The sequence below is a fragment of the Amblyraja radiata genome, chromosome 32 (assembly GCF_010909765.2).
Source record: "Amblyraja radiata isolate CabotCenter1 chromosome 32, sAmbRad1.1.pri, whole genome shotgun sequence".
Taxonomy (NCBI): Eukaryota; Metazoa; Chordata; class Chondrichthyes; order Rajiformes; family Rajidae; genus Amblyraja; species Amblyraja radiata.
Genome location: NC_045987.1, coordinates 28,066,627 through 28,210,805, shown reverse-complemented (window position 1 = coordinate 28,210,805; position 144,179 = coordinate 28,066,627). Strand labels below are relative to the sequence as shown.

General features: G+C 47.1%; 1 protein-coding gene across 3 annotated transcripts; it reads right to left on the bottom strand.

Annotated features, from left to right (window-relative positions):
* Positions 1-24,199: 24,199 nt before the first annotated feature.
* On the bottom strand, positions 24,200-128,739 carry gsn (gelsolin). Of its 3 annotated transcripts, none has more exons than XM_033049148.1 (18): positions 128,596-128,739; positions 98,085-98,287; positions 90,375-90,529; positions 89,031-89,192; positions 85,890-86,039; positions 84,531-84,620; positions 82,434-82,566; positions 78,433-78,521; positions 75,853-76,068; positions 74,081-74,214; positions 71,686-71,776; positions 67,774-67,803; positions 62,107-62,277; positions 58,211-58,385; positions 56,528-56,649; positions 34,766-34,843; positions 32,123-32,183; positions 24,200-24,576 (listed from the first exon to the last, which is right to left on the bottom strand). In XM_033049148.1, exons 2-18 carry the CDS (start codon positions 98,275-98,277, stop codon positions 24,404-24,406), a joined length of 2,223 nt encoding a protein of 740 aa, XP_032905039.1. In that variant the 5' UTR covers positions 98,278-98,287; positions 128,596-128,739; the 3' UTR covers positions 24,200-24,403. The 3 variants fall into 3 exon arrangements, with proteins under 3 accessions (XP_032905039.1, XP_032905040.1, XP_032905042.1); XM_033049149.1 differs by having other exon boundaries at positions 24,200-24,579; positions 32,126-32,183; XM_033049151.1 differs by lacking the exon at positions 67,774-67,803.
* Positions 128,740-144,179: the final 15,440 nt, after the last annotated feature.

Here is a 144,179-nt window from a genome sequence, read left to right as displayed (position 1 = left end):
AAGATTAGTCAAACATGACCTTCCAGGCACAAATCCATGTTGACTGTTCCTAATCAGACCCTGATTATCCAGATGCTTATATATATTATCTTTAAGTATCTTTTCCATTAATTTGCCCACCACTGAAGTCAAACTAACAGGTCTATAATTGCTAGGTTTACTCTTAGAACCCTTTTTAAAACAATGGAACAACATACGCAGTACGCCAATCCTCGGGGACTATTCCCGTTTCTAATGACATTTAAGGGGGGGGGGGGGGGGGGGGGGAGGTGAGCACCCCCCATGTGGGGACGATTGATTGGCTCTGGGAAGCACCAACGCAGCCCCATAATGTGAGGTTTAATTTACAAAAAAACATTCCTCCCCCCACACCCCCTGCCCCAAGGAGCATCAACGTGCCCGCGAGGAGGGACAGTGCAGGGAGGGAGAGGAGCGGCACCCATGCCAAGGCAGCTTCTGCCTCTCCCTCACCCTCCCCCGGCTGCGCACCATTCAGACCGCCCCCCCCCCCCCCGTCCCAACAGTCCCCACCTCGAGGAGCAGCACGGGCACCACGGGGAGGGAGAGTGCACGCCGCTCCGACCATTGCCATCCACAGTGCTTGGCCTTTCCCTCCCCCTCCCCCGGCTCCACGCCGCTCAGATCGTCCGCCCCGACAGCCCCCGCCATGAGGAGCAGCACCGGGCCCGTGGGGAGGGTGGGCGCAGGGAGGGAGAGGAGCATCACCCGAGCAAGGACATTTTCATTGTTGGGGGGTGGGGATAGAGGGTAGGTGAGGAGTGGGAGGAGCAGGGAGGAAGCGGGGTTATGGAGGGGGGGGGGAGGGAGTGACAGGGTAAGGGAAAGTAGAGGGAGGGAGTGGGGGAGAGGAGGAGGAGTGGGGAAGAAGAGGGAGGGTGAAGAGGAGGGGAAGGAAGTGCTGGGGCTTGAGGGGAAATGAGCCGCACCTGCACAGTTGGGGGCAATGGGTGAGTGGTGGAATATTGCATTGAGGGAACGGGGTCCAAGGGGTCTCACTTGGTCTAGTCTATCTATAGAGACGGAGACTAAGACTTTGCCTCCATCACAGTGAGGATGTGCTTGGTGAACTCACTGTGGTGGATGTTTAATTTGTGTTTATTGTATGTTTTGTTTTATTGGTTCTGTGTATGACTGCAGGCAACATAATTTCGTTCAGACCGAAAGGTCTAAATGACAATAAAGGAATCTAATCTAATATATTACTAAAACTCTTGTCTTGTTTCTATCTATATGTATGTGGTAACGGACTTACGCCAAAATGGTGCATGGTAGCGCCATTTTTGCACCACCTTACTTACCTTTGTCCCATGGTCGTTCGAATGATGTTTTGTTCAGTTTGATCGCCACAGGGAAGAAGGATTTCCTGTGAGTTCTGTCCTGCATCTTGATGTCAAGACTAACTTATCCGCCTGCACATAATGCTCATCCCTCCATATCCGTGTGCCTATTTTAAAGCCTCTTTAATGCTGCTCAACCACTAGCCACAGCCCTGGATTCTAGGCACCCACCACCCTACTTTCACCACACTACTTTACAATTTGTCCCTTTCACTTTAAATCTATGGCCTCTAGTATTTGATATTTCCATCCTGGGAAAAGGTTCTGTGCACGTCTGTCATAATTTTATATACATCTATCAGGTCGCCCCACAACCTCTGGCGTTCCAGAGAAAACAATTCCAAGTCTGTCCAACCTCTCCCTGTAGCTAATATCCCCAAATCCAGGCATCATCCCGGTAAACCACCTCTGCACCCATTCCAAAGCCTACACATCCTTCCTGTAATGGGGCATAACCACAGGTAGACGCATCCCATTTTAGTTCAAGTGTGAACAAGGACAGAGATTTAAAAAAAAGAGCAAGACAGCTCATAAACTCAGCGAGGCCGTGAGTTTAGTATTCCACAAGCAAAGGAAGGCAATTTGCAGGTGTCAAGTAGAATTAAAGGCTTTAAGTCTAAATGCACAAAAATATTGTCATGGAAGAAACAGACAAGTGGTTTTCACCCGATATCTAGTACAGACACATGGTCGGAAACTAAATGGTTATGTCAAAAGTGATAGGAGCAGAAATCGGCCATTCGGCCCATGTAGTCTACTCTGCCATTCAATCATGGCTGATCTATCTCTCTCTCCTAACCCCATTCTCCTGACCTCCCCATGACCCCTGACACCCGTACTAATCAAGAATCTATCTATCTCTGCCTTAAAAATAACCATTGATAGCCTCTACAGCCTTCAGTGGCAAAGAATTTCACAGATTCACTGAGTAAAGAAATTCCTCCTCATCTCCTTCCTAAAGGAACGCTGTTTAATTCCGAGGCTGTGACCTTGGTCCTAGATTATCGCACTAGAGGAAACATTATCTCCACATCCACTCCATCCAAGCCTTTCACTACTCGGTAAATTTCAATTAGGACTCCCTCAACCTTCTAAACTCCAGCGAGTACAGGCCCAGTGTTGTCAAACGCACATCATATGTTAACCTACTCATTCCTGGGATTATCCTCTCCCGAGCCAGCACATCTTTCCTCAAGTGGACCAGGGTGGAGAACATAGGGAAAGAATAGGGAAATGTTGAGGTTTGGGGTGGTGTTAAATTCAACGTGGGATAAAGACAGTACTGAGGACTAACCTCGTCACAAAGAAACAGGCATTTGAATTAGTATGGATGGAGATGGGAGAGAACAAAAGGCATGAAATAAATCCTGGGTACACAAAATTGCTGGAGAAACTCAGCGGCAAGGATTACACACCCTGCAACAGCAGTGACATAGCGGGGGAGAGAATTAATCAAGAACAAGAAAAGCTTGAGCAACAGATGCCTCATCTACACTGGTGCCTCCTGCCCGTGTTTGGCTTGTATCCCTCATATCCCACATGACGGGATCATACCCCTCCATGACAAATTCCACGCAATCTAAGCCCTTGGCACCAAGGCAGTCCCGGTCTATATTGGGAACGTTTAACTGCCCTGCTATGACAGCCCTTGTGGCTAACTGCAACTGCTCAGTATATTTATTCCTCTAATTGCTGTTGTCCATCTGGGAGTTTATAGTTCACTCCCAACAAAGTGATCATCCCGTTTTATTTCACAGCTCCACCCGCAGAGGCTCAACACACAAACCAGCCCCAACTTCAGAGCCAAGGCCAATGCCACAGACCTAACTGCCCCCGCTCTCCGCTCTCCCCTCTCCCACCCAACAGTACGCGACAGTGAAGAGGAATGGCAGCACTCTGTGTTTTTGTTCGGTTTTTGAGATACAGCACGGAAACAGGCCCTTCAGCCCACCAAGTCCACACCGACCAGCGAACTCTGCACACTAACACGATCCTACACACGAGGGACAATTTACATCTACACAAGCCAATTAACCAACAATCCTGTATGTATTTGGAATGTGGAAGGAAACCGAAGATCTCGGAAAAAACCCGTAGGTTAATTGTCTTGATATAATTGTAAATTGTCCCCAGTGCATGTAGGTTTGTTTTAGTGTGTGGGGATCGCTAGTCGGTGCGGACTCGACTCGGTGCAGCTGTTGTCACAGCCGTTGTTATGAAAGTAAAGGGCCTGTCCCACGAGCATGCGGCTCCATGTGGCAAGCGCGACCTAAAGGGCCAGTCCCACCTGCATGTGCCTGCATGCGGCAAGCGCGATCTAACGTGGTCGCTTGAGCCGTACGGCCTCGCGGGGCCGGTCCCACTTTGATCGCCGGAGCCGTATGGAGTGGTGCGGAGCTGGTCCCGACATCGCGCGGGGCTCCGAAAAACTGATCGGGTTCAAAAATTCCACGCCTGCCGGCCCGCAGCCACATTGAGGCCGTACGCACCGCCTCGACGCTGTACGCCCGCCGGACTTCGCTCGAACTTCACGTCACTCACTCGACCTCCGTGCGTACGGCGTCGAGGCGGCTGCGGGCTTTAGGTCGTGCTTGCCGCATGGAGTCGCATGCTCGTGGGACAGGCCCTTAAGCATGCAGGTACAGCAGGCAGTGAAGAAAGCGAATGGCATGTTGGCCTTTATAACAAGAGGAATTGTATCTAGCAGCAAAGAGGTCCTTCTGCAGTTGTACAGAGCCCTAGTGAGACCACACCTGGAGTATTGTGTGTAGTTTTGGTCCCCTAATTTGAGGAAGGACATTCTTGCTATTGAAGGAGTGCAGCGCAGGTTTACAAGGTTAATTCCCGGAATGGCGGGACTGTCATATGCTGAGAGAATGGAGCAGCTGGGCTTGTACACTCTGGAGTTTAGAAGGATGAGAGGGCACCTCATTGAAACATATAAGATTGTTAAGGGCTTGGACACGCTAGAGGCAGGAAACATGTTCCCGATGTTGGGGGAGTCCAGAACCAGGAGCCACAGTTTAAGAATAAGGAGTAAGCCATTTAGAACGGAGACAAAGAAACACTTTTTCTCATAGAGAGTGTTGAGTCTGTGGAATTCTCTGGCTCAGAGGGCGGTGGAGGCCGGTTCTCTGGATACTTTCATGAGAGGGCTAGATAGGGTTCTTAAAAATAGCGGAGTCAGGGGATATGGGGAGAAGGCAGGAACGGGGTACTGATTGGGGCTGATCAGCCATGATCACATTGAATGGCGGTGCTGGCTCGAATGGCCAAATGGCCTCCTCCTGCACCTGTTGTCTATTGTCACACTCGGGTGATCATCATATCAGTGCCCCGAGAAAAAGAAACATTCCACTTGCTGCATCTGTAAACGAATGCTCACCAGCAGAGCACAGACAGTCTTTGGTACAATATAAAGGTGTGATATGAAGGGAAAGCCAGTTGAGATGCCAGCCCACAACACCCCTCCCCTCCCATTCATTCACAAGTACTGACCCACCAGTCTCTGGAGTCCAACTAGAGCTCTGGCCAAGTGTCAGACATGAACTGTACAGGGTTTCTTCACACGGGTGCTGACTGACCTGCTGGGTACTCCACTTTTCCATTTGACAGTTGCACCATCTGCAGTGTTGACCTCCAGCAGCATCTTTGCCCCCACAACTACCCGAGTATCCCAGCCCTCGATGTGTGAACGCAAAGACCAAACCTAGACCATGTGGGCCAGTGTTGTGCCAATTTGGCGTGGTGATTGGGACTCATCTTGGCATGGCTCAACGGGCAAGTGCACCAGGGGGAGGGAGATAGATCAACAATAGGTAATTGGAGCCTCCCAAGTCTCAACTCTGAAGGTTTCAGGTGACACAGGAGAGGTGCGGATTATTTTGCAAACACCTCCCTCGCGAGTTGTTGCCCTCGGGAGCCCACAGCTGAACCCGGTCTTGGTAAATTGGACATGTTGATGCTCACCCAGCCAGGATCGGCTCCCGAGACGCTGGCACCGCCTGGACAGCAGCACCGAGGGAGAGCCGCGAGGCTGTTGTCACACGCGGGTGATCATCATATCAATGCCCCACGGAGAAAAAAACATTCCACTGCAATCCCCCCCCCCCCCACCCACCCCCACCCACACACAATGAACATTCAAAACAACAACAATCAGTTCAGTTGATCCCCCTTGCTTGTGGATGATAATTGGTAGCCCACACAGTGACTACACTTCAATGGCCAGAGTCATCTGGAGCATCCCGTGCTATTATTCTTATAGTTTAGGGCAGCATAGTGGCACAGCAGTAGAGTTGCTGCCTCACAGCGCCAGAGACCCAGGTTCAACCCTGACTACGGGTCTGTCTGTAAGGAGTTTGTCCCCGTGACCTGCGTGGGTTTTCCCCAGTAGCTCCGGTCTCCTCCTGCACTCCAAAGTGACCTCCTCTCCCCCTACCAACCCTCACGGTCCCTCAGATCTTTGGGTGGACAAGAGGATGGGGACTGGACTTTGTGCCTTCCCCCACAGTGGGAATCACTGTGGGGGGATGTTTTTGTGTTGAACTTCTTTTTGAATGCTATGTTGTATTTTTATTAGTGTGCTGCAAGGACATCAGAATTTCCCCTGAATAACCATATAACCATATAACCATATAACAATTACAGCACGGAAACAGGCCATCTCGGCCCTACAAGTCCGCGCCGAACAATTTTTTTTTTCCCTTAGTCCCACCTGCCTGCACTCATACCATAACCCTCCATTCCCTTCTCATCCATATGCCTATCCAATTTATTCTTAAATGATACCAACGAACCTGCCGCCACCACTTCCACTGGAAGCTCATTCCACACCGCTACCACTCTCTGAGTAAAGAAGTTCCCCCTCATGTTACCCCTAAACTTCTGTCCCTTAATTCTGAAGTCATGTCCTCTGGTTTGAATCTTCCCTATTCTCAAAGGGAAAAGCTTGATCACATCAACTCTGTCTATCCCTCTCATCATTTTAAAGACCTCTATCAAGTCCCCCCTTAACCTTCTGCGCTCCAGAGAATAAAGACCTAACTTATTCAACCTATCTCTTTAACTTAGTTGTTGAAAACCCAGGCAACATTCTAGTAAATCTCCTCTGTACTCTCTCTATTTTGTTGACATCCTTCCTATAATTGGGCGACCAAAATTGTACACCATGCTCCAGATTTGGTCTCACCAATGCCTTGTACAATTTTAACATTACATCCCAGCTTCTATACTCAATGCTCTGATTTATAAAGGCTAGCATACCAAAAGCTTTCTTTACCACCCTATCTATATGAGATTCCACCTTCAAGGAACTATGCACGGTTATTCCCAGATCCCTCTGTTCAACTGTATTCTTCAATTCCCTACCATTTATCATGTACGTCCTATTTTGATTGTCCTGCCAAGGTGTAACACCTCACATTTATCAGCATTAAACTCCATCTGCCATCTTTCAGCCCATTTTTCCAAATGGCCTAAATCACTCTGTAGACTTTGGAAATCCTCTTCATTATCCACAACACCCCCTATCTTGGTATCATCTGCATACTTACTAATCCAATTTACCACCCCTTCATCCAGATCATTGATGTACATGACAAACAACAAAGGACCCAACACAGATCCCTGAGGCACCCCACTAGTCACCTGCCTCCAACCCGACAAACAGCCATCCACCATTACCCTCTGGCTTCTCCCATTCAGCCACTGCTGAATCCATCTTGCTATTCCTGCATTTATACCCAACAGTTTAACCTTCTTAACCAACCTTCCATGAGGAACCTTGTCAAAGGCCTTACTAAAGTCCATATAGACAACATCCACTGCTTTACCCTCGTCAATTTCCCTAGTAACCTCTTCAAAAAATTCAAGAAGATTAGTCAAACATGACCTTCCAGGCACAAATCCATGTTGACTGTTCCTAATCAGACCCTGATTATCCAGATGCTTATATATATTATCTTTAAGTATCTTTCCATTAATTTGCCCACCACTGAAGTCAAACTAACAGGTCTATAATTGCTAGGTTTACTCTTAGAACCCTTTTTAAACAATGGAACAACATACGCAGTACGCCAATCCTCGGGACTATTCCCGTTTCTAATGACATTTAAGGGGGGGGGGGGGGGGGGGGGAGGTGAGCACCCCCATGTGGGGACGATTGATTGGCTCTGGGAAGCACCAACGCAGCCCCATAATGTGAGGTTTAATTTACAAAAAAACATTCCTCCCCCCACACCCCCTGCCCCAAGGAGCATCAACGTGCCCGCGAGGAGGGACAGTGCAGGGAGGGAGAGGAGCGGCACCCATGCCAAGGCAGCTTCTGCCTCTCCCTCACCCTCCCCCGGCTGCGCACCATTCAGACCGCCCCCCCCCCCCCCGTCCCAACAGTCCCCACCTCGAGGAGCAGCACGGGCACCACGGGGAGGGAGAGTGCACGCCGCTCCGACCATTGCCATCCACAGTGCTTGGCCTTTCCCTCCCCCTCCCCCGGCTCCACGCCGCTCAGATCGTCCGCCCCGACAGCCCCCGCCATGAGGAGCAGCACCGGGCCCGTGGGGAGGGTGGGCGCAGGGAGGGAGAGGAGCATCACCCGAGCAAGGACATTTTCATTGTTGGGGGGTGGGATAGAGGGTAGGTGAGGAGTGGGAGGAGCAGGGAGGAAGCGGGGTTATGGAGGGGGGGGGGAGGGAGTGACAGGGTAAGGGAAAGTAGAGGGAGGGAGTGGGGGAGAGGAGGAGGAGTGGGGAAGAAGAGGGAGGGTGAAGAGGAGGGGAAGGAAGTGCTGGGGCTTGAGGGGAAATGAGCCGCACCTGCACAGTTGGGGGCAATGGGTGAGTGGTGGAATATTGCATTGAGGGAACGGGGTCCAAGGGGTCTCACTTGGTCTAGTCTATCTATAGAGACGGAGACTAAGACTTTGCCTCCATCACAGTGAGGATGTGCTTGGTGAACTCACTGTGGTGGATGTTTAATTTGTGTTTATTGTATGTTTTGTTTTTATTGGTTCTGTGTATGACTGCAGGCAACATAATTTCGTTCAGACCGAAAGGTCTAAATGACAATAAAGGAATCTAATCTAATATATTACTAAAACTCTTGTCTTGTTTCTATCTATATGTATGTGGTAACGGACTTACGCCAAAATGGTGCATGGTAGCGCCATTTTTGCACCACCTTACTTACCTTTGTCCCATGGTCGTTCGAATGATGTTTTGTTCAGTTTGATCGCCACAGGGAAGAAGGATTTCCTGTGAGTTCTGTCCTGCATCTTGATGTCAAGACTAACTTATCCGCCTGCACATAATGCTCATCCCTCCATATCCGTGTGCCTATTTTAAGCCTCTTTAATGCTGCTCAACCACTAGCCACAGCCCTGGATTCTAGGCACCCACCACCCTACTTTCACCACACTACTTTACAATTTGTCCCTTTCACTTTAAATCTATGGCCTCTAGTATTTGATATTTCCATCCTGGGAAAAGGTTCTGTGCACGTCTGTCATAATTTTATATACATCTATCAGGTCGCCCCACAACCTCTGGCGTTCCAGAGAAAACAATTCCAAGTCTGTCCAACCTCTCCCTGTAGCTAATATCCCCAAATCCAGGCATCATCCCGGTAAACCACCTCTGCACCCATTCCAAAGCCTACACATCCTTCCTGTAATGGGGCATAACCACAGGTAGACGCATCCCATTTTAGTTCAAGTGTGAACAAGGACAGAGATTTAAAAAAAAGAGCAAGACAGCTCATAAACTCAGCGAGGCCGTGAGTTTAGTATTCCACAAGCAAAGGAAGGCAATTTGCAGGTGTCAAGTAGAATTAAAGGCTTTAAGTCTAAATGCACAAAAATATTGTCATGGAAGAAACAGACAAGTGGTTTTCACCCGATATCTAGTACAGACACATGGTCGGAAACTAAATGGTTATGTCAAAAGTGATAGGAGTAGAAATCGGCCATTCGGCCCATGTAGTCTACTCTGCCATTCAATCATGGCTGATCTATCTCTCTCTCCTAACCCCATTCTCCTGACCTCCCCATGACCCCTGACACCCGTACTAATCAAGAATCTATCTATCTCTGCCTTAAAAATAACCATTGATAGCCTCTACAGCCTTCAGTGGCAAAGAATTTCACAGATTCACTGAGTAAAGAAATTCCTCCTCATCTCCTTCCTAAAGGAACGCTGTTTAATTCCGAGGCTGTGACCTTGGTCCTAGATTATCGCACTAGAGGAAACATTATCTCCACATCCACTCCATCCAAGCCTTTCACTACTCGGTAAATTTCAATTAGGACTCCCTCAACCTTCTAAACTCCAGCGAGTACAGGCCCAGTGTTGTCAAACGCACATCATATGTTAACCTACTCATTCCTGGGATTATCCTCTCCCGAGCCAGCACATCTTTCCTCAAGTGGACCAGGGTGGAGAACATAGGGAAAGAATAGGGAAATGTTGAGGTTTGGGGTGGTGTTAAATTCAACGTGGGATAAAGACAGTACTGAGGACTAACCTCGTCACAAAGAAACAGGCATTTGAATTAGTATGGATGGAGATGGGAGAGAACAAAAGGCATGAAATAAATCCTGGGTACACAAAATTGCTGGAGAAACTCAGCGGCAAGGATTACACACCCTGCAACAGCAGTGACATAGCGGGGGAGAGAATTAATCAAGAACAAGAAAAGCTTGAGCAACAGATGCCTCATCTACACTGGTGCCTCCTGCCCGTGTTTGGCTTGTATCCCTCATATCCCACATGACGGGATCATACCCCTCCATGACAAATTCCACGCAATCTAAGCCCTTGGCACCAAGGCAGTCCCGGTCTATATTGGGAACGTTTAACTGCCCTGCTATGACAGCCCTTGTGGCTAACTGCAACTGCTCAGTATATTTATTCCTCTAATTGCTGTTGTCCATCTGGGAGTTTATAGTTCACTCCCAACAAAGTGATCATCCCGTTTTATTTCACAGCTCCACCCGCAGAGGCTCAACACACAAACCAGCCCCAACTTCAGAGCCAAGGCCAATGCCACAGACCTAACTGCCCCCGCTCTCCGCTCTCCCCTCTCCCACCCAACAGTACGCGACAGTGAAGAGGAATGGCAGCACTCTGTGTTTTTGTTCGGTTTTTGAGATACAGCACGGAAACAGGCCCTTCAGCCCACCAAGTCCACACCGACCAGCGAACTCTGCACACTAACACGATCCTACACACGAGGGACAATTTACATCTACACCAAGCCAATTAACCAACAATCCTGTATGTATTTGGAATGTGGAAGGAAACCGAAGATCTCGGAAAAAACCCGTAGGTTAATTGTCTTGATATAATTGTAAATTGTCCCCAGTGCATGTAGGTTTGTTTTAGTGTGTGGGGATCGCTAGTCGGTGCGGACTCGACTCGGTGCAGCTGTTGTCACAGCCGTTGTTATGAAAGTAAAGGGCCTGTCCCACGAGCATGCGGCTCCATGTGGCAAGCGCGACCTAAAGGGCCAGTCCCACCTGCATGTGCCTGCATGCGGCAAGCGCGATCTAACGTGGTCGCTTGAGCCGTACGGCCTCGCGGGGCCGGTCCCACTTTGATCGCCGGAGCCGTATGGAGTGGTGCGGAGCTGGTCCCGACATCGCGCGGGGCTCCGAAAAACTGATCGGGTTCAAAAATTCCACGCCTGCCGGCCCGCAGCCACATTGAGGCCGTACGCACCGCCTCGACGCTGTACGCCCGCCGGACTTTCGCTCGAACTTCACGTCACTCACTCGACCTCCGTGCGTACGGCGTCGAGGCGGCTGCGGGCTTTAGGTCGTGCTTGCCGCATGGAGTCGCATGCTCGTGGGACAGGCCCTTAAGCATGCAGGTACAGCAGGCAGTGAAGAAAGCGAATGGCATGTTGGCCTTTATAACAAGAGGAATTGTATCTAGCAGCAAAGAGGTCCTTCTGCAGTTGTACAGAGCCCTAGTGAGACCACACCTGGAGTATTGTGTGTAGTTTTGGTCCCCTAATTTGAGGAAGGACATTCTTGCTATTGAAGGAGTGCAGCGCAGGTTTACAAGGTTAATTCCCGGAATGGCGGGACTGTCATATGCTGAGAGAATGGAGCAGCTGGGCTTGTACACTCTGGAGTTTAGAAGGATGAGAGGGCACCTCATTGAAACATATAAGATTGTTAAGGGCTTGGACACGCTAGAGGCAGGAAACATGTTCCCGATGTTGGGGGAGTCCAGAACCAGGAGCCACAGTTTAAGAATAAGGAGTAAGCCATTTAGAACGGAGACAAAGAAACACTTTTTCTCATAGAGAGTGTTGAGTCTGTGGAATTCTCTGGCTCAGAGGGCGGTGGAGGCCGGTTCTCTGGATACTTTCATGAGAGGGCTAGATAGGGTTCTTAAAAATAGCGGAGTCAGGGGATATGGGGAGAAGGCAGGAACGGGGTACTGATTGGGGCTGATCAGCCATGATCACATTGAATGGCGGTGCTGGCTCGAATGGCCAAATGGCCTCCTCCTGCACCTGTTGTCTATTGTCACACTCGGGTGATCATCATATCAGTGCCCCGAGAAAAAGAAACATTCCACTTGCTGCATCTGTAAACGAATGCTCACCAGCAGAGCACAGACAGTCTTTGGTACAATATAAAGGTGTGATATGAAGGGAAAGCCAGTTGAGATGCCAGCCCACAACACCCCTCCCCTCCCATTCATTCACAAGTACTGACCCACCAGTCTCTGGAGTCCAACTAGAGCTCTGGCCAAGTGTCAGACATGAACTGTACAGGGTTTCTTCACACGGGTGCTGACTGACCTGCTGGGTACTCCACTTTTCCATTTGACAGTTGCACCATCTGCAGTGTTGACCTCCAGCAGCATCTTTGCCCCCACAACTACCCGAGTATCCCAGCCCTCGATGTGTGAACGCAAAGACCAAACCTAGACCATGTGGGCCAGTGTTGTGCCAATTTGGCGTGGTGATTGGGACTCATCTTGGCATGGCTCAACGGGCAAGTGCACCAGGGGGAGGGAGATAGATCAACAATAGGTAATTGGAGCCTCCCAAGTCTCAACTCTGAAGGTTTCAGGTGACACAGGAGAGGTGCGGATTATTTTGCAAACACCTCCCTCGCGAGTTGTTGCCCTCGGGAGCCCACAGCTGAACCCGGTCTTGGTAAATTGGACATGTTGATGCTCACCCAGCCAGGATCGGCTCCCGAGACGCTGGCACCGCCTGGACAGCAGCACCGAGGGAGAGCCGCGAGGCTGTTGTCACACGCGGGTGATCATCATATCAATGCCCCACGGAGAAAAAAACATTCCACTGCAATCCCCCCCCCCCCCACCCACCCCCACCCACACACAATGAACATTCAAAACAACAACAATCAGTTCAGTTGATCCCCCTTGCTTGTGGATGATAATTGGTAGCCCACACAGTGACTACACTTCAATGGCCAGAGTCATCTGGAGCATCCCGTGCTATTATTCTTATAGTTTAGGGCAGCATAGTGGCACAGCAGTAGAGTTGCTGCCTCACAGCGCCAGAGACCCAGGTTCAACCCTGACTACGGGTTCTGTCTGTAAGGAGTTTGTCCCCGTGACCTGCGTGGGTTTTCCCCAGTAGCTCCGGTCTCCTCCTGCACTCCAAAGTGACCTCCTCTCCCCCTACCAACCCTCACGGTCCCTCAGATCTTTGGGTGGACAAGAGGATGGGGACTGGACTTTGTGCCTTCCCCCACAGTGGGAATCACTGTGGGGGGATGTTTTTGTGTTGAACTTCTTTTTGAATGCTATGTTGTATTTTTATTAGTGTGCTGCAAGGACATCAGAATTTCCCCTGAATAACCATATAACCATATAACCATATAACAATTACAGCACGGAAACAGGCCATCTCGGCCCTACAAGTCCGCGCCGAACAATTTTTTTTTTCCCTTAGTCCCACCTGCCTGCACTCATACCATAACCCTCCATTCCCTTCTCATCCATATGCCTATCCAATTTATTCTTAAATGATACCAACGAACCTGCCGCCACCACTTCCACTGGAAGCTCATTCCACACCGCTACCACTCTCTGAGTAAAGAAGTTCCCCCTCATGTTACCCCTAAACTTCTGTCCCTTAATTCTGAAGTCATGTCCTCTGGTTTGAATCTTCCCTATTCTCAAAGGGAAAAGCTTGATCACATCAACTCTGTCTATCCCTCTCATCATTTTAAAGACCTCTATCAAGTCCCCCCTTAACCTTCTGCGCTCCAGAGAATAAAGACCTAACTTATTCAACCTATCTCTTTAACTTAGTTGTTGAAACCCAGGCAACATTCTAGTAAATCTCCTCTGTACTCTCTCTATTTTGTTGACATCCTTCCTATAATTGGGCGACCAAAATTGTACACCATGCTCCAGATTTGGTCTCACCAATGCCTTGTACAATTTTAACATTACATCCCAGCTTCTATACTCAATGCTCTGATTTATAAAGGCTAGCATACCAAAAGCTTTCTTTACCACCCTATCTATATGAGATTCCACCTTCAAGGAACTATGCACGGTTATTCCCAGATCCCTCTGTTCAACTGTATTCTTCAATTCCCTACCATTTATCATGTACGTCCTATTTTGATTTGTCCTGCCAAGGTGTAACACCTCACATTTATCAGCATTAAACTCCATCTGCCATCTTTCAGCCCATTTTTCCAAATGGCCTAAATCACTCTGTAGACTTTGGAAATCCTCTTCATTATCCACAACACCCCCTATCTTGGTATCATCTGCATACTTACTAATCCAATTTACCACCCCTTCATCCAGATCATTGATGTACATGACAAACAACAAAGGACCCAACACAGATCCCTGAGGCACCCCACTAGTCACCTGCCTCCAACCCGACAAACAGCCATCCACCATTACCCTCTGGCTTCTCCCATTCAGCCACTGCTGAATCCATCTTGCTATTCCTGCATTTATACCCAACAGTTTAACCTTCTTAACCAACCTTCCATGAGGAACCTTGTCAAAGGCCTTACTAAAGTCCATATAGACAACATCCACTGCTTTACCCTCGTCAATTTCCCTAGTAACCTCTTCAAAAAATTCAAGAAGATTAGTCAAACATGACCTTCCAGGCACAAATCCATGTTGACTGTTCCTAATCAGACCCTGATTATCCAGATGCTTATATATATTATCTTTAAGTATCTTTTCCATTAATTTGCCCACCACTGAAGTCAAACTAACAGGTCTATAATTGCTAGGTTTACTCTTAGAACCCTTTTTAAACAATGGAACAACATACGCAGTACGCCAATCCTCGGGGACTATTCCCGTTTCTAATGACATTTAAGGGGGGGGGGGGGGGGGGGGGGTGAGCACCCCCCATGTGGGGACGATTGATTGGCTCTGGGAAGCACCAACGCAGCCCCATAATGTGAGGTTTAATTTACAAAAAAACATTCCTCCCCCCACACCCCCTGCCCCAAGGAGCATCAACGTGCCCGCGAGGAGGGACAGTGCAGGGAGGGAGAGGAGCGGCACCCATGCCAAGGCAGCTTCTGCCTCTCCCTCACCCTCCCCCGGCTGCGCACCATTCAGACCGCCCCCCCCCCCCCCGTCCCAACAGTCCCCACCTCGAGGAGCAGCACGGGCACCACGGGGAGGGAGAGTGCACGCCGCTCCGACCATTGCCATCCACAGTGCTTGGCCTTTCCCTCCCCCTCCCCCGGCTCCACGCCGCTCAGATCGTCCGCCCCGACAGCCCCCGCCATGAGGAGCAGCACCGGGCCCGTGGGGAGGGTGGGCGCAGGGAGGGAGAGGAGCATCACCCGAGCAAGGACATTTTCATTGTTGGGGGGTGGGATAGAGGGTAGGTGAGGAGTGGGAGGAGCAGGGAGGAAGCGGGGTTATGGAGGGGGGGGGGAGGGAGTGACAGGGTAAGGGAAAGTAGAGGGAGGGAGTGGGGGAGAGGAGGAGGAGTGGGGAAGAAGAGGGAGGGTGAAGAGGAGGGGAAGGAAGTGCTGGGGCTTGAGGGGAAATGAGCCGCACCTGCACAGTTGGGGGCAATGGGTGAGTGGTGGAATATTGCATTGAGGGAACGGGGTCCAAGGGGTCTCACTTGGTCTAGTCTATCTATAGAGACGGAGACTAAGACTTTGCCTCCATCACAGTGAGGATGTGCTTGGTGAACTCACTGTGGTGGATGTTTAATTTGTGTTTATTGTATGTTTTGTTTTTATTGGTTCTGTGTATGACTGCAGGCAACATAATTTCGTTCAGACCGAAAGGTCTAAATGACAATAAAGGAATCTAATCTAATATATTACTAAAACTCTTGTCTTGTTTCTATCTATATGTATGTGGTAACGGACTTACGCCAAAATGGTGCATGGTAGCGCCATTTTTGCACCACCTTACTTACCTTTGTCCCATGGTCGTTCGAATGATGTTTTGTTCAGTTTGATCGCCACAGGGAAGAAGGATTTCCTGTGAGTTCTGTCCTGCATCTTGATGTCAAGACTAACTTATCCGCCTGCACATAATGCTCATCCCTCCATATCCGTGTGCCTATTTTAAAGCCTCTTTAATGCTGCTCAACCACTAGCCACAGCCCTGGATTCTAGGCACCCACCACCCTACTTTCACCACACTACTTTACAATTTGTCCCTTTCACTTTAAATCTATGGCCTCTAGTATTTGATATTTCCATCCTGGGAAAAGGTTCTGTGCACGTCTGTCATAATTTTATATACATCTATCAGGTCGCCCCACAACCTCTGGCGTTCCAGAGAAAACAATTCCAAGTCTGTCCAACCTCTCCCTGTAGCTAATATCCCCAAATCCAGGCATCATCCCGGTAAACCACCTCTGCACCCATTCCAAAGCCTACACATCCTTCCTGTAATGGGGCATAACCACAGGTAGACGCATCCCATTTTAGTTCAAGTGTGAACAAGGACAGAGATTTAAAAAAAAGAGCAAGACAGCTCATAAACTCAGCGAGGGCCGTGAGTTTAGTATTCCACAAGCAAAGGAAGGCAATTTGCAGGTGTCAAGTAGAATTAAAGGCTTTAAGTCTAAATGCACAAAAATATTGTCATGGAAGAAACAGACAAGTGGTTTTCACCCGATATCTAGTACAGACACATGGTCGGAAACTAAATGGTTATGTCAAAAGTGATAGGAGTAGAAATCGGCCATTCGGCCCATGTAGTCTACTCTGCCATTCAATCATGGCTGATCTATCTCTCTCTCCTAACCCCATTCTCCTGACCTCCCCATGACCCCTGACACCCGTACTAATCAAGAATCTATCTATCTCTGCCTTAAAAATAACCATTGATAGCCTCTACAGCCTTCAGTGGCAAAGAATTTCACAGATTCACTGAGTAAAGAAATTCCTCCTCATCTCCTTCCTAAAGGAACGCTGTTTAATTCCGAGGCTGTGACCTTGGTCCTAGATTATCGCACTAGAGGAAACATTATCTCCACATCCACTCCATCCAAGCCTTTCACTACTCGGTAAATTTCAATTAGGACTCCCTCAACCTTCTAAACTCCAGCGAGTACAGGCCCAGTGTTGTCAAACGCACATCATATGTTAACCTACTCATTCCTGGGATTATCCTCTCCCGAGCCAGCACATCTTTCCTCAAGTGGACCAGGGTGGAGAACATAGGGAAAGAATAGGGAAATGTTGAGGTTTGGGGTGGTGTTAAATTCAACGTGGGATAAAGACAGTACTGAGGACTAACCTCGTCACAAAGAAACAGGCATTTGAATTAGTATGGATGGAGATGGGAGAGAACAAAAGGCATGAAATAAATCCTGGGTACACAAAATTGCTGGAGAAACTCAGCGGCAAGGATTACACACCCTGCAACAGCAGTGACATAGCGGGGGAGAGAATTAATCAAGAACAAGAAAAGCTTGAGCAACAGATGCCTCATCTACACTGGTGCCTCCTGCCCGTGTTTGGCTTGTATCCCTCATATCCCACATGACGGGATCATACCCCTCCATGACAAATTCCACGCAATCTAAGCCCTTGGCACCAAGGCAGTCCCGGTCTATATTGGGAACGTTTAACTGCCCTGCTATGACAGCCCTTGTGGCTAACTGCAACTGCTCAGTATATTTATTCCTCTAATTGCTGTTGTCCATCTGGGAGTTTATAGTTCACTCCCAACAAAGTGATCATCCCGTTTTATTTCACAGCTCCACCCGCAGAGGCTCAACACACAAACCAGCCCCAACTTCAGAGCCAAGGCCAATGCCACAGACCTAACTGCCCCCGCTCTCCGCTCTCCCCTCTCCCACCCAACAGTACGCGACAGTGAAGAGGAATGGCAGCACTCTGTGTTTTTGTTCGGTTTTTGAGATACAGCACGGAAACAGGCCCTTCAGCCCACCAAGTCCACACCGACCAGCGAACTCTGCACACTAACACGATCCTACACACGAGGGACAATTTACATCTACACCAAGCCAATTAACCAACAATCCTGTATGTATTTGGAATGTGGAAGGAAACCGAAGATCTCGGAAAAAACCCGTAGGTTAATTGTCTTGATATAATTGTAAATTGTCCCCAGTGCATGTAGGTTTGTTTTAGTGTGTGGGGATCGCTAGTCGGTGCGGACTCGACTCGGTGCAGCTGTTGTCACAGCCGTTGTTATGAAAGTAAAGGGCCTGTCCCACGAGCATGCGGCTCCATGTGGCAAGCGCGACCTAAAGGGCCAGTCCCACCTGCATGTGCCTGCATGCGGCAAGCGCGATCTAACGTGGTCGCTTGAGCCGTACGGCCTCGCGGGGCCGGTCCCACTTTGATCGCCGGAGCCGTATGGAGTGGTGCGGAGCTGGTCCCGACATCGCGCGGGGCTCCGAAAAACTGATCGGGTTCAAAAATTCCACGCCTGCCGGCCCGCAGCCACATTGAGGCCGTACGCACCGCCTCGACGCTGTACGCCCGCCGGACTTCGCTCGAACTTCACGTCACTCACTCGACCTCCGTGCGTACGGCGTCGAGGCGGCTGCGGGCTTTAGGTCGTGCTTGCCGCATGGAGTCGCATGCTCGTGGGACAGGCCCTTAAGCATGCAGGTACAGCAGGCAGTGAAGAAAGCGAATGGCATGTTGGCCTTTATAACAAGAGGAATTGTATCTAGCAGCAAAGAGGTCCTTCTGCAGTTGTACAGAGCCCTAGTGAGACCACACCTGGAGTATTGTGTGTAGTTTTGGTCCCCTAATTTGAGGAAGGACATTCTTGCTATTGAAGGAGTGCAGCGCAGGTTTACAAGGTTAATTCCCGGAATGGCGGGACTGTCATATGCTGAGAGAATGGAGCAGCTGGGCTTGTACACTCTGGAGTTTAGAAGGATGAGAGGGCACCTCATTGAAACATATAAGATTGTTAAGGGCTTGGACACGCTAGAGGCAGGAAACATGTTCCCGATGTTGGGGGAGTCCAGAACCAGGAGCCACAGTTTAAGAATAAGGAGTAAGCCATTTAGAACGGAGACAAAGAAACACTTTTTCTCATAGAGAGTGTTGAGTCTGTGGAATTCTCTGGCTCAGAGGGCGGTGGAGGCCGGTTCTCTGGATACTTTCATGAGAGGGCTAGATAGGGTTCTTAAAAATAGCGGAGTCAGGGGATATGGGGAGAAGGCAGGAACGGGGTACTGATTGGGGCTGATCAGCCATGATCACATTGAATGGCGGTGCTGGCTCGAATGGCCAAATGGCCTCCTCCTGCACCTGTTGTCTATTGTCACACTCGGGTGATCATCATATCAGTGCCCCGAGAAAAAGAAACATTCCACTTGCTGCATCTGTAAACGAATGCTCACCAGCAGAGCACAGACAGTCTTTGGTACAATATAAAGGTGTGATATGAAGGGAAAGCCAGTTGAGATGCCAGCCCACAACACCCCTCCCCTCCCATTCATTCACAAGTACTGACCCACCAGTCTCTGGAGTCCAACTAGAGCTCTGGCCAAGTGTCAGACATGAACTGTACAGGGTTTCTTCACACGGGTGCTGACTGACCTGCTGGGTACTCCACTTTTCCATTTGACAGTTGCACCATCTGCAGTGTTGACCTCCAGCAGCATCTTTGCCCCCACAACTACCCGAGTATCCCAGCCCTTGATGTGTGAACGCAAAGACCAAACCTAGACCATGTGGGCCAGTGTTGTGCCAATTGGCGTGGTGATTGGGACTCATCTTGGCATGGCTCAACGGGCAAGTGCACCAGGGGGAGGGAGATAGATCAACAATAGGTAATTGGAGCCTCCCAAGTCTCAACTCTGAAGGTTTCAGGTGACACAGGAGAGGTGCGGATTATTTTGCAAACACCTCCCTCGCGAGTTGTTGCCCTCGGGAGCCCACAGCTGAACCCAGTCTTGGTAAATTGGACATGTTGATGCTCACCCAGCCAGGATCGGCTCCCGAGACGCTGGCACCGCCTGGACAGCAGCACCGAGGGAGAGCCGCGAGGCTGTTGTCACACGCGGGTGATCATCATATCAATGCCCCACGGAGAAAAAAACATTCCACTGCAATCCCCCCCCCCCCCCACCCCACCCACACACAATGAACATTCAAAACAACAACAATCAGTTCAGTTGATCCCCCTTGCTTGTGGATGATAATTGGTAGCCCACACAGTGACTACACTTCAATGGCCAGAGTCATCTGGAGCATCCCGTGCTATTATTCTTATAGTTTAGGGCAGCATAGTGGCACAGCAGTAGAGTTGCTGCCTCACAGCGCCAGAGACCCAGGTTCAATCCTGACTACGGGTTCTGTCTGTAAGGAGTTTGTCCCCGTGACCTGCGTGGGTTTTCCCCAGTAGCTCCGGTCTCCTCCTGCACTCCAAAGTGACCTCCTCTCCCCCTACCAACCCTCACGGTCCCTCAGATCTTTGGGTGGACAAGAGGATGGGGACTGGACTTTGTGCCTTCCCCCACAGTGGGAATCACTGTGGGGGGATGTTTTTGTGTTGAACTTCTTTTTGAATGCTATGTTGTATTTTTATTAGTGTGCTGCAAGGACATCAGAATTTCCCCTGAATAAGGGGATTAATAAAGTTTAATCTAATCTAATCCACATCAGCCGGTCTCCTCTCCATCCACATGTCCAACCTCCGCAGTTTTGGGGACAGAGCCTTCTCCAGGGCAGCTCCCAGGCTCTGGAACTCCCTCCCCAACTGATCCGCAATTCCGTGTCCCTCACCATCTTCCAGTCCCGCCTCAAGACCCATCTCTTCACCTCTGCCTATCCTTAGCTCCACGTCCCCGTCCCTTTTCATCTGTGCATTAATTGCCTCATACTGTGTTTTGTATTGAATTCTGTCTTTACTTTGTGTACTAGTCATGTCTCTAATATTTATTTCATTCCCCTTACATGTTTTTCCTCTACATGCTCAATTTTTGTAAGGTGTCCTTGAGACTCTTGAAAGGCGCCCATAAATAAAATTTATTATTATTATTATTAAAGACATACAGGTTTGTAGGTTAATTGGTTTGGAATAATTGTAAATTTCCCTCAGTGTACACGATAGCGCTAGTGTACACTGGCTGGCGGACTTGGTGGGCCAAAGTGCCTATTTCGTGCTGAATCCCTAAACTAAACTAAACATTAGTTTTATAAATGCAACATGGAAATAGACTCTTCAGCCCAGAATCCATGCCGACCAATGATCACCCGTGCAAAAGCATGTCCTGCCCAATGGCTGCATTGCTATACTTCAGGAAGTGGGGTGATTAAACACATAGAAACAAGGAACTGCAGGTGCTGATTCACAAAAAAAAGATGCAAAGTGCTGGAGTAACTCAGCCAGTCAGGCAGCATCTGTCAAAGAATAGGTCGAAACCCCTCTTCAGACTGAGAGTGGGAAACTAGAGGTATGAAAAGGTTCAGAACAGAGCCGGCACCGATGACCAGGGAATGGTGGAGCCCACAATGGTTCATTGTTGGCTGTGGAATGGGTGATAACAAAAGGACATAGGGATGTGAACGATGGAACTGGCAGGACATCCAGAGTGGGGGATGGAAGGGTTACTTGAAATGAGAGAAATTAATATTCATACCGCTGAGCTGTAAGCTGCCAAAGCAAAATATGAGGTGCAGATCCTCCAATTTGCATGTAGCCTAGTGGAGGAGGCCCAGGACAGAATGGTCAGTGTGGGAACAGGAGGGTTAAAATGTTTGGCAACCGGGAGATCGCATAGATTGCCCTATGGAAACAATTGCCCAGGCTGCACTCGGTCTCGCCGATATATAGGAGTCCACCGACATGGATAGGTGATGTTTCAGGTCAGGGCCCTTCATGTGTTGGTCAATCTCTGGCACGATGAGGCAGCAACTCTGCCAGCTGCACCATTGGGCTGCTTTTGTGGTCTTGAATCGACCAATAAACCTATGCACGGTGGCACAGCGGTAGAGTTGCTGCCTTAAGGCACCCGAGACCTGGGTTTGATCCTGACTATGGGTGCTGTCTGTACGGAGTTTGTAAGTTCTCCCTGTGACCGCGTGGGATTTCTCACCAAATTTAAATAGCGCACATTTAAGATTTACTGCATATGAATAGAGTCTACGGCAAGGAAAATACCTCTTTGGCCCAATTCATCCGTCCCAACCAGAATGCCCAACCTAAATTAGTCCCACTTGCCTGCATTCGGCCCATTTCCCTCTAAACCCTTCCTATCCATGTACCTGCCTAGTGCCTTTTAAATGCTGTTATTGTATCTGCCTAAAAACCTCAGGTTACTATTAAATATTTCCCCTCTCACCTTAAAACCATGTCCTCTGGTTCTTGATTTGGTTCTTTTACTCTGGGTAAAAGACTCAGACTAAACAAACTGTGCAGACCTGTGGCTAATTGTGCTTTCGCTGCGGATTAAGCTTCTTTTTAGCAAGGAATAGAATGCAATCGGAAAGCAGGGCAGGACCCTCACAGTGAATGGGAGGACCCTGGGTGTGGAAGCCTAACTATTCCCCTCATGATTTTAAACATCTCTATATGGTGATGTTACAAAACCTACCTTCAGCGGCGCTCCAGATCTGCCTCTGGCTGTGTGTGCGACTCGAGCCTTTGGGGGGGGGGGGGGGATTAAAATGCACGTTTGTGTTGCTTGTCGGAGGATTTCATCGGGCTGCTAGCTGATGAAGAAAAATCGATTGGACTTCCATTCCCGGTCTATTTATTTATTTATTTATTTAAAAATCGCTGGACAATTTAATCGCTGGATTAAAGTAAAAAGCAACTTCTAACACCCTCAACGTCACGGACCGCAATATCAGGTCAAAAGGTAAGTCGTTTGTTTCACTTGCTTCTTGCTTCTTGGGGTGGCTTTAGTCTAATTTTACGATGCGAAAATGCTATTTAGGCCCCATACGAATCAGCCATGTCTTGCCTGCCAATATGGGCTTAAAATGTACGGCAACGGCAACGTTCCAATCGATCACATTCCCAAAACACCCACTCGCAAGATGATTAAAACCCTCATTTTGTTTGGACAATCATGTCATAAGAGCATCTAAATCATCTATATTTTGTGTTATTCTCTATCCATTATCATATTTTTACACTAAATATCCACAACAGTTTTAGTCACATGTATTGTACAAAAAATAATAAGTTTGATTATATTTTGAGTGGATGTTTCTGGGTTAATTTATGGGAATTAAACATTACATTCCTTCCATTTGGCATATAAGTTCATGACAGTGAGATGTAAAAATCATGTTATATTGTGAATTCTTGTGTGAAGGGGATCAGTTTGTTATTTGGATACTTAGGCTATTAACATTTTTTGAATTTTCAAGGCAGTCTGGGTGTTTATTACTATTTCCGTCACAACAGTCAATTTTGTAATTAGCTACAATTAGGTAACTAACTAATTATATGCTTTAATTCCAGGTCATCCAAGTAAGATGTTTCATATTTGTTTCAGAATGCTTCAATCCATAATAACTGAAGAGTTCTTTCAGTTCTCTTAATTTTTAACAAAGTTATGGGCTTTTGACTGTCCTCGATCACAGCTTTAGTGTTAAGTCAATGGAAAATAGGGAACAAGATGCTAATTTCTGGGTCTGGAAATGACCATAACTTTTTTAATACTGAAGATATTAAAGTGAATTAGGTATCAAATTAAACTTCTTTTTAGGCTTTATCTGATGGTATAAATTACAGGCTTGATTTTTAAAATCTCAAAATTTTGTAACATTCCTACTCTATAAGAGGTCCAAGGATGCCCAGTGCCTTTTAAATGTTGTTATTGTATCTGCCTAAAAACCTCTGGTTGCCCTCTCCCTCTAGCTCAGGCAACATTCTTGTAAATTTTCACTGCACCCGTTTCAGTTTAGCAACATCTATCTTATAGCAACATGACCAGAACTGAACACAATATTCTAAATGTGGCCTCACCAACGTGTTGTAGAAATGTAACATAACTCCTCAATACCCTGACTGATGAAGGCCAATGGACCAAAAATCATCTAGACCACCCAATCTACCTGTGACGCCACTATCAGGGAACTATGTAGCTGTACTCAAGAGATCCCTCTGCTCTACAACGCTCCAAGGCCTTGTCATTCAGTGTGAAGGTCCTGCCTGGTTTGACGACAACACCTTGCACTTATCTGCATTAAACTCCATGCGAAAAAGAAGCTTAATCAGGTGGGGAATAAATCCAAGCTCGCCTCAGTGAAAATGCAACAATTGGCCACATGGCTTCACAATATGTTTTGCGTTATAAAGCTCGCACTAAAGCACTAGGCAGCACAGTGGTAGAGTTGCTGCGACAGAACGCAAGCTCAAATCAATTGCACAGAGACACCATTCTGTTCCGAACATGTCAACCTTTATTTGGAAAGCCTGAGATACTGTTTAACAAGTGCTAATGCGTGGCCAAAATATTGCACGGTTAAAAAAAAAACAATCAGCTGGAGAAAATGGCAGTGCTAGTGGCTGAAGCAGCTGTTCCATCTCTCCCGAGCCTGGTGCAGGGAGCAGGTGGACGGTAGGGGCAGGCTGGCCAGCAGTTCATTCCACTTCCAGGTCAGCCATGGCCCTCTGCAGGGGGTCCACGCTCCAGTAATCGTTATCCCACGCCAGGAACCAGCCGCTGAACGAGGGAGGCTCAAAGTCCTGCTTCACCACCACAATAGGAGTCCGACGGTCCCTGTTCGACGGGTCCGTCTCGATGTACATCATTGCTAGAAAGACAAGATGGGAAACACGTTACCAGAGATATTTGACATTCAACATCACCTGACTACTAGAGGTGCAATTGGGAAACGTGGGTGGGGGCGGGAAAGGAGCCACAACCTCACGTGCTTTGCCACCAGAGGTTGGGTTCAGATCAGTGACTGGACCGATGGTCAGCTCCAGGTACACAATGGTAGACAAACGTGCTGGAGAAACTCAGCGGGTGCAGCACCATCTATGGAGCGAAGGAGTCTCTCCAGCTTTTCACGCATCTCTCTCTCTCTCCTGGTGTCTCATAACAGAGACAGAAATCAGATGGTTTAACGCAAGCTGATAGAGCCATTGCCTCACAGCGTCAGAGATCCCGGTTCGATCCCGACTCTGGGTGCTGTCTGTGTGGAGTTTGCACGTTACCCCTGTGACCACATGGGTTTTCTCCAGGTGCTCCGGTTTCCTCCCACATCCCAAAGCCGTGCACGTTTGTAGGTTAATTGGCCCTCTGTAAATTGCCTTGAGTTACACGCTTGGTGAGATCTCAACTAATGACCAAAGGCCAACTTTGAATGTAACAATTAAACAGGAGCTCACAAAGGTGGATTGGAGTAGGTGGTTTGCAGATTAAAGGATGTTCAGAGTGTCTGTAAAAGTGTGATGGTGATTTTTCACAGTATGTGTGTTGATGTTAGAGTGAAGGGCAAGGCACGTGAGAGTAGGGAAACTTGGATGACGAGAGAAATAGAGACTCTGGTCAGGAACAAGGAAATATGGCCAGGGATAGGCACCTGGGATCAAGTGCACCTCTGGACGAGTTTCGGGATCTGAGGGGCATACATTAGAACCGCAGTGATCGCAAGAAATTGCAGAGAATTGTAGACACAGCCCAGACCATCACACAACCTCCCTTCTATAGACTCCATTTATACTTCATGCTGCCTTGATAAGGCCAGTAGTATTATCAAGAGAGAGTCACATCCTAGCCACTCCTTCTTCCCCCCCCCCCCTCCCATCGGGCAAAATGTATAGTAGTGTGAAAACACACACTTCCAGATTCAGGAACAGTTTCTCCCCCCCCCCCCCCCCCCCCCCCTGTTATCAGGCAACTAAATCATCTACCAACAACTAGAGAGCAGTGCTGAACTACTATCTACCTCATTGGGGACCATTGGACTCTCCTTGATTGGACTTTACTGGTTTCATCGTTCTAAACGTTATTCCCTTTATCCTGTATCTATACACTGTGGACGGCTCGATTGTAATCATGCATTGTCTTTCCGCTGACTGGTTAGCACACAACAAAAGCTTTTCACTGTACCTCAGTACATGTGACAATTAACTGAACTCAAACTCAGGAAGGCAATCAGGGGAGTAAAAGGGGTCAGGAAATAGTTCCGGCAGATAATATCAAGGAGAATCCAAAGATATGTTATAAGTACATGAAGAGAAAGAGAGTAACTAGAGAGAATCGGGTCCCTCAGAAACCAAAGCCATCATCTCTGTGGATCTGCAGGAGATGGGACGAGGTACTCAGACTATTTCTCCTCTGTTTTTACTGTGAGGAAAGACATGAAGAATGGGGAACTTGGGGCAGTTAATGGAGATGTCTTGTGGACAATGTGTTTTACGGTGGAGGAAGTGCTGGATATTCTAAGGTGTATGAAGGTGGATAAATCTCCTGGGCTTGATCAGATGTTTCTGAGGACACTGTGGGAAGCTAGAGAAGAAATTGCAGGAGCTCCGACTGAAATATATGAATTGTCATTAGATACGGGCTAAAATAGATTCCATTTCAGAAGGGCTGCAAAGAAAAGCCTGGGAGCTATAGACCAGTGAGCCCAACGTCTGTGGTAGGCAAGTTACTGGAAAGGATTCAGGGGATAAGACATATGCCTTTGGATAGACTGGGGCTGATTAAGGATAGTCAGCATGAGTTTTTACATGGGAGATAGTGTCTCTCCAAATCTGATTGTAGTCAGTTTAGCGAAAAACAATCTCAAAGGTTGACAAGGGCAGTCGTAGGTCACAGAGTCTTTTACCCAGAGTAGGGGAGTCAAGAACCAGAGGACATAGGTTTAAGGTGAGCCATAGTGGCCGATTAGGAAAAGGGGAGATGCAACGAGACCTGGGTGTCATGGTATACCAGTCATTAAAAGTAGGCATGCAGGTGCAGCAGGCAGTGAAGAAGGCGAATGGTATGTTAGCATTCATAGCAAAAGGATTTGAGTATAGGAGCAGGGAGGTTCTACTGCAGTTGTACAGGGTCTTGGTGAGACCACACCTGGAGTATTGCGTACAGTTTTGGTCTCCTAATCTGAGGAAAGACATTCTTGCCATAGAGGGAGGACAGAGAAGGTTCACCAGACTGATTCCTGGGATGGCAGGACTTTCATATGAAGAAAGACTGGATAGACTCGGCTTGTACTCGCTAGAATTTAGAAGATTGAGGGGGGATCTTATAGAAACGTACAAAATTCTTAAGGGGTTGGACAGGCTAGATGCAAGAAGATTGTTCCGATGTTGTGGAAGTCCAGAACAAGGGGTCACTGTTTAAGATTAAGGAAGTCTTTTAGGACTGAGTTGAGAATTTTTTTTTTTTCACACAGAGAATGGTGAATCTATGGAATTCTCTGCCACAGAAGGTAGTTGAGGCCAGTTCATTGGCTATATTTAAGAGGGAGTTAGATGTGGCCCTTGTGGCTAAAGGGATCAGGGGGTATGGAGAGAAGGCAGGTACGGGATACTGAGTTGGATGATCAGCCATGATCATATTGAATGGTGGTACAGGCTCGAAGGGCCGAATGGCCTACTCCTGCACCTATTTTCTATGTTTCTATGTAAGAGGGAAGCAGTTTAAATTGGAACCAGAGGGACAATTTTTCCAGAGGGTGGTGAGTATATGGAACAAGCTGCCAGAGGAGGAAGTTGAGGCAAGTGCTATAACAAACATTTTGGGAGGTAAAGCGACACGTGTAGCATCTCTTGAGGTTGCAAGGGAAAGTGCCCAGAGAGGGGGTGGTGTGGGTGGGAAGGGAAGAATTGACCAGGGAGTTACGGAGGGTGCGGTCTTTGCGGAAAGCTTCAGGGGGGGAGATGGGAAGATGTGGCGAGTGGTGGGGTCACGTTGAAGGTGGCGAAAATGAGAGAGGACTATTTGTTGTATGTGACGGCTAGTGGGGTGGAAGGTGAGGACTAGGGGGGCTCTGCCCTTGTTCCGAATGGGGGGGGGGGATGGGGAGAGAGAGCAGTGTTGCGGGGTATTGAAGAGACCCTGGTGAGAGCCTCATCTATGGTAAGGGAGGGGAACCCCCGTTCCCTGAAGAATGAGGACATTTCCGATGCCCTGGTGTGGAACACCTCATCCTGGGAGCAGATGCGGAGCAGACGGAGGAATTGGGAGTAGGGGATGGAGTCCTTACAGGAAGCAGGGTGGGAAGAAGTGTAGTCTAGATAGCCATGGAAGTTAGTGGGTTTATAGTGGATGTCGGGAAATTGGCTTGGTAAATGTGAAAAATTGTCCCTGGTGTGTGTAGGAGTGTGTCAATATGCGGGGATCGCTGGACAGCGCGGACCCGGTGGGCCGAAGGGCCTGTTTCTGCACTGTTTCTCGAAAACTAAAAGGAAGGTGCCTTCTGAAAAAGGAGGAACAATGTCACTATATTAATGCAGCAAGGTAAAGGTGGTGCCAAAGTCTTCAAACATTTCCCTGGCCAGATTTAGGGACCAACATTGGAAACAATACAATGGCAGCAATACAAACAAAAGGCAGCGTTTGCTGCAGTGCCAAACACCTCCTTGTAGACAACAGGAGGAGAGTTCACGCTACACACCCTTGGCAACTCTGGAGCCTGAGAGACAGCCACAGTCAAACAATCCAACCGGAAACTGGCCAGAGACTTCAACAATTAACTTTTGTAAAAGGTTTGAAGTAACAATGGTGGCAATATATTATCAATTGTTGGTCTAGAATTCAAAGATAATGATCTGGCACGAGTCCCAAACTAGGCTCACAGCTTGAAACATTCAATAAATGAGTCTGAGGAAGGGTCTCGACTACGGTTTCCAACTTTCTCACTCCCACATAAGGGACAAAAGATCAACATAAGGGACAAATTCCCGACAGCAATTCGTTGACTGACTCGGCCGTGGCTGGGTGAATGATGAGTTGGCCTGGGTGCTGGACTGCACACAAAGCCCAGCCGGCGGGCCAGCTGGGGAGTGTTGGCCCGCGTGACGTTGCGGGCAAAGTCCGGCGCCCCATCCAACTCATAAACCGATGATCGGCCGTGAGGAGGGGTGGTGGTGGTGTCGGCGGTAAGCGAAGGTTCGAAGGTCGGACAGATGACTGGGCTGCCGACCGACGGGGCCACGGGCGAGGGGCTGCTGCTGCACTCCATGGGCTGCACTACGTCGGGACGGGTGAGGCGGGGCCGGACGTGGCGCTCTGACACGACAGTCCCCTCGACCCGAGTCGTAGCAGTCAAATACGGTACAAGGGCGGTCCCGTATGGGACAAACCAATTTAGCCCAATATATGGTATGCCCCGACTAATATGGGACAGCTGGCAACCCGAGGCCCGACCCAAAACGCCACCTATTCCTTCTCTCCAGAGATGCTGCCTGCCCAGCTGAGTTACACCAGCATTTTGTGTCTATCTTCAACCAGTATCTGCAGTTCCTTCCTACACATTGTGTCTGCTCCACTGTGAAACTCCTCAAAGTAAGCCGATCTTTTCCCAGACGGGAGTTCTGCAACGCCATCTCTCACTGCTCTTTCACCCTCCATCCACTGAACTAAATGTTGTACTCTTTACCTGTGGATGGGTTGATTGTAATCACGTATAGTCTTTTGTTTGATTGCTATCCAGTCAAAGAAAAGCTTTTCACTGAACCGCGGTACACGTGAAAATAATAAATTAAACTCAACTAAAAATACCCAGTCTGTGGGGAATTTGCACATATTCCCTGCGACACGAGTTCCCTCTCACTGCTCTGCTTTCCTCCCACACACCCATCATAGAAACATAGAAACATAGAAATTAGGTGCAGGAGTAGGCCATTCGGCCCTTCGAGCCTGCACCGCCATTCAATATGATCATGGCTGATCATCCAACTCAGTATCCCGTACCTGCCTTCTCTCCATACCCTCTGATCCCCTTAGCCACAAGGGCCACATCTAACTCCCTCTTAAATATAGCCAATGAACTGGCCTCGACTACCCTCTGTGGCAGGGAGTTCCAGAGATTCACCACTCTCTGTGTGAAAAAAGTTCTTCTCATCTCGGTTTTAAAGGATTTCCCCCTTATCCTTAAGCTGTGACCCCTTGTCCTGGACTTCCCCAACATCGGGAGCAATCTTCCTGCATCTAGCCTGTCCAACCCCTTAAGAATTTTATAAGTTTCTATAAGATCCCCTCTCAATCTCCTAAATTCTAGAGAGTATAAACCAAGTCTATCCAGTCTTTCTTCATAAGACAGTCCTGACATCCCAGGAATCAGTCTGGTGAACCTTCTCTGCACTCCCTCTATGGCAATAATGTCCTTCCTCAGATTTGGAGACCAAAACTGTACGCAATACTCCAGGTGTGGTCTCACCAAGACCCTGTCACACCTAGCTGGCTAATTATCACCGTGTGTTGGAACGAACTGCAGATGCTGGTTTAAATCGAAGGTAGACACAAAATGCTGGAGTAACTCAGCGGGACAGGCAGCATCTCTGGAGAGAAGGGATGGGTGACGTTTCGGGTCGAGAATTTGCCCACCGAGTCCACACCGACCGGTGATCATCCCGTAACCAACACTATCCCACAGACTAGTGACAATTTACAATATTACCAAAGGCAATTAACCTACAAACCTTCACGTCATTGGAGTGTGGGAGGAAACCATAGCATCTGGAGAAAACCCACACGGTCACGGAAAGAACGTACAAACTCAGTACAGACAGCACCGGTAGTTGGGATTGAACCCGGGTCTCTGACGCTGCACAGCAACAACTCTACCGCTGCGCCACCGTGCCGCCCATTTGTTACACATCAGCATAAACCCTACGAACTCTGACCTTGCTAAGGAAATAACAATACAAGAGAAAACTTGAAGCACAGAAGGCCAACACAGGAGTCCAATTGGGATCTAGTACGCTAATGAATCCTGCCAGAGTTACTGTAAAATACATGCAAATCAATGCAGGAAATCCCCCTCTGAGCCCGCCCGCCCGCTTGTGGGGAACATTGGTCAGATATTTGCAGATCTCTGCTGGGAGTTCGTTTTGTTTATTGTCACGTGTACCGAGGTACAGTGTAAAGCTTTTGTTGCGTGCTAACCAGTCAGCGGAAAGACAATACATGATTACAATCAAGCCATCCACAGTGTACGGATACATGATAAAGGGAATAATATTTAGTGCAAGATAAAACCAGTAAAGTCCGATCAAAGATAGTCCGAGGGTCTCCAATGAGGTAGATGGTAGTTCAGGACTGCTCTCTGGTTGCGACAGGATGGTTCAGTTGCCAGCTCAATGATGGCAGACTGAAACTTTCTGTCCCTGACAATGCCACTATTTCCTATTTAGCCCCATTCACCCAACAATCACCAAGAGAGAGATGTACAAGAGCAGTGGTGGAGCTGCTGCTTCACAGCGCCAGGGAACTGTATGCGATCCTGATATGCTGTCTGTATGGAGTTTGTACGTTTCCCCTGTGACCACGTGGGTTTTCTCCAGGTGCTCCGCTTTCCTCCCACAACCCAAGGACATACAGGTTTGTAGGTTAAAATATGTAGGCTTCGGTAAAAATTGTCCCTAGTGTGTAGGATAGTGTTAGTGTACGGGGATCGCAGGTTTGAGGCGGACTCGGTGGGCTGAAGGGCCAGTTTCCACGCTATATCTGCAAAGTCTAAACAGTCGCAGCACTGTAACAGACCCTTCGGCCCTAGTTAGATACAAAATGCTGAGTTAGCTCAGTGGGCCAGGCACTATCTCTGGAGAAAAGGAATAGGTGAAGTTTCGGATCGAGACCCATGTATATTAGATTTATTATTCCCTCCAGATTCTCCACTCTTTCCCACAGACGTCTTTGGGATATGGATAGGGTGGATGTGGAGAATGTTTCTAGTAGTGCGAGAGTCTAGGATCTCCAAATCCATAATACAAATCCTCAGAATAAAAGGATGTACCTTTAGAAAGGAGAAGAGGAGCAATATCTTCAGTCAGAAGGTGGTGAATTTGTGGAACTCATTGCTACAGAAGTCTGTGGAGGCCGTCAATGGATATTTTTAAGGCAGAGATAGATAGATTCTTGATTAGTACGGGTGTCAGAGGTTATGGGGAGAAGGCAGGAGAATGGGGTTAGGAGGGAGAGATAGATCAGCCATGATTGAACGGTGGAGTAGACATGATGGGCCGAATGGCCTAATTCTACTCCCATCAGATATGAGCTTGTGGGAGATGACAAGAGGGGGGTTGCCAGCTACTAGCTGTCCACCACCTTCATCCCTCCGTTCACTTCAGCCACACGACGAGGGAATGGAAATTGAACGAAGGAAATTAATCGCGTTTTCTCACCCGATGCCGAGGCCTCAGACTTCTCCTCCTCTTGAGCATCTTTACCGATCCAGACGAAGACCTGCCGATGGGAAAGTGGAATTGATGAACATGTTACAACCACAAGCTTTGAAAATCCCAGGATTCTCTCTACTTCCCTTCTTAAATAAAGGAACAACATTAACCACGCGATAGGCACCTCCCGTGTGTCTAGAGATGAGGCAAAGATCAAGGCTCCTGCAATCTGCTCTCTTGCCTCTTTAACAACCTGGGATAGATCCCATCAGGTCCTGGGGATTAAGTATCCCATCACTGCTTCCTCCCAAGTCTCAAGCTGCCCTGGCATGTTGGTATTCTCCACACTGATCCCACTGTCCTCCACATCCTTCTCCTTGGTGTAAACAGATGTAAAGTACTGGTTTAGTACCTCGCCTACATCACCAGACTCCAAGCACAAAATTCCCCGTCAACAGTCCTAATTAACCCGATCTCTTCCACATGGGAATTCCAAATGGGACGAAACGCTCTCCAATAGCTTCCTCACCACTGACTGCACACTATTAATTGTATCTTTTCCCCTGACATTCAATCGCCCAAATTACAACACCTCACACTTGCTGGGATGAAATTGCATCTGCCATTTCCAGCTGATCTATAGGCCACTGTATACCAGGACTAGCTGCCTCCCTCAGCTCTCCCAGTCCCTTCAGGGCAAGACCCATAATGTCCCACCTGCCTGCATTCGGCCCAGATCCCTCAAAACCTGTCCTATCCATGACAGACCAGTCGAGGTGAAGGGTACAACCTCAACTGTCCATTTCCCTCCACGGAAGCTGCCCGACGCACCGATCCTCCAGCTGCTTTCCCCATTGCAACAGATGCAGCAACTGCATCTCCTGCGCTGTGCACACAGGCACCTACAATTGCCCCACTGCCTCTGACTGGAAGTTTTAACAACAATAGAGAGGCAACAGACAATGATCTGCACCACTCCACTGAGCAATTTTGGTCCTTGTAGGCTATAAACTCCTCACAACAGGGAATAGTGTTGCAAATATACAAGGTCTATTTTGTATTTGTGAGCAAGCTTTAAGTGATCAAGGCAGTACAGCACAGAAACAGGCTCTTCTGGCTACCGTGCCCATGCTGACCAAATTGGCATTCTGGGCTAGTCTTACATGCCTGCATTTGGCACATATCCCTCCAAATCTTTCCCATCCATATACCTGCCCAAATGTCTTTTAAATTTGTGTCAGTTTATGAGCTTCTATACTTTCCTCTGGCAGCTGATCCCAGATACAGATTACACCTGGAGTGAAATTTGCCCACCCACCCCCAACAGATCTATCCTCTCATCAAATGCCTGTGTGCTCTAGTCTTAACTCCACTTTCATGACCTCTGCCGAGTTTGCCTTTGACTCATACTCGCAGCGTGGTCATCACAAGGTCGTAGGAGGCCGTAGCAGGTCGTGATGCTAGTCGTAGGTACTCGTGGCATCAAGTAGTTCGGGGCGTTTTTTCAACATGATGAAAAATATCCACGAGTAAAAAAAGGTCGTGAAAGTGGGACAGGCCATTTAGAATCCTCCACCCTTGGCAAAAGACTGCGAATGTTCACTTTATCCATGCCCCTCATGATTTTAAGATGTCACAATAAGCTCACCCTGCAGCCTTCTGTGCTACAGGGAAATGTCCCAGCCTATCCAATTCTCCAAATAAGTCAAGCCGTCAAGCCCAGGTAATACCTGGTGAATCTCTTCTGCACCCTTTCCAACCTAGTCGTCCTTCCTTAAACTGGGCATCCAGAACATCTCACAGTATCTGAGCGTAGTCTCATCAATGACTCGCACAGCAGCATCAAGATGTGTCAACATTTGTACTCAATACCCTTCCCAATGAAGGCAAGTGTGCCAAACACCTCTTACTCAACACTGTGGGGAACTGTGCACATATTCCCTCACGTCCGCCTGTACATGATCCATGTCCTTCCATTCCCTTCACTTGCACGTGCCTATCCAAAAGTATTTTATAGTATCCGCCTCAACCACCACCCGTGGCAAAGTATTCCACCCCCCACCCCCCCCCCCACATTTCTCTGTGTAAAATAATTTCCCCCGCACACCTCCACCAAGCTTTCTCCTCGCATCTTATAGCTATGCCCTCTAATGTTGGACATAACCACCCTGGGAATAAGGTCCTGACTGTCTACTCTTATCTATGCCCCTCATATATTATTATAAACTTCTCTCAACTCTCCCCTCTACCTCAGACATTCCAGAGAAAACAATTCAAGTCTATCCAACCTCTCCTTATAGCAGAGCCTCTCGAATCCAGGCATTATTCTGGTAAACCTTCTCTGCACCCTCTCTAAAGCTTCCATATCTGTCCTGTAAAGGGTTTGCCAGAGCTAAATGCAATGCTCCAAATGCGGCCTAACATTTATTATAGAGCAGCAGGTTCATCAGGCACACGGTCATTACTCCTCATGTGTTTCCGGCAGCAAGTAGCACACAACATGCCGTGAAAGCTGGTTTGGTGAGGGTTAGGTTCATGTTGGTGACCCTCCTACCACCTCATGCCATTCAAGCCTCTGGAGGCTAGTCCCAACACCATCCCATGGGGAACATGAACAAACCCACAATGTGGATCAACCAGTGACCTCACCTGGTCCCAGGTATCAAAAATCATGACGTCATCAGTGGCCAAGTCGTCTTGGGTCTGCTCGCCAGGAACCTCCTCGATCTGTGGATCAAACAGAGAAAGCAATCACAGGCCAGTCCCAGGCACATACATGTCTTCACACCGGAGCATCCTGCATCACTCAGTCCGTCGGGTTCAGGCCGGTCAAAGCACAAAGTTATGGAGACCAGGCAATCAATCTCAGCAATCAATCTGTAGCCATCAAACCTTCATCCAGATACTCAATGCTAGGTTTGCTGGCACCACCATCAAACGGCTCATCCAATACCTGGACATAGATGTGATGGCGGCAAATCAAGTGGTGAGAGGTGAGATCCATCAAAGTTACGTTGATGAATTCCGCTATCACATGTTTGCAGATAGTGAAGATGGTTGTGAACGATTGCAGCAGGATCTGGATCGATTGTCCAGGTGGGCGGAGGAATAGTTGATGGAATTTAATACAGAAAAGTGTGAGGTGTTGCATTTTGGGACATCGAACAAGGGCAGGACCTACACAGTAAATGATATGCTTCTGGGTAGTATTGTAGAGCAGAGGGATCTAGGAGCACAGGTGCATGGTTCCTTGAAGGTCGAGTCGCACTGGGGCGGATATCCTGGGGGGGGGCCAGGCACCCCCCCCCCCCCTATTTTGACAGGTGGGGGACGATCCCCCCCATTTTTTGTAATCCGGATTTTAAAACTCGGTGAAATCTCCGCTTTTCGCGAGACAGTGGGGGTGGGACTGATGATCGAGGGCGCCGATTGGACGAGAGAGACGTCGGTCAGTAGGCAATGGGGGGGGCGGGATATGATAATTCAGCGCGGTGATTGGAGGAGGGAGGTGTCGGTCAGATGTGGAAGTGGGCGGAAGTGGGGGGTGGGACTGCGGATAGAGCGCGGTGATTGGAGGAGGGAGAAGTCCGTGGTTCAAGGATCGTAGAGCGGAGCTTGAATTGCATTCCCAGGACAGAGTCACAAGTGAAAAACACTCTCGGCAGCCACGACACAGACCTGCGCCTCATCCGCAGCCAGGATCGATCCCGGGTCTCTGGCGCTGCAATCGCTGCCGAACCGCCACTGGACCATCCCCACCCGAGTGCCCCCCCCCCACACCTGGGGGTGGCCAGAGACGTCGGGGGTCAGACGGGAGCAGTGCCCCCAGACCCACAGCCAGCGCAGAGAAGCAGCGCTAAACCCAGCACAACTCTGCCTGTCTCACTGGGTTAACCTACAGCCCTGCCTGGTCCGGAGCCGTGGAGCTAGCTCTGTTTCTCCGCGCTGGCCGTAAGCCTGGGCTGTCGTTCCTGCAATTACCGTCCACAGGGCCCACGGCTGAAGCTTCCGAAGCCGTGTGTGTGTGTGTGTGTGTGTGTGTGTGGCGCGCATGCGGCCGCCAAAAAATTGTCCCTCCAGACCCCCCCCCATGTTTTGATAGCTATTTCCATGCCTGTAGTCACAGGTAGATAAGGTGGTCAAAAAGGCTTTTGGCACTTTGGCCTTCATCAGTCAAAAGAGTATTGAGTATAGAAGTTAGGAGGCTATGTTGCAGTTGTATAAGACGTTGATGAGACCGCATTTACAATATTGTGTTCAGTTCTGGGCACCATGTTATAGGAAAGATATTGTCAAGCTTGAAAGGGTTCAGAAAAGATTTACAAGGATGTTGCCAGGATCAGAGGGTGTGAGCTATAGAGAGAGGTTGAGTAGGCTGGGTCTCTATTCTAAAGAGCACAGGAGGATGAGGGAAGATCTTATAGAGGTGTACAAAGTCATGAGAGGAATAGATCGGGTAGGAAACAGTTAGACAGGCACGTAGATAAGACAGGTTTGGAGGGATATGGACCAAGTACAGGCAAGTGGGACTAGTGTAGCTGGGACATTGTTGGCCGGGGTGGGCAAGTTGGGCCGAAGGGCCTGTTTCCACACTGCATCACTCTATGACACTATGTTCTAGACAATGCCAACGCTGCAATCTGGAGCAAAATCAATCTGCTGGAGCAAGAAGGAACCAGATGACACGTCGCATTTGACCAGGACCTCCAGCTGGAAGGACGATCATTTCTTACCCAATGTAACTCGCTGAGTTCCTGCAGTGGTTTGCTGTTGCAACAGATGCCCATTACTGGGCCACTCACTAATTCCTCTATTGCAATCACTTTAATTTATGCCTTGCATTTGGGGAATTAACTGCTGCGACGCAGGTGGGCTTCTAATCTCATCCACTTTGGTTCTTTAAACCCCCAGCCTTCCCTGCTGAGAGCTATTTCCTCTGATCTTATTCCAGAGGAGGTCGGGGCGTTTTTTTCAACATGATGAAAAATGTCCACGAGTAAAAAAAGCTCGTGAAAGGGACAGGCCCTTTAGAATCATCCACCCTTTGCAAAAGACTGCGAAAGACCTTATCCATGCCCCTCATGATTTTAAAACATCAGAATAAGTTCACCCTGCAGCCTTCTGTGCTACAGGGAAATGTCCCAGCATATCCAATTCTCCAAATAAGTCAAGCCGTCAAGCCCAGGTAATACCTGGTGAATCTCTTCTGCACCCTTTCCAACCTAGTCGTCCTTCCTTAAACTGGGCATCCAGAACATCTCACAGTATCTGAGCGTAGTCTCATCAATGACTCGCACAGCAGCATCAAGATGTGTCAACATTCAATACCCATCCCAATGAAGGCAAGTGTGCCAAACACCTCTTATTCAACACTTGTGGGGAACTGTGCACGTAGAAGGTCACAAGAAAGTAACTAGCCTGACCACAAGAGGGAAGTTAGGAAACACTAGATGCAGAAGTGGTGGCACGGTGGCGCCATGGTACAGTTGCTGCCTTGCAACACCACAGACCCAGGTTCCATCCTGCCATGATGGGTGCTGTCTGCATGGAGTTTGAACGTTCTCCCCATGACCTACGTGGGTTTTCTTCGGGAGCTACGGTTTTCTCCCACACTCCAAAGAAACATGGAAAATAGGTGCAGGAGGCCATTTGGCTCTTCAAGCCAGAACCGCCATTCATTGTGACCACGGCTGATCATCCACAATCAGTAACCCGTGCCTGCCTTCTCCCCATATCCCTTGATTCCGCTACCCCCTAGAGCTCCATCTAACTCTTTTAAATTCATCCAGTGAATTGGCCTCTACTGCCTCTGTGGCAGATAATTTCACAAATTCCCAACTTTCTAGGTGAAAAGGTTTTTTCTCAACTCAGTTTTAAATGGCCTCCCGTTTATTCTTAGACTATGGCCCCTAGTTCTGGACCCCCCCCCCCCCCCCACCAACATTGAGAACATTTTTCCTGCATCTAGCTTGTCCAGTTCTTTTATAATTTTTATACGTTTCTATAAGATACCCCCTCATCCTTCTAAATTTCAGTGAATACAAGCCCATTCTTTCCAATCTTACCCAAACATGCCATTAGCTTTCTTCACTGCCTGCTGTACCTGCATGTTTACTTTTATTGACCGGTGTACAAGGACACCCAGGTCTCGTTGCACTTCCCTTTTTTCTAATCTGACACCATTGAGATAATAATCTGCCCCCTTGTTTTTGCCACCAAAATGGATAACCTCACATTTATCTACATTGTACCGCATCTGCCACGCATCTGCCCACTCACTCAACCTGTTCAAGTCACCCTGCAACCACCTAGCATCCTCTTCGCAGTTCACACTGCTGCCCAGCTTTGTGTCATCTGTAAATTTGCTCGTGTTACTTTTAATCCCATCATCTAAATCATTAATATATATTGTAAATAGTTGCGGCCCCAGCACCGAGCCTTGCGGCACTTCACTCGCCACTGCCTGCCATTCTGACAGGGACCCGTTTATTCCTATGTCTGAAGAAGGGTTTCGGCCCGAAACGTCGCCTATTTCCTTCGCTCCATAGATGCTGCTGCACCCGCTGAGTTTCCCCAGCAATTTTGTGTACCTCCCGTTTATTCCTATTCTTTGTTTCCTGTCTGCCAACCAATTCTCTATCCATGTCAATACCCTACCCCTAATACCATGTGCTTTAATTTTGCCCACTAATCTCCAGCGTGGGACCTTATCAAAGGTTCTCTGATTAGTCAAGCAGGATTTCACTTTCATAAATGCACGCTCTTAGACCAATCCTTTTACTGCTATCCAAATGCGCCGTTATTACTTCTTTAATAATTGACTCCAGCATCTTCCCCACCACCGATGTCAGGCTGACTGGTCTATAATTCCCAGTTTTCTATTTTGCTTCGTTCTTGAAACGAAGTATAGGCTTGTAGACTAATTAGCTTTGTAAAAGTGTGTGTGTGCGTGCGTGTGCGTGTGTGTGAATCGCTTTGCCCACACTGACTCGGTGGGCTGAAGGACTCTAAACTAAAACTAAGTGGAGATTCACACTCGGCTGAAGAGGTTATTTCGGTGCTGGTCAAACACGTCAAAGATGTGACACTCGACCTGTGACCCTGTAGGTTAAAGGTCATGCACACATCTAGATGTGACATCAGTGTAACGGGAAGAACTGGTGCCACAAAAAGCCCAGAAACAAATCAAGGCCGGCTGGCCACAAATGACCTCAGGCAGGGTGGTGCCTGGAACCACTACAGTTCCAGCTTCCCTCTGACCTTTCTGCCAGTTATAAAAAACAGAACATAGAATCTGGCCCTTCGGCCCACAATGTTCATGCCAAATATGATACCAAGATAAACTCTCATCTACCTGCACTTATTCCATATCCCTCCACACCCACATGCCCATGTAAAAGTGTCAAACACCACTGTCGTATCTGCCTCCACCACCACCCCCAGCAGAGCACTCACCATTCTCTGTGTGAAAAAAACCTTGCCCTTCACATATCCTTTAAACCTTGCCCCTCTTCATTTAAAACGATGCTCTCTAGTATTAGATGTTTCCATCCTGGAAATAAAAGCTTTTGGCTCTCAATCTCATCTACTTCCATTATGCCCCCTCAACCTCCAGTGTTGCAGAGAAAAAAAATCCAAGTCTGACCAACCCCAGTCCCTAATCCACACACCATTCTGGTAAATCTCTGCATCTCCTGCATCAGCCTCTCCAGAACCTCCACATCTTTCCTGCAATGGAACGACCAGATATTGGAGCAGCAGTGGTGCAGCAGTGAAGTTGCTGCCTCACAGCGCCAGACAATTATGTTCGATCCAGACTACGGGTACTTTCTGTACGGAGTTTTACGTTCTCCCCATAACCACGTGGGTTTTCTCTGGGTGCTCTGATTCCTCCCACACTCCAAAGATTTACTGGTTTGTACGTTATTTGGCTTCGCTATAGATTGCAAATTGCCCCTAGTGTGTGTAGGATAGTGTTAGTGTCACGGACTCAGTGCTGCACCTCTAAACTCAACTATATGCAAAAGTCCAAATATAGCCTTACCAATGTCCTTATGCAGCAGCATCATGACTTCCTGACTCTTATATTCAATGTCATGACCCATGAAGGCAAGAATATCATAAGCTTCTGTACTATTCAATCTATTTGTGTTGTCACTATCAGGGTGGGATGGACTGGGACCCTGAGAGGTCTCTGTACATCAACACTGTGAAGGGTCTTGCTATCAGCCATGTACCTTCCCCTTACATCTGACCTCCAAAGTGCAACACCTCACACTTGCTTGGAATTTAAACAAGCAATTCACTTGAAGTCAAAGTGCAGAACCAAAGTCTGGAGAACATGGATAGGTGACGTTTCACAGAGTGCTGGAGTAACTCAGCGGGTCAGGCAGCATCTGTGGAGAACATGGATAGGTGACGTTTCACAGAGTGCTGGAGTAACTCAGCGGGTCAGGCAGCGTCTCTGGAGAACATGGATAGGTGACGTTTCGGGTTGGAACCCTTCTTCAGACTGAATCATGTCACCTATCCAAGTTCACCAGGGATGCTGCCTGACCCATAGTGTTACTCCAGCACTTTATGTATTTTCTTTTGTATAAACCCGCATCTGCAGTTCCTGGCATCTCCAAGTTACTTGAAGTTTCTGATGCTGTTGTTGGCCCCTCTTCTATGGAAATATGGCAAACAGGGGTAAAACCACCCAACCCATCTAAACTGGGCTCCTTAGATACAACTTTCCAGTCTTGGCAACAACCGCAAAACTCCTTTGCAATCTCGCATATGCAGTCTGGTACATTGTGAAATAATTGAGAAACATAACCAAACTGATTCCTGCAATCTCGACATCTGCAGTCTGGTACATTGTGAAATAATTGAGAAACATCACCAAACTGATTCCTGGCTGCTGGACACTTTAATTCCCCTTGCCATTCCCACACAGACCTTTCTGTCTCGGTCTCCTCCAGTGTCAGCGTGAGGCTAAACGCAAATTGGAGGAAAAGCATATTTGGCTTGGGCAGCTTACAGCCCAGTAGTGTGCATATTGATCTCTCTCACTTCAGGTAGCCCCGGCATATATATTCTCATTCATATATATTCTCATTCATATATATTCTCATTCATATATATTCTCATTCATATATATTCTCATTCATATATATTCTCATATATTCTCTCTCTCTCTCTCTCTCTCTCTCTTCCCCCCCCCCACCCAAGTCGCACTAGCTTCTCATTTTCACCCTACAAACAGCTTACAATGGCCTGTTTCCTTTATCATCTACTTTTTGCATATCTTTTATTCATTGTTCTTTATCTCTCCACATCACCTTTATTATCTCTCATTTCCCTTATCCCTAACCTGTCTGAAGAAGGGTCTCGACCCGAAAGGTCACCCATTCCTCTCCAGAGATGCTGCCTGTCCCGCTGAGTTACAACAGCTTTTTGTGTCCATCTTCAGCATATGACAGGTAGAGGGAACCAGTGACTGGAGAGGCCGGTGAAACGTGTAACAGTAGGAAAGCACTTAAGACAATTCGGAAGGCTGTCCATATAATACATTAACGGCAAAGAACAACCAAAGTACAAGTACGGCCCTTGAGGTACAACATGTGCAGTGTGTGAACAGGGCACGAGAGGCTACAATTCAATATCAATATTTCAATTCAGTATTTATAGAACAGATTTTGAAGAATCATAGAGTGATACAGTGTGGAAACAGGCCCTTCGGCCCAACTTGCTCACACTGGCCAACGTGTCCCAGCTACACTAGTCCCACTTCCCTGCGCTTGGTTCATATCCCTCCAAACCCGTCCTATCCATGTACCTGTCTAACTGTTTCTTAAACATTTGGATAGTCCCTGCCTCAACAACCTCCTCTGGCAACTTGAAAGCAAGCATGCAGTTACAGGAGGCAGTGAAGAAAGCTTGTGGCATGTTGGCCTTCATAACAAGAGGAGATGAGTATAGGAGCAAAGAGGTCCTTCTGCAGTTGTACAGGGCCCTAGTGAGACCACACCTGGAGTATTGTGTGCAGTTTTGTTCCCTTAATTTGAGGAAGGACATTCTTGTTATTGAGGGAGGGCAGCGTAGGTTTACAAGGTTAATTCCCGAGATGGCGGGACTGTCATATGCTGAGAGAATGGAGCAGCTGGGCTTGTATACACTGGAATGTAGAAGGATGAGAGGATATCTTATTGAAACATAACACTATTAAGGGATTGGACACGATAGCGACAGGAAACGTGTTCCCGATATTAAGAATAAGGGGTAATCCATTTAGAACCGAGATGAGGAAAAACTTTTTTTGACCCAGAGAGTTGTAAGTCAGTGGAATTCTCTGCCTCAGAATGCATTGGAGGCCAATTCTCTGGATGCTTTCAAGCAGAGAGCTAGAGAGAGCTTTTAAAGATAGCTGAGTCAAGGGATAGAAACATAGAAACATAGAAAGTAGGTGCGAGAGTAGACCACCAGGTCCGTCGAGCCCGCACCGCCATTCGCTCATGGCTGAACACTAAACAGACACACTTACCCACAAACAGTAGACACAAGACACAGAACACAAGACACTACCCTCCCCTTTATACCGCTATCACCCCTCTCCACCCCAAGAACCTCGTGATCTCCTGGGGGAGGCAAAAAAACGGATAAAAACCCAGGTCCAATTCGGGAAAAAAATCCGGGAAATTCCTCTCCGACCCCAATCCAGGCGATCGAGGAGGATATGAGGATATGAGGAGAAACATAGAAATTAGGTGCAGGAGTAGGCCATTCGGCCCTTCGAGCCTGCACCGCCATTCAATATGATCATGGCTGATCATCCAACTCAGTATCCCGTACCTGCCTTCTCTCCATACCCTCTGATCCCCTTGGCCACAAGGGCCACATCCAACTTAAATATAGCCAATGAACTGGCCTCAACTACCCTCTGTGGCAGAGAGTTCCAGAGATTCACCACTCTCTGTGTGAAAAATGTTTTTCTCATCTCGGTTTTAAAGGATTTCCCCCTTATCCTTAAGCTGTGACCCCTTGTCCTGGACTTCCCCAACATCGGGAACAATCTTCCTGCATCTAGCCTGTCCAACCCCTTAAGAATTTTGTACGTTTCTATAAGATCCCCTCTCAATCTCCTAAATTCTAGAGAGTATAAACCAAGTCTATCCAGTCTTTCTTCATAGACAGTCCTGACATCCCAGGAATCAGTCTGGTGAACCTTCTCTGCACTCCCTCTATGGCAATAATGTCCTTCCTCAGATTTGGAGGCCAAAACTGTACGCAATACTCCAGGTGTGGTCTCACCAAGACCCTGTACAACTGCAGTAGAACCTCCCTGCTCCTATACTCAAATCCTTTTGCTATGAAAGCTAACATACGACTTCCGGTTGGCGCCACGATGTGAGTGGAATCGCGCCATTACAGCTCCGAAAAAAACTGAATTTAAAACGGGGGTAAAAGGGTCAAACAAACGCACTTACCACAGGAGATCGATTGTGAACGGCTCCGGCAGCGTTTAAAAGGTGCGTGACGTCATCAGGCGCGCGATTTTAAGAAGAAATTATGACCCAGCGCTCCCCCACCCCCACCGCTGGAAAAAAAGCTACGAGAAGGGAAACTGGCCTCAGCTCGGGTGCAACTGCTGCTTCTCAAGAAGATATCTCACAGAGGAAAGCTGAAATGGAGGAACTTAAGACTACCATTCTAGGTGAGATAAAGAAGCAGAGGAAGGAGTATATGGAGGAGATAAAGAAGCAGAGGAAGGAGTATATGGAGGAGATAAAAAGTTTAAAAGCGGATATGCTGGTGTCTCACGAGAAAAATAAAGAAGATAAAGAAGACTTAATAAAACAAGTTATAACGACGGTAAAAAGTATGATGGATGAGTGGAAGGAAAAGGCTAATGCCGAGTTACAAACTCAAATTGAGGATGTAAAGGAAATAGCTGCTGGGATGGAAAGAAAGCTGGATGACAAGATAGATCCTACTATAATTTCGCTAGACCAACAAGGCGAAGCAATTAAAGAGCTAACTAAAATTGCTGAAGTGAATACTAAGGAGACCGAAAAACTCCGTGCCGAGAACAAACGCCTCTTAGAATTATTACATAAAACAAACGAGAAATGTATCGATCTGGAGGGACGCCAACGCCGTAAAAATTTGCGTATAGTTGGTCTGAGCGAAGGTCGTGAGGGGAGTCAAGATCCTCGAAAATTTGTTGCAAAACTTTTAATGGATATTTTGAATTTGGATCATGAACCCCTGTTGAGCCGTGCACATAGGGCTCTAAGACGGGCCCCTGGGATAGGTTCATCGCCCAGACAAATGATTGTAAAAGTGGCCTTTGACCATGTCTTCGAAGAAATGATGAAGATAATAATAAAAAAGAGAAACCTGAAATACGAGGGAGACAACATCAGTATTTTTAGAGACTTCCCTGCAGAAGTGGCCAAGAAAAGAGCTCTATTTAAAGAAACAAAAGGTATTCTGAGGAATGTACAGAATACTAAGAATCTGAGATATGGCTTGATGTACCCAGCAATACTGAGAGTAACTTATGATGACAAGGAATATCGTTTCGTTAAGCATACTGAAGCATTGAAATTCGCCCGAGGCATACAGCAGAAGCCAGAAGATGAAGAGAGAGAAGATGCGGAGGAAGAACCCGAGGGAGAAGGAGAGGACTGAACTTTTATCATCGACCTGTGGTTATGAAATACTCACTTAGAAGGAAGTGGAATAATGGGCATTTAGTAGTAGTTCTGTATTAATTATTAGAAAATATTTAATTATTCCATGATAATAGTATTACATATTATAGTATTAAATACAATTGATATTAGTAATTAGCAAATAGTAATATGAATAATAGAAATAATTACTAAGTACTAAGTATATAAAGTTAGTACCCCACCCCAATATATATAGCATTTGAGATAGGAGCTGGTATAATCAACATCTTTTTTTAATTAAAAAAACGGAAGTCTTTAGATTAATGGCCACGTTAGTGTGGCTTTCACCTTCACATACTACACACTATACAAGTGTAGTTTCTTTTTTTTCTGAGCACCCTATTAACACTCTTTACTTTTTTTTTATTATTGATATTTCTTATTGTTTTTGTTTTTTATTGATCTTATATTATATATTATTTGAATGTAGATGTGAAGGATATTGTGTATTTAGTTTAAGAAGACATAGATGTGGATTAAGGTGGAAAGAAATTCTCATTGGATTGATGTCCGGGTGCAACGGGGAGCTGGGTGAGTCAAGAAGGCTACTCCAAAAAAAGCCGCCCTAATAGTAAAATGCATGATATAAAGGTGAAGACTGGGGGTGATGGAGTAACCTTCTGCAGTTGGAATGTAAAAGGCATTAATGAACCAATTAAAAGGGGAAAGGTATTAGCTCAGTTGAACAGATTGAAGACAGATGTCATTTTCCTTCAAGAGACTCATCTTAAAAAAGATGCTCAACATAGATTAACAGCTAAATGGATTTCTAAGGTGTATCATTCTACATTTATTCATAAATCTAGAGGAGTTGCAATAATTATTCGCAAAGGTATACCTTTCATACAAAGTTCTATTATAGAGGATAAAGAAGGCAGATATGTAATAATTACAGGGGAATTATATTCAAAAAAGGTAATTTTAATGAATATATGCCCCTAATTTTGATAATCCATTATTTTTTAAGAAAATATTTAATAATATTCCTATATCCACTCAACACAATTTAATAATTGGAGGTGATTTAAATTGTACTTTAGATAATTATCTAGATAGATCATCCGCAAAAAGGAAAGCTGCCTCGAAATCAAGTAAATTCATAAATGCTTTTATCAATACATCTAATATTAAAGACATCTGGAGGTTAGATAACCCATCCGGACGAGAATATTCTTTTTTCTCGCCCGTACATGGAACCTATTCGAGGATAGATTATTTTTTAATAGATTCTAAATTACTTCCTTTTACGTATGATGCAAAATATCATAATATTATCATCTCGGATCATGCGCCATTAACATTTAAGATAAAATTAAAAGATATATCTAATAAAACTACTACCTGGAGATTTAACCCTCAGATATTAAAGGACAATGACTGTTGTAAATATGTGATGGATCAGATTAAATTATTTTTTGAAACTAATGATAATCCTGAAACTTCTCCATCACTATTTTGGGACACATTTAAGGCATTCATGCGTGGCGCAATAATATCCGCACAAGCACATCTCAATAAAGAAAATCGAAAAATAGAACAAAATTTAGAAAATGAGATAAAACGTCTAGATAATGAAAATATAAAACAGCCTTCCAAAGAGTTAAGTAATAAAATTGCATCAGTAAAATATAGATTAAATAAAATATATTCTAATCAAGTGATTAAACTTTTTCAACAAACTAAGCAAGTGTATTTTGAATTTGGAGATAAGCCACAAAAATTACTAGCACGACAGCTTAGAAAATTAGAAGATGAGAAGATGATACACGGAATTAGATCTGAGTATGGAAATATATTAATTACTCCAAAAGATATTAATGATAGATTTTTACAATATTATAAAAATCTTTATTCGTCAAAACTAACAGGACAAACAGATAGTATGGAAATATTTTTACAAGAATGTCAAATCAATAGCTTAGATCAGGAAGGTAGAGAATTGTTAAATGCTGAAATAACAGTAAAAGATATTATAGAATCAATTAGTTCGCTTAAGAACGGAAAAGCAGCGGGCCCAGATGGCCTGAGTGCAGAATTTTATAAAAAATTTCAAGATCTGATTTCCCCAAGATTACAAATAATGTATAGATATGCATATGACCAAGGAAAATTACCAGAATCTTTAAATGAATCCACAATTACACTCATCCCTAAAGTAGATAAGGATTTGGAAGATCCTGGATCATATAGAGCGATTGCCCTTTTAAATACAGACCAAAAAATATTAACTAAGGTCTTATCTAGGAGATTAAGTTTAGTGATCTCTAAATTAATACATTATGATCAAACAGGTTTTATCCCAAAACGTTACTCATCCCATAATCTCAGACGTTTGTTTAATATTATATATTCAAAAAGAATACGAGATACGGAACTAGCGGTTATATCACTAGATGCAGAAAAAGCGTTTGATCAGGTGGAATGGATGTATTTATTTAATATAATGGAAAAGTTTCAATTGGGGGATAGATTTTGTAAATGGGTAAGAATTTTATACTCGAATCCTATGGCAAGAATTTTGACTAACCAAATTTTATCAGCCAAATTCAAACTCTCTAGGGGATGCAGACAGGGATGTCCGTTATCACCCTTATTGTTCGCATTGGTGATAGAACCATTGGTGGAAAAAATTAGATCTGAACCTGAAATATATGGCTATAATACTGATACAACAATTAATAAAATTTCTTTATATGCAGATGATGTTTTGATTTATATTACAAAACCGGAAATTAGTATTCCCAACCTGCTAAACATTATAACTAAGTTTGGTGCATTTTCTGGGTATAGGATTAATTGGGATAAAAGCGAGATTATGCCAATAACAGGAATAAATCTTAATACATTACAACAATACCCATTAAAAGTAGTTACAGACAAACTTAAATATTTAGGGATTAACGTAACTAAAACTCATAACTCATTAATAAAATCCAACTATCCTCAACTATTAGATAAACTTAGAAAAAATATTTTATATTGGAAAACACTGCCTATATCCATGATTGGTAGAATAAGTGCCATAAAGATGGTATTTCTACCGCAGTTGTTATATTTGTTTCAGGCTATTCCTTTTTTTCTTCCGAAAACTTTTTTTAAAAAATTGATAATATTGTCAATAGCTTTATTTGGGATTATAAAAATCACAGAATAAATAAAAAACATCTATGCAAAGCTAAGATAAATGGAGGATTAGCACTTCCAAACTTTTTATATTATTTTTGGGCTGTTCAGATTAAGAATATGAATTTCTGGTGGGTAAATATGGATCATGAACCGACATGGTTAAATATAGAAAAGGAGGACTGTCTACCTTTCAATGTAGGTTCGATAATTTTTGCACCAACGGAAGTACAAAAAAAATATTATAAAGACAACCTAATAATATATAATAATAGACGTATTTGGAAACAAATAGTTAAGACTCTACACTTGGATAATCTCTCATTTAGATTACCAATTATGAATAATCCATCGTTTAAACCTGCTATATTAGATGGGGGGTTTAAACAATGGGATGATTTAGGAATTACAAGGATAGAACATCTGTATAGAAAAGGAAAATTTCTTTTATTCCAGGAGTTACAAGATATTTATGGATTGTCTCCACAACATTTGTTTAGGTATTTACAAATTAGAGATTATATTAAATCCAATACACAAGATTATAAAAATAAAGAAGCAGGATTGTTAGATGAACTGTTTAATTTATATCCAAATACAGAAAAATTAATAGCCTATATATATAACATCATTTTGGATAAGGAGAATCCAATAACGGAAGTATATCGTCAAGCATGGGAAAATGAAATGGGATTGGCTATAACAAAAGAAAACTGGGAAGAAAGTCTACAACGAATACACCGGTGTTCATTAAACGCCAGACATATACTGATACAATTTAAAGTATTATATAGGTTACATTATTCGAAAACTAAATTAAATAGTATTTTTCCGAATCTCTCCGCTATTTGTGATAAGTGCAAGAAAGCAGAGGCAAATTTAATACATAGTTTCGTTACATGTCCTAAATTGAATTATTACTGGACAGAAATCTTTAAAGTTATTTCTGAAGTCATCAAAGTTAAATTGGACCCTAACCCAAAGCTAATAATATTTGGAATTCCGGATTTACATCTATCACTTACAGTAAATCAAAGAAATTTCTTTGATTACTGTTTAATAATTGGAAAAAAAATCATATTGAAATTTTGGAAGGGAACATTATCCCCCACAACCAAAATGTGGGCAACAGAGATGATGGAGACGTTACTTCTGGAAAGAATTAGATTTGTCCTATTGGACAAGTATAATTCTTTTGAACAGATATGGTCTCCATATATACAGTATTTAGAGAAGTAGCTGTTCTTGGCAACACAGCTCGACGTGCACCCTGCGGGATTTGGTGAGAATAATTCATTTTTATATTGGAATTACATATATGTCTTTATTGATACTATCACTTGTAGTAGTGTTATTAATAATACATATTGTGGTTACTAAAAATGTTTTTTTTTCGTTTCTCTTTTCTTTCTTATATATAATCAAATTATTATTTAATCACTCTCTTAATGATTTATTCTTTCTCTATTCTTTCTCTATCATTATTTCTAAAAAAACAGTAGATAAGTATTACTAGTGTTTTACTTAATGCAAATTGAATTAATTTGATATAAAGTTGTTTGAAGCATTGTAATTGATTACCTTTAATAAAAAAATATATTACGAAAGCTAACATACCATTCGCTTTCTTCACTGCCTGCTGCACCTGCATGCCTACTTTCAATGACTGGTGTACCATGACACCCAGGTCTCGCTGCATCTCCCCTTTTCCTAATCGGCCACCATTTAGATAATAGTCTGCTTTCCTGTTTTTGCCACCAAAATGGATAACCTCACATTTATCCACATTATACTGCATCTGCCAAACATTTGCCCACTCACCCAGCCTATCCAAGTCACCTTGCAGTCTCCTAGCATCCTCCTCACAGCTAACACTGCCCCCCAGCTTAGTGTCATCCGCAAACTTGGAGATATTGCCTTCAATTCCCTCATCCAGATCATTAATATATATTGTAAATAGCTGGGGTCCCAGCACTGAGCCTTGCGGTACCCCACTAGTCACTGCCCGCCATTGTGAAAAGGACCCGTTTACTCCTACTCTTTGCTTCCTGTTTGCCAGCCAGTTCTCTATCCACATCAATACTGAACCCCCAATGCCGTGTGCTTTAAGTTTGTATACTAATCTCTTATGTGGGAGAAGGCAGGAATGGGGTACTGATTGTGGATGATCAGCCATGATCACAGTGAATGGCAGTGCTGGCCCAAAGGGTCGAATGGCCTACTCCTGCACCTATTGTTTATTGCTCCATACACCCAAAAGGTTCCTATTAAATCTTTCCCCCTTCACCTTGAACCTATTGTAGACAGAGTTCGGCGGAGGGGTGGATGGATAGATGTTGGGAGGTCATGTGGCAGTTATACCAGATGTTGGTGAGGTCACATTTGGGTGATTCAGTTCTAGACACCACATTACAGGAAAGATGCTCTCAAGCTAAAAAAGGTATAGAGAAGATTAACGAGGATGCTGCCACAACTGGGGGCTGAGCTATGGGGAGAGGTTGAGCAGGCTGGGATTTTATTCCTTGGAGCACAGGAGGATGAGGGGGTGAGTGTAGTGGGTGTATGGAATGAACTGCTGGCAGGAACAATTGCAATGCTTAAGAAACGTGGATAGGTAGACAAAAGTGCTGGAGAAACTCAGCGGATGCAGCAGCATCTATGGAGCGAAGGAAATAGGCAACGTTTCGTCCCGAAACGTTGCCCATTTCCTTCGCTCCATAGATGCTGCTGCACCCGCTGAGTTTCTCCAGCACTTTTGTCTGCCTTCGATTTTCCAGCATCTGCAGTTCCTTCTTAAACAGGTACATGGATACGACAGGTTTAGAGGGATATGGGCCAGGTGGAGCTAGTATAGATGGGACATGTTGGTTGGTGTGGGCAAGTTGGGCCAAAGGTCCTGTACCCACCCTGTTTAACTCTATTAAAGTCTTATTCTCTTTTTCCTATTTTCTTTTCTTCAACTTTCTTCATTCATTCTTCTTTTTTCTTCTTCTTCACACACTATATATCTCACGTCTTTCTATCCTTTACTATCTAATTTATTTCTCTGATTCTTATTTTTCTTTATTATAACAAAAAAAAAAGCTGTACATAAAATGTATTATGAAAATATATATTAGGCAGGAATGTTACTGCCAGAGGAACATGTTGCAATCACGTGTAGTTTCCTGCAAGTCATTCTGAACTTCGCGTGACATTGCTCTCCTCCAGCGCACACACACACACACAATGTTGCAGTCACACACCAACCTGAGGGTGCAGTCCAAACCCACAGCCATCACCAAGTCACCCCTTCAGACAAAGTGATGCTTTTCCCAAAGCTGTCTTCACATTTCCAATTTGCTCATTGAGGTTTGATGAGCATACAATAGTTACCATAGAAAGGCAGCAAACTAGCACAGACAAAGTGTCTATTGTCGTCACTCCCCGGGCAAATCTACAGGTCACGCACGTCAGATGAGAATGGAGGTTGCGTGATTAGTAAGTTTACACACAACACCAACATTGGTGGGTAGTGGACAGTGAAAGTTGCTTAAGGTTACAATCGGATCCAGATCAATTTGAATGGGAATAGGAGGAATAGGAATACCTCATTGCCACATGCGACTGGGCACAGTGAGATTCTTTGCTTGCATTCACAATGTATACAAATAGCAGCCACCTACGGCGTTGACAAAGTTACAAAGCATGCAGGCTTCCACTTTTCTCCCCCTCCCCCCACCTTGTGACCCTCCCCCCACCACAGCAGTTTCCCACGCTGGGTCCCCATCGTCTTTAGTCCCCCCCCCATTGTCCATTGCTCTTCCCCTCCCCCCTCTCGGCGGTCCTCCACGCTCTCATCGACCGCGGGCCGACCCGCGAGCTGGGAAAGTGAGCAAAGGATTGGCTGAAGGTAGACAAACATGCTGGAGAGACTCAGTGTGTGAGGCAGCATCTCTGGAGCGAAGGAATAGGCGCCGTTTCGGGTCAAGACCCTTCTTCCGACATATATGTAATTTAATGTAATTTGTAATTTGATGTAATTTAACTCCAGCAAGTGAAGCATCCTGCCACGTTAAAGCAGGACAGTCATGGGGAGAAGGCAGGAGAATGGGTTTGAGAGGGAAAGATAGATCAGCCATGATTGAATGGCGGAGTAGACCCGATGGCCTAATTCTGCTCAAATAACTTGGCAGCCCTAGACAGTAAATGACTAGCCGTCTGGAGTATTGTAGACAGAGAAAGCTAGGGGTACAGGCACATCATTCCCAGAGAGTGGCAACACTGGCACACAAGGTGGCATTTATTACACTTCATCAATCAGAGAGTTGGTGAGGCCACGCCTGAAATTATGGGTGCAATTTAAATTGCCAAGCTGCAGGAAGGTGGCGATGAATCTGGGGTGGGTGCAGGGGGCATTTACAATGATATTGCTGGGCTGGAGGGCTTGTTTTACAAGGAGCGACTGGGACAATTCCACTGGACAAAACGAGGCTGAGAGGTGACTGTACAGAGATTTATAACCGATAATGGTCAGAGTCTCTCCACCCCCTTCCCATGTAGGGACGTCTAAAGCTATAGAGCATAAGTTTAAGGTGAGAGGGGAAATAAAGGGGTGAAAAGCTTGCCCTCCACGTCCAAACACGCATGGATCGAGATGCCAGAGCAAGCAGCAGATGTGGGCACAATGACAGCATTTGGACAGGTTCAAGGAAAAGAAAATATTTAGAGGGATACAAGCAAAATGCTAGCAAATGTGACCACCTCAGGGAAACTACTTGGTCAGCATGAGCAGGTTTAGAGATGCAGCTCTCCCGGCAGACCCATTGTCTCTGCGTGTTCGTGCCCCACCGAACTCATCTCCACATACCTTGACACCATCCTATCCCCCTTGGTCAAATCCCTCCCCACCTATGTTCTAGACACCTCAGACACTCTCCGCCGCCTCCACGCATTCCACTCTCTGGGCCCTCACCCCCTCATCTTCACCATGGATGTCCGGTCACTCTACACCTCCATCCCCCACCAGGATGGCCTCAAAGCCCTCCGGTTCTTCCTCGACCAGAGGAGCAACCTTTACCCAGCCACTGACACTCTCCTCCGCTTAGCGGAGTTGGTCCTCACCCTCAATAACTTTACATTTGACTCCTCCCATTTCCTCCAAACACAAGGCGTAGCTATGGGCACACGCATGGGCCCCAGCTACGCCTGCCTCTATGTCGGGTACGTTGAACAATCCTTGTTCAATGCGTACCAGGGCCCCATCCCCGACCTCTACCTCCGCTACATTGACGACTGCTTTGGTGCCACCTCCTGCACCCACACACAACTGACTGACTTCATCCACTTCACCACCAACTTCCATCCGGCACTCCAATACACCTGGACGATTTCCGACACTTCCCTACCATTCCTTGACCTCACCATCTCCATCGCAGGGGACAGACTCCTGACCGACATACATTATAAACCCACTGACTCACATGGCTATCTGGACTACACGTCTTCCCACCCTGCCCCCTGTAAAGACTCCATCCCTTACTCCCAATTCCTCCGCCTACGCCGCATCTGTTCCCAGGATGAGACATTTCATACCAGGGCATCGGAAATGTCCTCGTTCTTCAGGGAACGGGGATTCCCCTCCGCCACCATAGATGAGGCTCACACCAGGGTCTCATCCATACCCCGCAACACTGCTCTCTCTCCCCATCCCCGCACACGCAACAAGGGCAGAGTCCCTCTGGTCCTCACCTTTCACCCCACCAGCCGGCAAATACAACACATAATCCTCCGCCATTTCCGCCACCTCCAACGTGACCCCACCACTCGCCACATCTTCCCATCTCCCCCCATGTCTGCCTTCCGCAAAGACCGCTCCCTCCGCAACTCCCTCGTCAATTCTTCCCTTCCCTCCCGCACCACCCCCTCCCCGGGCACTTTCCGTTGCAACCGCAAGAAATGCAACACCTGTCCCTTCACCTCCCCCCTCGACTCCATTCAAGGTCCCAAGCAGTCGTTCCAGGTGCGACAAAGGTTCACCTGTATCTCCTCCAACCTCATCTACTGCATCCGCTGCTCTAGATGTCAGCTAATTTACATCGGTGAGACCAAGCGTAGGTTGGGCGACCGTTTCGCCGAACACCTCCGCTCGGTCCGCCTTAACCTACATGACCTCCCGGTGGCTCAGCACTTCAACTCCCCCTCCCATTCCCAATCCGACCTCTCTGTCCTGGGTCTCCTCCATTGCCAGAGTGAGCAACAGCGGAAATTGGAGGAACAGCACCTCATATTCCGTCTGGGGTCCTTGCGCCCCTATGGCATCAACATTGAATTCCCCCAATTTGGCTAGCCTGTGCTGTCCCCTCCCCTTCCTTCACCCTCTAGCTGTCTCCTCCCACCCTCCCATCCGCCCGCCCTCGGGCTCCTCCTCTTCCCCTTTTTCCTTCTTTCTTTCCCCACCCCCCATCAGTCTGAAGAAGGGTTTCGGCCCGAAACGTCGCCTATTTCCTTCGCTCCATAGATGCTGCTGCACCCGCTGAGTTCCTCCAGCAATTTTGTGTACCCAGCATGGAAACAAGCCGTTCGGGCCATCGAGTCCACGCCAATCACCGGTCACTGGTTCTATCTCATCCACTTTCACTTTTTCATCCACTCCCTACACACTCAGGGCAGTTTACAGAGGCCGATTCACTTACAAACCTGCACGTCTTTGGAATGTGGGAGGAAACTGGAGCACCTGGAGAAAGCCCAGGCGGTCACAGGGACAACGTGCAGACTCCACGCAGTCAACACACGAGGTCAGGATCAAAGCTGGGTCTCAGGCACAGTGAGGCAGCAACTCTACCGCTGCACCACTGTGCTGCCTGGTCTACTACCCAACACAAAGATGTTACACAGAATTACAGTAACAGTCGACAAGGTCACTGGAGCAAGCGAGCGGGAAGAGTGCAGGGAACATTTTCCAATGATTTGGAAATTGAACAATTCAAACAATCAGAGAGTTAAATAGATAATAGGTGCAGGAGTAGGCCATTTGAGCCTTCGAGCCAACACCGCCATTCAGTGTGATCACGGCTGATCATCCACAATCAGTATTCAAGAAGGAACTGCAGATGCTGGAGGATCGAAGGTACACAAAATTACTGGAGAAACTCAGCGGGTGCAGCAGCATCTATGGAGCGAAGGAAATAGGCGACGTTTCGGGCCGAAACCCTTCTTCAGACTCTGAAGAAGGGTTTCGGCCCGAAACGTCGCCTATTTCCTTCGCTCCATAGATGCTGCTGCACCCGCTGAGTTTCTGAGTACCATCCACAATCAGTACCCCGTTCCTGCCTTCTCCCCATATCCCTTGACTACGCTATCTTTAAGAGCCCTATCTAACTCAAATCATCCAGAGAACTGGCCTCCACCACCCTCTGAGGCAGAGAATTCCACAGACTCACAACTCAGTGTGAAAAAGTGTTTCCTTATCTCTATACTAAATGGTTTACCCCTTAAACTGTGGCCCCTGGTTCTGGACTCCCCCAACATTTCCTGCCTCTAGCATGTCCAAGCCCTTAATAATCTTATATGTTTCAATAAGATCTCCTCTCATCCTTCTATATTCCAGAGTATACAAGTCCAGCCGCTCCATTCTCTCAGCATACGACAGTCCCGCTATCCCAGGAATTAACCTTATGAACCTACGATGCACTCCCTCAATAGCAAGAATGTCCTTCTTCAAATTTGGAGACCAAAACTGCACACAATACTCCAGGTGTGGTCTCACTAGTGCCCTGTACAACTGCAGAAGGACCTCTTTGCTCTTGAGCTGCCTCTTTCTGTTCAGACTCTCTCATTCTCTCTCGATGGAGGGATTTATATTCGCATTTCCCATGCATCAAAGAGATGGACCAGAGTGCCTAGGCATGGCTGCTCCCCACTGCTCTCAATACCTCCTCACACACTACACGCCAGAAGGGCCCTGCTGCTATAATAATATAATAATAGTACAACACAGAAGATGCCCAGTTAGAATAACCTCTGAGGAGTTAGACTAACCTTTGGAGTGCAGGAGGATGAGGGGTGAATTTATAGAGATGTATAAAATCATGAGAGGAATAGATCGGGTAGATGCACAGAGTCTCTTGCCCAGAGTAGGGGAATCGAGGACCAGAGGACATAGGTTTACAGTGAAGGAGAAAAATAAATCAGAGGGGTAACTTTTTCACTCAAAGAGTAGTGGGTGTATGGAACGAGCTGCCAGAGGAGGTAGTTGAGGCAGGGAGTAACGCAGCGTTTAAGGAACAGGTAGACAGGTTCATAGATAGGACAGGCTTGGAGGGATATGGACCAAATGCAGGCAGGTGGGACTGGTGAAGATGGGCGTTGTGCCAAATGGCCTCTTTCCGTGCTGTATCCCTCTCGACTCTGCTGTCTGCATGTGATCCCTATCCCTCCATGTCTATGTTCTTGTGTAAAACCCCCTCAGATGCTGCCCCTGTCGTATGTGCTCATCTGTAGCCCGGGTCGCTGTGACTCTTGACTCTGGCATGACACGCCCCCCCCCCAATGCAGAGAAAGCGAGGGCGGAGTAAAGCAAACTCACAATGAAACGGCCGGTTTTGTTGGAACAGGCAAAGAGGCGAGGAGGGTGGACATCCATCTTGTTCTTCAGCCGCGGTGAAGTGCGATATTCAGCCTTCCCTCCCAAGATATTCCAGAAATCATCTGCCGTCAGAACAGGGGGAAAAAAAAAGTGTGTGAGGTCGCAGGAAAGGGGAGATGTGTCGAGCCCCACTCTGACTAAACCCCGAGACAGCTCTCCACAGGGCTCATAGTCCCGTAATCATTTGTAGGAAGCCACAGGGATCCGTGGAACAGAACGAGCATCTCCAGACAGGGTCAGCCATTGGGGACGGTGAGAAGAAACATCGAGCGTTTGGATTCCTCCAGCTGAGGGAGCCTGACATTCTGGGAGGAGGCATAGTATATTCAAGGACAAGATTAACGATGTTTGAAGGTTGAAAATTGACAGACGCTTTTCCATGAAAGTGGCGTCACAGGTATAGAGGGTGATCAAGGCGGCTTTCAGTACGTTGGCCTTCATCAGTCAGGGTATTGAGTGTAGAAGTTGGGGCGTTATGTCACAGTTGAGGCCATATTTGGAATATTGTGTCTACAGTTTTTGAAAGGAAGGATGTCATTAAGCTGGAAAGTGAACATTTACAAGGGTGTTGCCAGAGCGAGGGCTGGAGCTACAGGGACAGGTTGGGCAGAGAGAAGGTTGTTCCTTGGCATGTCAGTGGATGAGGAATGATCTTATAGAGGTGTGTAAAACAATGAGGGGTATAGATAGGGACAGAGTCTTTTACCCAGGTTAGGGAAATCAAGAACCAGAGGACACAAGTTTAAGGTGAGAGCGATAGGACTTAATAGGAACCAGAGGGGCAGCTTTTGCCACACAGAGAGTAGTGGGTATGGGATGAGCTGTTTGAGGATAGACACAAAAAGATGGAGTAACTCAGCTGGCAAGCAGACCCGAAACGTCACCCATTCCTTCTCTCCAGAGATGCTGCCTGTCCCACCGACTTGCTCCAGATTTTTGTGTCTATTTTCAGTTTAAACCAGCATCTGCAGTTCCTTCTAACCCACTTCTAACCCACAGAGGAGGTAGTTGACGCAGTTGCTGTAGCAAGAATGAAAAGACACTTGGACAGGAAAGGTTTAAAGGGATATGGGCCACTCAGGCAGGTAGAACTAGATTGGGCATCTTGGGCAGCAGGGATGAGATGGGCCGAAGGGCCTGTTTCCATGCTGCATGACTGTAGAGACACGGGGATTCAAGCGGCAGAAGGACGTTAGATCAGCGGCAATATTAACCTTGACATGGGTTAAAAGTCCTGGAGGCTCATCACATTTGCATTTACAAATTTTAAGAGCATCATTCCACAACTACGATGGTGCTTGTTTTGTGTGGTGATAGTTTTGCAGAGCTGCATGCAACATAAGGATCTCACTGTACCTTTGTACACATGACAATAAATCCACTGAACCATTGCACCTTAAGCCCCTGTCCCACTTAAGAAACCTGAACGGAAACCTCTGGAGACTTTGTGCCCCACCCAAGGTTTCCGTATGGTTCCTGGAGGTTGCAGGTGGTTGCAGGTAGTGGAAGCAGGTAGGGAGACTGACAAAAACCTCCGGGAACCGCATGGAAACCTTGGGTGGGGCGCAAAGACTCCAGAGGTTTCCGTTCAGGTTTCCTAAGTGGGACAGGGGCATTACTTACCAGGCTCGCTGCCCTCCCCTACATCTGTGGCCCCGACCCCCAGGATGTCGAGGAGCTGCTGGGCCCCCTGCCTCTCGGGGTCGCTGGCTCCTTGACCCACCCACAGGTAGCTGGAGTCGGGGGTCTTCAGCACAAAGACATCGTTGGCATTCAGGTTGGAGGCTGTGGTATCGACCTGTGGGTTGGGGGGGAAACAGATTGGTCACGGCATCCGTAGCTACCACAGCAGTCCCACCCCCACCTCCCCCGATCACAGCGTTCAACATCAGGTCAGACCACAGAACCATCCCCACACTATTCATGAACTACCCCGCACCCCTCCTGCCCTCCCCACCACCCCATTCACACCCCCAACTGCAACCCAGGAATGGCAGAATGGGGTTGAGAGGGAAAGATAGATCAAAGATCAAAGGACGTTCCTTTTGGAAGGAGATGGGGGAATGTCTTTAGTCAGCGGGCGGTGAATCTGTGGAATTCATTGCCATAGATGGGTGTGGAGACAAAGTCAATGGATATTTTTAAGGCGGAGATTGATAGATTCTTGATTAGTAGAGGTGTCAGGGGTTATAGGGAGAAGGCAGGCGAATGCAGTTGAGAGAGAAATATTGAACAGCCATGATTGAATGGCAGAGTAGACTTGATGGACTGAATGACCCAATTGTGTTGCTATGACTTATGAACCACATCTCTAGATGTACCACATGATCTAGCCTGCTCCATAATCTCTCCCCGCCCCTCTAATGCCTTGCAGCGAGAGTGAACAATCATTAATGACTTGTATTAACTGATCTAATCTCCAACAGTAGCCCTGGGTCACTCTCCTCCTGGAGATTACTTGTCCATTCCCATTGTTAACAGCACCGTGTCAAATTCATCCAAAAATAAAGCCGGCCCAGAGCAGGATTTGAACCCTCAAACTGAGGCAGGGGATCAGAGTTAATGCTGCGGGGAGCAGGTGGGGGGGGGTCAGGTACTGGAGGAAACAATGCCACTTCTGTGGATGGGTCCCAACCCAAAACGTCACCCATTCCTTCTCTCCAGAGATGCTGCCCGTCCTGCTGAGTTATTAATTTATTACACTTCATCAGGCAGAGCAGAGGCCACGTGTTGGGCCATCATGTTACAGCTGCACAAGACGTTGGTGAGACCACACCTGAAATAGTGGGTGCAATTTAGATTGCCCAACTGCAGGAAGGCGGCGATGAAGCTGGGGTGGGTGCCGGAGACATTCACAAGGATATCACTGGGCTTGTGTTACAAGGAGTGACTGGGACAATTCCACTGGACAAAAGCCAGAAGTTCTCTGCCTGGGGATCATTCAGTGGCTCGTGTGGGAGCTTGCATGTCTAGGAGAGGCGTAGATAGGTTGCCAACTTTCCCACTCCCAAATAAGGGACAATAGGTCAAAATTAGGGACAAATTCCCAATGGCAATTTGTTGACCGACTTGGCAGTGGCTGGGTGAATGAGTTGGCCCGGGTGCTGGACTGCCCACAAAGCCCAGCCGGCAGGCCGCCTGAGGAGTTTTGGCCCGGGCATCCAGCACCCCATCCAACTCATGACCCGATGATCCGCCAAGCGAAGGTCAGACAGCTGGCCGGGCTACCGACCGATGGGGCCATGAGTGAGGCACTGCTGCTGCACTCGAGTTTAGAAGGATGACGGGGATCTTATAGAAACATATAACATTATAAAAGGACTGGATAAAATTATAAAAGCTAGATACAGGAAAAATGTTCCCAATTGATTGGGGACGATCAGCCATGATCACAATGAATGGCGGCGCTGGCTCGAAGGGCCAAATGGCCTCCTCCTGCACCTGTTTTCTATGTTTGCATGGGCTGCAGTATGTCGGGACGGGTGAGCCGGGGCAGTAGCGGTCAAATATGGAACAAGGTCGGTACCGTATGGGACAAAACTAATTTAGCCTAATATACGGGATGTCCCGACTAATACTGGACAGTTGGCAACGCTAGGTGTAGACATCACACCAAGTCTTCTCGGGAGCATTGGCAGGTGGAGCGGAACTTTCCGGAACGCAGGTGCTGCTGCCACCTTTATATAACAAGGCCCATGTTCACCCCAGCCTGCAGCATACCAGTGACATCTGCTGGCAGCAATTGGCTCTGTGGCCGCTCCTGGTCAGATGGGCAAAACTAATGGAGACACCAGGAACTGTAGAAAGGAACTGCAGCTGCTGGTTTATCTGAAGAAGGGTTCCGACACGAAACGTCACCCATCCTTTTCCTCTAGAGATGATGCCTGACCCGCTGAGTTACTCCAGCACTCTGTGAAACGTTATCCATCCATGTTCTCCAGAGATACTGCCTGACCCGCTGAGTTACTCCAGCACTTTGTGCCAATCTTCAGCAGACACAAGGAACTGCAGACGCTGGTTTACAAATGAACGACAAAGTGCAGGAGTAACTCAGTAGGTCAGGCAGCACCTCTGGAGAACATGGATAGGTGATTTTTTTTGGACAGGACACTCCTTCAGAAACTAATCATTTGCATCAAAAGCAGGCTGCTGTTTGGAGAACAATGTTTGCAATTCTAATATAATTAATTATATTTATTTAGAGATACAGTATGGAAACAGGCCCTTCGGCCCACTGACTCCATGCCGACTATTGATCATGGACACAAAATGCTGGAGTAACTCAGCGGATCAGACAGCGTTTCTGGAGAAAAGGAATACGTGACGTTTCGGGTTGAGACCCTTTGACTATTAATTACATGTTTACACTAGCTCTGTTATTCTTAAGTGGGGGGCTACCATCGACTCCACAGTCAAAAAGGCACAACAGAGGATGTACTTCCTGCAGCAGCCGAGGAAGCACAATCTGCCACAGGTAATGATGGTCCAATTCTACACGGCCATCGTAGAGTCTGTCCTCACCTTCTCCATCATGGTCTGGTTTGGCTCAGCCACCAAGCACGACTGCAGCGAATTGTCCGATCAGCAGAGAAGGTTATTGGCTGCAACCTTCCCTCCGTTGACGAACTGTACACTGCAAGGGCCAGGAAGCGAGCGGGCAAGATCATCTCTGACCTATCTCACCCTGGCCACAAACTCTTTGAATCACTTCCCTCTGGAAGGCGACTCCGGATTATCAAAGCTGTCAGACAGACATAAAAACAGCTTTTTTCCCCACGAGTAGCAGCTCTACTCAACAGCCAAAAATCTGTAGCCTCCTTTTGTTCTGGTATTTTGTTTGGTTCACATGTTTGATTAATGGTGTTTTATTATTAATGTTTAGTGTTTATATCATTCGTAACTGTCACTGTATGTCATGTTGTCACTTGTGGGCGGAGCACCAAGGCAAATTCCTTGTATGTGAATACTTGGCCAAATAAACTTATTCATTCATTCGTTATCCCATTTTGTCAATCACTCCCCACGCACCAGATTCTTGATTAGAACGGGTGTCGAGGGTTATGGGGAGAAGGCAGGAAAATGGGATTAGGAAGCAGAGATCAGCCAATATTGAATGACGGAGTGGACTCGATGGGCCAAATGGCCTAATTCCCTTCCTAGAACTTGTGAAGGTGAGTGAATGAGAAAGTGGGATAACATAAAAAAGTGTAGATTTACAGAGGCCAAATGTGTTGGGGGTGTGGGAGGAAACCGGAGCACCCAGAGGAAACCCACGCGGTCCCAGGGAGATCGTGCAAACTCTAAACACAGACAACACCCGCGGTCAGGATTGAACCCGGATCTCTGGAGCCAAGGCAGCAGCTCTACCCGCTGCGTCACTGCACCGCCCTTATAATAGTGGAAGCAAATCTTCAAAAGTAATAGCATGGAGAAACAAGGCTTGTCGTTTGCCCTTTCAGAAAGGCGTTGTCCATCAGAGACCATGATCACATTGTGATGGGACGGGTAAACCAACTAACCTCCACTGCTCTGGTGGATCCAGAGCTGCTGGCTCGGACTTGGAACAAGCGATTGTCCGCGGGCGCGCTCTGCCCACCGTCCCGGGAGCTGCCACCTTGGTAGACCACCAGCGGCTGCCCTCCAAACATGCTCATCAGATGTGCTGGCTCCTTGCCCTGGATCACTCTCACCTGCCCAGGAGAGAAACAGCAGTCAGCAGCTCGCACGGGGAACAGGCAACCAGGCTCAGACACTGGATGGGGAAAGTGACCAAACGCAGTCAAATCTGAAGACATCCAATGGATCGCACCCAGACAATTAAACAATGCAGGAACACAAGGGGCCCCCCTCACATCGACAGGCAGCACCATTCTCACAGAAACCCTCTGGAATTCCACCCCCCTCTCTCTCACCCACGCCTCCCTCCCCCCCTGGGGACCAGAGTACTGCACTAGCAAGTCCTGGCCCGAGAAAGCTCCACTAAAACCCCCAACTCACCCAGCTCAGCGGGAGCAAGAGCAGTCACTAACCAGAGCCAACTCCTCCAGGGATCTGTATGGGTGTCAGGATTATGTGGAGCAGGAGAATGGGGTTAAGAGGGAAAGATAGATCAGCCATGATTGAATGGCGGAGTTCACTTGATGGGCTGAATGGCCTAATTCTACCCCGATCACTGATGACTGGTACACCACGGTCTGTGTGAATTCCAGCTCTTGGCCAGCAGATCACCAGTAGAGTGAAGCTGCCACAGGGCCAATTCCCCCCGGATTCCATAACCCACCTACACACTGGGGCCAGTTCATCTGCCGACCCATGTTACCTAGGGGAGTGTGAAGACCCTGGAGCAGCAGGGATGGTGAGGATTGAACACAGGTCACTGGACTGAGAGGCAGCTCTCCACCATTTCCACTTCCATAGATGTTTCAAAATGTCTTCTGTCCCTGCCAACCACTTCCCAAGTTTACAGATAATGGACTTTAGTTGATTGGAATTACATCAATGTAATTTACATATTTTCTGTTGCGAATTCAAAGATAGTCAGGAAGCCCGAGGGTTCTGGAGCTTGGGATGAAAGATTTGCTGGAACATCGGAACTTGGGCGTTAGCAGCAATCACGGTGCAGAGGTGGGCATCAAAATGGATGCCCAGTGGGGATTCCCCACCACACGCAGCTGCAAGAAAATGGGAGGGACATTCTCTGGAACTTGTGTTGGAATAGTGTAAAGATTAATCCGAACTCCTCGTCAAGCCAGAGGCAAGCTGCATGTTTTATTTAAATGAATACTGGCCCTTTCATTTTAGATTCTACCCACTCGCATCTTCACAAAATCAAACAAAAGTCTGGCTCAGGTTCTGCATGCGCTGGAGCTTGGGCAGTGAGCCTGCTGCAGCTACAGTGCTGCCCTCAATGCATTTATAGAGTCAGAGTGATACAGTGATACAGTGTGGAAACAGGCCCTTCAGCACAACTTGCCCACACCAGCCAACATGTCCCATCTACACTAGTCCCACCTGCCAGCATTTGGTCCATCTCCCTCCAAACATGCCTTATCCATGTACCTGCCTAACTGTTTCTTTAATGTTGGGATAGTCCCTGCCTCAACAACCTCCTCTGGCAGCTTGTTCCATGCACCCACCACCCTTTGTGTGAAAATGTTACCCCTCAGATTCCTATTAAATCTTTTTTTGTCTTTCACCTTAAACCTATATCCTCGATTCACCTACTCTGGGCAGGAGACTGCATCTGCCGAATTTATTCCTCTCATGATCTTATACACCTCTACAAGATCACCTCTCACCCTCCTGCGCTCCAAGGAATAGAGTCCCAGCCAACTCAACCACTCCCTATAGCTCACACCCTCTAGTCCTGGCAACATCCTCGTAAATCTTCTCTGTGCCCTTCCCAGCTTGACAACACGTTTCCTATAACATGGTGCCCAGACCTGAACACAATACTCTAAATGTGGCCTCACCAACATCTTATACAACTGCAACGCAACCTCCTAACTTCCATACTCAATACTCTGACTGATGAAGGTTTCTACCCATGCGCTGCACAGCTCCATCTAGTGGAAGCAGACTGTCAGACCATGGTGCGCAGTAAAAGGGCAACTCATAACATACATTACATGTGACTAATTGTGCATGGGCCCTTTGTTGGATAACAGCCACGTGTGCCTGCTTCTCCACACTCTCTCAAACAAGTTTGCAGCAAAAGCTTTGAGACTGACAAGTTAATAATCAGGGTGCCGCTTTGAATGCCTCCTCTTTTGGACGCGTCCCACTGCATCAGGTGCTGTATAGGCACCACACTGGCGTGCAACACCTGGCACCATTGCTAGTGTCAGCGCTGGACTGGCATTGCCTTCCTATGGCACAGACGCCAGGCTTGGCCAATTGGCTGCATGGTTTTCATTGGCCATTCCTCAAACAGGTTTCAATTGCATTGGCAAAACAAACTCGCATCAAATCTCAAATTAGCTGTTAGGCTTTTAATGCAAGGACAATCATAGCCTTAAGCAATTCCTCCTGGTATGGTAAGGGGTGTTAGAGCAAATTAAAACAATGTTAACACAGGATGGAGCCAATTCCATCACGTAATCGTGCAGTTTTAATCCAAAACCAATACACAATTGCAAACAGTTAGTTTTCCACTTGAACCAGGAGGGGGGGGGGGGGGGAAGAAGAGAGTCGTCTCTGCGTTGAACGAGTGAAAGTAAACAGTGTTCTGGCATCAACCCTCAAGAAATTAATGGGTGCAACAACTTGTAGACCAGTAGAGCCTTTACGCAACAGAACGTACCCAGGTAGTGCAGTGGAGGGTCGCCAGAAATAAATTCTTGCTATTGAGGGAGTGCAGCGTAGGTTCACCAGGTTAATTCCCGGGATGGCGCGAGTGACATGTAATGAAAGAATTGGTCGACCGGGCTTGTATTCAATGGAATTTAGAAGGATGAGAGGATATCTTATAGTCTATATTACTAAAAGTCTGTTCTTGACCGGTTTTGGCCATCTGTGCTGCGATTTCCGAGAGAACGCCGCCACCTACGGCCGTCATTTTTGGCCACCTTGCTCAGAGCCCCCCTCCGCCATATGTGTGCCGAGGATTTTTCCCGTCGATGAAAAATGACAGAGATATTAATGATTTTACAAAATTCCCCATTCTCTCTGCTGCCCCTGCTGGCGGCAGGGGGGGGGGGGGGAACTATAAAACCAGGAAGTCGTGTGCCTCAATCAGTGTCTGCAAGCTGGAGGAAGGCAGAGGGTCACGTTTCTCTGAGTTGTGAATAACACTGAACACATGTCTACTCAAATGTAAGTGTCCTTAGTGGTTCTAAAACGCTTGCAGAATGTGTCTATTGGTTCTAAAATGTTTGCAAAAAGTGTTTATTGGTTCTAAAATGTTTGCAAAAAGTGTCTCTTTTGGTTCTACACTGCTTGCAGAATGTGTCTTTTTTGGTTCTAAAATGTTTTTTTAGGTTCTCCCCCCCCCCCCTCTCCTCTCCCCCCCCCTCTCCTTCCCCACTTTCCTCTCCCCCCCTCTCTCCCCCCCCCTCCCCCACCATTCCTCCCCTAAACCCCCTCCCCTCCACACGCCCCTACACCCTTCCCCCCACCCTCCAGCTCCCTCCCTGCTCCCCACCTCTCCCCCTCCCCTCTCAGCACACCCTCTCCCCCCCTCTCCTCTCCCCCCCCTCACCCCCCCTCCCCACCTCACCCCCCTCTCTCCCCTCCTCCCCCCCACCTCACCCCCCCTCCCCCCCACCTCACCCCCCCCCTCTTCTTCCCCCCCCCTCCTCTCCCCCCCTCTCCTGCGTCAGTAGATAGGGTGGTTATGGGGTAAAAGGAGCAAATTAATAATATTAATATAATATCAAGGGGGGTAATTAGCGTGAGTGCGGGGATAGTTAGTGTGTGTGACGCTGCGTGCCGCTTCCCCCCCCCCCCCCCCCCCACAACCGCACGTTGGGGGAACAGACCCAACGGGTCTGCACTTGGTCTAGTAACATATAAAATTCTTAAAGGATTGGACAGGCTCGATGCAAGAAAAATGTTTCTGATGTTAGGGGAGTCCAGAACGAGGGGTCACAGTTTAAAAATAATGGGTAGGCCATTTAGGACTGAGTGGAGGAAAAACGTTTTCACCCAGAGAGTTGTGAATCTGTGGAATTCTCTGCAACAGAAGACAATGGAGGCCAATTCACTGGATGTTTTCAAGAGAGTTAGATTTAACTCTTAGGACTAAAGGAATCAAGGTATATGGGGGAAAAGGCAGGAACGGGGTACTGATTTTAGACGATCAGCCATGATCATATTGAATGGCGATGCTGGCTTGAGGGGCCAAATGGGCTATTTTTCTAATAAAGCACAGCCACGTGACAACACTAGAGCTAGTGAACTCGGTCAAGGTAGATAGTCAAGAGATGGAGTGACTGAGGAAACAATTTTTAAGGATTGGGACCAAACAGATGAAAGCAGTCAGTGTTTGCCTCCAGGGGCGTCGAACGATTGACAACCCCGCCAACAGTCTGTTTGTTCGTCTTTTTAAACAGATTTTAGTGCATTTTATAAGTTTGTGTAAATGTTCTCCGGTTTGTTTATGTGGGGGGAGGGGGCCGGGGAAACCTTTTTTCAGTTTTTTGCTTTGTCGGCGCCGCGATGCTTCCGGGTCGCGTCTCCGGTCACTTTGCGGCCTATCATCGATGGAGCTGGAGGCCTCCTTGGACTGACCTTGGGCCCCACCGCAGGGCACGGACTTAATATCGGAGCCTATCCCATGCGCGGCCTTGCCATCGAGAGCTCGCAGTCTCGGAAGAGATTAGTCGGGATCTCCGACGAACACAAAGGCTCGACCAACCTCGACGCGGGGTTCGATCGCCCGGCACGAGGGAGCTGCCATCTCCCCGATGCAGGAGCTGGATCACCCCGATGTGGAGGGCCCGATCGCTGGCTACAGGAGTTAAGATAGTCCCGTCAACGGAGGGCTCGAGGCCCCCGACCGCGGGAGAACAAAGAGATTGAACTTTTTTTCACCTTCCATCACAGTGAGGAATGTGGAGGAGTCACTGTGGTGGATGTTTATGTTAAAATGTGTTTTGTGTGTTCTGTTGTTTTTTTATTTGTAGGTCTGACTTGGCAAATGAAATTCCTCGCATTATGCAAAACATACTTGGCTAATCAAGTATTATTGTGATTGTGATGAAGTGCAGGAATCCGACAGGCCGGGCTGGGAAACAGGCATTTACAGAGACAGTGAGGGGGATGCGAGGACACTTAGAAAGTGACACTTGTGAGCCGGGACTTACAAGTGTGGGGGAAGTGTGAGAGAAGTCTTGGCATCATGTTGGGCACAGATATTGTGGGCTGAAGGGCCTGTTCATGTGCTGTGCTGTTCTACGCTCCATGCCACGTGATGCTTCATTTGATCAGTAGTTTGGGCACTGGTAGGAGAGGGGTGGAGATGTGATGGAGGGAATGAAGCAAGGAGTTCTAGGTGAGGTGTTGTAGGAGTACCTACTCCCCCACACTGTGGCAACGGCCCTCCACTACGTGCGAGCAGGCAGGACATGACATGACCCCCATAGGCAGCAGCACTGGGACATGGCACTACACTCCAACACAAGAGCACATCTACTTTATCACATTCTGCCCCTCAGGGCCACGAGCTACAGCACATTCTGCAATACCTGGTTAACGAATCTGGAGCCGTCACATCCCTGTGGGGAATTAGGAATTCAGTCCATTAGCGATGATGTACAAACAATTAAACGAGGAATGGGAACAGGAGGTCAACCAGTGCCTCATGCCTGCCCAACCAAACGGTATCCCATCACATCCAATTCTCCCCAAAGTCCAACCACCACCCATTCTCCATAACACAATTTCCTTCAAAATTACAAGTTAAATTTTAGGTATCCACAAATTCAAGGATTCATCCTCCACGTTTCTGGGAAAGGAATTCCTTCAGATCCAATTTTCTCCAAAGTCCAGCGTCCTACGATTTTCCAAAACACAATTTCAATAGACAATAGGTGCAGGAGTAGGCCATTCAAAGTGATCATGGCTGATCATCCCCAATCAGTACCCCGTTCCTGCCCTCTCCCCATATTCCCTGATTCCGCTATCTTTAAGAGCCCTATCTAGCTCTCTCTTGAAAGTATCCAGAGAACCGGCCTCCACCGATCCACTGAGGCAGATAATTTCCTTAAGAATTAAAATTTTATTTTAGGTTTCTACAAATTCTAGGATGAGGCCTCCACGTTTCTGGGAAAGTAATTCCAAGGACACTCAGTTGCAGGGAAGAAATACGTCCTCCATCACAATCTAAACAAGGGGGTATGGAGACACCCAGGTCTACCTCACAACCAGACAGCAGTGTTGAACTACTATCTACCTCTTCGATGGTCCTGGGACTATCCTCGAGTGGAATTAGCTGGCTTTACCTTGCACTAAACGTTAATCCCTGATCATGTATCGATACACTGCAAATGGATTGATTGTAATTATGTATTGTCTTTCTGCTGACTGGTTAGCAGGCAACAATAAGCTTTTCACTGTACCTCGGTACACGTGACAATAATCTAAACTGAAACTTTTTCCTCCTACGAGGCTTTCCAAATATCATTTTCATGATTAGGTGTTTATTTCCAGAAATGACGTTTGGTGAGGATCCTGTACGTCCAAGCACGTTGCTCACGTGGAAGACAGCGGCTGGGGTTAACGCACCACCATCTCTGATGTTGGACTCGCCAGCGGTTTCGAGCAACTGGCTGAGAAACAGCGAGCACCATTTGCAGCCCCCAATGACTTCATCTGGCAGGAGACCATCACACTACAGTGACGTCTAACTACCAGCTGCCTTGCACCAATGCTTGCCCCTTCAATTCACAGATCCTTACCAGTCTCACTTACCAAGATTCTTCACACAACCATACAGGGGAGTGTCCTGCTCTGTACAATGTACAAACTACTCGAGGAAAGAAGATAAACAAACATTTCCAAACTAGGAAAACTCTTTAGTCAGAGGATGGTGAATCTGTGGAATACTTTGCCACAGAAGGCTGTGGAGGCCAAGTCAGTGGATATATTTAAGGCGGAGATAGATAGATTCTTGATTAGTGCAGGTGTCAGAGATTATGGGGAGAAGGCAGGAGAATGGGGTTAGGAGGGAAAGATAGATCAGCCATGATTGGATGGCAGAGTAGACTTGATGGGCCGAATGGTCTAATTCTACTCCCATCACTTATGAACACTTCTAAGTTCAGCAATCGGTTTAACAGCCTGCGTGAACTAATTTTACTAATTCAAGGACAATGTTACTAATTCAAAGAGAATCAAATAGCACATTAAAAATATTCAACTAGGTGGTTGCAGAAGGGGAGGGGGGGGGGGGAAATCCTTGTTCAATACGTACCAGGGCCCCATCCCCGACCTCTACCTCCGTTACATCGACGACTGCTTTGGTGCCACCTCCTGCACCCACACACAACTGACTGACTTCATCCACTTCACCACCAACTTCCATCCGGCACTCAAATACACCTGGACTATTTCCGACACTTCCCTACTATTCCTTGACCTCACTATCTCCATCGCAGGTGATAGACTTCTGACCGATACCACTATAAACCTATTGACTCCCATTGCTATCTGGACAACACGTCTTCCCACCCTGCTTCCTGTAAGGACTCCATCCCCTACTCCCAATTCCTCCGTCTACGCCGCATCTGCTCCCAGGATGAGGCGTTCCACACCAAGGCATCTGAAATGTCCTCATTCTTCAGGGAACGGGGGTTCCCTTCCACCACCATAGATGAGGCTCGCACCAGGGTCTCTTCCATACCCCGCAACACTGCTCTCTCTCCCCATCCCCGCACTCGCAACAAGGGCAGAGTCCCTAGTCCTCACCTTTCTCCCCACCAGCCGCCACATACAACAGGTAATCCTCCGTTAGTTTCGCCACCTCCAACGTGACCCCACCACTCGCCACATCTTCCCATCTCCCCCCATGTCTGCATTCCGCAAAGACCGCTCCCTCCATAACTCCCTTGTCAATTCTTCCCTTCCCTCCAGTACCACCCCCTCCCCGGGCACTTTCCGTTGCAACCGCAAGAGATGCAACACCTGTCCCTTTACCTCCCCCCTCGACTCCATTCAAGGACCCAAGTAGTCTTTCCAGGTGCGACAGAGGTTCACCTGTATCTCCTCCAATCTCATCTATTGCATCCGCTGCTCTAGATGTCAGCTGATCTACATCGGTGAGACTAAGCGGAGGTTGGGCGATCGCTTCGCCGAACACCTCCGCTCGGTCCGCAAGAAATACCTGAACTCCCGGTGGCTCAGCACTTCAACTCCCCCTCCCATTCCCAATCCGACCTCTCTGTCCTGGGTCTCCTCCATTGCCAGAGTGAGCAACACCGGAAATTGGAGGAACAACACCTCATATTTCACTTGGGTAGTCTGCATCCTGCGGGCATGAACATTGAATTCTCCCAATTTTGTTAGCCCTTGTTGTCTCCTCCCCTTCCTCAGCCCTCAGGCCGTCTCCACCCAGCCCTCGGCTCCTCCTCATCCCTTTTTCCTTTCTTCTCCCCGCCACCCCCTATCAGTCTGAAGAAGGGTTTCGGCCCAAAACGTTACCTATTTCCTTCGCTCCATAGATGCTGCTGCACACACTGAGTTTCTCCAGCATTTTTGTGTACCTTTGGTTGCAGAAGGGTCTGCCCTTTATTAATCAGCCAAGCGAGTTTGATATAGAAAACCCTATGATTAAAATGGTTGGTGCCTGCCTGCCTGCTATGCTGGGCTTGTAGAAGCACAAACATAACCAGATAATAGTGTCTGGCAGAGAAGCCAGGCCATGAATGAGGCAGCTTGTGCTGACCCACAACACACCCACAGAACGCAACCACAGCACCGACTCTTCACACAAACAAGGGCAAACACTCGGGCTATTGTTTTGTTCAAGACGTCTCCTTGGACTGCTGAGTCACGCCACAACATCAGCCCAAAGATTACTTTTAATTTAACAGTCCCATTTTGAAAGGCCTCCATTTTAAGTATAGGAAAGAACTGGAGATGCTGGTTTCATCTGAAGATAGACACAAAAAGCTGGAGTAACTTGGCAGGTCAGGCAGCATCTCTGGAGAAAAAGGAATAGGTGACATTTTGTTTCAAGACTCTTCTTCAGACTGAAGAAGGGTCTCGACCTGAAACTCAGCTACTCCGTTTCTCCAGAGATGCTGCCTGACCCGCTGAGTTACTCCAGCATTTTGTGTCTATTTCCACTTTAAGTAAACTGATCTGGCGCCCATGTTCAATATTATTTACAAGGAACTGCAGATGCTGGTTTACAAAAAGAGACAAAGTGCTGGAGTAAATCAATAGATCAAGGCAGCATCTCTGGTGAACATGGATAGGTGATGTTTCTGAAGAAGGGTCCCGACACAAAATGCTATCTATCCATGTTCTCCAGAGATGTGGCCTGAGCCGCTGGGTCACTCCAGCAATGTTACCCCCAAGATTATTTGTTGGCAGCGATCACCAACAAGGGTTGACTGAGCAGAGCGCTGTGTGACCATGGAGGGAGAGACACGTACCTGGACTGGGCCACCACCCAGCTCCTCGTCCAGCTGGGCAGTCAAGATGGCGGAGGTACCAATCTCATCCTGGGAGGAGTCACTTCCCTGCCTGGAAAACAAACCAATTGGCCGATTAAACACTCGCTCTCCTCGTGTCCCAGTAATGCACGGCCCGGGCTTGTTCATTCCCGCGGGAAACAGAGCAGAACCACTGCGTCCACGGATGTCGATCAGAGACGACGAAACACCAGTGGGATGGAGGCAGAAATACTCAGCGTTTCCAGGGGAAAGGATCAGGAGGAAAAATAAAACAAGTCTTTGGATTGTAGAATTATTGACATCAATGGCAGAGGGTTCACAGGTTGCTGCCTTAGTGCCAGAGATCCGGGTTCAATCCCGACTACAGGTGATGTCTGTACAGAGTTTGTACGTTCTCCCCGTGATCACGTGGGTTTTCTCCAGGTGATCGGTTTCCACCCACTTTCCAAAGACGTGCAGGTTTGTAGGTTAATTGGCTTTGGTATAAATTGTAAATTGTCCCTAGTGTGTAGAATTTTGCTAGTGTACGGTATTGCGGGTCGGTGTGGACTTGGTGGGCCGAAGGGCCTCATTGCATGCTGCATCTTTACAGTCAGTTGTCAGATCAGTTTCCCTCAGAGTCTCGGCTCTCATGTAACATACATTTGGAAGTCATGGACTACAGCAGTGAAAACACGCTCCTCAGTCAATCTTCATCAGATGATCAAGTCTGACAAACACCACACTTTCTCCATTACCATAGCGAGAATTGGACTTGCTCAGTATTGGCACTAGACACACTTCATGGGCAGAGTCAGCCTCCCCTTTCTTTAGGGATTCAATTAATGGATCTGGACAGCAATCCAAAACATTTGCAAAATGGATGACAACATTGAGATCGTAACAAGTACAGAGTCCCCCTTGGAAGTCCACCTTCCACCCCATCAGCCGTAGCATACAACATATAATCTTCCGACATTTTCGTCACCTCCAACGGGATCCTACCACTGGCCACATCTTCCCATCCCCCCCCCCCCCCCCCCCCCCCCCCCCCCCTTTTGGCTTTCCGCAGAGACCATTCCCTCCATAACTCCCTGGTCAATTGGTCCCTTCCCAACCCCTCCCCTGGCACTTTCCCTTGCAACCGCAGGAAATGCTACACTTGTCGCTTTACCTCCCCCCGTAATTCCACATCCAAGGACCCCAAGCAGTCTTTCCAGGTTCGGCAGAGGTTCACCTGCACCTCCTCCAACCTCACCTATTGCATCCGCTGTTCCAGGTGTCAACTGCTCGACATCGGTGAGACCAAGCGCAGGCTTGGCGATCACTTCACCCAATACCTCCGCTCAGTTTGCAATAACCAACCTGATCTCCCGGTGGCTCAGCACTTCAACCATTCCTAATCTGTCCTGGGCCTCCTCCATGGCCAGAGTGAGGCCCACTGCATATTGGAGGAACAGCACCTCATATTTCTCTTGGGTAGCTTACACCCCAGCGGTATGAACATCGACTTCTCTAATTTCAGATAGTTCTTGCTTTCTTCCTCCTGCCCTTCCCCCTTCCCAGCTCTCCCACAGACTACTGTCTCCTCTTCCTGTCTACCCCCCCCCCCAACATCAGTCTGAAGAAGGGTCTTGACCCGAAACGTCACCTATTCCTTCTCTCCTTAGATGCTGCCTCACCAGCTCAATTTCTCCATCATTTTTGTCTACCTTTGATTTTTCCAGCATTTGCAGTTCTTTCTTAAACACAACATTGAAATGTTCATTCCAATTCATCTCAGCAGAAGAGGCAGCAACAGATGAATGGTTGTCTATAAACATCTGACTAAGTAATAATAATAATAATAATAAATTTTATTTAATGGGCGCCTTTCAGACATCTCAAGGACACCTTACATAGTAATCGGAATAAAAACATATAATCGGAATAGAACAGGTAAAAAAGACATCACAGAGACACAAATTAAAAACAGAATTCAATCCAAAAACAGAAAATCAAAAACACAGTGTGAAGAGAGAGCAGCGGCAGCCAAAGCGCGCCAGCGTCCACTCTCTCTTCACGGCAGCCATCTTGGACACAGACCTACAGGACTACAATTAGACAAAAAAATCATCCCCCCACAGTGGATAGCACTGTGGGGGAAAGCACAATGTCCAGTCCCCACCCCATGTTCACCCCAAAGTCAGGCCTATTGAGGCCACCGCAACTGCCTCTACGGAGGCCCGATGTCCCTGGCTGTTCTCACCGGGTGGTCTTGCCCCGGCGTCGGGAGTCCTTGGACTCTCTTCACTGGACTTGGACACCTCACTGGAGGAGACGAGGAATCTCCTGTCGTAAGGAACCCCCCCCCCCCTCCCCAAAGCATTGACATAAATATCAGAGCAAGGCTCACCAGAAGTAGATGATGTGGCCGCTTCTCCCACCGAAGGTGTAGGCGTACAGGATAATGTAGCAGTCCCCTCCATAGAACTGGCCATGGGTGCCAGGGTCCACCAGCACCTTGTCACTGCCTTCGATTCGCCAGATCTGAGGGGATGAGAAACAGCACAAACTGAAAGCACAGATTCCACCCTCCACCCGTGCTACAAGGACAATGCCAGCTCTCCCCTCCACCCATCAACTGCCCACATTATGGTGCGAGACACACTCCTTCTCACGCTGACCTCCAGCACGAAACAAACTACACTCACCTTCCAGTGCAGGCACCAACCCTTCCATATTCTGGTTCAACTGGATTCACCACAATAACATACACAATAAACATTCAAGCAAATTGAGTCAGTCTACAGTACTGACACAGGCTCTTCGGCCCACGTTATCCATGCTGATCAAGTTGGGCTCGTCCCATTTACCTGCATTTGGTCAATTGTTCCTCAATCCCTTCCTATCCACACATCTGTCCACATCTTCCAAAAGTCATAATTGTATCTGTTCTATAGTTTCCTCTGGCAGCTCATTCCAGATACAGACAAACCCGAGCGAAGATATTGCCCCAAAGGTCCCTCACAAATATTTCCCTCACCTCAAGCCTACGTACTGTCATTTTAGAATCCTCTAACCTGGAGAAAAGCCAGAACATTCATCATATCCATGCCCCTCATGATCTTGCCCACCTCAGAAAGGTCACCCCTCAGCCTCCCACACTGCAAGGAAACAAAAGTCCAAGCCTATCCAACCTCTCCCTATAACACGCCCGCAAGCCCCAGTAATATCCTGGTAAATCACATCTGCGCCCTTTCCAACTTAATGACATTCTGCCTGTAGCTGGGCAACCAGAGATGCACACGGTACTCCTAGTTGTTCATCTCACCAATGTGTCACACAGCTAAGTCGTTGTGGCCCAACATTTATACTCAATGCCCTTCTCAAGGCAGCAAACACACAAATGTCTTCTTCACCACATTGTCCACGTGTAGGGAACCATGCACCAGTACTCCCAGATCACCGTGTTCTGCCACACTCTCCAGGCCTCAACCCTGCCCTGATTTGTCCGGTTAAACTCAAGCAGAAACACACTGCCCATTGAACAACCCCAGAGCTGAGGAGAGGTCCCAGGCCAAGACATGAATGGGCTTCTCTTTGTACAGCTGCTGTGTGCTTGGCAGTCTGCTTGCAGCACCTCCACACTTGCAGTAGCAGGCATTGACCCCCTGCTTGTACACATCCAAAGGATGGGCACCATTGTTGGCAGATGTGCCTTGCATTTAATGCAACATTCAGTAGATTGAGATGCACGGGGTGAACAGTGATTTGGTCATCTGGCTTACTGACAGGGGGTTATAGTGGAATGTGTAGGAAGGAACTGCAGATGCTGGTTTACACCAAAGATAGACAGAAAATGCTGGAGTAACTCAGCGGGACAGCCAGCATCTCTGGCGGGAAGGAATAGGTAACGTTTTCAGTCTCGACCGGAAACATCACCCATTGCTTTTCTCCAGAGATGCTGCCTGACCTGCTGAGTTACCCCAGCTATTTGTGTCTATCTTCGCGTTGACGTAGATATTCAGGCTGGAGGTCCGTGACCAGTGGAGTTCCGCAGGGATCTTTGCTGGGACCTCTGTTGTCCGTGATACATGCAAATGACTTGGACATAAACAGACAGGTTGGTTTCTCCCGTGCTTGTGCCTCGGGCTAGTGCGTCTCTGATTGCGGTGTGGTCCTTACCGTTTTCTCCCCAGACCCATCATCCACCATTCCGTACTGGGCAGCCATGGCTGGAGACTCGTGCAGAGTTCCAACATCAAAGGGCACTTTCTCAATCTTGGCGATCTGCCCAGAGATGTAGCAGGTCCCCATTCCCTGCGTCTGGTACAGGTCCACCCAGTTCTTGAAGAACTGCTTGAAGAGTGGGGTCTCGCCAGACTCTGGCAAGATCTGAACCTAGGGAATCAAACACAGAGGAGAGCTGTAACCCAACACCCAGCTCCAAGTCATGCACATCACACCCACTGAACAAGAGGCTTCTTCAGCAAAACCAACAGGAAATATCACTTACCAAAAAACAAAGTCCAAATGGTAGAGAAACTGAAGTGAATAAATTGCATTGCTTTGTAGTAATGGGTAACTGGACAATTTCAGTTTCCATGCTGTTTAGAGATACAGTATAGAAACTGAAATAGAGAGAACTAGAATACAAAAACAGCGGTAGACAATAGGTGCAGGAGTAGGCCATTCTGAGGCTCTATAAGATGATGCTGAGGCTCTATCAGGCGCTGGTTCAGGCCGCATTTAGAGCATTGTGAGCAATTGTGGGCCCAATATCTGAGGAAGGATGTGTTGGCTCTGGAAAGGGTCCAGAGAAGGTTTATGAGGATGATCCCAGGAATGAGTGGGTTAACCTAGGATGAGTGTTTGACAACACTGGGCCTGTACTCGCTGGAGTTCAGAAGAAACTGTGTTGACAGTGTTGTACTTCCGGTGGCGCTGGTGCCAGCAGCCTCCACCTACAGCCCGGTATCTTTTTGTTTTTTTGTTTATTTAGTTATGTAAAAGTGTGTTTTTTTGTGGTTTTTTGGTGTTTTTATGTGGGGGAAGAGGGTACGGTGCGGGGGATACCATCCTTCAGCCGCTTCCTGGTGAAGATGCGACTATTATTGGATACTGGATTGGCTCGGCCTTTCCTGCCGGGATCGACCGGAGCTCCAGCAGCGGCGGGACAGCGCTGTAACATCGCGGGGCTGGCGATGCCTTACCGGGGGTCGCCGTCTGGAGCCCGGAGTGCTGGACCTGCAGCACCGACATCATGGAGCTGCGGTTTGCGGGCTCCCAACGCGGGCGGGGCTGATGGACAGCGCGGGGTCCTGCGGCTCGGCCTGCGGACTCGGGGGCTGCGGACTCGGGAGCTGCGGACTCGGGGGCTGCGGACTCGGGGGCTGCGGACTCGGGGGCTGCGGACTCGGGGGCTGCGGACTCGGGGGCTGCGGACTCGGGGGCTGCGGACTCGGGGGCTGCGGACTCGGGGGCTGCGGACTAAGGAGCTGCGGACTCCGGCTGCGGGAGGCGGCTGATCAGGAGGTCCAGGCCGCTGAGGAGGAGGATGTTCACCGTCGGGGTTCGGCGTCGGCGTTCCACCAGCTCGGCGTGAGGGCCTGAACATCGGGCCACCCGGGGCGGCGACTGCGGGTGCTAGGAAGGCCTCGACCACGAGTGAACATCTGGGAAGAACGGAGGGGAGGCTGGCTGGACTATGGTGCCTTCCTCACCTTGGTGCCACTGTGTTATGTTGTGTCGTGGACTTTCAGTGTTTGTGCTTTTTTTTAAATTCTATTTTATTTTTAATATGTTTTATTATTTATTATTATTTATTTATTTTTATTTTTATGATACTGCCTGTAAGGGAAATTCATTTCATTGTCTCTAACTGAGACAATGACAATAAATTTGAATACAATACAATACAATACAATACAAAAGAATGAGGGGGGACCTCATTGAAACTTACTGAATAGTGAAAGGTAGATGTGGAGAGGATGTTTCCACTAGTGGGCCAGAGGTCATAGCCTCAGAATAAAAATGACATATCATTGGGAAAGAGATGGGGATGCATTTCTTTAGTCAGAGGGTGGTGAATCTGTGGAATTCTTTGCCACAGAAGGCTGTGGAGGTCGTCAGTGGATATTTAAGGCAGATAGATAGATTCTTGATTAGTACAGGTGTCAGGGGTTATGGAGAGAAGGCAGGAGGATGGGAAAGCTAGATCAGCCATGATTGAATGGCGGAGTAGACTTGATGGGCCGAATGGCCCAATTCTACTATAATTTATGAATCAGGCCCTTCGGCCCATCAACCATTGGTCACACATTCACACCAGTTCTATGCTATCTCACTTCCTCATCCACTTCCTGCACAACAGGGACGATTTGCAATAGCCAATTATCTTTGTAACATGGGAGGAAACCAGAGCACCCGGCAGAAACCCACAGGGGGAACGTGCAACATCCACACAGACAGCACCAGTGGTCAAAATCAAACCTGGGTCGCTGGCACTGGGAGGCAGCAGCTCTACCATTTATATCCCAGTAAATATCCAATTCTTCAGTATGACAAGCACTACTTCTCCAGCTCATCTTTGCAGAGCAGCAATGCGATAAACATTATTGCAACAATGGATGTTGCCTGACCCACTGAGTTCACCAAGCTGTTTGCTTTATTTTTGCAACATTATTAAACTGAAGGTTCATATCATTGAACAATTTAAGTTGATGCTCTAATTGAATGAAAACAACCCCCCGCAACTGGTCTTACCTGGGTGTGTTGAGGATACCCCATTTTGGAAATGAAGTCCTCCGCGCCTTTCAGAGCAGCTTTGCGTTCTTCTGGGTCGGCCTGCTTACCTTTCATAGTTCACAAAAGAAAGCAACATTTAGAATTTCCATCAATGTGTTTCTGACCGTCCACGATGAATGCTTATATTTGGCGCTCGCGATCTATTGACCCAGCTAATAATTCACAGACCCCCGCCTCAACTCCGCTGCAGCTGTTCCAGGAAGACACATCCAGTGAGGAGTGGCTGAGGTACGAGTGGAGGTGGCACTAGGTTTGCCAACACCCCCCCAATGCCCCCCAAGACCTCGACCTGTGTTCAGGCAGCAACATGCAAGATTAACAGTAGGTCATGAGACATTATTTACATCGTTTATTTTTACATATTTAATTTATTATAAATTAAACAAATACAATTCTTATTTGATTATATTTAAAATATTTACCATATTTACATAGTTCAGTATTTGACGAGGTTCTACATGGGAGGCTGGTCCAGAGATTAAGGCACAAGCTGGCTATCTGGATCCAAAACAGGATTGATGGCAAGAGGCAGTGGTGAATTGTTTAGGTATGTTGTAAAACGTACCTGAAGCGTAGCTGAAAATCTGTCCTAGCCCGTGTGCGCGATTTTGGCGCCGTTTAGAGGGGGGCGGGTTTAAAACGCGATTTTCCCTAGGCTGTTCAAATCGAGGATGTTCAGCCTCGTTAATTATTAACGAAAAATCGCTGGAAGATTCCGTCGCTTGAGCTATTTTTAGTTTTAAGGGGTTTATTTAATTGTTATAGTAGGTTAAAAATTGACCTCTAAACCCGCGACCGCCGACAACGGGCCGGATCTCATACAGGGGACAACGGAAGGTAGGTTGTTTATTTTTACGTTAAAAAGGGCTTCTTAAGATCCCTTTATACAAAATTTAATGTTGCGAGTAGCTAATTTGGGGCCCATTATATCCCGCAGTATTTTTCTGGGCATTTGGGGGCACAAATCTACCACAATGTGAACGTTCTAAACCAGCGCGTGCCACAGAGTTCCACAGGATTCCCCACTCGAAAGCTGATTTAAATGCCATTAATTTACAGCAATTGAACACTAAATTCCTTCCATTTGGCCTATAAATTAATGTCAATGAGATTTAAAAATCATGTTTTATTGTGAATTATTTGTGAATATTATTTGGACACTTAGGCTATTTGTTAATGTTAAAATGTTAATCTTTTCTTAAGAAATGGATAGATGTTTAGATCTAGTAATTGAATTAGCTACAATTGGGTAACTAACTAACTATATGCTTTAATTTCAGGTCATCCAAGTAAGATTATTTTATATTTGTTTCAGAATGCTTCAATCTATGATAACTGAAAATTTCATTCAGTTCTCTTAATTTTTAAGAAAGTTATGGGCTTTTGACTGTCCACGATCACAGCTTTTTTGTTATGTTCATAGAAAATCAATAGGGAACAATATGCTAATTTCCGAGTATGAAAATGGCCATAACTTTTTTAATACTTGAGATATGAAAGTGAATTAGGTGTCAAATTAAACTTCTTTTTATGCTTTATCAGATGGGATAAATTGCAGACTTGATTTTTAAAATCTCAAAATTTTGTAACATTGGTAAATTGTTTAGTTTAGAGATGAAAGAGGCCTTTCGGCCCAACTAATCATGCTGACCATCGATTACCCGTTCACACTGATTCTATATTATCCAACTTTCTCATCCACTCCCTACATACTAGGGGCAATTTACAGAGGGCCAATTAATCTACAAACCCGCATGTCTTTGGGATGTGGGAAGAAGCCAGAGCACCTGGAGGAAACCCACCTGGTCACAGGGAGAACATGCAAAACTCCACACAGACAGTACCAGAAGTCAGGATCGACCCCAGGGTCTCTGATGCTGTGAGGCAGCAGCTCTACCCGCTGCGCCACCCTAACACGTAGTTGAGGATTGGGAAATGTGTGACCAGCGGGGATTGGTTCGGGGACACTTGATGTCAGCGATGTACATCAACAACTTGGATGCGAGAGCGGGAGACACGATTAAGTTTGCAGATGACGTGAATATTGTGGACCAGGAGGAAGATTGGCCAAAGCTTCTGCAGGATCTAGAGCAGATGCTAAGTTTAGGAAGGGGATGGGCAGATGGACTTCAAATACCAGCAAGTGCAAGGAGAGATATTTTGGGAGACAAAAAGTGCTGGAGAAACTCAGCGGGTGCTGCAGCATCTATGGAGCGAAGGAAATGGGCAACGTTTCGGCCCGAATCGTTGCCCATTTCCTTCGCCCCATAGATGGCATTACAAAGCTCTGGTCAGGCCACACATGGGCAATGCTCGCAGTCTCACGGCCCACTACAGGAAGGATGTGGTTGCCATGGAGATTCACCAGCGTACTGCCTGCTTGGTACCCTTGGTTACGGGGGGGGGGGGGGGGGGGGGTGACCTTGAGTGACCTTGAGAGACCTTGATGACGTATGACATCCAGATTTAACACACACGCACACGCGTCATTAAGGTCACTGACAGATCGAGTTATACAACGAGGTACAGAAATAGATGGAGAAATGGCAGATGGAGTTTAATCCAAGCAAGTGGAACTCTGGAGAGATTAAATAGAAAACTCTTTTAGGAAACTTTTTTTGTCTCTCCCCTCGATGGAGATGCGACTTGTTCCGTATCGTTTCTCCGTCCACACTGCCTAACATCGTGGTGCTGGCGGGCCCTTTGTTAGGGATCGACTTTGGTAACTCCAACCACCACGATCATGGGAGCCTCGATCGCCCTGTTCCAGGGACTTTGATCGCTGACGGAGAGAGCTTCGATCGTCCCGACCGCAAATGTTTTGATCACCCCGAGCGCGGGAGAAAAGGAGGAAGAAGGTTATTTACCTTCCATCACAGTGGGGGAATGTGAAGTCTCTGGAAAAATAAGATTTACGTGCTGCCTGCGCTGGTGAGGACTCAGAGGGAGTGCCGTGAGTGCAGTGATCTCGGTGTTTGCTGGGGACATCACTCCATGAGGACCCGGAGTCTGGTGCGAGTGTAGACAGCTTTCTGACTGTTCGGGCAGACTGGGACTGCAGAGATAGTGACAGCGGTCAGTACAACTCTGGTCACATCACGGTGAAGGAGCGTGTGTGTGGCCCGGACATTGAACTGATAGCTGTGGTTCTCCGCTTACGCTGTGTGCCCTGGGGCTTCTCACACGCCACTGTGGTGGCTGTTTATGTTTAATCTTTATGTAGTTTTGTATCTTGTTGCTTTTTTTGATGTGACTATGGTAAATCAAATTTCACTGTACCTCGGTACACTTGACAATAAAGGACCATTGAACCACTGCGCTAGGCACTTGGAGGTGCAGGGAATAGAGGGATATGGATCATGTACAGGTATAGGAGATCAGTTTAACTTGGTATCACGTCCAGTATTGACATTGTGGGCCAAAGGGCCCTTTCCTGTGCTATCTTCAATGGATAATGCACAAAACATAGTTTGCCTACTGGATCTCTGCAACATGATAATAAGCCATTAATTCCTATTAATGACCCACTCAATTTAAAATATACAGTACAATAAGTTTACCAGAGAGCCTGACAAGTTTCAGGGCAATGTGAAACATCATCTTGCAAAACCATTGGAAAAATCAAACAGCAGAGTTTCACAGTATCTGTAGCTACAAGCTTCTTCCCACAACCAAAATCTCCAAAACCATTCCCATACTCCGGAATTCTAACACTGCCTAGCAGGTTAAAACTTGCACCTCACATGGACCAAACACTGAATGGGGCAGAGTGATGAGGTGATATCCAGCTTCTTAAGCAAGGAACTGGCAAGATTTTCTGCATTGGGAACTAGAAACAATTACAGGCAACTAACAGTTTGGTGTAGTAGACGTTTGATGTGCCTGGACCAAAATCAGGCTGCACCTTTGCATCCAGAGTTACATTTTGTAGCACGACCAGTTGCTGAAGTGATTCTAACCTTTCCACACAAAGATCATCCCGTTCGATCCGTTGTCCAGGATGAAGCAGTCCTCAGGTTGCAACGTGTCCTGTTTGAAGGGGTTTTCTGCAGACACCAGGGAAATACTAATTCCTCCAGAAGCATTTGAAACCTGAACAAAAAGACAACGAATATTGGTCAGTAGCCACCAAGTATTTCACTAGCCGTTGAGATTCGATATGTCGCTGAATATTCTCTAGAACATCCACAGGTGGAGCAGTGGCACTTATATTGACTGGTTCGTCAGGACCGAAGAAGATTGAAAATTGGTGGACATTGCCCAGTCCATCACGGGTGCTGACCTACATGGGTCGTCTGTATAAAATCCAGGTTATGAAAGTCATCAGGATGTAAGCTATTGACTCTAACTTGTCATGGAGCCCAGGCAGACATTTAATACTGGGCAAAACCAGCCTATCATAATGGATGCCCACTTACAGTAGCATGGCAGCAGTTTGTGCTGGAATGGAATGACTGCTATCCAGAGGGATGTTGCCTACAAACTGGTGACAGGACCTCAACCTGCGTTGAAGGTGGCAGGTACAAATCAGTGCACCAAAGTCAATAGTAAAATATCTCCAAGACACCAGGGTACTGAATAAAATTCAACAGGACTCAGTTAATAAACAGTGGCCGTTCTAATCACTAGCTTGAGGAGGAGTTGGGTGGGAATTTTTAGTTTAGTTTAGAGATACAGCACAGAAACAGGCCCTTCAGCCCACCGAGTCCATGCACACCAACGATCCACGCATACTATCACTATCTGACACACTAGGGACAATTTACAATTTTACTGGAGCCAATTAGCCTCCAAACCTGTGTGTCTTTGGAATGTGGGAGAAAACCAGAGATCCTGGGGAAAAAACTCTAAGAATTGGGATAAAAGGCAATGTCTTCCTCCAGGGAATCATGGAGACCACCGTTGAATATATGCAGAGGTTGAGATAGATGGATTTTCAGGTGGGAAAAACACACAGCAGATTGTGGAGATTTGTGGCCAAGATCCAAACTGGTCGTCGCGGGATCACTGGATGGGGTGGCTCAGTTCTGACCACATTCCATACACCCTCAGGTCACAATGATCTACACGTCACATTGATGGGTAGACCTCCTGCTGGCTGAGAGAGTAACATCCTGTAGCCTGGTGCTGGACTGGTCAGACCAGCTGGGGCAGAGCATCACTACTCTGGCACCCCACACCAGGGGTAGTCAGACGAGCACTGACCGGAATGTCACACCATCCCTCGTCACAATAATCTCAGCTGATTGTCGACTCCACCCCCAGGACCCCCAATGACACCTGGGTCCACCACCTATGGAGGAGGAAGAGGGGACGGGGCTGGTAGGTTCAGATCTCAACTTACGCACCCCTGCCATTCCCTGCGCCCCCCCCCCCCCCATCCAGAGGCTGTGCAACTTATGACAGCCCATGGTCCGGCTACAACCGCCGACCATGAAGTCAGCCCGAGAAGCTCTCAGTGCCGTGGACTACAGGGGGAAGCCACCGAGCCCGACTCTGCTCAGAGAACCCGACGGACCGTGGTATGTAGCCCGCCGAGCTGACCACGCTCGTCCCCCGAAGACCAGAGCCGGCAACCACGACAGACGAGGAGAGGTCGGTAGGAGAGGAGGGGGGACGGGCTTCTGGCTAGCACAAGCGAGGTGGCTGCAGCAGCTCCCCCGGGGCACACAGCCGGACAGGTGGGGAGAGGAGAGGGAAAATCCACACGTCTAAGGGAAGGAGATGGCTGGAGGCCTGCAGCAGGCTGGGGCTTGCCTGGAACAGGCGCCGCTCATAACCACTAAAGTGTGGACTTTCAAAATGGCGCCAAAACATGGCGCCTCTTGCATGTGCCTTATTTCTGTACAATTTACTAATCGGGGTTATGTCAATACTCTACATGGCAATACTCCACTGGACCGTTTGGAAGAAACTAATTGCACTGTGCGTTTGAACTTCACGCGTGGCAATAAAGCAGCATGAATGGTTGGCGATCCGGTGGTGCAGCTGTTGCTGTTCCACTTGCTTATCCCATTCCCAACAATCTTTGTACCCATTTGAATTATGCTTCATACCTTGTACAATTTTGCCAGTTTCCGATTGGACGCATCAGCTTTAATATCATCGTCCGATCCTTCGGGCAGATCTGGCTTTGGTCCAAGAATCTTCAAAACAAAACAGTTTGGTTGTCACAAACCCAACACACTTTCAACCAGGATAACGGAGGATTTAAACCAACGGTTATGTCCCTACATCAAGGAACCATCGCTCCAACAAGGACCCTAATCACATGGTTTACAAACCTCCTGGACTCTTGTCGAGCGTGCACACTTCCCATCAAAGGACTTTTAGAAAGGAGATGAGGAGGAATGTCTTTAGTCAGTGGTTGGTAAATTTGTGGAACTCATTGCCACAGTCGGCTGTGGAGGCCAAGTCAATGGATATTTTTAAGGTGGAGATCGACAGATTCTTGATTAGTACGGGTGTCAGGGGTGATGGGGAGAAGTCAGGAGAATGGGATGGGAGGGAAAGATAGATCAGCCATGATTGAATGACCGAGTAGACTTGATGGGCCCAAAGGCCTAATTCTGCTCCTAGAACTTATTATAAATGACAGGTGGACACTTCCTCCCACCCTGCATGTCACAGTGCCATCGCCTCACAGCTGTAGAGAACAGGTTCAATCCTGACCTCACATGCGGTCCGTGTGTAGTCGTTATGTTCTTCCTGTCACCATGGTTTCCTCCCACATCAAGAACGTGCTAGTGAACAAGTTAATTAGCCACTGTAAATAGTGTAGGTGAGGGGAAGAATGTCAACTAGCCCCAGAACGTCAGAATAATAATTAATAAATGGGACCAATGCAATGTTAGTGTAAAATAGGCGGCTGCTAGTTGACATGACTCAAGTCAAGGGTCCTATTTCCCTTAGACTCAGTGGTGACATCTGCTGGTACTGCAGCAAACTGCAACCCGAAAGGCCATTCTTACTACCATTACATCACACAGGAAGTGGCACGGTGGTCGAGGTGCTGCCTTGCGGCGCCAGAGACCCGGGTTCGATCCCGACTACGGGTGCTGTCTGTACGGAGTTTGTACGTTCTCCGTGACCGCGTGGTTTTCTCCGGGTGCTTCATTTCCTTCCCACACTCCAAATATGTGCAGGTTTGCAAGTTAATTGGCTTTGTTAGATTGTAAATTGGTGTGTGTGTGTGTGTGTGTGTGTGTGTGTGTGTGTGTGTGTGTGTGTGTGTGTGTGTGTGTGTGTGTGTGTGTGTGTGTGTGTGTGTGTGTTAGTGCTAGTGCTAGTGCACGGGGGGGGGGGGGGATCGCCGGTCGGTGTGGACTCGGTGGGCCGAAGAGTCTGTTTGTGTGCTGTTTCTCGATACTAATCTAAAGTGAGAGCTTGTGGACGTTTCGGAGAAGGATGCTCACCTCCAGCAGCCGTTCCGATTCCCTTCCTTCCTCCATCACCCTGACACGGGCACGCCCACTCCGCTCGTTGTCACGGATACCCTTGGAAATGTAGGTGGCCTTCAGCCGTTCAAACCTGTTGCACTTGGAGCCGCACCACTGCAGGACTTCCTGTGACAAGCAGCAGAAAGCAACGTTGAAAGCACCTCCATGAAGGCCAATCACACACTTCACAGGTCATTAAACCATCTGTGTTGCCCATGAAATGTCAGGATCGCAAAGGATAAAACAACATTAACCCAGCAGGGAGACCCGTGCATTTGATCAAGGCCAGAGGCTGTCCATGAGAACAATGAATATGAAAGCATACCCGTATCGGACATCAAGCTTCCTGCCATCACATCGAGCTCTGCACCTTTCACTTACACTGCTGTGGCCAGCATCATCTCCACTGATGGGCACTTTTACTACAATTACCACAGATGAGTTTTGGACTCTAGTACTAAGTCTTTCCTTGGCACCCGTTCCAAGCAGTGTCTTTAACCTCAATGTAGCTCTCGTTGTGTACTTGTCGATCACAGATGCATGTCATTGTGCATTTAGCCGGACTCAAGGAATCAAGAACCAGAGAACATAGAGTAGGTTTATGGTGAGAGAGGAAAGATTTAATATGAAGCAAAGGGGCAACGTTTTCCACTCAGATGGAAAGAGCAGCCAGAGGAGATAGTCGAGGCAGGTACAATAACAACAGTTAAAAGGAATATGTATGGGGACATCGATGGGAATGTGGGTGGGACTAGTGTAGATGGGAGCATCTTTGCGTGGGAGAGTCGGGCTGAAGGTGGAATATATAATCAGGGGAGGGCTAAATAACGAGTGCTGTCAGACGCACTCTCTCAACAGATGGCACAGTTTCCTTATACAAGTAACTTCAGATGTGGGGGAAGTTGACTTGTAGAAGGAAATTTGCCACTTTCAATGTGTGCAGAAACTGCCCCTGGACACAGGGCTTTGTGCCAGTTCAGGCCACCACTAAACAGGACCAAGGCGCAGTGTAAATGAACGAACATCATTAGGGGCGGCGCAGTAGCACTTGCTGCACCAGAGACCCGGATTCGATCCTGACTATGGGTGCTATCTGTACTGAGTTTATACTTTCTCTCGTGACCATGTGAGTTTTCTCCGGGTGCTCCGGTTTCCTCCCACACAGACATACAGGGTTGTAGGTTAATTGGCTTGGTATAAGTGTAAAAACATTGTCCCTAGTGTGTGTGTGTGTGTAGGGTAGTGTTAATGTGTGGGGATCACTGGTCGGTGCGGTCTCGTTGGGCCAAAGGGCCCGTTTCCATGCTATATCTCTGAACTAAATTAAAACTAAACCACTCAGAGACTGCTGCAGTGCATTCACTCCATGGCCTCTCTGAAGGTGGGAAGAGTCAACAACCACCACCAGCACCAATATTACTCAACCTTTCAATAATCATGCTTTTACAAGTTAGATTCACAAATCATTCAGAACCAAGGGATTAGGATCTGCTGCCAAAAAGAAAGAAAATACTTTCCCCTCTCCCCACTGTCCAATTAACACTGTCCACAGGGGCAGTTATCACCACTGCAACACTTATTTTGACAACTATTTCTAACATAATTTTTTTTTAATCTACCTGGTGCAATTGTAATCAACAGCAAGTAATTGCAGTGTACACCAGTTTATGCATTTCAGGTGTCGACCTGTAACATTTTACGAGGATGCGACCTAGCCTTGAGGGCCTGAGCTATAGGGAGAGGTTGGGCAGGCTAGGACTTTATTCCTTGGAGCACAGGAGGATGAGGGGTGATCTTACGGAGGTGTACAAGATCATGAGGAGAATTGATAGGGTTCAGAGATAATGGAAAATACACAGTAAATGCACGGCATTTATCCAGGATAGTAGAATCAAGAACCCTAGGACAAGGGTGGATGGCTAGAGGAGTAAAATTTAATACGAACCCGGGGGCAAATCTTCCACTCACCAGAGGATGGAAGTGGAACAAGCTGTCAGAGGAAGCTGGATATGCAAGTGCTCTCCAGACATGCTGCCTGACCCACTGAGATACTGCAACACTTGATGTCAGAGGAAGTAATTGAGACATCCGGACAGCAACATGGAAAGGCTCAGAGGAATGTGGACATAACGGGACTAGCTTAGATGGGCCCGCTTGGTCATCGACAGGGATGAGTTGGGTCTGTTTCCGTGCTTTACGACTCCATACACAAGGTGTAGACCACTCGGCCCCTCATGTCTTCTTTGCCATTCAATAAGAAAACTCGCCACAGCTTTGTGCATTACTTTGTATCTCTGAAACACGCTAGATATCCCAAGAGCTGTCGTCCACCTTGAAGTTATTCCGTGAATGTTTCTCCACTTTTAGGTAGAAAATTCAAGGTTTATCACATCTGGGCAAAGAAATTCCTGGTGTTATTTGACAAGCAGAGTCCTTGTTTTAAGGCAGATTGCCGGTTCCAGAGTTCCCAGCCAGAAGAGACTGCAGCTCTGTATCTGCAGCCAGCCAAGCCCCCTTCAGCTTATAATAAAGAGGAACTGCAGATGCTGGCTTACAGCAGAGATAGACATAAAATGCTGGGAGCAACTCACTGGGTCAGGCAGCATCCCAGGGGAACACGGATAGGCAACGTTTCGGGTCAGAACACTTGTTCAGACTCTTAAAACCCATTAAGATTGTGTATGTTTTGTTTCAGACATTTGGAATGATTTGGCAAAATGAGGGATTACTGTGTTATGGCACTAGTTAAACAATGCTGTATAACCATTCACGCTCAAGACAGATACCTGAAGAGAATGCTTTGGGAGCAGACAAAATGTGTAGGAAGGGATTGCAGATGTGGTTTACACTGAAGACAAACACAAAGTGCTGGAGCTGAAAAAACATCACCCATTCTTTTTCTCCAGAGATGCTGCCTGGCCCGCTGAGGTACTCCAGCACTTTGTGCCCATCTTTGGAAGCAGACACTGGCTACATGTACTTGGAATCAGTCCTTCTTCACAGTCCACCTGCAGAATACAAGTGACTTGTGATGTTTCCATGGGTAATTAAAATGCACAGTTCCTGGCTTGGTTACCAAGCAACACCAGGCATCTGCTGAGAGGGTTTAGGACTCACATCTCCCAGGTCAACGATGAAGCAGTCTCCAGAGTTGAAGCTATCCCACGCCAAGGGAACCTCGATCGCCCTCACCGTCCTGCGGCCCTTTAGATGGAGGCATCGCTGCACCGTCACCTCATTGGGCACCACGTGGGATAATCCAGATGCAACTCCACCAGCCTGCAGCAGACACAGCAGCACACAGTCGCATTTAATGCGTCAAGACATCCCTTTGTAAAACAGGTTGTGTCCAACACCCAACAGCTACCACGCTGAAGAACTTTTACTAGTTGCGTGGCTCCCAATGTTTTTTATGACAACTGGGGCAACTAGCACACAAAGTGCACTTGTAGTTGTGTTGGAGATTTTAAATAGTCTTGCATTTAAAGCACCATTCTATCCAGGCCTTTCACTATTCTGTAAGTTTCAATGATGTTCCCCCTATCCTTCTAAACAGCAGCAAGTTCAGTCCCAGTGCTATCAAACACTCATCATATGTTAACCCAATCATTCCTGGGATCATTCTCGTAAACCCCCTCTGGATCCTTTATCTGCCAGCACATCCTTCCTCAGGTTATTGGGCCCAAAACTGCTCACGACACTCCAAATGCAGTCTGACCAGTGCCTACTAAGGCCCCAGCAATACATCCCTGTTTTATATGTGTGTTTCTATAAACAGATCTGGCTGGCAGGGTAGAGGTGGGGGGGGGGGGGGGGGGGGGGGGGTGAGAGGCTGCCCAGAACAATCAAGGCTAGCGGCCCATGGGTCAAATCTGCCTGCCGGACCTTGCCTGTACTCAGTCTCCACCAGGGGTCATGAACACAGAAGAGTAGAACAGGCACTTGGGCCCACAAAGTCTATGTTGAACATGGTGCCGGCTTAATCTAATCTCATCTACTTGCACGCGATCCATATCCCTCCACAACCACGTGCCTAACCAATGCCACTATTGTAACTGCGCAACCACTACCATCCTTGGCAGCAGGCACCAGGCACCCGCGCACGTCCTTAAACGTTGCCCCTCACACCTGAAAATGATGCCCTCCTGTTTTTGACATTTCCACCCTGAGAACAAGGTTCAGTTTACCCTGCCTGTGCCTCTCTTAACTTTATACACTTCATTAGATCTCTCCTCAACCCCCGACCTCCAGAGGAAACAATCCAGGTTTGTCCAACTTCTCCCTTTGCCCAAGACCTTCCAGTCCGGGCACCGTCCAGGTAAACATCTTCTCCAATGTCTCCAGATCATTAGGGAAATAAGGAGGCCTTGCCTTTTCTTCATTACTCCCAGCTGACAGAGATAACGGAGCAAAGGGAACGTGTCCATGTGCAGCTGCTGAGCTTCACCAACATGCCCTCACCTTGTACTTGAGGCCTTGCTTGAAGTTGCCCAGGAAGACATTGGACTCGTGGCCCTGAACCTCGCGGTACTGGACAGGGGTCCCATCGAGATAGTCATCCATCTGCACCGTGAAGATAGCAGCTGCCCCCTTCTCATCCTGGGAACACGAGTCTCCTGCTCAACACAAAGGGATTTAAACAGAAACACACACACATTACTGGAAGGACGTGGAGGCTTTGGAAAGGGTGCAGGGAAGGCTTATTTACCAGAATGATGTTGAAACAAAGAACTGCTAATATCGATTCACACCTAAAGACTCTAAATGTTTAGTTTATAGTCACGGATACGGAGGTACATCATAAAGCTGTGTTGCATGTTATCCAGTCAGCAAATACACTGTACACAATTACAATCAAGCTGTCCACAGCGTACAGCCACAGGATAATAGGTTTAACATTCATCCTTTATCCTGTATCTGTACACTGGACAGTTTGATTGGAATCATGTACAGCATTTTTGCCAACTGGATAATAGCATGCAATAAAGTTGTTCACTGTACAATTAGTGCAAGGTGTAGTCCATTACAGATAGTGCAAAGGTCTCCAATGAGGTAGATGGGAGGTTGGGACTCCAACTGGTGATAGGATTGTCCAGTTGCCTGATGGCAGCTGGGAAGAAACTGTCCCCGAATCTGGAGATACGAGATTTCAAACTTCTGTACCTCTTGCCTGATGGGAGAGGGGAGAAGATGGAGTGACCAGGCACAGCTAGTCCTTGATCATGCTGGAGTAACTCAGCGGGTTAGGCAGCATCGCTGGAGAACATGGACAGGTGATGTTCCAAGTCTAGATCCTACAATCAGACTGAAGAAGAGTCCCAAACCGAAACATCAGGTATCCATGTTCTCCAGAGGTGCTGCTTGACCAGCTGAGTCACTCCAGCATTTTGTGCCCGTACTAAATGGATGCCTGGATTAGGAGGTATTAGCTACAGAAAGAGGTTGGACAAACTGATTGGAGGTTTTCGGGAGACCTGATAGACGTATATAAAATTATGAGAAGCAGAGATAGAGTTGACAGTCAGGACACTTTCCCCAGTCCAACACTAGAGGGCATAGCTTTAAAGGCATGAGAGGCAACATTAAAAGGAGAGGTGCAGCTCAGAGGGTGACGAGAGACTGGAACGTGCTGCCAGGGGTGGTGGTTGAAGCCAATATGTTTGTGGTATGCAAGAGACTCTTGGGTAGGCATGTGAATATGCAGGGAGTGGAGGGATATGGATCATGTACAGGTTGATGTGATGGTCTTGGCATCATGTTTGACACACAGTGGGCCCAAGGGCATGTTCTTGTGCTGTACTGTTCCACGTTCTGTATTCAAAAGCATTTTTCATACGAGGGCTTGATACATAAAATAACTAGACAGGATTGTGAAGAAAAGAAAACCACAAGAAATAGTCGGACAGCTCTTTCAAAAAGAGCCAAGCACAGGCCTGGCTGGCTGCTAATGTCTCAATAATTAATGGCCTGGTGCATTCCTGCAGCGTTACATGGTCTTAAAGTAGTGTCTAGTGGGAACAAGCAGAGGAATGTACGATAGTGTAAATGTACTAACATTAACGGAAAATTACAGCCCAAATTGTTATGTTTACTTTTGTCATGTCTGCCAAGATAATAGTGAGAGTTAGTTTTGCCAACCAGATGAATCACCCACACATGATTACCACCCAGCCACACAACATGTTGTGCAAAAGGAAAAACAGAACAGTGTACAATAGTGTTACAGCTACAGAGAAAGTGCTGGTGAAAAAAGTGCAAGACATACAAGGAGGTAGATGGGGGGAATTGGGAATATCCTTAGTTTATAAGAAGTGAAGAATCTGATTACTGTGGGGAAGCAACGGTCTTTAATTATACAAAAAACAGAGGAAAATGGTTAAAGTAAAAACACAATCAAGGCATTAAGAATGAGGAAAGCATGGTTATGGTAATTAAAATATGCAGCATATCTTTAGAGAGATATAAAGCTACAAGTTCTAGGTGTCAATGCAACTCATTTCCGACATATCTACAGAGTGCTGACTTTGTGGGGCTGTACAGTCGTGGGCACGCTGGTTGTGAGACAAGAAGGGGACATTGCTGCGGTCACTGAGGGAGGGACGGAAGCAGTCACAAGGCTGGAGCAAGCTATGGTTGCATCCATGTTGCATGGGAATGTTGGGGGCAAATCTTGGTCAGACAGAGACAGACCTCTATTCTCTTGCCAAGGCAAAGCATAATCTCCTGCTATGAATACCTGCTCATTACTAGACTTAGTTTATTGTCATGTGTATATAGGCACAGTGGAACATATAGGTTATAGATACAGTGAAAAGCTTTTGTTGCAAGCACATCAATCAGCGGAAACAATACATGATTACAATAGAGCCATCCACAGTGTACAGATACAAGATAAAGGGAATAATGTTTAGTGTAAGATAAAGTCCAATTAAAGATAGTTCCACCTTTACTTCGCAAAGCAAGAAGTTGATCCACAAGAGCGGCATCCATCCCCCATAGATATACTAGTGTAGAAAACTTGCACCCGCCATTAAATTAATAAAGGTGCCTTGATGTGAAGAAACAAAGGGGTAGAGATGATTAATGTAGGGTTGGTCAAGCAAGGAAATTTATTTCAATGAGTGTACTCAGAATTTTCCAACATAATAGGGCACGCGTGTCATTGTCACAGAGCATTGTAACAGGCCCTTCAGCCCAACTACCCCAGCCAACCAAGATGCCCCATCTAAGAAGGGTCTCGATTCAAAACGTCACCTATTCCTTCTCTCCAGAGATGCTGCCTGCCCCGCTGAGTTACTCCAGCTTTGTGTCGATCTACTCCATCAAAGCTCAGCCTATAGCCTTCGGAACCTTTCCTATCCACGTACCTGTCCAAGTGCCTTTTAAAAGCTGTTTATACTACTTGCCTCAACTACCTCCTCTGGCAGCTTGTTCCATAAACTCACCACCCTCGCTATGAAAATGTTGTCCCTCAGGTTCCTATTATATCTTTCCCGCTCACCTTAAACCCATGTCTCCTGGTTCTAGATTGTCTTACTTTGGGTAAAAGACTACATTCACCCTGTGGAACAGAAGGTCATCAACATCTTAAAACCTAAAGTGTCTGTACTTGCTGGAGCTTAGAAGAATGAGGGGGAACCACATTGAAACATAATGAAGTGAAAGGCTTGGATAGGGTGGATGTTTCCACTAGTGGGAGAGTCTAGGACTAGAGGTCACAGCCTCAGAATTAACGGACGTTCCTTTAGGAAGATGAGGAGGAATTTCTTGATCCAGAGGGTGGTGAATCTGTGGAATTCTTTGCCACAGATGGCTGAGGAGGCCAAGTGGATTGGATATTTTTAAGGTAGAGACCGATTCTTGATTAGTATGGGTGTCGGAGGTTATGGGGGATGAAGGCAGGAGAATGGGGTTAGGAAGGAGATATAGATCAGCCATGATTGAATAGCGGAGTAGGACATGGGCTGAATGGCCCAATTTTGCTCCCATCACTAATGACATTGCTCAGAGGGTCCAAAGATTACAAGCCAGGCCTCAGGACTTAGGCAAGTGCAGTAATACCAGCTACTCCACTCCTACTGTGGTCTTATCACTGGGAAATGCCGAGCGCAGGGATATACACCCAGTCCTCAATCTAACTACCAACCCCCAATGGCAGCGATGGTTATGTCTACAGTAATATGTTATCAAAGCACAAAATAAATGTCTGGGCAGGTGATTGAGAGCTGGGCCACACAGATGGACTTTAACAAGTAGTTTAGTTTCTCAAAACAGGCAGGGGATTCAGCAAGAAAATTAAATGTGGAATTCAGACACTGGAGCTAAAAATAGAACCAGACTCCTTCCAAGTGGACGAGCAGTGGATCGGAATCAAAGGAGGACATCTTTCAGCAGATTGAGAGAAGGGTTTGAGCAGGGGATTGCAGGAGCTAACAGACAATGGGAAACAAACACCGCCCACGTTACAAAAACAACAAATTCAGTTCAGTTCTCCTCCATGCTCCTGAGCCGGGCTCCTTCTTCGGAGGATAGAGGCATCTGTTGTTCAAACAAATACACAAGCCCAGGGAGCAGTCGAGATGTCCCCAACTGTAAAGGGGACCTCAGGACAACAACGATCTTCACCCTGTCCCACCCCCACACACTTTGACGGAGCAAGTGTTTATTGTACAGTTTCCCCTTATGTTCGCCTTCCCAAAGTGTGACACCACACACTTGCTCAGATTAAACTCCATCTGCCGCACCTCCGCCCATTACTGCATTGCCATCAGTTTGATGCAGCAAGTGCAGAGGAAACATCTTGAACCCACATCACCAAGGTCAGAGAAACCATGGGGGAGGGGAGTCCTTCATCAGAAGTTTAGAGATACAGATGGAAACAGGCTCTTCGGCCCACCGAGTCTGCACCGACCAGCGATCCTTGCACACTAACACTATCCCACACACACACACAGGAAAATTTACATTTATACCAAGCCAATTAACCTACAAAACCTGTACGTCTTTGGAAGGAAACCGAAGATCTAGGAGAAAACCCACGCAGGTCACTGCGGGAACGTACAAACTCCATACAGAGCGCACCCGTAGTCAGGATCAAACCCAGGTGTCCCTCTCCCTGTAAATATCAAACCTGTCCATCTTCTCCCAAATGACCCACCGCTCTGGTATTGGGTCGAGAGTGTGTGTGCGTGTGCGCGTGTGCGTGTGCGTGTGTGTGTGTGTGTGTCTGTGTGTGTGTGTGTGTGTGTGTGTGTGTGTGTCTGTGTCAAGTCAAGTTTATTTGTCACATACACACACGAGATGTGCAGTGAAATGAAAGTGGCAATGCTCGCGGACTTTTGTGCAAAAGACAAACAACCAAACAAACTATAAACACAATCATAACACACATAATCTTTTACATAATAAATAATGGAAGGAAAAACGTTCAGTAGAGTTAGTCCCTGGTGAGATAGGCGTTTACAGTCCGAATGGCCTCTGGGAAGAAACTCCTTCTCAACCTCTCAGTTCTCACCGCATGGCAACGGAGGCGTTTGCCTGACCGTAGCAGCTGGAACAGTCCGTTGCAGGGGTGGAAGGGGTCTCTCATGATATTGTTGGCTCTGGAGTTGCACCTCCTGATGTTTAGTTCCTGCAGGGGGGCAAGTGAAGTTCCCATAGTGCGTTCGGCCGAACGCACTACTCTCTGCAGAGCCTTCTTGTCCTTGGCAGAGCAATTCCCAAACCAGATGGTAATGTTCCCGGACAAGATGCTTTCCACCGCCGCTGCGTAGAAGCACTGGAGGATCCTCGGAGACACTCTGAATTTCCTCAATTGCCTGAGGTGGTAAAGGCGCTGCCTTGCCTTACTCACGAGTGCTGCGGCGTGTGATGCCCATGTCATATCCTCGGAGATGTGGACTCCCAGATATTTAAAACAGTTCACCATATCCACAGGATCCCCATTTATCCTCAATGGAGTGTACGTCCTCGGATGATGTGCACTCCTAAAGTCCATGATCAGCTCATTCGTTTTTTTGATGTTCAAGAGGAGGCTGTTATCCTGGCACCAGAGTGCTAGACCAGCCACCTCCTCCCGGTAGGCCTTCTCATCGTTGCCTGAGATCAGGCCCACCACCACAGTGTCATCAGCAAACTTAATTATTGAGTTGGAGCTGAACCTAGCCACACAGTCATGTGTGTACAGGGAGTACAATAGGGGGCTGAGGACGCAACCCTGGGGCGATCCTGTGCTCAGGGTGAGGGACTTCGATGTATTCCCTCCCATCTTGACTACCTGGGGCCTGGCGGTGAGAAAGTCCAGGACCCAGGCACGTGTTGAGCCCCAATTCCATTAGCTTCCCGGCCAGTCTGGTGGGGACTATCGTGTTGAAGGCTGAACTGTAGTCTATGAACAGCATCCTCACGTAGCCCCCTTTCTGGCTGTCCAGATGGGAGAGAGCGGTGTGCAAGACCTGGGAGACCGCATCGTCCGTGGATCTGTTCGGACGGTATGCGAACTGCAACGGGTCCATGTTCCGAGGGAGGAAGGCGCAGATGTGTTTCTTCACCAGCCTCTCAAAGCATTTCATGACTACCGAGGTAAGGGCCGAAGGTAGTCATTCAGACAGGCTGGGGAGGCATTTTTTGGTACCGGTACGATGATGGATTTTTTGAAGCAGGCAGGGACCACGGACTTGTCCAGGGAGAGGTTAAATAATGTAGTGAGCACTGGAGCTAGCTGCGTAGCACAGGACTCGATTACTCGCCCCGAGATGCCATCGTGGCCTGCAGCTTTTCTCGTGTTCACCCGTGTCAGAGCCCACCTCACGTCGTGCTCAGACAGCGAGAATGTTGCACATTCCTCCCTTCAGCTTCGGTAGCTGGCGGTATTGTCGATAGTCGGCAGACCTGGAGTCGTGTTGCCCCTCTCGAAGCGTGTGTGTGTGTGTGTGTGTGTGTGTGTCTGTGTGTGTCTGTGTGTGTCTGTGTGTGTCTGTGTGTGTCTGTGTGTGTCTGTGTGTGTCTGTGTGTGTCTGTGTGTGTCTGTGTGTGTCTGTGTGGAGAGAAAGAGGAGAGGGTTTCCCCGACCACAGACTCTATTCTCAGAAGTTGAAAATTATAAAAGGAAAATTAGTTGTTTCGAATCGGTTTAACCCAACAGCTTACATACTGGGGAAGCACGATGGGGGAAAATTGGCTAACATAGAGAACTTAAGGATGTTAATGAGGCAATAAATAGATTTATCATTACATTTCTGCTCCACAGCACAGCTAGTTCAGTTAAAATAAACATTGAGAGTTATAAATTAAGCTAAGGGCAATAAAAGTGAACAGGGGCACTGCCATTTATGGTGCCCATTTGTTATACAAATGGAATGTGGCTTTGTAAGTAACAGGAAGCATAAGCTTAAAGTTAATTCCGGGGAAAGACAAAAATCCAAAGGTTACAGAGATATTGATCAATGATGACTTATTTAAATGTAAATTTCACAAGTAACCATTGTTTTGTGAGAAGATAAAAATGCTGTAGGTGCTGTGAATCGTTGAAACACTTTGGGTTCTCTCAGAGCATTTACCAGTGCGTACTGTTAAGGCGTTGAATAAACTGACTTGTTCGAGAAACTCACCACTAATCCAAGAGATGTTTTAATATTGTGTCTGATCCTATCTGAGTTGGGCCCATGTAACACCAGATTCAGGGAACAGGTGTGACACAAACCCTCGTACGCAATCCCATGAGCATGTTGATACAAGGGCAGTTTTGTGGAAGGGTCACAATTGCAATTAATTCCTATGTGAAATTAAATTGAAATCCTCCTCCAGTTTACTGGAGTGTTGCACAGTTGCTTCAAATGCATGCACAAGCTACTTCACAAGCTACATTGAAAATAAGCCAGCAGACGGCAATTTGAATTGGATGCAAATACACAGCATAGATATTACAGATGGAGGAATTTACAAGCAGCCAACAAATAAACAACCGAATGTGGAACTGGATTAGTATTGAAGAATCTGGTCATTGGTTTAGTTCCGTGGCCACAAATCCTACAGCTGTTTAGCCAAAATTCCAGGCACCAGCTTGCAAATGGAACAGCTGACGGCACCTTCCCCGAATGACGTTTGAGAGAGAAGTGCCAATGCCGATTCAAAGATAGTAACAGGGCTGTAGTTGCCGAGAGCAGTACTCACCCAGCCAGAAGTGCAGGTCATACTGAAACTTGCCCGAGCGCTGCTGAATGGTGCGCATCACCAGGTATGCGTCTCCCATGAAGAAGTCTCCATATAGGTTCTTCGGCACGGCCACGAGGTCCAGCTTCTCCACACGCCAGATCTGCAGGCCAGTCTCCTTCCCGGCATTTTCAAATTCAGGGTGGTAAACCATTGTGGAAATCCTGGAAAGAAGTCAAACAGCTTGGTTAAAACTACAGTGTGGAAGCAGGCCCTTCAGCCCAACCTGCCCACACCGACTAAGAGGCTAGAACTGCTGGAATCTCAAGCAAAACCAACCACATGCTGGAGAACTCAGCAAGTCCGGCAGCATCTGTGGTGGGGAAAATAATAGGCAGACAAAGATTCCGACCCAAAACATTTCAAACCATTTCACTCAACAGACAAAGGCCCTTAACCCCCATGGGGATGCGGCCTGGACTCGAGGACCCGAGCCAAGGAGGGTGACGGATGGAGGCCCGCTGCAGCCTGGGGCTAGCCTAGAACAGGCACCGCTCAAGAACTAGAGCATGGACTTGGAAAATGGTGCCAAAACATAGTGCCTCTTGCATGCGGGCCCAGCAGACTAATTCTACAGACTTGCTAGTTGACAATCAGGTCTGTGGCAATACTCTACTGGACTGTTTGTAAGAAAAAAGCATTTCTCTGTGTTAGTGAAAAAGTTACTTTTATAACTACTAAACAGGTTCGCTTCTTAATAAACAGACACCACACAAACTGTTTGGTAGACCAGTTCAAAACTTTACTTATTATCGGCCGATGGAAGGGAGGGAGAACTCCAGTCAAGTGACCAATACAGACACTTGACCGTCCTCCGTCCACTTCTCTGAACAACAGAATTACATCGCATTAAATAAGGTTTTTTTTTCCCCTTAGCACATTCCACAGACATTAGTCATGGTCAGAGGTACAGGAAAAGGTTTCTACAGAATGCATCAGATCAAAGGCATTTTGTCGCATGGTACAAGATAACATTGGCCATTTGGTTTACGACATTTTATCTTCAAAAAGATCTCTCTAGCTCCTTCTCTGCTTGTCACTTGGGAGACAATGTTATAGTATTTATTATCTCACACACCCGCAACCTGAGGCAAGCCTAATTTGAGACTAAATATATAGCCCAGAAGCCAATTTAATATCTTCTTATATCTTATATTACTAAAACTCTGTTCTTGAACGGTTTTGGCTTTCTGTGCTGCGGTTTCCGAGAGTACGCCGCCACCTACGGCCGTCATTTTTGGTCACCTCGCTCAGAGACCCCCTCCACCGCATGTGTGCCGCGGATTTTTCCCGTCGATGAAAATTGACAGAGATATTAATGTTTTTACAACATTCCCCATTCTCAATGCTGCCCCCGCTGGAGGGAGGGGGAGGGACTATAAAACCAGGAAGTGGTGTGCCTCAATCAGTCTCTGCTAGTGGTGTGCCTCAATCAGTCTCGGCAAGTGGTGTGCCTCAATCAGAGCTTTGAATGACACTGACAAATATCTACAGCACTGTGAGTACCCTTAATTTGGTTTGAAAATGAAAATATGGTTAGAGGTAAAAAAAGCACTGCCTGCAAATGGTTGTTTGGGTTGAAGTAAAAAGGCACTCTCTCTCCCCCCCCCCCCTCCTCCCTCCCTCTCCTCCCCACTCCCTCTCCTCTCCTCACCCCCTCCTCTCCCCCCCCCACTCCTCCAATCCCCCCCTCCATCCCCTCCCCCACCATCCCTCCCCTAAACCCCCCTCCCCTCCACACACCCATACCCCCTCCCTGCTCCCCACCTCTCCCCCGCCCCTCATCTACCCCCCCCCCTCCCCCTCTCTCTCTCTCCCCCCCCTCCATTAGCGTGAGTGCAGGATAGTTAGTGTGTGATGCTGCATGCCGCCTCCCCCCCCACAACCGCACGTTGGGGGAACAGACCCAACGGGTCTGCACGGTCTAGTTTTTAACTAAAATTTGGCTTCATCATTAGCACTTTGTGATAAAAGCACGATTGAACCATTATGGGAAGAGTTTGGGCAGGCTCGGAATTTATTCTGGAGGACAGAGGGCTGATCTTATTGGTGTGTATGAAATCATAGGAGGTATAGAGAGGGTGAAAGCAGAGTCATGCACCTGGAGGAGGGGAATGAAGCACCATGGGTTTAAGGTGAGAGGGGAAAGATATCATAGGAACCAGAAAGGCAACATTTTCACTTAGACGGTTCAACCAGAGGTCCACATACTGAGCTGCCAGAGGAGGTAGTTGAGGCATCTACAATTGCTACTACATCTTCGCCAGCAGAGGCGAATTAGGTCAAAGGGCCCACTTCCGAGCTGTGTGATTCCATATCTGTATTCTATGACCCGAGTCATTGTCTCCACGGATGCTATCAGACTCATTGAATTGCTCCATAGAACCAAACTATCTAGCACCCAACAGGCCCTTCGGCCAAAATTATCTGTACCGAATATGACACCGAGAGTACCTCACATCTGCCTGCACATAATCCATATACCCCGCTCTCCATATGCCTCTCTTAGTCTCCTCATGCCATTATCTTATCTGCTTCAACAACCACATCTGACAAGTGCATTCCAGGCACTCACTACCCGCTTAAACAACTTGCTACACATCTCATTTAAACATTGCCACTCTCACTATAAAGCTACGGCCTCTAGTATTTGGCTTTCCCATCCATGGAAAGATACTCCAACTGTCTACCCCATCTACGCCTCTCATAACTTCATACACTTCCATCAGCTTTCCCTACAACCTCCAGCGCTCCAGGGACAACAATCCAAGTCTGTCCAACATCTTTCTGGAGCAACTGTCCCCCCTAGTCTACAGGAAAGTAGACTATTATCTGAATGGTGGCCGATTAGGAAAAGGGGAGATGCAATGAGACCTGGGTGTCATGGTACACCAGTCATTGAAAGTAGGCATGCAGGTGCAGCAGGCAGTGAAGAAAGCGAATGGTATGTTAGCATCCATAGCAAAAGGATCTGAGTATAGGAGCAGGGAGGTTCTACTGCAGTTGTACAGGGTCTTGGTGAGACCACACCTGGAGTATTGTGTACAGTTTTGGTCTCCTAATCTGAGGAAATACATTCTTGCCATAGAGGGAGTACAGAGAAGGTTCACCAGACTGATTCCTGGGATGGCAGGACTTTCATATGAAGAAAGACTGGATAGACTTGGCTTGTACTCGCTAGAATTTAGAAGATTGAGGGGGGATCTTATAGAAACTTATAAATTTCTTAGGGGGTTGGACAGGCTAGATGCAGGAAGATTGTTCCCGATGTTGGGGAAGTCTAGAAAAAGGGGTCACAGTTTAAGGGGGAAATCTTTTAGGACCGAGATGAGAAAAAAAAAATTTACACAGAGAGTGATGAATCTGTGGAATTCTCTGCCATAGAAGGTAGTTGAGGACAGTTCATTGGCCATATTTAAGAGGGAGTTATATGTGGCCCTTGTGGCTATAGGGATCAGGGGGTATGGAGAGAAGGCAGGTACAGGATACTGAGTTGGATGATCAGCCATGATCATTTGAATGGCGGTGCAGGCTCGAAGGGCCAAATGGCCTACTCCTGCACCTATTTTCTATGTTTCTATGTAAATCCAGGCAACATTCTGGTAAACTTCCTCTCCAAAGCCTTGCATCCTTCCTGTAATGGGGTGACCAGAACTGCAAAGTCCTACAATGCTGCATCCAATACTCCATGCCCTGACCTATGAAGGCATGCATACCATAGGCCTTCTTCACCATACTACCTACTTGTGTTGTTACAGTCAGGGAATGATCAAATTTGACCCCAAGATCCCTCTGTACATCAATGCTCTGCAGTCTCATGCCATTAATTGTATATTTTCCCCTTGGATTTGACCTCACAAGGCACAACACCTCGCACTTGCTCAGATTAAATTATTTCTGCCACACCTCCAGCTGGTTGTTTTTTGGTTAAAAAAACCCCACAGAATATTGGCAAATCCAACTCATTCCACTAGATCAACATCAGCAGGGAAACAAGTCTGCTCCAATAAAAATATTACAGACTGGTTCCCTGAACATGGACAGTGCCCGTCCTTGTTTTCCAAAGTGCCTGGGACAGCTCACTGAAGCGTTGAGTTCTGTGCTTACTAGATCGCAACTTTAACAGTAATGAGACGTTAACAATTTATCATCACTGATAACTAGAGCCAAGAGTTGTACAGTTCAGTCACTGGGGATGTGATGGGCTGACAAGGTAAACATTGGTGAGGTTCATAAGTTCTAGGAGCAGAAGTAGGCCATTCGGTCCATCAAGTCTACTCTGCCATTCAATCACAGTTGATCTATCTCTCCCTCTCAACCCCATTGTCCTGCCTTCTCCCCATAACCCCCAATACCGTTACAAATCAAGAATCTGTCAATCTCCGCCTTAAAAATATCGATTGACGGCCTCCACAGCCTTCTGTGGCAATGAATTCCACAGATTCACCACCCTCCGACTAAAGAAATTCCTCCTCATTTCCTTTCTAAAGGTACGTCCTTTTATTCCGAGGGTCTGCGCTCGGTTTCCTAGTCTCTCCCACTACTGGAAACATCCTCTCAACATCCACTCTATCCAGGCTTTTCACTGTTCGGTAAATTTCAATGAGGTCCCCCCTCATTCTTCTAAACTCCAACGAGTACAGACCCAGCGCCGTCAAACCCTCATCATATGTTAATCTAACCACGCCCGGGATCATTCTTGTAAACGTCCTCTGGACCCTCTCCAGCTCCTTTCCTCATATACGAGACCCCAAAATGTTCACAATACTACACATATGGTCTGCCCAGTGCCTTATAAAGCCAATCATTCCTGGGTTCATTCCTGGTATTCCATCCAGACAACATCCCATTGAATCCCTGTCTCTGAAAGTTGCAACCCTGAACCAGAGGTTTTACTTCGGAGTCACGTGAGTGACTACGTGAAGAACCCCGCAAGGACGCATGCGTGTCATATCGCTACCTCACTGACATCAGCAAACCATCCATCAGATTGGTAGCAAAGTAATTGGCATAATGATGGCTGCCTTTCCAGCCACACAATTTGGACCTCTACATTACCAAAACTTACAGAGAGCAAAATACAAGCACTCTAAATTATGCAGGTCACTTTGACAGATCTGTGAAACTACCAATCAAGCTAAAATGGAACTAAAATGGTGGATAGATAACATCTGGCTTTGTTCCAATCCAATCATTGTCAGTAACCCTTCCATGGTACTACAAACTGATGCCAGTGCACTTGGGTGGGGAGCCACCAATACCAATACCACCGTGGTAGCATACATTGACCACAGGGTGGAAACAAATCGACATCATGTGACAATCTGGCTATACAATTTGGCAATGGTGTATCCAGAGAGATATTTGGATATCAGCCACTTACCTACCAGGAAGACTAAATTCAGTGGCAGACACCAGGTCACGCAAATTTAATGAAAACACCAAATGGATGTTGAATAAAATAGTCAATAGATATCACAGCAAATATGGAACACCAGATATCGATTTATTCGCATCCAGACTTAACCACCAGTTATCAAATTATGTTTCATGGGAACCAGACCTTGGGGCAGCGGCGACAGATGCATTTTCGCTGCATTGGGAGGGGGGGAAATGGTTTATTTACGCATTCCCTCCTTTTCCTGCCTCATCAGTCGGGTATTAAGGAAATACAACAAGACTCTGCATCTGGTATTGGTAGTACCCGATTGGCCTACACAACCATGGTTCCCAGTGGTATCAAACATGGTATCAGAGACATGAACATCCCGTCTGTTCTGGAATATCTGGCAGGCCCCCACTATGATGAGGGGCTCAGTTACAGTGCCATCAACTGCGCCAGAAGTACCCTATCGACTTACCTATGGCAGGGGACAGAGCATTACACTGTTGGGACTCACCCACTGGTACAAAACTTATGAGGGGAATTTTTAATACTATCCCCAAGAACCAGATACTCCCAAATATGGGATGTAAGAATAATCCTGAAGATGCTCAGGAATTGGTCTCCAGCAACAGTTCTGTCCCTACACAGACTGACATTAAAACAGTCATGCTAATGGTATTGGTCACGGCACAGAGGATACAGTCACTGCAAAAACTAGACTGGACAACATGACTTCCTCAACAGAAAATATTACGTTTCATATTTATGAGTTAGTAAGCAGAACAGAAAGGGATCAGCAGGCCTCAATATACAATTAGGTCATACCCAACAGATGACCGTCTGTGTATAGTAAGACATCTGTCGTTATACATGGAGAAAACGAATATCCTAAGAGGCAATGAAAAGGCACATTTTGGTCAGCCACTAGCAACCACACCAAGAGTGACGGTCCAGACCATCTCAAGATGGCTGAAACAGGTGCTAACACAAGCTGGGGTGGATACTAATATTTTTAAATCTCTTTCCACCAGGGCTGCAGCTACATCGGCAGCAATACAGTTGGATGTACCAATGGACCAAATCCTCAAGGCAGCAGGATGGTCTGGAGGGGAAAACATTCCAATTATTTTATAATAAACCAGTAATGAAACCTGGAACGTTTGCAGAAACAATTTTAAGTTCTGTAAATTAATTTAAACCCATAAAAAGGGGTTATAAATTTGTGTTAACAAATTTTATGATTTCAATGTCGAATTCATGTCCAAATTATGTTAACACAATTCCTCCCACAGTTAAGGCAGACGCGATGCATGGACTCGTTTCCACGGCATGAAATCACAGAGCTTTAAAATCTTCACGTAGTCACTCACGTGACTCCGAAGTAAAATAGTAAGATTAAACGAGAATTTACCAGTTTGAAGTTTGATCTGTATTTTATGAGGAGTTACGATGAGGGATTACGTGCCCTCCGCTCCCACCCTGATCATATACTTAACTGGTATCTCTTCTCTAATCTTACTATGTTTAGTCATTACAGTTACCTGTGATTTCACACCGCTGCTTTGAAGAATGACACGCATGCGCCGTGGCGGGGTTCTTCACGTAATCCCTCATCGTAACTCCTCATAAAATACAGATCAAACTTCAAACTGGTAAGTTCTCGTTTAATCTTACTATCAATCTACACTGCAGGAAAGTATCAACTGGGATTAGTGTTTTTATTTCAGTCTAGCTTTCAGCGTGCCACAGGAGACAGCTGCTGCTCACGGTTTGGCTCCCAGCAGGTCAGTGAGGCAGAGTGGGTGTGTCAGAGGTAATTTAAATCCTCTCTCTACATCAAGAGTAGCTTCCATTCTCACATCTCCTCGGGGCGTCGACTAGAAGGCTCAGCGTTTTGTGACACAGACATTGACAATGAAACACGATCCAGTGTCATTCTCATCTCGACAATGGGAATGATTGATGGGGCACAAAGTCATCTTCTTGCTCGACAGTACGCAGAAAAGAATGCAGATGCTGGTTTATACCAAGGATAGACACAAAGTGCTGAGTAACTCAGCGGGTCAGGCAACATCTATGGAGTGAAGAAAGATGCTGCTGTACCCGCTGAGTTTCTCCAGCACTTTTGTCTACCTTCGATTTTCCAGCATCTGCAGTTCCTTCTTAAACAAAGAATGCAGATGCTGGTTTATACCAAAGATAGACACAAACTGACTCAGCAGGTCAGGCAGCATCTCTGGAGAAAAAAGATGGTGATGTTTTGGTTCAAGACCCTTCTTCAGGTCGAGTCAGAAGAAGGGTCCCGACCCAAAAAGTCACCCATCCATGTTCTCCAGAGATGCTGCCTGTCCTGCTGAGTTACTCCAGCACTTTGTGTCTGTCAGAGGGGAATGTTTTCTACCGTCAGCTGTTCATCTGTCTGGGGTAGTGTGGAACAAACAGCACAGCTGTACTGCACAGTGGGAATGTTTCATCCCTAATCACTGCAAAAAGACAACTGCCCTTGAAAGGATTCTAAAGCATGCACGGGACCTTGCATTGCCAGCCCGTCGGGCAACAGGAGCGAGGAGTTGCAGTTGTGTGGGCTCACCTGCTGCAACAGAAGTGAACAAAATCCTGGACAGGGAGTACTTGAATTCTTAATTGATGCCCAAATATACACTTCTTGCAGCAAGTCAGCAGTGGTACAGGAATAGAGCTCGCAGTGCCAGAGACCCGGGTTTGATCCTGAATGCTGGGTTCTGTTTATATGGAGTTTGCACGTTCTCCGTGATCGCATGGGCTTTATCCGAGTGCTCCAGTTTCGTTCCACATGGGCAGGTTTGTAGGTAGGTTGGTTTCTGTAATTTGCCCCCAGTGTGTTGTTTGTGAAAGCTGGATAATGTGGAACGAGTGTACAGGTGATCGATGTGGACACAGTGGGTTGAAGGGCCTGTTTCCATGCTGTATCTCTAAACCAAGTGTAAACCAGATAGTGCTACAGTGGGCCCCAACTTACCCACGCCGACCAACATGCCCCATCCACACTAGTTCCACCTGCCCGTGTTTGATCCATATCCCTCCAAACCTGCCTGTCTAAATGTTTCTGAAGCTTTGCAATAGTCCCAATTTCAACTACCTCCTGTGTTGAAACATCGCCTAATCCTTCGCTTCATAGATGCTGCCTCACCCACTGAGTTTCTCCAGCTGTTTTGTCGACCTCCTCTGGCAGCTCGTACCATACACCCACCACCCGAGGTATGAAAAGGTTATGGCTCAGGTTCCTATTAAATCTTTCCCCCTTCACCTTAAACCTGTGGTTCTCAACTCCCCTCCTCTGGGCAAGAGACTGTGTGCATCCACCCGATCTATTCCCCCTCATGATATTTAGTGCCAATCGATAAGAAGGATAGGGCACAGCCTTTGCCTGGCACGAGTGACAGACGTGGCCCTCTCCACAGGCTGCCGTTCGCAGAGGGTGTTTACTAACCATCCAGGAGCCCAGCTGTGAGACTGGAGTTCCACCTGCTGCTGGAACTGGCTGGAAAATAAACTTGTTGAGCAGCTTTGTCGCCGCATCAAACAAACAGAACAACAAACAGCACCCGAGGGCTGATCATCCCGCTCCGCTGCACACCAGCTGCGGCTGAAGCTTTACGCACGACGAGGGAAATAACAGCCATTTATGCAAGGCTCCCCAGCACATGGCGAGCTCACTGGCCAAACCAGAACATCAGGGCAATGGCAGTTAGGAGGCACAGCAGTAGAGTTGCTGCCTCAGTGCAAGAGACCCGGGTTCGATCCCGACTATGGGTGCTGTCGGTACGGAATTTGCACATTCTCCCTGTGACCGAATGGGTTTTCTACAGAAGCTCCAGTTTCCTCTCACACTCCAAATATGTAGAGGATTGCAGATTAATTGGCTTGGTATAAATTGTAAATTGTCCCTAGTGTGTGTGTGTGTGAGCAGGATAGCGTTAATGTGCAGAATTGCATCATTTGATGCCAAGACCAACTTTTATCTGCTGACACATATTCCATATCCCTCCATACCCATGTGCCTATCCAAAAATATATTCAATGCCACTATCGTATCTGCCTCAACCACCCCCCTGAGCAGCGTATTCCAGGCACTCACAACCCCCATTTACATTTTGCCCCTCTCACCTTAAAGCTATGCCCACTAGTATTTATTTTTTACATCCTGGGATCCTACATCTGACCCCATCGACACCTCCCATTATTTACATCTATCAGATCTATCTGCAACCTCTGGCGTTCCAGGGAAAACAATCCAAGTTTCTAAATGCATCTGTTCCCAGAATATTGTGCATCATCAGCAGCAGAGTGCCACTGCCTTCTCTTACACATCATGCAGTCGGCCAGTCATGGTAGAATGAAGAGGAGAGACCAGGCGATAGAGCCATTGGTGGTCTGAGTGAATCTTTGGCCCTCACTCCCCCAGGTGAGTCAGGATGGAGCTACAATGGGAAATACAGATCAAAACGGGTCACGGCGGGATGGAGCTGGAGTTGCAGTCTCATGGAGCACCCTGGCCTCTTACACAACCAGCTGCTGCATATTGCAGTTGCAACAGGTCTTGGGTCATCTCCCGAGAGACATGCAGCTACAATGCATGATCGCATCGAGGTGTGTAAGATCATGAGGGAAATAGCTCACATAGATGCACAGAGTAGGCGAATAGAGGACCAGGGGACATAGGCTTAAGGTAAAGGGGAAAACATTTAATAGAAATCTGAGGGGTAACTTTTTCACACAAAGGGTGGTGGGTGTATGGAACAAGCTGCCAGTGGAGGTAGTTGAGGCAGGGACTATCCCAACATTTAAGAAACAGTTAGACAGACACATGGATAGGACAGGTTTGGAGGGATATGGGCCAAATTCTGGCAGGTGGGACTAGTGTAGCTGGAACATGTTGGCCAGTGTGGGCAAGTTGGGCCGAAGGGCCTGTTTCCACACTGTATCATTCTTTGATTCTATTACAGCCGTGATCCAGGGAGTGATTCTGACATGGACAAGAGTGGTGTCAACACAGGGGGGGGGGGGGGGGGGGAAGAAAGGGATTGACTAACGCAGCCTGGCTCACCACTGACGTTGCAAACCACCCTTGGGCCAATACACCATGGAAACACTGAAGCTAGTGAAGTCGGGCACATCACCAGATTCACCACATTGTTTTATCCCCCCCCCCCCCCACCCCATAAAAAAAGCTACAGAATAATAAATATGCAAAACATGAACAGTGCAAAGACATTTCCGACATTCCCAGCAGCTGTATTTATATTCTTTAGTGTTATATTTCATAGTGTTCACAAAACCATCATTATACCTGGTACCCTTGCCCCTCATGTGGCCCCCCTTTGGGGTGATATCCCTTGCCTTGTTTGAGGGGGGGTCTCCCCTCTCCCCCTCCCAATGCCCAGCAGCGGAAGGACGCTAGACTGTGCTCCTCCCCCACAGAGCCGTGGCATTGGCTGCACCGAGCATCAGGGCATTCTCAGCACATACTCCTGCAGTCTGGAGTGGGCCAGTGGGCAACATTCCCCGATGGACATCCCGCTCTGCTGGGAAATCAACATTTCGGGCAGACCAAAGAGTGTCTTTCACCAAGTTGATGACCTTCCTGCAGCGCTTGATGTCCAACTCCGACTTAATGGGCTGTTCCCAGGGATGCGTTCAGAGTGTCCGTTGGGTTAATCCGCACATTTTAGCAAATCTAACTGGAAAGCCACACAAGAGGCCTATTGTTCAAAAGGGGACTGCAGATGCTGGAATATCGAAGGTACACAAAATTGCTGGGGAAACTCAGCGGGTGCAGCAGCATCTATGGAGCGAAGGAAATAGGCGACGTTTCGGCCCGAAACGTCGCCTATTTCCTTCGCTCCATAGATGCTGCTGCACCCGCTGAGTTTCCCCAGCAATTTTGTGTACCTACAAGAGGCCTATTGTTTGTTGCTCAGGCATCAATGTGTAGCCTTGGGGAGCCACCCCATTGTGTAAATAATAATTTGCAAATGCAAACCGCCCAAACAAAGAGCCAGCCTTGTACTTGCTGTTGCTCAATGGAATCACCACCAGCAAAATCAACTGTTAAACATGAATGTTTAAAGAGGAATTGAGGGTGACATTGGTGCTTTGTAAGTGCATTATTGGTTTGCTTGGGTAATCAATGTAAAAGTAGACATTAACTTGCAGTTGAAGGGACACAAAAAGCTGGAGTAACTCAGCGGGACAGGCAGCATCTCTGGATAGAAGGAATGGGTGACGTTTCGGATCGAGACCCGTCTTCAGACTTGTAGTTCCTGTATATACTGATGATTAAAGTAATTGTACTAAATTGAGATCCAAAAAGAATCTCCTGGAGACATTTTGTGACTGCACTACATTAGCAATACAGATGCCTGAACATGTCCTTAAATAAAATGTTCAAGGTTTAAAAAAAATGCTGCACACCCAAATGTACCATAAATAACACCATGGTAACAGCAAAACAAGAGAACCAGGATTCCCATCAAATTACTTCAGTCAAGAAAAAAGGAAAGAAGTTGGTTCCCCTCCCCAGTTCAGAGAACCACATCCTGACCAAGTCTCACCCGCCCTCTAAAGTTGCGCAGTTCCGACGTGTACGGTGAAAAGTTTTTATGTTGCATTGTATCCAGTCAGTGGACAGACTATACACGATTACAATCAAGCCGTCCACAGAGTACAGATACGGGATGAAGGGAATAATGTTTAGTGCAAGAGGTAGTCCGGGAAAGTCCAATCAAAGATAGTCTAAGGGTCTCCATTGAGGTAGATGGTAGGTCATTTGGTGATAGGATGGTTCAGTTGCCCAATAACAGCTGGGAAGAAACTGTCCCTGAATCTAGAGGTGCGAGTTTTTACATTTCTGTATTTCTTGCCTGATGGGAGAGGGGAGAAGAGGGAGTGTCCAGGGTGAAATTTATCCTTGATTATGCTGGTGGCCTTGCCAAGGCAACACAAGGTACAAATGGAGTCAATGGAAGGGAGGTTGGTTTGTGTGATGGTCTGGGCTGTGTCCACAATTCTCAGCAATTTCTTCGGTCTTGGACGGAGATGTTCCCAAACCAAGCTGCGATGCATCCCGATAAAACGCTTTCTATGGCGCATCTGTAGAAGTTGGTGAGAGTGGTTGGGGACATGACAAACTTCCTAAAGTGCCTGTCCCACTTTCACGACCTAATTCACGACCTTTTTTACTCGTGGACATTTTTCATCAGGCTAGAAAAACGCCCCAACCTACTTGATGCCACGTGTACCTACGACTAGCATCACGACCTCCTACGACCTCGTGACGACCATGCTGCGAGTACGAGTCAAGGGCAAACTCGGCAGAGGTCGTGAAAGTGGGACAGGCCCTTAAGCCTTCTATGGAAGTAGAGGTGTTGGTGTGTGTTTTATTGCGATAGAGGCGAGCTTTATTGAAGATCTTAAAGAAGGTTTTGAAACGCAGAAGGTTTACGTAGGCAATTCTAAAGTTGAGGTTCCTAGCTACAGATAAATTAAAATTTGGGAATGAGCAAGAGGCCAGGTTTGGAGAAATGCAGATATTTCTAGAGGTTGGAAGACGTGCAATGGAGTCAATGGAAGGAAGGTTGGTTTGTGTGATGGCCTGGGCTGCTTCCACAATCTCTTGTGATCTCTTGCTACATCAAACTCACTGCGTGCAAAACCGCTGGGCAGGCATATCAGCAGCAGATAATTCTCTGCCCAAGGGCAGGGAGGGAGCAGCAATCAATGTCTGCGATGTCCACACAACACAAAGCATCACATTCCAGGCATTGAACCACTCAGCCATTTCATAATTGGCCAAGGAGCATTCTTGGTACAAAAAGTGGTTTGTTAATGACAACTGTCATCATCATTTACACAGGAATTCAATAACAAACACTCGTTCAGTCTGTGGAGAGGAGAACAGAGGGACTGTCATGCTTCTCTTCAGATGCTGCCCGACTAGCTGAGAACTTCCAGTAATTTCCTTTTTTCCAAGCTCATAAGTCATATAATTCACAAGTCATAGGCCACTCGGCCCATCGAGTCTACACTGCCACTGCTGATCTATCTCTCTCTCTCAACCCCATTCTCCTGCCTTCTACCTTCGACACTCTTACTAATCAAGAACCTGTCAATCTCCACGTTAAAAATACCCAATGAGCTGGTCTCCACAGCGTCTGTGGCAATGACTTCCACAGATTCACCACCCTCTTGACTAAAGAAATCCATCCTCATTTTTCTAACGGTAGGTCCTTCTATTCCAATTCAAATATCAAATTGCAACATCTGCACTTGGCTTCGACAAGCAGACCGATTATGTGCACGCCAGGTTGTCACGCTGATGCACACAAATCAGAGAGAATCCCCATGTGCTCACATAATTGTGGAAAGATCATCCAGAGCATGTCTGAACTGTTCTGCTCCCCCAGGATCTGTCTAGCCAAGAGATTTAGTTTCAAATACTTCGAACAGAAAGAAGAGATAGTTATCAAAAGAGCTAGCGGGGCCAGAGGCCCGGGTTCCATCCCGACTACGTGTGCTGCCTGTACAGAGTTTGTTTGTTCTCCCCGTGGCCGTGTGGAATTATTCTGGTTTCCTCCCACACTCCAAAGATGTACAGGTTTGTAGGCTTATGGCTGGGTTAAATTGTAAATTGCCCCTAGTGTGCATTGGATAGTGTTAGTTTCCAGGCTCGCCGGTCAGCGCAGAATCGGTGGGCCGAAGGGCCTGTTTCTGAGCTGTATCTCTAAACTAAACTAAACTACTGAACTCCATTTAATTACAAGTCAAATCAATGTTAAAATCGTAGTTCTCTTTAATTGTTGATAAAAATTGATGAACTCTCACAATCTTCACGTTCAATTTTGCATTCTGTACTTGATTGGCATCAAATTAACGAGTTCTAACTGTCTCAGCGAGGACTGTTCACTAGAGATGGTTGTTTGCCCCTCTCCCCACCTAGACTGGGCATCCCACCACTTGCTGGTTTATTTGACAATCCCATGTGTGTGGGCAGTGCTGATCCCAAAGTCATGACTGTAGCTTCTCTGCCAAAGTCTATCACTGGATTTCTAGAGTACAATATACCTAGCATGGTCTAGAGGATAAAAACCATTGTTCTATTATCCAGCAGTATCCTTTAGGTTTTTCTTCCTCCATACAGATACGCAACTGCTCACCTGTAGTTTTGGAGAAGTACTTTGCTGGAACGTAGCCTCTGATGGGGATTTCCATTGTGTGGTCAGAGTTGGGTTGATCTCCTTCAACGTGTTTAGTTTAGCGATACAGCGTGGAGCAGGCCCTTCAGCCTACCTTCTGCACCAACCAGCGGTCCCAGTACGCTAGCACTATCCTACACAATAGGGACAATTTACAATCTTTACTGAAGCCAATTAACCCACAAACCTGTATGTCTTGAGTGTGGGAGGAAACCAGAGAAAACCCACGTGGTCACAGTTAGAACATACAAACTCTGTACCTACAGCACCCGTATTTGGGATCGAACCCGGGTCTCTGCCGCTGCGCCACCGTGAAGGGGAACGAGGGGCTCAAACTCAGAGCAAATAAGCCACCAGTGACCAGAGCACACTGTCAAACAGCTCAGGTAGGGACACTGCAAGCAATTGTCATTGGTTAAGTCCACATCTGACAAGGAGTGAGAAGGATGGCAAAGTAAGGGAACCGTGGATGACCAAAGAGATTGGAAATTTGGAAGCAAATGCAAGGCTCATGATGGAATTAGACAGGGCCTTGGCAGAATATAAAGAGGAGGAAAGAAGTTAGGCAGGCGATTAGATGGGAAAAGAGGAATAGCAAAATGGCTTTGGCGAGACGGATTAAAGAAAATCCCTAACATTTTTTATATCTACATTAAATACAAGGGGGTGATTTAATCGCACACCTCCAGATTCAGGGACAGTTTCTTCCCAGCTGTTATCAGACAACTGAATCATCCTACCACAACCAGAGGAGCAATGCTGAACTACTATCTACCTCTTTGATGTCCCTCGGACTATCCTTGATCGGGCTTTGCCTTGCACTAAACGTTATTCTGCTATCATATATCTATACACTGTAAATGGATAGATTGTAATCATGTATTGTCTTTCCGCTGACTGGTTAGCACGCAACAAAAGCTTTTCACTGTACCTCGGTACACGTGACAATAAACTCAACTGACATTCTATTAAATCTTCTCTTCATCCTTTCCAGCTTAACGACATCTTCCCTGCAGCAGGTGGCCAAAACCAAACACAATACTCCAAATGTAGCCTAACATCCTGTACAAGTGGAACACAACATCCCAACTTGTACAATCAATTCCCTGACTGATGAAGGCCAGTGTGCCAAAGGCCCCTTGACCATCCTATCTATCTGTGACGCCACTTTCAGGAACTATGTACCTGCACTCCTAGATCCCTCTGCTCTACAACACTCCCCAGGGCCCGGCCATTCACTGTAAAGGTGGTCCTGCCCAAAGATCCTATAGCGGAACAAGATAGACCACTCCTGCTAAATGCAATGGGCTGACGTGTAGTACGCAACGGAGCGGAATGTGGGCCTTTTTTTCATCCATTTCCGTAACCGGACCTGACCGACTCGCAGTGTAATCAACGTTGCGGGGGAACAGTTTGTGTTAATAAATTAAAATTCTGAAAATGAGAAGATTTTTACCAAATAACTTTTATTTTAACTAGGACGTTTCCCTAAGCGGCTTCCGTCTCCGCACTATTATCCTATGGGATCTTTGGTGCGGAGACGTAAGCGGATTACGGAAATGGGGCCTTAAATTACTCATGAATCTGCCCATGAACGTACTACGTCTTTTGTCCTGCCCATGTTAAACTTCCTAAAATGCAACACCTCACATTGATCTGCATTAAACTCCATTAACCATTCCTCTGCCCACTTGATCAAAATACCACTGTAATCCCTGATAACAAAAGCATTGTAGACAGTGAAGGTTATCTGCAAATTTACTAGTCATGCCTTGTACATTCTCATCCAAAATGTTAATATCGTCTGAATCTTCTGAATTTGCATATCGCCAACTTGGATGTGTTGTGCACACTAACGTGCTGTTAGTGCCCCCTTAAAACTGTCTAGTGAAGACGATTCAACTATATTGTTGTCTAGTTTATTCCATTCCCTTAAGGTTCTTACAAAGAAAATGTGTATACATATAGCAAACATCACCGATCCCCAAGCCACGCCACTAGTCACAGGACTCCACTCCCATGATAAATCTTCCAGCCAAGTGTGTTACCTTCCATGAAGCTAATTCAGTACCCAAGTAGCTAGTGTTCCCAGATCTCATGTGATCTATGCTTCCAGAGCAGCGGAATCTTGTCACAAGGCCTTGCTAAAGTCCACACAAATGACACCTACAGCCTTGCCTCATCAACATTCACAGTTACTTTAAAAACATTAAATCATGTAACCTATTCCTAATTTACTACCATCTTTCCAAATGCTTGAATATCTCATCCCTCAGAATACTCTCCAATATCTTGCCTGCTGCAAATGTTAGGCCCACTGGCCTAGAGTTCAGTCTTGTTCTTGCACTCCTCAAACTGGTTCACAAACATTAGTCACCTTCTAATCATCCAGCATCTCACCCATATCCAACAATGATTTCCTCTCTATTTTTCCCTCGGACATATATGTGTATATGTATATGTAGCAGGCTCTGGCAAATTGATTTATAGTTATATGAATTAGAACTTCCAGCACCTCCTCGACCATTAGAGACTGTCCTAAAGACATCGCCATTAACTGTCCCAACTTCCCCGGTTTTCATGCCTTTCTCTGCAGTAAAAACAGGGATTACTTCTTGGTTACTACTGAGGCAACTGTTTAGATCTCCTCTAGAGGCTGATGGAATGCAAGCCAGTCGCCAACAAGAAAGTTAACCTGATCAAATCTTCATCTCCTGCCCATTCACAAACAATGTTAACTCAGACCCAAGATAACCACGCAAGCTGTCCAATTCTAGGGCTGCATTTCTAACTGGACCTCCCACCATCAGTTTGAACCTGGTCCATTCTTCCGTCGCCCCATCCCAAAATTGACCACGTCACAGATCAATGCCCTGCAGATTAACAGTTACTTGGTGAAGGGTCTCAACCTGAAACGTCACCTATTCCTTCGCTCCATAGATGCTGCCTCACCCGCTGAGTTTCTCCAGCATTTTTGTCTACCTTTAACAGTTACTTGGAGATCGCTAGCTCAGAAAATCTCCAGACATTAAACTAGTTTCTCTCTCACTCCCAAAAATGATTGTTTGAAATCTGCATTGGGTTCAGAAGTAATAAACCCACCTGAAAGCAAGGCAAAAGGGTAAAGGACAGCCTTGAAATGGGATTGGAGAGCAGAGATAATTGGGCCAAGTTAGATGTAATCTCTAGATGTCCCCACCAGACTGGCCGAGAAGCTACTGGAATTAGGGCTCAACACCCCCGTGTGCCTGGGCCCGGGACTTTCTCACCGCCAGGCCCCAGGTATTCAAGATGGGAGGGAATACATCGAAGTCCCTCACCCTGAGCACAGGATCGCCCCAGGGTTGCGTCCTCAGCCCCCTATTGTACTCCCTGTACACACATGACTGTGTGGCTAGGTTCAGCTCCAACTCAATAATTAAGTTTGCTGATGACACTGTGGTGGTGGGCCTGATCTCAGACAACGATGAGAAGGCCTACCGGGAGGAGGTGGCTGATCTAGCACTCTGGTGCCAGGATAACAGCCTCCTCTTGAACATCAAAAAAACTAAGGAGCTGATCGTGGACATTAGGAGGGCACATCATCCGAGGACGTACACACCATTGAGGATAAATGGGGATACTGTGGATGGGGTGAGCTGTTTCAAATATCTGGGAGTCCACATCTCTGAGGATATGACATGGACATCACACACTGCAGCACTCGTGAGTAAGGCAAGGCAGCGCCTTTACCACCTCAGGCAATTGAGGAAATTCAGAGTGTCTCAGAGGATCCTCCAGTGCTTCTACTCAGCGGCTGTGGAAAGCATCTTGTCCGGAAATATTACCATCTGGTTTGGGAATTGCTCTGCCCAGGACAAGAAGGCTCTGCAGAGAGTAGTGCGTTCGGCCGAACGCACTATGGGAACTTCACTCGCCCCCCTGCAGGAACGATACATCAGGAGGTGCAACTCCAGAGCCAATAAAATCATGGGAGACCCCTTCCACCCCAGCAATGGACTGTTCCAGCTGCTACGGTCAGGCAAACGCCTCCATTGCCATGCAGTGAGAACGGAGAGGTTGAGGAGTTTCTTCCCAGAGGCCATTCGGACTGTAAACTCCTATCTCACCAGGGACTAACTTTACTGAACGTTTTTCCTTCCGCCCACAATATTTAAAATGTAAAAGAATATGTGATTGTGTTTATAGTTTGTTTGGTTGTCTTTTTGCACAAAAGTCCGCGAGCATTGCCACTTTTCATTTCACTGCACATCTCGTATGTGTATGTGACGAATAAACTTGACTTGACTTGATGCAGTCTGAAGAAGGGGTTTCGGCCCGAAACTTTGCCCATTTCCTTCGCTGCATAGATGCTGCTGCACCCGCTGAGTTTCTCCAGCATTTTTGTGTACCTTAGATGTAATCTCATTCCTTTCTCTCCACCCATCTCCTCATTAAATTCCTAGGTCCACAGTTCTCACAAAACCTGTTTGATGCTTCTGTGAACTTGCCACATTGCAATGCTCATCACCTGTCCAACATAGCAACACACTACCTCAAATGAACAAGGATTGATGAAGAGGGCAGATTCTCCTCGCATACTGTACATGATCAACTGTACACTGGAACAGGATCTCCACAGGTCTCCCGTGTAATTCTGCAGCAGCTTTACCCGGCTATTCATTGTGCATTGTGCAGCACAGGGCAGTCACATGGGACGGTGATACATAGCACTCTGGTGCAGCCCAATTACAATTTACAATCCTTTGCTCTGGAATCAAAATTAATTGTGTGTGAGAAGCTGCACAATATAATGTGCCAACTACAAGGTCTCCACATTGGAGTCAACAAATACCACACTTCAGGAAAGTTTCACTCAGGAGTGCCGAGAGCCAACATCTTCAGTGAAAGATAGAACTGCACAGCATGGGGTACAGGCCCTTCAGCCCACAATGCCCCAGCTGAACTTTATGACAAGATAAATTAATAGACAATCCCATCTGCCTGCACATGATCCATATCCTGCATATCTAGAATGATCTTAAATGAAACTATCATATATGCCTCCCCAATCACCCTTGGCAGCACGTCCCGGGCATTCACCACCTTCTTAAAAAAACCTGCCCCTATCCCCTTAAAGCTTACACCCCAGACTTCTCTAACTTCAAATAGCCTTTGCTTCCTCTCTCTCCATCCCCTCCCCAGTTCTCCCACTAGTTTTACTGTCTCTGACTACATTCTATCTCTGTCCTGCCCATCAGTCTGAAGAAGGGTCTCGACCCGAAACGTCACCCATCCTTCTCTCCAGAGATGCTGCCTGTCCCGCTGAGTTACTCCAGCATTTTGTGTCTACCTCCCCTGAAAGCTATCTTGTCTTTGATATTTCCACTCTAGATAAAAGGTTCCCACTGTCTACCCCATCAATGCCCCTCGTAAACATATACTTCTATCAGGTCTCCCCTCAACCTCTGACATACAAGAGAACATGGTATGCTTCATCCTTCATCCATCCTAAAAAATCAATCAACATCACCACGAAATCAACACCTGCAAATTACAAACTAATCAATCCTAACAATTCGATGCATTTACATCCACTTTGACTGAGTTAAAACTGGATTCTGGGCAAAAATTCAGCAAAAAAGGGGGCAATAAATCACTAATGTGGCTCCTGGAATGAGAGGGAATATAAAGAGATCCAAAATTAAAATCATCATTATGCTAAAATGGCCAGCAGCCCATCAAATCCATGACGTCTGCAAGTCAATATAATCCCATGTCCCTCCAAATGATTTTCCATCAAATGTACCTTCTCCCCGTCTCAAAGATGAATTGAATGTTTTCACAACCCTGATTGGTCGGAAGTTCTAATTATTGATACACAAAAAGCTGGAGTAACTCAGCGGAACAAGCAGCATCTCTGGAGAGAAGGAATGGGTGACTATTCGGGTAGAGACCCTTCTTCAGACGTCACCCATTCCTTCTCTCCAGAGATGCTGCCTGTTCCGCTGAGGTACTCCAGCTTTGTGTCCATGTTTAAACCTGCATCTGCAGTTCCTTCCTACACGTTCTAATTATAACTACCTTCTGCACTAACATTTCTCCTCACATCTCCATCTTTAACCCACTTTCAACTCGTGCCGCATAATCATTAAACCATTGGCTGGATTCATATAAATCAATTTGTATCCCTGCAACAAATCCTCGCTCTACTTTTCTTCAGGGTGAACAACCACCAAGACTGTGCCAGCCTTTCATCCGTAGAACTAGTCCTCGTAAACCTCTGCCCCGTCTCTCTCTCTCTGCGACCTTCACATCTGGGTTTTCTCCATTGAGGGGCCGGGACCCAATGGGGGGGGGAGGGGGGAGGGGGGGGTTGTGTGTGTGTGTGTGTGTGTGTGTGTGTGTGTGTGTGACTCCGCAGGCCGCCCCCCTCACATTTTCTCTGTGTGTGTGTGTGTGTGTGTGTGTGTGTGTGTGTGTGATCTACGGGGTAACGATAAAATGTTTAGATATTCCAGTAGACATTTTTCCCCCATGGAGTCCAAAATCTACTTATCTGAAAATGTCATGCTTTATTTCTCAACTTATGTTTAAAAATGACAAAACCTTGAACTTAAAAACAACTGCCTTTTGCTGACGACGTCACAATGGGTCTGCTCCGTGCACTGCTGTTCCACGCGCTGCGAGCGACGTCAACCACCCCCTCCCCTCTCTGGTTGCTGCCACCCACTCTGCGACCCTGCCCTCTACAGCTGCGCCTGTGAGTTGGGGGCTATGCGTGAGTGGATAGGGTTAAGGGGGGGGGGGGGGGTAAAAGGAGCAAATTAATAATATTAATCTAATATCAAGGGAGCTGGTTAGTGTGTGTGGGGGTGGCTAGTGTGTGTGTGTGACACACCACACGTTGAGGGGACGGGACCCAACGTGTCCCACTTGCTCTAGTCATCTATGCTATTACGAAAACTCTCATCTTGTCCTGGTATGCATTTTATTTATTTATTTATTTTTAATTTGCACAAAAGCAGTACCCTATATCACCAGGATTTTTGCCCACCAAGTTTTGTTCCGATCAGTGGAATATTACAAAAGTTATGAAGGTTTAGAAATTGTGAGATCAGCAGATTGGTCTTCTCGCCTGTCTATCACCATGAAGGTAGCACCCCTTCCGGCATCTGCTGTCAATCACCGGGGCAAGGAGAATAAATCCCCGGAGGCAGGGCAGAGTCCAGAGTCCGTGAGAGAGCCCCCCGCTCGGCCCAAGAGCCACCCACAAAACCCCTCCCCCCCCCCCAACACTCCCCCCCCCACCCCCCCCCCCCCCCCCCTGCCATCCAACCCCACACCCCCCCGTCCCTCCCATCCTCTCCCCGCCTCCACTCCCACACATGAAGAGGAGGGGGAGGGAGTGCTGGGGGATGAAGGAAAATGAGCCGCGCCTGCACAGTTAGGGGCTAAGGGCGAGAGGTGGAATATTGCGTTGGGGGAACGGGTGAGTGGTGGAATATTGGTTGGGGAATGGGTTGTGTTGGGGGACCAGGCCTCCCGTGTGACTAGGACCCAACGGTCCCACTTCGTCTAGTAGCATTTAAAAAGCATTTGGACAGGTACATAGATAGGAAAGATTTAGAAGGATATGGGCCAATTGCAACACATTGGGACTGAGCGGGTGGATCTTAGTCAGCATGGGCAAGTTGGGCTGAATGACCTCTTTCAGTGGCGTGGGAGACTAATATTAAGAATATATATTTAGTTGCATAGCAAGCACCAAGTTGTGGCAATGCATGAAGAGTAAAAGCTACAGTAGATACATACAAGAAACATGCAGAACTAAACAAGTCAGTCATGCAGCACTGAAGCAAGCTCTCTTCCCAATGGATCCCAGCTGATCAAGCACCTCGCCTCCACTAACCGCATTATATTCTCCCCACATTCCCAATAACTGCCCCAAAATTCTACAATTCACCTACAGCAGGCAGTTTACTGAGACCATCGAACCTACCAAGCCATGTCTTCAAGTGTTCAATAAAACTGGAGCAATACCATATATAGACAAAAACAGCTGGAGTAATTCATGACAGGAGACATCTCTGGAGCGAAGGAATGGGCATTGTTTCAGGTCGAGACCCTTCTTCAGACAGAATGTCAGGGGAGAGGGAGACAGAGATGTGGAAGGTATGGTGTGAAACCGAGAGATCAAAAGGGACGAAGTTCAAGGGAAATTTAGTATTAATCATTGTTAGCTGGGGGAAGTTGACAACGAGGCAGACAGAGATAAAATTTAATCAAGAGGACAGTGAGACTGGCCGGAGAACTGGGATGGGGGAGGGATGGAGAGAGAGGGAAAGCAAAGGTTACTTGAAGTTAGAGAAGACAATATTCATACCGCTGGGTTGTAAGCTGCCAAGCAAAATATGAGGTGCTGTTTTACCAGGACCCAAATAGATTTAACTGGCCAAGAACAAATAGTTGAAGTGATTTAACTACTCAAACCAAAGAGTTTAACGTTGCTTTGTGGGTTATGTTGTGCAGTGCACAGGACCACCTGTGTTGTGGCCATTGAACCACACTGTACACTTCCCCAGTTTAGACCACATGCCCAGAGCTCATTTACTGAACTAACACACTTCTGCTTCCTCAATATTCAGGGATTATTTCCCACACCTTCCTCTCTGAACATATACCAATCCTTACCTGTAGTACCATCCAACCAATCCTTACCTGTAGTACCATCCAACCAATACTTACCGCACAACGGCTGCTGGGAAATTATTTTGACATTAGCCCATTACATGTGACAACTAGAGTACCATAGATAAATAAATTAGCAGGTAAACTATTTTGTTATCCAACCATCATAATTGTTTCACTGGCGGATGCTGAACACTGATACACTGAAGGCGAACACGCAACACAACTCATGTTCCACTCTATCAAATGACATAGCACGTTTAATCACCATGAACCGTGCTCATTTGGGATCATTACTTGGCCCAACAAGGCACTTCCTTCCTGAGGTACACACTTGGGTAACTTGAAGATTGGCTTGAAAAACAAAATATTTTCCTTCAAGGATTTTAGAATTTTCTTTTAAACAATTCAAACAGTTTTACAGGCACAAATGTACAATTAGTTTAAAGGTGCAGCACAGTTGTGCAGCAGTAGAGATGCTGCCTCACAGGGCCAGAGACCCAGGCTCGGCTCCGACTACGGGTGTTGCCCCCACAGAGTTTGTACGTTCTCTCTGTAGGTTAATTGGCTTCGGTAAAATTGTAAATACTGTAGTCCCTAGTGTGTACGATAGTGTTAGTATACAGGTTGCCGTGGACTCAGTGGGCCGAAGGACCTGTTTCCGTGCTGTATCTCTAAAGTCTAAAGCAATTATGAGAATTCTCCCCTGTTGCAGCACTCATAGTTGGAGACAAACATAGAAACATAGAAAATAGGTGCAGGAGTAGGCCATTCGGCCCTTCGAGCCTGCACCGCCATTCAATATGATCATGGCTGATCATCCAACTCAGTATCCCATACCTGCCTTCTCTCTATACCCCCTGATCCCTTTAGCCACAAGGGCCACATCTAACTCCCTCTTAAATATAGCCAATGAACTGGCCTCAACTACCTTCTGTGGCAGAAAATTCCACAGATTTTTATCAGTACGGGTGTCAGGAGTTACGGGGAGTTGAGGGGGGGAAGAATGGGTTGTGAGGGAAAGATAGATCACCCGTGATTGAATGGTGTAGTGGACACGATGGGCCGAATGGCCCCAATCTGCTCCTATGAACATGATACCACATCAAGACCATTTCTGTAGAAAGTTACATTTTTCTCTTTTCAAAGGAGGAACTGAAGTAAAAGGAACTTGCGGCGAATCTGAGGAAACAATGGACTCTGAAAATTGCCACGTTCAGGTTAAGTGTCGATTGAGCAGTGCATGTACAAACACTGCATTCTCCAGACCAAACAATACAATTATGTTTGTGTGCATATTTTGGTTCAGTTTATCTGGGTTTAGTTTAGGGATACAGCAGGGAAACAGGCCCTTCAGCCCACCTGGTCCATGCTAACCATTCATTCACATTAGTGCTATATGATCCCATTTCACATCAACTCCCTACACACTAGGGACAATTAACCTGCATGTCTTGGGAAGTGGAAGGTAACTGGAGTACCCGGAGGAAACCCAAGTAGTCACAGGGAGAACATGCAAACTCCACACAGACAGCCCCGCCCATGGTCAGTATCAAACCTGGGTGTCTGGTGCTGTGAGGCAGCAGCTTTACCAGCTGCACCACTGTGATGCCCATTTCTTGATCAATTATACTTCCATCACTGTCAGTTGTTGAAAAAGATAAAGTACTCCGTTTATAAAATAGATTTGCCTGGCTCAAGAGATTCTTCACACAATACCCGTCCTGTACCAGTGAAGGCGAGCCAACCACAACGAGAGGATCTCAGCCCCCCCACGACATTTCCCTCAGAGGAGGGAGAGGGGTAGCTTGCTTGGAGTGTACAAGATCATTAGTACTTGCTCCACATCCAATCTTTGACAGACCCAAACTTGAGGGGCACTAGATGCTGCAGCACCCTTGTCCAAAGTCACTACCTACCCCTCTAAAAGGTCCATCCCGCCCCCACCTGAAACATCATGGGTCCACTCCCTCCACAAATGCTGTCTGACCTGCCGACAACTCCAGCCTCACCCCTCATTAAAAAAAACCCATTTTTACAGCATTTTTGAGCTCCCAGTATTTATCCCCAATCCCCACTAACCTTTATCCTGCATCTGTACCCTGTGTAGGAAGGAACTGCAGAGGGTGGTTTAAACTGAAGATAGATACAAATTGCTGGAGTGACTCAGTGAGACAGGCAACATCTCTGGAGAAAAGGAATGGGTGACATTCTGGGTCGAGGCACTTCTTCAGACCGATATCAGGGGAGAGGGAGACATAGAAATGTGGAAGGTTTGGTGTGAAACCGAGAGATCAGAGAAGTGCAAGGAATGTTAATGAGATAAAGGGAATGGAGATCACGGAAAATGCAGAATAAATAGATCATTAGCTGGGAGAAGGCAACAACAAAGCAAATAGAGATAAAATGTAGACACAGACAGTAAGCTTGGCCGGAGAACTGGGAAGGGGGAGGGAAGGAGAGAGAGGGAAAACAAGGGTTACTTGAAGTTAGAGAAATCAATGTTCATTTCAATTCAATTCAATTCAATTCAACTTTAATGTCATTGCACAAATACTGAGTATGGGTACAACGAAATGCAGTTTTGCGTCAGTCCGTAGTAGTGCAATATAGAAATTTTTTAAAAGAGGATACAGAACAATAGAAAATGCAAAATAATTAAACAATGGGGACGGAGGGACCGGAGGAATCTATCGGCGGGACTCCGAGTTCAGCAATGCGATGGTATGATTGTAGAAGCTGTTCCTCATCCTACTGGTACGAGACCTGAGGCTCCTGTACCGCCTCCCTGATGGGAGGAGGGCAAACAGTCCATGATTGGGGTGGGAGGGGTCTTTAATGATCTTCCCAGCTCGTTTCAGACACCGTTTTCGGTGGAGGGCATCCATGGCAGGGAGCGGGGCGCCGATGATGTGCTGCGCGGTTTTCACCACCCGTTGTAGTGCCTTCCTGTCCGCAACAGTGCAGCTGCTGTACCATACCGTGAAGCAGGCGGTCAGGATGCTCTCGATGGTACACCTGTAGAAGTTGGTCAGGATCTGGGGGGACAGGTGGGCTTTCTTGAGCCTCCTCAGGAAGTAAAGGCGTTGCTGTGCCTTTTTGACCAGCTTGGAGGTGTTGAGGGACCAGGACAAATCCTCCGAGATGTGCACCCCGAGGAATTTGTAGCTGGAGACGCGCTCCACCTCAGTCCCGTTTATGTGGATGGGGGTATGTCTGCCCCCTCTGACCTTCCTGAAGTCGACAATAAGTTCCTTCGTCTTCTTGGAGTTGAGGACGAGGTTATTATTGGCACACCAGGTTGTCAGGTGCTGGACCTCCTCTCGGTAGGCTGACTCATCGTTGTCACTGATCAGTCCTACCACCGTGGTGTCGTCAGCGAACTTAATGATGGCGTTGGATCCGTACTTAGGGATGCAGTCGTGGGTGAAGAGGGAGTAGAGGAGAGGGCTGAGCACACAGCCCTGTGGCACGCCGGTGTTCAGTGTTATAGTGGTGGAGTTGAGGTTGTTGACCCTAACAGACTGTGGTCTGTTGGTGAGGAAATCCAGTGTCCAGTTGCAGAGGGAGGTGGAGATGCCAAGCCCGCTGAGTTTGGTGATCAAGCTGGCGGGGATGACAGTGTTGAAAGCGGAGCTGAAATCAATGAACAGCAACCTGATGTAGGAGTTGTTGTTGTCCAGGTGGGTCAGGGCAGAGTGTAGGGCCGCCGCTATGGCATCCTCTGTAGACCTGTTGGCCCGGTAGGCAAACTGATGGGGGTCCAGTGTGGGGGGGAGGCTGGCTTTGAGGTGAGCCAAGATCAGCCGCTCAAAGCACTTAGCAATGACAGGGGTGAGTGCCACTGGGCGGAAATCGTTGAGGCTCCCTGTGGCTGACTGTTTGGGCACTGGCACGATGGTTGATGTCTTGAGGCAAGTGGGGACAACACCCTGGGCCAGTGACAGATTGAAAATGTCGGTGAAGACTTGGGATAGTTGTCCAGCACATGCCTTAAGCACCCGGCCAGGGATGCCATCGGGGCCGGCAGCTTTGCGCTCATTCACCTTGCTCAGTGCATCTTGTACAGCAGAGGTGGAGAGACTGAGGGGTTGTTCATTTGGGGGTGGAGCAATTTTGATGGCTGGGGTTTTGTTATCACGGTCAAAGCGAGCATAGAAATTGTTTAGCTCGTCAGGAAGGGTGGCGTTGTCTGGGGGAGGGGTGTTAACTTTCTGGTAATCGGCAAGGGATTTGATTCCTTGCCACATGCGCCTGGGGTCAGAATTGTTTTGGAAGTGCTCCTCAATCCGCCGTTTGTGATTGAGTTTGGCATTCCTAATTCCCATTTTCAGCTTGGCCCTAGATGAGCTGTATCCCTCAGCGTCGCCAGATCTGAAAGCGGCATCGCGAGCCTTCAGTAGGAGTCTGACCTCCCTGCTCATCCACGGCTTCTGGTTAGGGAAGGTCTTTATTTCTTTGTGTGTAGTGGGGTGTAGAAGGACCATACCGCTGGGGTGTAAGCTGCCCAAGCATAATATGAGGTGCTGTTCCTCCAATTTGCGCTGGGTCTCACTCTGACAATGGAGGAGGCCCAGGACAGAAAGGTCAGTGTGGGAATGGGAGGGGGAGTTAAACTCTGTACTCAGCTCGATTGTAATCCTGTATAGTCTTCTAGCTGACTGATTAGCGCACGACGAAAACCTTATTACACGTGGCAATAAACTACACTAAACTAAACTTGAATGGAGAGATGCAAGAGATTGGTGGGGTCTAGAATCATACACCAAATCGAGGAAATTAAATCAGATGGATTTCTTAATGACAAAAACAGCAGCCATCTAGTCATTATTGCCCGGTCTGTTACAATACCAGCTGCCACTGTGGAATTTGAACACGAAGCTGTGGATTGGTTACGGTTTATTAATACAGCAATTTAACTGCAGCAGCTGCACCAGACACCAACATCAGCAACAGGACCGGCATGGTGCCGCAGCAGTAGACTTGCTGCCTTACAGCACCAGAGACCCGGGTCCCATCCTCACTACAGGCAATTTACAAGTTCTCCCCGTGAACAGTGTGGGTTATCTCTGGTTGCTCCGGTTTCCTCCCACACCCCAAAGGCACACAGGTTTGTAGGTTGATTAGCTTGGTATAATTGTAAATTGTCCCTAGTGTGTGTAGGATAGCATTAGTGTGTGGACTCGGTGGGCCGAAGGACCTGTTTCCACGCTGTATCTCTAAACTATGAAAAACCTTTGGTTGTGTGCTATCCAATGCAATTATCAGACAGATTGGAAAAAATAAATCCATCAGGCTGATCCCTTGTTGAATAGGCCATCGAAACATGACGATGGAGGCCAATTGAGAGAGGCAAACTTCAGTAAAACATAGAGATAGAGTAATAGAACCACCAGCACAGAAACAGGCCCTTCGGCCCAACTCATCCATGCCAACCATAATGCCCCATTGAAGCCAGTTCCATTTGCCCACATCCCTCTAAATCTTCTTTCCATGGACTTGTCCAATCGATGTCACAACTACCTCCTCTGGCAGTTCATTCCAAATGTCCACTAACCTCCAAGTGAAAAAGCTGCTCCTCAGGTTCCTATTAAATCTTTCCCCTTCCTTAAACCTTGTCCTCAGGTCTTTGATTCCCCTATTCTTGGTAAAACACTGGACATTCACCCAACCTCATGATCTTATAGAGTCGTTGTATGTGGAAACAGGCCCTTCAGCCCACTTGACCAACATGTCTCATCTACACCAATCCTACCCGACTGCTTTTGGCCCATATCCCTCCAAACCCATCATATCCATGTACCTGTCTAACTGTTTCTTAAACATTGTGATCGTCCCTGCCTCAACTACCTCCTCTGGCAGCTTGCTCCAAACATCTACTGCCCTCAAAGTGTAAAAGTTCACCCTCAGATGCCTATTGAATCTTTCCCCTCTCACCTTGAAGTATGTCCTCTAGCTTTTGATTCCCCTACTCTGCATTTTTTTTTTTTTTTTTTTTTTTAAAGACTGCATTGACCTAATCTATTCCACTCATGATCTTATATAGGTAGGCTACAAGATCACCCCCACAGTCTGCTGCACTACCCTGTCTATTGAAGGTCAAATTTACCACATGACATTTTTTTTTTGAGGTGGGGGAGAAGGAAAGAAGCAAGATATCCATCTGCAGCATCTCCACCCCCACTCACCTACATCTCGGGCAGATAGATGTCAGGGAAGTCCATTATTTCACATCAAACCCGACCAAAAACATTTTTACAACAACATGGCCTCAAGGCTCAATGGAACTCCCATATGTTAGTTATCTGCGTTTATTGCAACGAGTTCCTTGTCGCTTTAACTTCAATATTTTTAAGTTTTCTACCATCTTTCAAAGAGTAACGTTTCATCCTTCTGCAACTGTAACCAAGGATAGTCATCATGACAAAGATGACCTTGCCGCAGCCGGCCACACCCAAAACAGGACATTCAATCTGGACTTTGTCACAGATATGGAAACGGGCGGGGAGGGAGAAACTTGCAAAAGAAACTCGGGAAATAGTTCTCGCATCGGCTGCGAGTTAGTCATCAACAATTCTTCCTAGTGACTCACTCAACCGACTGACGAACTGATCCGCAAATATGCGGCTATCGGAGCCGTTAATGCCAACGTTTCTGTAAAAAAGTTTCAATATGCATTCAAATGCGTGATTTTAGCGGTGACCTAGATAGAGGTGCGTGGTTTCCGTGGTTTAAGCCGCTCACTAATGTTGTGAGGGGTGTGGATAGGAGCCGTGATAAACGAGCGCTGCGGACAACGCCCACCCTGGGACTAGACTGCAAGAAAAGTCCACTTGGCCAAATACTTTGGCCATTCACTGTCCAGGGGGAAAATATAGTCATCCCCCCCCACCCACTCGTTTATTTTAATTTTAAGGGAGGCAAATAAAGCATTCTGCAGAACAAACTGCGCAGTTTTAGTGGCTAATCCGTACACAAATCCGCAGCAAACTCCAGCGAGCTAAAGTGAAGCGTCTGCGCTGCGCACAGCGGTCTCGCATTCCAGCTCCTCTCCCTCCCCAATGCGGTCACGGCCAAAACTGTCCCCGTCCCTCGCCACAACCAACACACACACACTGAAGAGCAAGTTTAAGGTCGAACACTAATATAATAACAAATAAAACGAGCACCCAGCCTTTCTTACCCCCAAAAATCGCAGGCAACGCAAAGAAGTAATTGGCACAAGACTAAGTGCCGGAGCTGAGTTTGTCCGAGCCTGGCTTGTCGGATGATGTGCGTTGATCTGTCCGCACCCTCCCTCCCTCAGTGCTATTTCTGTAAACGCCAGGCTGCGGTTCGCCAGGCGGCGCCTAGGGGGCGGTGCGGAGCGGGAGACTGGCTGCTGTCGCCTCCGATTTCAGGCTGAACATTCATTCCCAGCTTGTAAAAACACATTGTGCATTCTTTATTTTCTGATTAAAAACCAAAACCATCTCTTCAAATTCACTTTCTTGCGACGTTTCAATATTTTATTTTTGTTGAAATGTATTTCTGGTGGAAAAGATAAATGAATCATACAGGAAGTGACCAGGGTGTGAACACAAACATTTGGAGATGTTGCGAATATCGCGCATTTCACACAGTCCCACTCAGAATATTTACAATGGTCATTCTCATGTAAAACAATTCAGACGTTACTGTGCTCGGGACAGCGTTGGAGATATCTGAAATGAAGGTTTCTCAAACACCCCTATTGTAAGTACAAGTTAGTTTAGTCCCTGTCTGAAATTATTATTGAAACCAATTTAAATTACAAAGATTTGGGGATTAAAACACAGCTGTACAGGATTGCACGCTTAATATCCGACCTCCAAAGAAAAGTGAATTTCCGAGATTCATTCACACCAAGACATGTCGTGTATTGGTAAACTAGTTATCAAAGCCTGCAATAAAAAAACCTCAAACTGCATTATCCACCTAATCACCTTAAAAAAAAGAGGCAATTAATAGAAGATAGACACAAAATGTGGTAAGGAGGGAGAGATAGATCAGCCATAATTGAATGGCGGAGTAGATGATGGGCCGGATGATCTAATTCTGCTCCTATCACTTATGAAGATAATATTTTAGTTCACCAGTCTGATATGTTTGTTTCCTGCTTGTCTCTTCTTCTTAGTTTCCAAAGACTCTGGATTAGTTTCTGTGGACTGGAGGGTAGCTAATGTAACTCCACCTTTTAAGAAAGGAGGGAGAGAGAAAACAGGGAATTATAGACCAGTTAGCCTGACATCGGTAGTGGGGAAGATGCTTGAGTCAATTGTTAAAGATGTTATAGCAGTGCATTTGGAAAGTAGTGACAGGATCGGTCAAAGTCAGCATGGATTTATGAAGGGGAAATCATGCTTGACCAATCTTCTGGAGTTTTTTGAGGATGTAACAAGTAGAATTGATAAGGGAGAGCCAGTGGATGTGGTGTATCTGGACATTCAAAAAGCCGTTGCCAAGGTCCCATACGAGAGATTAGTGTGCAAAATTAGAGTATTTGGAGGTAGGGTATTGACATGGATAGAGAACTGGTTGGCAGACAGGAAGCAAAGAGTAGGAATTAACAGGCCCTTTTCAGACTGGCAGGCAGTGACTAGTGGGGTGCCTCAAGAATCAGTGCTGGGACCTGTTATTTACAATGTATATTAACGATTTAGACGAGGGAATTAAATGTGGCTTCTCCACGTTTGCGGATGACACAAAGCTGGGTGGCAGTGTGAGCTGCGAGGAGGATGCTATGAGGCTGCAGGGTGACGTGGATAGGTTGGGTGAGTGGGCAGATGCATGGCAGATGCAGTACAATGTCACAGTTTATGAATAAGGGGTAGGCCATTTGGGACTGAGATGAGGGGAAAAAAATTCAGCCAGAGAGTTGTGAATCTGTGGAATTCTCTGCAGTGGAGGCCAATTCACTGGATGTATTCAAGAGAGAATTAGATATAGCTCTAAGGGCTAACACAATCAAGGGATATGGGGAGAAAGCAGGAACAGGGTACTGATTTTGGATGATCCGTCTTGATCATATTGAATGGCGGTGCTGGCTCGACGGGCTGAATGGCCTACTCCTGCACCTATTTTCTAGATTTCTGTTTCTACAATAGTTGACAATCAATTTAAAATGACCCTCCTTTTAAAAAAGCACATTAGATTAATGTGCAATAATTTTATGATATTTTGGGGGGGGAAAGCAATGAAACAACAGGTTCCAGCTGTGTGGCACTTTGGCACATTAAATAGCTACAGGAGGGTTAATTAACAATGAGGTTTTCATCAAATCACATAGGAAATATCGGGCCAGATGACCAACCGCTGGGTCAAAGTGTGGACTTTCTTCACTGACCCAGTGCGATGCGCTGTCCATGCACAGCTAACACAAAGACCAGCACACGTGTGGAGAGTGGTTCGAGGCAAGAAGGCACTGACAGGGTTTGCAGTGAAGGTAGATTCAAGTATAATCTTCATGAGGGATCTTAGTAAGTATCTGGAAGGAAAGAGTTTGCAGGGAATATGGAAGGAGGGCAAAGTGCAGGCCTAACTATGTTCTTTGTACGTGGAGCTTAATAGGCATGATTTTAGAGTCATCAGCAGCATGGATACAGGCCCTTCAGCCCAACTCATCCAGGCTGACCAAGATTCCCCCTGTGAGCTAGTCACAGTTGCCTGCATTTGGCCCTTCTCCCTCTAAACCTTTCATATATATGTACCTATCCAATTGTCGTTTAAAAGTTGTTATAGTACCTGCCTCAACTACCTCCTCTGTGGGTAAAAATTGCCCCTCAGGTTCATATTAAATCTTTCCCCTCTCACCTTAATCCTATGTCCTCTGATTCTTATTCCCCAACCCTGGTAAAAAGACTCATTCACCCTGTCTGCTCTCTGCAGGATTTTGGAGCTCCAGACGCAAGTGTATTTTATTGTTGTATATACTGGCAACGGAACAGAAATTCTTACCCTGCTGCAGCATTACAGGCTCATTATTTCCAACCACATAAAATAAATATGCAATACTGACTAATACAATCAATTAATAAAGAGTAATATTCAGTACACAGACCATAATAGTGCAAAAACTGAAGTCTGTAGCGCAACTGAAACAAAGTGCGGAGTAGACCATAGTTGCTGAGTTCTGGTTATCATGTTGTAAAGTGTTCAATAGTCTGCTGATTGCTGGAAAGATGCTATTCTTCAACTTGGTGGTCGCGGTTTTCAGGCTCCTGTACCTTCTTCCCAATGGGAGGTGAGATGAGAGCATGGCCAGGGTGGTGTGGGTCTCTGACATTGCTTCCTGCATATCCCTTCAGTGGTGTGAAGGTCAGTACCCAAGATGTGTATTGTACTGGTTATTTGATATATCCTGTGATTACTGGGAACTCGATGAGCCATCTTTTAATAGCACCACTTGGAGCTATGCATCGTTATCCACAAGGCGCACTCAAGTCAAGTCAAGTCAATTTTATTTCTATAGCACATTTAAAAACAACTCTCGCTGACCAAAGTGCTTTACATTAGCGCGGGTACTAACGTGCTACATACAGTGGTACATAGATCAACAATACATACATAAATACATACATACATCAGAGGACCTCAAGAAAGGCTTGTGAGAAGAAATAAGCTTTAAGTCTAGACTTAAAAGAGTTGATGGAGGGGACAGTTCTGATGGGAAGAGGGATTCTGTTCCACAATCTAGGAGCTGCAACCGCAAAAGCGCGGTTGCCCCTGGGCTTATGTTTAGACGGTCAGTAACCCCAAGTCGGCCGATCTGAGGGACCTGGAGGTGGTGTGGTGGGTTAGCAGATTTTTGATCTAGGTGGGCGCAAGCCCATTAAGGGCTTTGTTTACATAAAGAAGGAGCTTGAAATTGATTTGGAACCGCACATGGAACCAGTGGAGAGAGGCCAGAATCGGGGTGATGTGGGTGTTTTGTAAGATGCTGCAGATGTTCTACCAATCGGTGGTAGCCAGCGCCATCTTCTTCGCTGCCGTGTGCTAGGGCAGCAGGGCAATGACCGCAGACAACAATTGGACCAACAAACTCATCAGGAACGCTGGCTCCATCCTGGGGGCGGGGTTGGATTCATGGGAGGTGGTCTTGGAGGGGAGGACGCTCCTCAAACTGCAGAACATCTTGGACAATACAGCTCACCCCCTCCATGGCACACTGGTCAACCTGAGGAGCACCTTCAGCAACAGACTGGTTCCACCAAGATGCAGGACAGAACGCCACAGGAGATCCTTCTTCCCTGTGGCTATCAAACTGCACAACTCCTCCCCCTTCTGTCGTGGGGTAGACGGAGACTGATTCCCCCCCCGCTCGCAATCTTTAGACATCCCAATCCTTTCCACTCATCACTTTAATTTCATGTTTCATGTATGTTGTGTTTTATGACTGTTGGCAGATCAATTTCCCACCTGGGATCAATAAAGTTATATTGTATCGTATCACAAAAAGGAACAGTACTTAATTCATAATGGTATAAAATAATTCAGAGTCACAGTCATTGCCGATCAAGATATCCCTTTTAAGATAGTCCAATTTCGCTGAACGCCTCCGCTCAGTCCATCGTAACCTACCTGATCTCCCGGTGGCCCAGCACTTCAACTCCCCCTCCCATTCCCAATCTGACCTTTCTGTCCTGGGCCTCCTCCATTGTCAGAGTGAGGCCCAGTGTAAATTCTAGGAACAGCACCTCATATTTTGCTTGGGCAGTTTACAGCCCAGCGGTATGAACATTGACTTCTCTAACTTCAGATAGCCCTTGCTTTCCCTCTCCATCCCCTCCCCCATTCCAGTTCTCCCACTAGTCTTATTGTCTCCGCCTACATTCTATCTTTGTCCCGCCCACTGCCCTGACATCAGTCGGAAGAAGGGTCTCGACCCGAAACGTCACCCATTCCATCTCTCCAGAGATGCTGCCTGACCCGCTGAGTTACTCCAGCATTTTGTGTCTACCTTCGATTTAAACTGGCATCTGCAGTTCTTTCTTACCCCTTTACCTGTGTTTGGCCCATGTCCTCTAGACCTTTCTTATCCATGTACCTGGCCAGAGATGCTGTCTGACTGGCTGAGTTACTCCAGCACTTTGTGTTGAATGCATGATTCAGGCATCTGCAGTTCCTTGGGTCTAATATTTAATGCTCCACCGCAAAATCTCCTCAAGGTTGCCGACTTTGACGATGTCCTCCCCCTCTCTCCAACACAGTTCTGTGAGACTGTTCCCCCTTCATAATATCTGCTTCTGAGAGGCGCAGCAAAGCTGAATGTCCCAGCGGGCAATACAGATAAAAATGAGGGGGGACCCACGATGCCAGGAGTGAGGAGGGGCCTGAGAGTGAGGATGGGCTCCACGCCACCAGTGAGTGAGGAGAATGATGAGGGATTTGCGTCTCCAAGCGTGAGGAGGGCCGTCGGGAGGAGGGCCGTCGGGAGGAGGGCCGTCGGGAGGCGGGCCGTCGGGAGGCGGGCCGTCGGGAGGAGGGCCGCCAGCAACCACCGTGAGCGTAGGGGACCGCCAAGAGTGCGAAGGGACCCATGCCGTCGAGAGCGAGGTGGATGAGAACAACCTACAAGCCTACAGACCTACCACCGCCAAGATCTCCCGCAGCCGGCTCCGCACAGAGATGATTACTCTTGAGGGGCCCAGTTCTCTCTCTGGTTAAATGTATACATTCCTTACAGTTAGAAGTAAACATAAAACATCTTTGCATTCTCCTTGGGCTTTTCTGCCAGTGCTGTCCACATCCCTTTTTGCCCTCATGATCTCCTTCACTCTTCAATCACCTATCCTCTTCCAAGGATACACTAGGTCCCAGCTGCCTACACCTGTCCCATACCTTATTTGCTTTCCTGACCAGGGCCTCAATTTTCTTCATCCAGACTTTTTGTACTCCCAGCTGCCCTCTACATATTGCCTGAGTGAAATTTCTGAACTCATTTGCCAAATTCCACCCTGTCTAAGCCCTTGGCACAAAGACAGTCCCAGTCTATATTGGGAAAGTTAGAATCCCCTACTAAAACAGCCTTATTAGTCTTGCAGCTGCCTGCAATTTCCTGGCACATTTGTTCTTCTAATTCCCGTTGACTATTTGGGGGGCCTGTAGTACACTCCCATCAAGGTGATCATCCCCTTTTCATTCCTCAGCTCCACCCATATAGACTCTCAGAGTGAACCATCAGTAAAGTCATCTCGGACTACTGCTGTGACATTCTCCTTAATCAATAAAGCAACACCCCTCCTCTTTTACCCCACCCCTGTCTCCTGTAGCACCAATCCCCATGGAATATTAAGCTGCCAGACCTGTCCATTAGCTAGGATTCAGAAACACCTACAACGTCCTAGTCTCATGTACCTATCCACGCCCTGAGTTCATCCACCTCACTCCTCAGGCCTCTCGCAATAAAATAAATGCAATTCTATCCCACAGTTCTTCATTGCTACCTGTCATGCTCCTGCCTATCCTGTCCACTGAACTTTCTTTCATCACCTTCCATGCCAACCTCCAACCTCTCACGGCCACGGTCCTGCATTGGATCCCGTCCCCCTGTTAACCCATCTCTCTTGTACAGGTCACCTCTGCCTCAGAAGAGATCCCAATGGTCCAAAAATCTGAATCCCTGCCCCCTGCACCAACTCCTCAGCCACGCATCGATCTGTCCTCTCTTCCCATTCCGACCCTCACTGGCACGTGGCACCAGGAGTAATCCAGAGATCACTACCCTGGAGTTCCTGCTTTTTAATCTTTTCCCTAGCTACTTATATTCACTCTACAGGACCTCATCCCTTTTCCTACCCATGTCATTTGAGCCAATGTGTACAATGACATCTGGCTTCTCCCCCTCCCCATTGCGAATGTCAAGCAGCCACTCCGAGGCACCATGGACCCTGGCACCAGGGAGGCAACAAAGCATCCTGGAGCCTCATTGCATTTATATAATGAATAACATTTGCCAAGACAGCATCACTAGTGCGATCATAGAAAATGTAACACCACGCCAAGTTAAAATGTATTAGTGCTGGTGATAGCGACTGGCTCAGCCTACTTGTGAAAAGTATTTTCTATTCTTTATCCATACGTGTCTGGTTATTTGAACTCTTTCAGTCAACATCATTTTTACTGAAGATAGACACAAAATACTGGAGTAACTCAGCGGGTCAGGCAGCATTTCTGGAGAAAAGAAATCGATGACGTTTCGGGTCGGAACTCTTCTTCAGACCCTATTATTTTTACTGACATCTTTCTTCCTGAATAATAACCCACATTTTTCAGTCCTTTTATCTCATTACCATTTTCTTTTCTATATTTTGCATTTGCGGGTCACTGCTGAGGAGATGTGTTTGACTGAAGAGCTAAGATCAACTTCTTCTTCTTTTCGAGTCTTTGAAGCTGGTTGACTATATGACAGTTTCCCATTCCTTTACACAGTCCTTTGCGTTTTTGTTGAACACTGCAAGATCCTTTGAGCTGCACTGGTTGGGTAGTAGGGGGCAGACAAGGCAGTGCTGCATTGTATGGTCCTCTTCTCCACATACACAGGTGGTTTGGCCAGTTTCATAGCCCCATCTGGCCATGGCAGCTTTTGATCGCCCTGTTCCTGTTCTCAGGCGGTTGTAAGATCAACTGAGAAAACATTTTGATTTTGCGATTAACCAACTCTGTGTCTGACGGGAAGGAGCTGGGAATGGGGCTAAGATGATTTCCCCCGCATAAAACTGGGACAGACTGACTCGGGCAAACGGTCTTCTTGTGGCATAATATTCTGTCAGGTCAAAGTGGATGAATCTCAGTGCAGATTCAATGCAAAGCAGATTCAACTTGACCTCACAATGTCAAGTCAAGTTTATTGTCATAAGAGCAAGTACGTTGAGGTACGTTGTGCTTAGGATAATAATATTGACAATAGATATAATGGCAATCTGCTTGCAGCAGCATCACAGCACATACAACATGCAAAAATATAAATGATGCATGAATTATACAAGAAGATAAGGATTGTGCAAAAACAAGACCACAATTGGAAAACAATTCACAATTTGAAACCAAGTCCATGATAGCGCTGGAGCGGGTCTGCCGTGTTCCCTTGCTGATGGTTGTCCAGTTGATTCAAGAACAGTTCAAGGGTGGCACAGCGATGCAGCGGGTAGAGCTGCTGCCTAACAGCGCCAGAGAGCCAGGCTCCATTCTGACCTCGGGTGCTATCTATGTGGAGTTTGCACGTTCTCCTTGTGAGCGCGGGGTTTTGCTCCGGTGCTCTGGTTTCCTCAACACTTCAAAGACGTGCGGGTTTGTAAGTGAATTGTTCCTCTGTAAATTGCCCCTAGTGTGTAGGGAGTGGATGAGAAAGTGGAATCATCTAGAACTAGTGTGAACCGGCGATCAATGGTCAGTATGGACTCGGTGGGCAGAAGGGCCTCTTTTCGTGCTGTGTCTCGAAACTAAATCAAACTAAAGCGTATTGTTGCATGAAAATATTTGTGCCTGTACTGGGTCGTGTGGGACGTCAGGCTTCTGTACCTCCTGCCCAATGATAGCAGCGAGAAAAGGGCACAGCCGGATGGTGAGGATCCTTGAAGATAGATACCGCCTTCTTGATGTAGCACCCATTGATAGTGGAGTGGTCTGCACCATTGGCAGTGTTCCCTGAGTTTGCTCTTATACTCCCATTCATATAAGACTCAGTAACATTACACTGCACTGCATTAAGTTTGCCTCAGCCAGTATCATTCCTGCCTCTCAGTAATAGGATATGGGTTGAAATGGCACAGACATCAATAGAAGAGTGGCAGATCCCTATCATCTGAGTGACGTGAAATAAATGAACTCCTCCCCTAGATCACGGAATAGAAGAACGTCATGGCCCATTGATTCACTTACGACAAAGATCTGGTCAGGTATAAACATAAAACCCAACCCGAAGATGACTAAGGGTTGACCCCAGCCCACGATTCTGACCCGAAAAGTCAGCTTTACCTTCTCTCCAGAGATGCTGTCTGACCCACTGAGTTACCCCAGCATTTTGTGTCTATCTTCATTATAAACCAGCATCTACTGTTCCTTCCTACACACCAAGCCTGGCCACTAATCATTTTCACACCTGACCCACAGGCAACTGCAAATATGCACACAAAAAGACTTGCTGTGCTGCACATCCATTGCTATTGATTGGGGACAGAAGGCGCCCGATTATGTAGTTGTCATGTACACCAGGGTACAACGAAATTCCTCGTTCACATGAAGCTGAAGACTGCACAATGTACAGCACATGATAACAGTAGATGGAAGAATAAAGACAGCAACAAATGCAAAACAGCAGAATGGTGCAAGGATTGCAGTCTGAAATGGTGCAAAGAATAACTACAGCGCCATGGAGATAAACCAAACGAGGTCTAGTTCAGAGTGTGAGTACCCTTTTACAGATACAGCCCAGAAACAGGCCCTTCTGACCACCAAGTCCACGCAGACCAGCGATCATGTGGCACCGTCTCCCGAAAGTGGGTGTGAATGAAGTGATTCACACAGGAGTCAGGTAGCAGTGGGGTCAAAGCTGTTCTTATGTCTGGACATCTGGGCTTTCAAGCTCCTGTATCTTTTCCCAGTAGGTAGGAGAAAGAAAAGAGAATACCCTCCACGATACATCCAGCCTTACTGATTTAACGCACCATAAAGATGGAGTGGATGGAAGGCAGTGGTGAGCCTGTGATGAACTGGGCTGTGTTCACCATTCTCTGCAGGTTCAGGCTGTTAAGAGCAGTTGCCGCACCAGACTGAGATACATCCCACAGCAACACTTTCTGCAGCATTCTGGTACTTTAGAAATGTCTTGGTGTAAATCAAAAAAGTAATAAACTCCTGTATTGGTACACCCCTCACAAGCTCAGTGCATCACTCTCATTTTCATGGACATTGTTTGCTTTACACGGCAAAGATTTTGTGAGTTATATTTTCCATTTTCCCTCGTCCAGCCTTCTTTCATTATTGCACCCACGTTGAGTTGCAATCCCTCAATCTTCTTGTAGAATGTTTGTACATTCTTGCACAGTCCGCTGTGACTGACCAATCTTCCACTGAGTGTCCAGGCAGAGTTTATTCAAAGATGTTTACTCTTCATGACAGGCTGTCCCAGCACCAGCTAACATCTGATGATTCATATCATTCATGAGTCACCGCAGGCACTAACTTTAGCCGCAGTGCTGACTCAGTCTTGGTTTCTGGACAGTGTACAGTGTATCCCCTGACAAGAGAAAGCAGGCAAAGAGAATATAGTCCAGCAAAAGAGTTCCACCCTGGTAATGACCCTGCTAGAAGGATCTCGACCCAGAACGCCACCCATTCCTTCTCTCCAGAGATGCTACCTGTCCCGCTGAGTTACTCCAGCACTTTTTGTCTATCTTCGGTTTAAACCATCATCTGCAGTTCCTTCCTACACCCCGGTAATGACACCAGTTCCCTGGGGGCTGGCATATTAATATTCTTCAGAACAAGAAGATGTTTTGCACCCATCAACATGGGGATTCATTCATCTATACGTTACTGGCTTCAACCTGATTCTCTGGAGAAAATGGATTTCAAACCAATGGTTTAAACTGAAAGCTATCAAAGTGACTTGCGTTCTATTTAGATGCTAACTTATGAATGAAGTCTGAATTATAAAGAACTAATGCACAACCAAGTAATCAATACCCAACAATTCTTTGGAAGAATCAGGGAAGAACTTATCATTTTGGAACACTAAACCACTTATACGGTTAATGGCAAGACCCTTAACAGCATTGATGTGCAGAAGGATATTGGAGTCCAAGTTCATAGCTCACTGATGGCAGCAGCACAAGTCAATAGACAATAGGTGCAGGAGTAGGCCATTTGGCCCTTCGAGCCAGCACCGCCATTCAATGTGATCATGGCTGATCATCCCCAATCAGTACCCCGTTCCTGCCTTCTCCCCATATCCCCTGACTCCGCTATTTTTAAGAGCCCTATCTAGCTCTCTCTTTAAAGCATCCAGAGAACCTGCCTCCACCGCCCTCTGAGACAGGGAATTCCACAGACTCGCCACTCTCTGTGAGAAAAAATGTTTCCTCGTCTCCGTTCTAAATGGCTTACTCCTTATTCTTAAATTGTGGCCCCTGGTTCTGGACTCCCCCAACATCGGCAACATGTTTCCTGCCTCTAGTGTGTCCAAACCCTTAATAATCTTAGGTACACAAAAATGCTGGAGAAACTCAGCGGGTGCAGCAGCATCTATGGAGCGAAGGAAATAGGCAACGTTTCGGGCCGAAACCCTTCTTATATGTTTCAATGAGATATCCTCTCATCCTTCTAAACTCCAGAGTGTACAAGCCCAGCTGCTCCATTCTCTCAGCATAAGACAGTCCCGCCATCCCGGGAATTAACCTGGTAAGTCGACAGAGTGGTGTATGGTATAGAAAGACACAAAATGCTGATGTAACTTAGCCGATCACACAGCATCTCTGGGGAAAAGGAATAGGTGACGTCTCAGGACATGACCATTATTCAGACGGAGAGTCTTTGGGGAGGGAAACTAGAGCTATGAAGAGGTACAGAACAAATGAATAACCGGCACCGATGATGCAGGAAAGGTGGAGTTCACAGTGGTTCATTGTTGGCTGGATGACTAGGGTGGGGGAGGTGTATGGTACACTTCACACAAGGTGTACGCCACGCTTGCTTTCATATATTGGGACACTGAGTATAAGAGTCAGGAAGTCATGATGCAGCTCTTTAATATATGATGCCAAGTTAAACTGATCTCATTAGGAAGTACATGATCCATGATCCATATCCCTCTATAGACATAAAATGTTGGAGTAACTCAGCTGGAGAGAAGGAATGGGTAACGTTTAGAGTCGAGACCCTTCTTCAGTCCCTCGCACATCTATATACTTATATTCACTGCACTTCCATGTACCTATCCATATATATATATATATATATATATATATATATATATATATATATATATATATATATATCTTCTATATTACTTAAAGTCTGTTGACCGGTTTTGGCTTCCTGTACTGCGATTTCCGAGAGTACGCCGCCACCTACGGCTGTCATTTTTGGCCACCTCGCTCAGAGCCCCCCTCCGCCACATGTGTGCCGAGGATTTTTCCCATCGATGAAAATTGACAGAGATATTAATGTTTTTACAAAATTCCCCATTCTCTCTGCTGCCCCTGCTGGAGGGAGGGGGAGGGACTATAAAACCAGGAAGTGGTGTACCTCAATCAGTCTCTGCAAGTGGTGTGCCTCAATCAGTCTCTGCAAGTGGTGTGCCTCAATCAGAGCTCTGAATGACACTGACAAATGTCTACAGCACTGTGAGTACCCTTAATTTGGTTTGAAAATGAAAATATGGTTAGAGGTAAAAAAGCACTGCCTGCAAATGGTTGTTTGGGTTTGGGTTGAAGTAAAAAGGCACTCTCTCTCCCCCCCCTCCCTCCTCCTCACTCGCCACCTCTCCTCCTCTCTCCTCCTCACCCCCCCCCTCCTCCTCTCCCCCTCTCCCCCCCTCTCCTCCTCTCCCCCCCTCCCTCTCCCCCTCTCCTCCTCTCCCCCTCTCCTCCTCTTCCCCGTCTCCTCTTCCCCCCCCTCTCCTCTCCCCCCCTCTCCTCTCCCCCCTCTCTCTCTTCCCCCCTCTTTTTCTCCCCCTCCTCCCCTCCATTCCCTCCCCCACCATCCCTCCCCTAAACCCCCCTCCCCTCCACACACCCCTACCCCCTTCCCTCCACCCTCCCTCCCCTCCCTGCTCCCCACCTCTCCCCCACCCTTCATCTCACCCCCCTCTCAGCACCCCCTCTCTCCTCCCCCTCTCTCCTCCCCCTCTCTCCTCCCCCCCTCTCCTCCCCCCCTCTCCTCCCCCCCTCTCCCCCCCCCTCTCTCACTCTCTCTCTCTCTCTCTCTCTCCCCTCCTCCCCTCCATTAGCGTGAGTGCGGGGGAGGGTAGTTAGTGTGTGACGCTGCATGCTGCCTCCGCCCCCCCCCCCCCCCCACAACCGCACGTTGGGGCAACAGACCCAATGGGTCTGCACTTGATCTAGTATATATATATAAATATACTAGACTAAGTGGGACCCGTTGGGTCCCAGCATCACACAGGAGGGCTGGTCATCCAACGCAATATTCCACCTCTCCACCAATTCTAATATTGGTGGCCAGTTGGGGGGGGGGGGGGCGTTCTGGAGCGCTAGTATGGGTGTTGTGGGCTGAAGGGACTGGTTTCCAGAGGGCTAGTATGCCAATTGTGCGCCAAATGGATTCTTGGGCTGGCGTCTCAGTCAATCAAGCCTGTTGTGCTGGCAACTCACTCACTCACGGCTGGTGGGCTGGTAGTTGACTCACGGCTAATCCTTGAAATTCTATTTCAAGCAGGGTGCAAGGCCACCAAATTCAAGTGCAGTTTCATACCATTTGAAGTAGGGTGCAAAGCCACTAAAGACAGCGAGTCGTGACCCCTCCCTCCTCCATCTTGCAGAGACTGAGCCACACCCACATTTCCGTGTTTTATAACCCCTCCCCCCCCCCACCGGAAAAGGTGTGGCTTTCATGGAGTGATTGACAGGAGAGAGATTCTCAACATTTAAAAAAAAACTAATAACACTTTTATTTTTCATTGATGGGAAGAATTCTCTGCACCTGCTCAGCGGAGGGGGACTGAGTAAGATGGCCAAAAATCACAGCCGTAAGTGGTAGCGTTTTATCTAAAATCAATATACAGTGCAAACAGGAAGTAAGTGCATTTACAGTAATGCCTTTTAACTTCAAGCCAAAGCACCCAAGCCACCATTTGCAGTAAGTAATGCCTTTTAACTCAAGCCAATGCACCCAAGCCACCATTTGCAGTAAGTAATGCATTTTAACTTCAAGCCATTGCATCCAAGCCACCATTTGCAGTAAGTAGTGGCTTTCAACTTCAAACCACACCCAAGCCACCATTAGCAGTAAGAGGTGCCTTTCAACTTCAAGTCAAAGCTCCCAAGCCACCATTTGCAGTAAGTAGTGCCTTTCAACTTCAAACCAAAGCTCCCAAGCCACCACTTGCAGTAAGTAGTGCCTTTCAACACCAAGCCACCATTTGCAGTGCCTTTCAACTTAATGCCAAAGCACCCAAGCTACAATTTGCAGTAAGTGGTGCCTTTCAACTTATAGCCAAAGCACCCAAGCCACCATTTGGAGTAAGTAGTGCCTTTGAACTTCAAGCCACAATTTGCAGTAAGTAGTGCCTTTCAACTTCAAGCCAATGCACCCACGCCCCCATTTGCAGTAAGTAATGCATTTTAACTTCAAGCCATTGCACCCAAGCCACCATCTGCAGTTAGTGCCTTTCAACTTCAAGCCACACCCAAGCCACCATTTGCAGTAAGTAGTGCCTTTCAACTTCAAGTCAAAGCAACCAAGCCACCATTTGAAGTAAGTACTGCCTTCCAACTGCAAGCCAAAGCACCCAAGACACCATTTGCAGTAAGTAGTGCCTTTCAACTTCATGCCACCATTTGCAGTACGTTGTGCCTTTCAACTTTAAGCCAATGCACCCACGCCCCCCATTTGCAGTAAGTAGTGCCTTTCAACTTCAAGCCAAAGCAACCAAGCCACCATTTGCAGTAAGTAGTGCCTTTAAACTTCAAGCCAAAGCAACCAAGCCACCATTTGCAGTAATAGTGCCTTTCAACTTCAAGCCAAAGATCCCAAGCCACCATTTGCAGTAAGTAGTGGCTTTCAACTTCAAGCCAAAGCAACCAATCCACCATTTGCAGTAAGTAGTGCCTTTCAACTTCATGCCACCATTTGCAGTAAGTGGTGTCTTTCAACTTCAAGCCACACCCAAGCCACCATTTGCAGTAAGTAGTGCCTTTCAACTTCAAGCCAAAGCAACCAAGCCACCATTTGCAGTAAGTAGTGCCTTTCAACTTCAAGCCAAAGCAACCAAGCCACCATTTGCAGTAAGTAGTGCCTTTCAACTTCAAGCCAAAGCTTCCAAGCCACCATTTGCAGTAAGTAGTGCCTTTCAACTTCATGCCACCATTTGCAGTAAGTAGTGCCTTTCAATTTCAAGACACACCCAAACCAACCAGGGGAGGGGGGGAGGGGGGGGGGGGGGCAGGGCAGGGGGGTGCTTTCTGGAGCGCTAGTATGAACCATTTTAGAACCAATAGACATTTTTTTTGCAAGCTATAGTACCAATAGAGACACTTTTTACAAGCTTTAGAACCAATAGACATTTTTTGCAAGCTTTAGAACGAATAGACATTTTTTTGCAAGCTTGAGAACCAATAGACATTTTTTGCAAGCTTTAGAACCAATAGACATTTTTTTGCAAGCTTTAGAACCAATAGACATTTTTTGCAAGCTTTAGAGCCAATAGACATTGTTTTGCAAGCTTTAGAACCAATAGACATTGTTTTGCAAGCTTTAGAACCAATAGACATTGTTTTGCAAGCTTTAGAAGCAATGTAGACACTTTTTGCAAGCTTTAGAACCAATAGAGACACTTTTTGCAAGCTTTAGAACCAATAGACATTTTTTTGCAAGCTTTAGAACCAATAGACATTTTTTATGCAAGTTGTCCTCCAGCAACTTAATCACTTCCTGGCTTCAACTGGCTGCTACGACCACTTCCAGTCAGGATTTCGACCTCTTCATAGCACCGAGACCGCCCTTATTAAAGTTGTAAATGACATCCGTCTTAACACAGACTCTGGCAAAGTTTCAATATTAATGCTATTAGAC

Excerpts from the sequence above, each read along its gene's own strand:
- gsn (XM_033049148.1), bottom strand. The coding sequence starts at position 98,277 with ATGGTTTACCACCCTGAATTTGAAAATGCCGGGAAGGAGACTGGCCTG. Across the intron at positions 78,522-82,433 it reads GATGATCTTTGTGTGGAAAG|GTAAGCAGGCCGACCCAGAA; the intron begins GTTAGAATCACT and ends GAACTATGAAAG. Across the intron at positions 76,069-78,432 it reads GGTATCCTCAACACACCCAG|GTTCAGATCTTGCCAGAGTC; the intron begins GTAAGACCAGTT and ends TTGATTCCCTAG.